Consider the following 144,179-nt stretch of genomic DNA (forward strand, 5'->3'; position numbering starts at 1 on the left):
TCTCCAGCTCCATTAGGTTGGGGCCCTATGGAATCTGTAGGAGAGCAAAATTTGCCACCCCAAGATATCTCTTTGTAATGGGGATTATTTCAAGATGAAAACAATCAAGGCCCAAAATGACTCAGGAAGAAGCTCCCCATAACTGCCTAAAGAGTGTAGCTTGAGGACCAGTTGCAGCCTGGGAGCTGCCATCATTGGTAACTATAGTGAGAACTAAGCGTGCCCACAGGGCAGAACCCAGCAAAGTCTCTTATAATTCCTCTTTGTATCCTATTATCTCCACATAAAGCAGCAAACATTTGTTTACCAAATATTTGCTTTTCCAGCTCCGTATCAGTTGCCTTTCTCCCCTTTGAAGCCCCAAACCACTACCCTGAATATCCTCTTTTGTCTATAGCTGAAGTTAGTATTTAAGGTGAGAGTTTCAATCATTTGGGGAGTTAGTTTTCCTGGGTCTCTACCATGTATATATGTTCTTAAACTTGATTTTCTCCTGTTAATGTGCCTAATGTCAGTTTAATTCTTAGACCAGCCAGAAGAACCTAGAAGGATAGAGGAAAATTTTTTCCTCCCCAGTAGATCTCACAGTGTCTTGTTCCTTTCTTTCAGAGTGCTCATCACACTTAGAATTAAGTAACAAATCACGTACTTGTGAGTGTAGTGTGGTTTTTTCCTGCTAGACTGTACACTCTGTGAGGACAGAGCCTGTGTCCAATTTGGCCACTGCTTCTGGGACTCCTAGCTCACCACCTGGCACATAGTGGATGTTCAGTAAACATTTCTGAGTTAATCCAGTTTCCCCTCCATCCTTGATCTGAACTAGCTTGATGAACTTCTGTGCCTTGCCAACAAGAAACTTGAATAGAATACAAAGGAATCAATGAAAACTCAAAGCTTAGCCCAGGTTTTTTGCAAAGGGATTCCTTCCATTTGTAACATGAAGGGCGCACATTTCTTTCCCAGGGGCTTGGATGAACTAGATCTATTTCCTCTTCTCAGGGGTGGAGTAAAGTGTTAAACTACTCCTTCTTTCCTCACCTCCATTCTAGTTTCGTTTTTAGCTTGCTAATCTGACCTTTAGATTTTTTTTTTTTTTTTAAAGCACTGAACACAAAGAGTAGGTATTTTCCCCCGGTGTTATTAACAAAGTGAGACCACATCTATTTCTTAGAGTCTCTGTCGTTAGAGACCCATTTGCTGTTCAAGGTTCCTGCTCCCCACATATGCCAGAATGTGATCCATCCTTATCCCAAAGCCATTTTTTCTTGGAAAAGTTAGGTTGTGATGTTTATATGAATGTAGATCATTGAGGAAAGAATGGTGTGGTTTAAGCTTTGCTCAGGAAACCCAAGGACTTAGCAAATGCCAGACTTCTAAATATACGACTTAGGAATTACTCCCCCAAATGAGACATTTGCTCCCATTTAGTTCAGAATTTAATAAACACACCCAATTTCCTTCTCCACCTGGATAAACCCCTATAACATTCAGGCAAAAATTGGAAGACCTAAGGCTGGCCTATGGTCAAGCAAAGCTCTGTACTGGGTGGAAGTCCGTCCTAGAAAATGAGGCCACCTTACACCCACAAGGCAACTTTTTAAGAATTACATAAGTTCAAAAAAGTTTGACACTTCTTGAGAACTCCTTTTAAAAATAATTATTATTCTTCACTCTTTTGCAGAATATCTTGGCAACATATTTTAAAGTATAAGAAGACATTACTTTTCTGCCTCAGTTTCCAAGAGACATGGCTGCTCCTAATGATCTTTTGATCTCAGCTCAAGATGCCACATCACCTCCTCCAGGAAGCCTTCCTTCACCCTCACCAAGAAGGTGTCTTCGTCTGTGCTTCGAAAGCTGTCCTGGTGGGTCTGAGCTGAGCACTTAAGCATATACTCCCTTCTGCCTGTTTCCTCATGTCTCCCACTAGACTGAGATCCCCTGAAGGCAAAGAACACATCTTTTCTGGTCAATCAATTCTGCCCTGGGAATTCCCTGGCTGTCCAATGGCGTACTCTTACTGCTGAGGGCCCGGGTTCAATTCCTGGTCAGGGAACTAAGATCCCACAAGCCTTGCAGCATGGCCAAAGGAAAAAAAAAATCTGCCCTTTCTTGCTTCTGAGTCTCACTCCTAATTTTCCTTCACGGCTTTTGTTTAAGCTCTTCTCCTCATACTCCCCACCCTAGACTGAAATCCTGTAGCCATGTGGCTTCCTAGAGTTACTGAAACCATGGATTTGCTAGTCTAGCTCCAGTGGTTATGCTGGTCAATGTTTAATAACTGGTTTTCTGAAAAAAAAAATTTTCCTAGTTATAGTGATCGCTGATTTCCGTAGTGTAAATACTTCTACCATGGTCAATTTCAAGCCATCAGTGTGAGGTCACTCAACATTGACTTGGTAAAAAGCACAATCAAAAAAAAAATGATGAGGAAGTAATATACTTTGAGTACTTATTGCCTGTCTTAACTAAGTATATTTGATTTAATTATTAGTTTATATAAACTAATTTTTATTTTTAACTTTTATTTGTTTATTTGGCTGTGCTGGGTCTTAGTTGCTGCATGCGGGGTCTTTAGTTGTGGCATCTGAATTCTCAGTTGTGGCATGTGGGATCTAGTTCCCTGACCAGGGATTGAACCCTGACCCCCCTCAGAGTCTTAGCCACTGGATCACCAGGGAAGTCCCTATATAATTTAATTTTTAATAGCAGTGTGTTGAGTAATCAGGTTTCTAAATTTCTGAACATTTATCCACTCTCCTGAGCCAGCAGGAGCTCATACCAGCACAACCAAGCTCCCTCTTACTTCTTTTCTAGGAGGGAGACAAGTATGGATTTGCCGGGCTGTCTCCAGTGAACATGGGTGAGTGTCTCCTCTGAGCTCAGTTGTGCTGTTTTACCACAAAGGTGTTGGAGAGGAAGAGATTTTCCTCTACCCTGCTTGGTTCTTCTGGCTGGCCTAAGAATTCAACTGACATGAAACTGATGAATATCAGAAAATCACACAAAAGTTGAATAAGACATATACATGGGAGAGACCTAGGCAAAATCAGTAATGCCCCAAACGTATAAAACCCTCACCTTAAATACCATCTTCAGTTAAAAACAAAAGAGGATGTTGGGGGTAGTGGTTTGGGATTTCAAAAGGGGTGGGAAGGCAACCGAACTAGAGATGGTCAAGCAAATGTTTGGTAAAGAAATGTTAGCTGGGCCCTGTCCAAGGGGACACAGCGTGGACTCTGATCTCTAGGCCCTGTTCTGCCTTCCACTCCTGGCCCATATTCTCTGCAGATGTCTCTGCTAATAGCTCTATTCTGGAACCAGGTCTCTGAGTAAATTCTTTTAGGCACTTAGAGAGGAGGTTTTGAATATTTGGGGCCTTGATTATTTTCAGCTCAAACCCCTGACACCTCACAGCTGTATAACACCTCACAGCCAACTTCCTAGCCACCAAGCTCATGCGTCACTCCCTGCTGAGAAACTGAAAAAAGCTCTGCTAAGCACCTTACCCTGGACTTGAGGGGCAAGCACCCACTTTCTTCCTAGGGAAGCAAGCAAAATAGTGCAGGTTTGATATTAATGCCAACTTCACACCAAATCCCTTACAGCAGAAGAAAATTCTTGCCTTTCCAAGCCTCAGACACTGATCCAATTATTTCAAGACCCATTAGAATTCGTTGAATCCCAACCCAATGGAAGAATTCAGGCCTTCCTGTGAGGTTTCCTGGAATGGTTTTGACTATCCTAGAGCACCAGACCAGCTACCAACAGAGTGTGTGTGTGTGTGTGTGTGTATGTGTGTGTTCGTGCTCAGTCATGGCCAACTGTTTTGACTCCATGGACTGTAGCCTTCCAGGCTCCTCTGTCTGTGGGATCTCCTAGGCAAGAATACTGGAGTGGATTGCCATCTCCTTCTCCAGGGGATCTTCCCAATCCAGGGATCGAACCCATGTCCCCTGCATTGGCAGGCAGGTTCTTTACCTCTAGCACTACCTGGCAAGCCCCACCAACAAGACAGAACTACAGAATAGTCACAATGTGTTTGAGACCAAATCCCAGTCATGGTAGGCCTACTTTTCAGGCGCTAGTGGAATGTTCTGGAAAAGAACTTTAAATAATCAAAGCAATACCTCACACACAATGGATGCTTTCTACCTATGTGCCAAGCACAGTATAAGGCCATCCTCACAGACTAATTCATAAGGCCTCATGTAAAGACCTCAACTGGGGGCACCCTCATCTAAATTGTCAGCATACTGGGGCTATTGCCAATCCAGTGACATCAGACTGTGGTTTGGATCAAAAGTTTCTGCTTCATTATGTGTCAGAATGATGTCATGGCTCTCTAAGAATTCACAGTTGGGGGAAAAAGTCTCTCAGGAACTATTCTTTTTTTGCCAAAATGGTGCCATTCAGAGTTGTAGGAGATGTGGCTTCCCCAACCAGGTGCCCAAGTCACCTTGGCTCACTCCTTTGAGAAGCAAGGCAGGAAGACATCCCGCGGGCTCAGCTTTGCCCCTCTCTGACATCCGTTCAGAGAGTTGAAATCCGTTGGCTTTTCAGGGCAGTGGGTGACACTACCCACGGTCCTTACATATCTTCAATAGGTTGACATTTCGCATCATTTGCATAAATCAAAGTGACGGAGGTGCATGAAGTTGCTGAGTTAGGGAGATGATCATAGAGAAGAGAAAAAGACATTTCATGTTCTTACTGATGAGTGAAATAAGTAAATTTTGAAAAGGAAATGAGAAGCTTTGTGGGAGGAACCTTCTCAGGGAGAGAGCTCAGTGGTACCTCTGTCTTGTACCCCAGTAATAAACTGCTGGGGAAATGTCTCAAAACCACCCATTATGTGCACCCTAAAACTCAACATGTAGAATTCACATTTTCCCTGGAAACGAGAGTCTTGATTAGGTAAATCCTGATCTCGGAATACAAACTCTCTGTGTCACGTGGAAAATTGAATCCGGTTTCCTCTAAATGAAACTTGAGTCTTGGTCCCCCTATGGCTGTTGATCTTTATCCTTTCCTGCAAAAATAAAAAGTAGGTTTTTTTTTTTTCCTTACCGTTGGTGTGCAGAAACGGCCTAAATCAGCTTCCAAGCTGCTTTGTTCAAAAGGATTTTCAGTAGAAGTAACCTAAATGTCCAGAGACAGAGGAAGGATGAAGGAGATGGGGTACATCTATACAATGGAATATTAATCAGCCACAAAAAAGAACAAGATAAATGTCATTTGCAGCCATATGGATGGACCTAAAGATTATCACACTGAGTGAAGTAACTCAGAGAAAGACACATATCCCAGGATATCGCTTATATGTGGAATCCAAAAAAAAAAATGATACAAACAGACTTATTTACAAAACAGAAATAGAGTTGCAGATGTAGAAAACTAACTTATCCTTCCAGGGTGTAAGGGGAGGGGGATAAATTGGGAGACTGAGATTAACATACACACATGACTATATATAAAAATAAATAACTAATAAAGACCCACTGTATAGCACAGGGAACTCTACTCAGTACTCTGTAATGTCCTATATGGGAATAGACTTAAGTAAGTATATGTGTACATCTAACTGATTCACTTGGCTGTACACCTGAACCTAACACAACTTTGTAAATCAACTATATTCCAATAAAAATTAAAGAAAAAAACAAAAAAAGGAGTTTCAAGAGTTCAGTGAGTGTCCCAGTTCTCAAGTGTTTCTTATGCGCACAATAAATCATTGTGAAATACAAAAAAAAAAGAGTTCAGTGAGTGGCTAGAAGAGGCAAGCAAGCAAGCAAACAAACAAAAACCCCAAGCGGTGCAGCAATTTGGGTCAGAAGTTGAAAAACACAATTGTTAGGCCTCATTCAGGAAGGAAGATCTTTTTCATGTTAATCAACTACTAATTATAAAATAGGCGAGAGCAGGCGCTGTGAGGGACTGAAAAGGCGGGGGCTGGGGCGGCGCTACTTCATAATTTAGTCACCCTGGACTGGAGAGTGGGTGTTGTAAGATTTGGCACCAAACCCCAGCGAGTCACTCTGTAGCGTGGGTTTCTCTCAATTTGGGTTTTCAGTTTGGATACCACGGGGTGGGGGAACTAAAGTCATTGTAAGACCAAATTATCACATTGCTGATGTCCACTGCCCAGAACCAAGTCAAAGGGAGGGGACTTGTAGTCTAGGAAGTAAATGGAAGGAAAGCGATCTCAACGCTGCTTTTGTGTTAGAATTGCTTGGAGGGCTTTAAAAACTCTTGGTGTCCAGGCTGCACTGTGAATGAATTAAATCAGATTTTCTGGGAGGAAGATTCAGGAATCAGTTTTTTTAAGTTAATTAATTAATTAATATTAAGTTACTGTTGATTGATTGTTTCACTTATTTATAGGTATTAGTATTTTTAACAACAAAAACCTCCCTAGGTTGGCTTCCCTGGTGGCTCAGTGATAAAGAATCCACCTGCCAATGCAGGAGACAGGTGATTTCAAGGTTCGGTCAAGATTGAAAATCAAGAATTAAATAGCAATAAAGCATAGCTAAAATAATCAAGTATTCTAATATGTTCAGAGTCTGTATTTTCTCTTATGGTTGGCATGCAACATGTGCGATTAGCGTTGTTGCCTCATATTAGCATTGAGATACATGTAAACTGAATACCTAATCAAGGGGCCAAGTATGGGGACTGACTTTGAGCAGACAGTAGGCTGGCAAAGCTGATGCCCTCCTCAGAGAGATGGGCCCCTGTGAACTCATGGGCTTGGCACTCGGTGTAGTTGGCCAATCAGTTGCTACCAAGTGATTAAGGTGGAGCAGAGATCCGAGAACCAGACATGCAGGCGGATCTGGGATTCCGAGGAAACAGCATGGAGAGGCATTAAATATGGAAGCCCCCGGACTTCCCTGGGGGTCCAGTGGTTAAGACTCTGCACTTCCAATGCAGGGGGTGCAGGTTCCATCCCTGGTCGGGGAACTAAGATTCCACATGCTGTGTGGTATGGCCAAAAACAAAAGAGAAACAAAAACCTATGGAGGCCCCCTGAGATGGGGTGGTGCACTGGAACAGCATCAGAGAGGAAAGGAGCTTCATTCTGCCCCACGCTATAGAGTTCTTGATTTAGGCGCAGGCAGTAACCACCCTCCTCTTTGGTGGGGGTTTTAGAGTTTGAGGGGATCTGCTAAGGCATCTGCTTCCTGGTAGGTCTGAGTTAGTTTCATGTTCAACGTGTTTGAGTCAAGAGCCACCTGTCAGATGGAGGACAAACTTTTGAGGTGCCTAAGACTTTCCTGGCTAGGACAGCTGTGTGCTGCAGTAATGGGACTGGTACACCAGGCCATTCCTCCATGGCTGAAGTCCTTGTAGCCTTCAGGGTCTGCTTGTGAAGATGGCACCCAATAAACATTGTACTGCAGCTCATTTGAGGACATTCAAGGGCTTCCCTGGAGAAGGCAATGGCACCCCACTCCAGTACTCTTGCCTGGAAAATCCCATGGATGGAGAAGTCTGGTGGGCTGCAGTCCATGGGGTTGCTAAGAGTCGGACACGACTGAGCGACTTCCCTTTGACTTTTCACTTTCATGCATTGGAGAAGGAAATGGCAACCCACTCCAGTGTTCTTGCCTGGAGAATCCAAGGGACGGTGGAGCCTGGTGGGCTGCCGTCTCTGGGGTCGCACAGAGTCGGACACTACTGAAGCGACTTCGCAGCAGCAGCAGCAAGGGCTTCCCTGATAGCTCAGTTGGTAAAGAATCCGCCTGCAATGCAGGAGACCCCCGTTCGATTCCTGGGTCAGGAAGATCCACTGGAGAAGGGATAGGCTACCCACTCCAGTATTGTCGGGCTTCCCTTGTGGCTCAGCTGATAAAAGAATCCACCTGCAATGCGAGAGACCTGGGTTCGATCCCTGGGTTGGGAAGATCCCCTGGAGAAGGGAAAGGCTACCCACTCCAGTATTCTGGCCTGGAGAACTCCATGAACTGTATAGCCCATGGGGTCACAAAGAGTCGGACACAAATGAGCAACTTTCACTTTCTCTCACCTAACAACTCTTGATAGAGTGCCTGATAAATTTCAAGCGCTGGTGAGAGAGGACTTAGTGAGCTAACCGGGGGTTGGGGATGGGGATGGGGTGTGTCCCAGCCTTTTAGGGGGAAGACAATTCCAACAGGGCTCAGAAAGCTCACAGAACAGGAGGGGCATGATACAGAAAGAGTTCTTAGAGGTACTGAATCTTAAAGAATGACTAAGTGCTCCCTAGATGAAAAGAGCTGGGAAATACATTCTAGGCAGAGGAGACAGAGAAGGAAAAGCATGTTTCTACTGGAGACCATGCACAGATTAGTATGGCTGGGGTGTTAAGTGTTTAGATGTGTGAACTGAAGGAGAGGGAGGGACCAAGAATGATTCCCAAAGAGGGACTTCCCTGGTGGTCTAGATCCCACATGCCCCAACTAAAAAAAGATCCCGTGTGCCACACCAAAGATCAAAGATCATGTGTGCCAAATAAATACATCACACATTGCTGGTGGGGTAGTAAAATGGCAGAGGGCATGGAGAGTGACTACTAATGAATACCAGTGTCATTGAATGATGCAGAGAAAACAGGTGGCAGAACACATTTAAGAGGGACCGGTGCCTATGGGACCTCCGGGTACTTATGTCCAGTAGCCAGGAAGGTGGTGTGCCTCAGGCTCCTAGGAGAAGTCTTGGTAGGAGATGGTGACTTTGGAGTCATCAACTTGGTCATCAATGGTCATTGATGTTATGGGAAAGGATGCCATCACTTAGGAAGAAAGTGTAGTGTGTGAGGGCTCTGGGCCAAGGAAAAATCCTTAGAGAATACTGACATTTAGGGGATAGTAGAGGAAGAAGAGTTCATGCAGGAGCCAAAAGAAGAGCCTAAGGAAGATTTGAGGAGAAGCAGCCAAGTGGGAGGAGGGATTGTCATGAGATCCCAGGGCATTAAGGTAAAAGATCCAATTTAAATACTATTATATAATTAAGTCTTTGCCCACATTCTTAGTACCATTCTATACCAACCCTGCTTTGCATGTATGGGTAAGATGAATTTCGTGCAATGATCAATTCTCTGTAATTAAAAAGTTCCCTTTAACAAGAGAATTTTTTCCAACAGGAACATTTTTTAATCCCCCCCCCAACCCTTTGCTACAAAATGCATTTACAGGCAGACCTTGGATATATTGTGGGTTTGACTGCAGACCATGATAATAAATCAAATCTCACAATAAAATGGGTCACGTGAATTTCTTGGTTTCCTGGAAGATATAAAATTTATATTTACACTCTACCATAGTCTATTAAGTGTTCAATAACTGTATGTCTGAAAAAACAATGTATATGCCTTAATTTTAAAGTACCTTGTTGCTAAAAATTGCTAACCATCATCTGAGCCTTCAGTGAGTCAGAGAATTAACTGATCAGAGACCACTGATCACAGTTCACCATAACAAATAGAATAACAATTAAAAAGTTTGAAATAGTTCAAGAATTAACGAAATGTGACACTGAGACATGATGTGAGCAAATGCTGTTGGGAAAATGGTGCCGATAGACTTATTTGATGCAGGCTGGTCACAAACTTTCAATTTGTAAAAAACCCAGTATCTTCAAAGCACAATAAAGTGAAGCCCAACGAATAGAGTTCTGCCTGTGTTCTCCTATTACATATATGGTACATATTATAACGTCCTTTTTGGATAACTGTCCTGCTAATAAGAGACATTTCTAATTATTAAAATGTATACCAATAAATAAGCCATAAAGATATATTGTACACCACAGGAAATACAGCCAATATTTATAATAACTTTATTTTTCTTAATATATATATTTTATTGAAGTATAGTTTACTTACAATGTTTCAGGTGCACAGCAAGGTGATTCAGTTATACATATACACATACATTATTTTTCAGATTATTTTCCATTATAGGTTATTATTATTAAGGAGATCTTCCCTGGTGGCTCAGATGGTAAAGCGTCCACCCACAATGTGAGAGACCTGGGTTTGATCCCTGTGTTGGGAAGATTCCCTGGAGAAGGAAATGGCACCCCACTCCAGTATTCTTGCCTGGAGAATCCCATAGACAGAGGACCCTGATAGGCTACAGTCCATGGGGTCGCAAAGAGTCGGACACGACTGAGGGACTTCACTTTCACTTTCACTTTCATAGGTTATTAACAAGATATTGACTATAGTTCCCTGTGCTATAGAGTAATCTTTGTTGTTTGTTGCATATCAATTTTTTAAATTAGAAATCTAACCTTCTTTTCATACCAAGTCAAACAACTGGAATCAAAACATCATAAATGTTTTAGCTAGGTAAAAATTCATAAGTTTTCTAAAATGCATATTATACGTACTTTTTATATATGTGTATACAAAGGCTTTTCTACTACACTTAGAAAGAACATCAAAAAAAGCGAAACTGGAAAACATAAGTAAATGAAATGGAAGCACTGAATATGAAATAGAAACAGTGAGATAAACTAGATAAAAGTAAAAGATCCTCATATAGTCCAGTTGTTTTTAAACATGGCTGCTGATTAGAAACATATGTGGAGCTTTGAAGAAAAAAAGACATACTTGGGCATTTATATTTTATCTTATATTACAAGATAATTCTGATACACATCTGGATTTGAAAAAGTGATTACAGATTTTTCTATTAAATGGTAGTTTTGGTGGTCTAGAATATAATAACTTTAAGTGGAGTAAAATGTATAAAAATTTTGAATCACTATGTTCTACACCTGAAACTAACATTGTATTGTAACTTAACTAAACCTCAGTAACAATTTTTAAAAAATACACAACAAATAAGCATCTTAGTCTCTCAAAACGTGATTTAATTAAACTGCTAATGTATAAGCCAAATGTCTGGTCACTGATATGAGTGGTGTGACTCCAGAGGCTTATCAACACATCACTTGCACATGAGATTGTTTTTAACAAGAACATTATAAGTTTCTCTTTTACAAGTCCCGGTCTCTGGGACAGTTTCACTGCTGCCCCTGCCCCTAGAAAGGCAGAGATCACCTCTCGAGGGCAGAATTAGTTCCTCCACACTCAGCAGCCCTGTTATTCCTGTAGATCATCTTGGAAATAAGAGGAAGAGGCGTGGTCCCCAGAAAACTGAAAAGTGAGCTGTCACTGTGGACTCGGCACACATGCCCTAAGTTGCCTGACACGTTTTGACAGTGATATTGAACGTAGACATTTATTAAGTGCTAACTCTATGGCTGGCATAAGCCTTTAATCATCACAGTTCAGTCGCTCAGTCATGTCCGACTCTTTGTGACCCCATGAATTGCAGCACACCAGGCCTCCCTGTCCATCACCAACTCCTGGAGTTCACCCAAACTCATATACATCGAGTCGGCAATGCCATCCAGACATCTCATCCTCTGTCGACCCCTTCTCCTCCTGCCCCCAATCCCTCCCAGCATCAGGGTCTTTTCCAATGAGTCAACTCTTCGCATGAGGTGGCCAAAGTATTGGAGTTTCAGCTTCAGCATCAGTCCTTCCAAAGAACACCCAGGACTGATCTCCTTTAGGATGGACTGGTTGGACCTTCTTGCAGTCCAAGGGACTCTCAAGAGTCTTCTCCAACACCACAGTTCAAAAGCATCAATTCTTCGGCGCTCAGCTTTCTTCACAGTCCAACTCTCACATCCATACATGACCACTGGAAAAACCATAGCCTTGACTAGACAGACCTTTGTTGGCAAAGTATGTCTCTGCTTTTGAATATGCTATCTAGGTTGGTCATAACTTTCCTTCCAAGGAGTAAGCGTCTTTTAATTTCATGGCTGCAGTCACCATCTGCAGTGATTTTGGAGCCCCAAAAATAAAGTCTGACACTGTTTCCACTGTTTTCCCATCTATTTCCCATGAAGTGATGGGACCAGATGCCATGATCTTAGTTTTCTGAATGTTGAGCTTTAAGCCAACTTTTTCACTCTCCTCTTTCACTTTCATCAAGAGGCTTTTTAGTTCCTCTTCACTTTCTGCCATAAGGGTGGTGTCATCTACATATCTGAGGTTATTGATATTTCTCCCGGCAATCTTGATTCCAGCTTGTGCTTCTTCCAGCCCAGCGTATCTCATGATGTACTCTGCATATAAGTTAAATAAACAGGGGTGACAATATACAGCCTTGACGTACTCCTTTTCCTATTTGGAACCAGTCTGTCGTTCCATGTCCAGTTCTAACTGTTGCTTCCTGACCTGCATACAGGTTCTCAAGAGGCAGGTCAGGTGGTCTGGTATTCCCATCTCTTTCAGAATTTTCCACAGTTTACTGTGATCCACACAGTCAAAGGCTTTTGGCATAGTCAATAAAGCAGAAATAGATGTTTTTCTGGAACTCTCTTGCTTTTTCGATGATCCAGCGGATTTTGGAAATTTTGATCTCTGGTTCCTCTGCCTTTTCTAAAAACCAGCTTGGACATCTGGGAAGTTCAGAGTTCACATATTGCTGAAGCCTGGCTTGGAGAATTTTGAGCATTACTTTACTAGCATGTGAGATGAGTGCAATTGTACAGTAGTTTGAGCATTCTTTGGCATTGCCTTTCATTTGGAACTGGAATGAAAACTGACCTCTTCCAGTCCTGTGGCCACTGCTGAGTTTTTCCAATTTGCTGGCATATTGAGTGCAGGCACTTTCACAGCATCATCTTTCAGGATTTGAAATAGGCTCAGCTGGAATTCCATCACCTTCCACTAGCTTTGTTCGTAGTGATGCTTTCTAAGGTTCACTTGACTTCACATTCCAGGATGTCTGGCTCTAGGTTCAGTGATCACAACCATCGTGATTATCTGGGTCGTGAAGCTCTTTTTTGTTACAGTTCTTCTGTGTATTCTTGTCATCTCTTCTTAAATATCTTCTGCTTCTGTTTAGGTCCATACCAGTTCTGTCCCTTTATCAGAGCCCATCTTTGCATGAAATGTTCCTTGGTATCTCTAATTTTCTTGAAGAGATCTCTAGTCTTTCCCATTCTGTTGTTTTCCTCTATTTCTTTGCATTGATCGCTGAGGAAGGCTTTCTTATCGCTCCATCATTTAGTGTTGAAAAATAACCTTATAAATAGGGTTATCCTTCCCATTTCAAAGATAGGGGAAACAAGGCAAAGAGAAGTAAAGTGACTTGCCTGCGGCTGTCTAGCTAGAGCCTAGTAAGACTGGCAGCACTTGGCCTTAACTGTGATCTACCGCCTCTCAGGAGGGGCTTCCCTGGTGGCTCAGTGGTAAAGAATCTGTATCAGTGCAGGAGATGCAGGTTCGATCCCTGGGTTGGGAAGACCCCGGGAGTAGGAAAATGGCAACCACTCCAGTATTCTTGCCTGGAACAATCCCATGGGCAGCAGGGACTCTGGCGGGTTACAGCCCATAGAGGGTCACAAAGTGTGACACAACTGAGTGTGCGTGTGTGCACACACACACACACACATTTGTCTCTCAGGAAAGCAGGAGCACGAAGCAGCGGCGTGGCAGGAGTAAAAGTGAGTGATTTGAAGTCAGCCTGGTTAAGTCCAAGCTTGCTATCCTAACAGCTGGCTGTGCTACATTTGGAACTTACGCACCCTCTCTGAGCCCTCGGTTTTCCTAATCTATCACCAGGAGGATTATGAATACTCGCTGCTGCGAACCTCACCCGGTTTGTTGGAATGATCAATGAGATGTTATTCTAAACGAAGGCTTAAAACGACAAAGCTCTGTGCAAACCGCGAGCAGGTGATTCTATTATTTCCGCAGAACCTCACTCGACAGTGGACGCAGAGTAGGAGCCCAGCACCGCTGATTGAGGGGATCGCAGAGATCCCGGTCCATGTCTGGCGACACGATCTGCATTTTATTGTAACTCCTGCCTTGGGAATCTGTCCCGAGACTTGTTCGGGACTTTTCAACTCTGTCTCCACAGCACCTGGCTCAGTCCCTGGCCCAGAGAGAAGCCTAGGACATGGTATTAGTTTTGTGGGCGGGTAACAGTGGGAGCGGCAAGAGGAGGAGAGGCCCCTAACAGCAGCACTTGAGGAGTCACTTTCTGGGCGGGCTAACAGCACCAACCTGTGGCCAGCAGAGGGCAGCAGAGACCCTTCCGAAGCCCAGACCTTCTCAAAGCGCCTGGTAAGCCGCCAGGAATCCGTGGCATCTCGGACCCTTGCTTGAAATTTAGCCTCTCTCTAGGGAGGCCTGGTGTGCTGCAGTCCATGGGGTCGCAAAGGTACGGACCGCGACTGAGCGACTGGACTGAACTGAACCAAGGGGTGGAAAATTGCGCTCCGTTTGACTAAAATGTTTTCCGACCCTTAGCAGTTTGCCGAATTTCGGCCTGAACTAGGGCAACAGGAGTCGTTTTAGTCACCCACGGCCATCCCCAAACGTTCACTGAGCACCGCATCCATGAGCTCTGAAACTCTCCGCGGAGAGACAGCGTGCTGCCCTGCTTCCTTGCCACAGAGCTACCATGCGTTTGACAAAAGGTATTATCAAATTTGTAAAGAGTTACTGGCTTTTGAAGACTGAGAACTGGAAACTTCTGTTTTGGTTTGGCTTTTTAATAGTGTATTCAAAGTCCCTTAGAGAGAGCTGCCATCTACATATTATTTTGATGTTCTATAGTTAATAGAAAGGCTCATAAGTCCTCATTGGGAGTCACTTAAAGTGGTTGAATGGATGGTAATTATTTTAGCTAGCAATGGAAAGAAGAGCCCAGCATACTGGTAAAGTGGCCTGCTTCTACCAATTGATGGGCCAGCCTTATTATTTTTTCCATTTGACACCAAAAGGCTGCTGGGACTAATGGCTTTTCAAGAGAAGGCAAAAGCTTTCTATTTATTTACCTTATTCTCTAGCTTTTACAGGGTCCCATTTAATACCCTTAATTACTCTATAGCAGTTGAGTGAAGGGGTTAAGAGTAATTGGGCTTTGGAGTCAGACAAAACCGGCGCTTGAATCCTGGCTCTAACAGCTGCCTGGGCTGGGCCACTTAGGCTACCGCTATGAGCTTTAATTTCCTTATCTGTAAAATGGCAACACTAATTCCTGCCTGGAAGGGTTATTGTAAAGATTCAATGAGATGATGCAGCTAAAGCACTTAGCCCGGAGCAGGGACCGGATGAGTGCTCAGTAAATCATAGCCCCTGATATTACTCAAATATTGTAAGAATGCTAAAACACATCCATACACAATTATGATTCACATTGAGGATAGTCAGTGGCCATGATAAATGCTCAAATCAAACCCTCATAAAGTAATGAGGTTCAGAGGAAGAGGTAATGCCCCCAAAGTTGGTCAGAAACTGGCTAGAGATGGACCTTAAGGCCTGTCTGTCTGAGGCTAGAACTAAAGTTTTCCATGGTCAACTTTCTTCTGGAATGGCAATCAACTCTTCCCTCCACCTGAGATGTCTCAGAGCCCTGGGTGAAGGGGCTGCCCTGAGTCCCCTTGGACATCCATCCTGGAGCCCATGGCTCTAATTGAGGCTGACTCCCAGGAAGCCAAGTTATTTGCCTAAAGTCACACAGTGGCTGAGCAAGGAGACCTGGGAGAAAGAGTGGGAAATCCCTTGTTCCTTAGCCTTGGCCCTGTAGTTCTGGAACAATAGAGTATAATTAATATTCAAGGCATCCAGTCATTCATAAATATGGCACCGGGGATACAGTGATGATCAGGGAACAGACCCAGTTCACTGTCCTAGGTGGGGAAGAAAGACAGGGATAACATGGGGTGGCCAGTGCTGTGATGGCTCTAGGGAGCCATGGGAGCTCAGAGGAGGACAGCTAATCCAGACTTAGTGGAGGTGAGGTGCGGGCCAAGGGCAACACCAACTGGCCAGTGACACAGTGCTATTTGCATTCATTTTTTGACCAAACATTTACTGAATGAGGTCCCTGTGCCAGGCACTGTGCTAGGCACGATAAAATACAGAGATTACTCAGGCCTGGGTATTGCCCTTCTGAAAATTGGCACTTTCCATTAGGAAGTAGGTGGCATGGTGCTTTTCAGTTTATTCAGAATTATCAACTCCCTCACCTTCAAGAAACAGGTAACAATAAGTCTGAAAAATTCATTGGTTGGATTTCTGCCTGGTTAAAACATCTGTTGATTATTTGTTCTTTTTGCATCACAAAATGTGTTATTTTGTGAGCAGGAAAGTGCACCTGAATTTCTGGAACTTCCTGCACAGTTATAGGTTGTGATATTAACTATTGGAGTCTTGAACACTGACCTTTGCCTTTGAGGTTGAAATCAAACTCAGCGTCAGTGATATTAAAGCAGATATGTTAGCACTGAGGTTTGTGTTTTGGTTTTGGCTTCCATTTTTTAAATTCTAGTTTTATTCCATTTAGAACCATGACATTTTGCACCATAGGTTTGTTCTACCTGAGTATATAAATTTTTTAACTGTATATAAATGGAATCTTGCTACTTCTTTTGGAATTCCAAAGTATTTCTCTTTTTGGTAAACAAGGCAATATACTCTCAGGGTACCAAACTCATCTGACCTAGAATTGGAAATGCTTCTAATTTCAATAATTCTAGAAGTTACTGACATTAAGTCAGTTTAGAGTGGACAGATTACCATTGCAGTCAGGTTTGGGGATACAAAATCTTAGCAAAAGGGTTGGGAAATTCTGAAAAATGTATCTCAATTATCTTCTTCAAAGTCCCTTTTCTATCATTAGTAAGTTGGATGCAAACTAACAGAAAATGCGAGTGTCATGCTATTTTGGCCTATGTTATTTCGATGTATTTCACTTTCCAACTTCACAAAGAATATATTCAGAGTATTTCCAATGAAATCCTCTGCTGTTGCCTTCACAACATGACCAAATCATAACCAAAAAACTAGGTTTTTGTACCATCTTGCAGGATCTTACTTCCCTGACCAGGGATCAAACACAGGGCCCCAGCAATGAAAGCTTGAGTTCTAACCACTGGACAACCAGGGAATGCCCTATAAATATATTCTAAGTGAATGATTCTTTAAGAAAATCTCTGTGGGTGCAGGTCATTGTAGATTGTTTCATAGAGAGATTTTAGGTGCAAGGAAATGGTCAGCTCCTGCATTCTGATATTATGATGAGCTCTGTGGCTTGATTTTCATCTTACCTGGAGAAGTACAGATTCGGATCTGCAATCTGAAGATTCCAGATCTGCATTGACTTTGGGTTGGGGAGACAGCAACAAGTGTGCCCTGTTAGAGCATCAGTTCTCTCTTTCTTCTTTCTGGGACATCGTTTAAAAGTTCCCACGACTAAGAAAAATATTTTTTAGACTTTAAAATGTGATAGAAAGCACATCACATGTAATTTATCATCTTAACTGTTCTAAGTGTACAGTTCAGTAGTGTTAAGTATAGTCACAATGTTGTAATGCATATCTCCAGAACTTTCTATCTTGCAAACTGAAATTGTATCCATTAAACAACTCCCCATTTCTTCTCCCATCTCTAACAGGTTTTATCAAGGGACCATCACCAATCCTTTATGGGTCAGTGTTCTCACTAAAGGGAATAATTGTTGCAGAAAACTGTTCTCTCCCTCTCCCTGCCCACTACTTGGGAACAAAGAAAGATTCTGAAGTAGTGATGTTTTATCTTTTGTTAACTCAGATCTCAGAGCTGAGTTCTGTTTCCCACCATCATTGCCCACAAGGGCTAGGAGCAGAAGTTTTGAGACCTTGAAATGCAGGGGTTTTGTAAAAATAAAAAGTTAAAATTAATTCTTTTTTAAAAAATTGAAATGGCAACCCACCCCAGTATTCTTGCTGGGAAATCCCATAGACAGAGGAGCCTGGTGAGTTACAGTCCATGGGGTCACAAAAGAGTTGGACATAACTTAGCCACTAAGCAATAACCAAGGGAAAAGTTGCAGAGATCCCCCTGGGCTAATAGAGTATTTTGTTTAGAAAGGGGGAGAGCTGGTTTGGAATTCCAGCTCTGAAGAATTTCAGGGCCGTGTGACTACTACAGACTGAATGTGTAGCCCCAAATTTATATGTTTTGACCTAACCCCCCAATGTGGTATTAGAGGTGAAGCCTTTGAGAGATTAGGAGGTCATGAGGGTCCACCCATGAATGAGATCCAGTGCCCTTATGTAAGAGACCCCAGAAAACACCCTCACCCCCTTCCTTAACCCTGGACCAACCACACCAAAAAGATGACTGTTCAATGCAGAGTACATCAGTGAGAACACTGGGCTGGGAAAGAAGCACGAGCTGGGAATCAAGATTTGCCGGAGAAATATCAATAACCTCAGATATGCAGATGACACCACGCTTATTGGCAGAAGTGAAGAGGAACTAAAAAGCCTCTTGATGAAAGTGAAAGAGGAGAGTGAAAAAGTTGGCTTAAAGCCTCAACATCAGAAAACTAAGATCATTGGCATCTTGGTCCATGACTTCATGGGAAATAGATGGGGAAATAGTGGAAACTGTCAGACTTTATTTTGGGGGGCTCCAAAATCACTGTAGATGGTGACTGCAGCCATGAAATTAAAAGACGCTTACTCCTTGGAAGAAAGTTATGACCAACCTAGATAGCATATTCAAAAGCAGAGACATTACTTTGCCAACAAAGGTCCATCTAGTCAAGGCTATGGTTTTTCCAGTGGTCATGCATTGGATGTGAGAGTTGGACTGTGAAGAAAGGCTGAGCGCCGAAGAATTGATGCTTTTGAACTGTGGTGTTGGAGAAGACTCTTGAGAGTCCCTTGGAGCTGCAAGGAGATCCAACCAGTCCATTCTGAAGGAGATCAGCCCTGGGATTCTTTGCAAGGACTGATGCTAAAGCTGTAACTCCAGTACTTGGCCACCTCATGCAAAGAGTTGACTCATTGGAAAAGACCCTGATGCTGGGAGGGATTGGGGGAGAAGGAGAAGGGGACGAAGTTGAGATGCTGGATGGCATCACGACTCCGATGGACATGAGTTTGAGTGAACTCCGGAAGTTGGTGATGGACAGGCAGGCCTGGCATGCTGCGATTCCATGGGTGTCGCAAAGTTGGACCACAGACTGAGCAACTGAACTGAACTGAACCAGGAAGCAGGTTCCCACCAGACACCAAATCTACCTGTACCTTGATCTTGGACTTCCAGCTGTGAGAAAAAAGTTTCTGTTAAGCGACCTGTACGTGAGTGCTCAGTTGTGTCCGACTCTTTGCAACCCCATGGACTGTAAGCCCGCCAGGGCTCCTCTGTCCATGGGATTTCCAGGCAAGAATACTGGAGTGGGTTGCCATTTTCCTACTCCAGGGGATCTTCACATTTTGAAAAAACAAATGGGTTACAAAATTATTTTCAATTATGTCAAGCTAGAGAAACAGTGGCACCCACTCCAGTACTCTTGCCTGGAAAATCCCATGGGCAGAGGAGCCTGGTAGGCTGCAGTCCATGGGGTCGCTGAGTTGGACACGACTAAGGGACTTCACTTTCACTTTTCACTTTCATCCATTAGAGAAGGAAATGGCAACCCACTCCAGTGTTTTTGCCTGGAGAATCCCAGGGACGGGGGAGCCTGGTGGGCTGCCGTCTATGGGGTCGCACGGAGTCGGACACGACTGAAGTGACTTAGCAGCAGCAGCAGCAGAGAAACAGTTATGGAAATGGCAGAGATTATTGTTTATATGGGAGAAAGATGTGACCCAAAGATAGTTACTTAGTTTTATCTCTGGAGGGGTTACTTTGTTTTCTGTGTTACACTTTGTTTTTATAATGGTAAACTGCTTCTACACAAGTCTCAACTGGCTTGGCAAACATCCTTATTTGGAATTCTTGAAAGAGTTTTTGCTTCCTGAAAAAAGGAAATTGTTACCTTTTGTTGCCTTTTTAACCCAGGTATCATTCAAGTGAGTTTCCAGCCCATTGGAAACAATTCCCATTTCTTTCTAGATCATAAAGTTCAGGAAATGGGTGTGTTTGTGGGGGAGGGGTCACAGCCAGTGAGTCAGAGTGGAATCAAGCCACTTGTCAGTTTCTCAAAACTGTAGAGAAAATGTGTTATGGGCTCTAGCCCTATTGGGCCCAACTTTCCCAGTTTCAAACCTTGATCCACCTGATTCCACCCCTTCCCAGCTAGCTAGCAATCTCATAAGATTATCATTGGAGGTGTAGATTAAGCCCCACAGATAATACATGGGGCCGGCTTGTCTATGTGTGTCGCAGTCAGCAAGAGTGAAATGCCAAACGGTAAGTCAAAGAAATGCTTTCAAAGTTAGCTTTTTGGAAGTGAGGGGGAAACTAGAAAGGATGGTTCTAGACAGATGATCTGGGCAGGGATTTTACTTGTATCAAGAAGAGCTGGAGTCTTTCAGAGACAGGAGGCCTTTTCTTTCCTCTTTGTCAATATGGGAAAATTGACTACTGCGTTCAGCTTTATACGAGAGAACTTCCAAGCTGAGGGATTTTTGGGGAAAAAACATCAGATTACCCAGCTTACACCAAATGCCAGCCCTCTTGGAATCATTTTTTTTCCCTAAATAGCATAATTAAGAGTTCAATTCTGATGGTACAAGTTACCTTCTAACACAGACGAATCTTTCTACAGTGAGCCAAGATAAACACCCTTGTATAATGATGCATCACAAGTACTAGAGTCAGCCTCCACCCAGAATTTTCCCAACCATCACCTAAAAAAGAACAGCACTTTCGAAGGAAAATAACTTTGAAGGAAAATGTACTGGCTTTTTTTTTTTTTCTCTTAGTAAATCTCAGAAACACATGTAACACGTTGGAAAAACTGATTGAGACAAGAGAAATTACTCTATTACTACCAAGGTTACCCGATTCACTCATGTAAAAGCTGTGGTCTTTATTTACATGGCAGATGAGAGAACTAAATATCTAAGAGCCACCTTGATGGTAACCCTTGATAAGTATTATGGAGAGAAAAGAGCCCTGAGATCAGACCTGGGATCCAGCCTGGGCTACGTGACCTTGGGCAGGTCATTGGCCCAACTCTGAGCCTTGGTACCCACATGTATTACGTAAAGGTAATCATGTCAATAGCAGAGTTGCTGTCAAGTTTGCATGAGATCATGGATGTGAAGAAATTTAGAATTAAGAATAGCTTAATCCAGAAGTGTCCCTTGTATTATTAACCCTTTGAGCTATGGGAACAGGGGGTGTATGTGTGGGGAATGCTGAGGGCAGGGATACCGGGATTGTCAAGAGCTAAGTACCCAAGCTCATGCTGGACTGTGAGCTGTCTACCAGATTGGAGAGATGGAAGAATTGGAGAAATTGGTCATTTCATCCAGAAACAATCAGCAAGGAGGTCCCACTGACTGGTCTTGGACCCATGTGGGTATCCACCAGGTAGCTCCAAGTGGTTCTCTGCTGAAAAGAAAGTTACTGTTTTCTCGATGTCACTGACAGGGGAAGAGCTACAGGAAAGATCCTGTGGTGATGGCAGTCAGGCGGGCCCCTGTGCAAGGTTGTAAGGTGCAGACAAGCACACGTGGGGTGTGGAGACCCAAGGTCCTCCTCGGAGGGAGGGCAGCCAAGAAGTCATGGAGCTCATCTAAGAATGCTCTGGATACAGAACTTACTCTAGGCCTGGCTTGGGATGGGACAGTTTGCTTACTAATTTGCGAGTTATTTGTCAGATTGCTCAGTGATTAGAATCACTTTTTTGGAATTAAGTGATCATATTTTCCAAGTGACAGTATCTCATTCATCAAGGCCAGCCTGAGACCTCTTCAGCTTCCCTTCAAACTTCAGGGATGCAGGAACCGTCCTGCCTCCCAGCCACTCTCTGTGGGTCTTGCCAATGCCATTAACAGGGAAGCTGGGCATCATCTGGTTAAGGCTAGAAAGTGTCAGGCTGTTTCTGGAATCTCTCTATTCAGTTGGCAGAGTGGGACAACCCCATTGGGTTACCATGTGGTCAGTGTTTTGATGCGGGCAACCGTGCTGATGGAGGGCAAGTTGGCCAATTGCTAAGAAGGAGGGCAGTGAACACAGAGGGTGAAATTTTGTCATTTTATTGGGACATCTACAGGGTTGCTCCCCACCACTAAACAGCTCTTTTAACCATCTTATATGCTCGAGACTTCACTTAACAAGTTAAAAAAAAAAACAAAAACAAAAACCTGCTGCGGGGCATAGGTGCCAAGAAAAAGTATAGAATTTCAGGGAGAGCAGAAACTTGCTTTGAACCCAGTGCTCTTTGGTGGCAACAAGAAAAAAGGACGGTGATGTCTCCAGACCCTCTGGATTCACAGCAGAAAACCAGAAAGCAGGTTCGGAAAAAGGAATTCTCTTCTTTAAACCCACGTTCAGTAAAAGAACAGATCTCTTCTTCTCTCTGGAGACTGGCTTCCTGAAAAATAGAATAAGCTTGATGAGGTAGCAGCTGGCTTGGTGCCCAAGGAACCCAGGTTTGAGTCTTGACCTCACCACTCTTAGCTGTGTGACCTCAGGCAAGTTACCTAGCCTATCTGAGTTCCCCTTTCCTCCATCTGGTAAATGGGAAGACTAATGATATCTATTGCCTACATGAGTTAAAACACATGTAAAGCCCTTAGAACAGTGCCTGGCACAGATAGGCTCAGGAATATTTGTTCAAGAGGTAGTGTCCTTATATGGAGTAGAGTAGAATTATCCGTGTGGTCACACTGCAGCTAGCTTACTGGGTAAGACCAAGGACAGAAAACTGACCCTGGCATTACTTGACTCTGGTAAGTTACTTAACCTCCCTAAAACTCCATGTTCCCATCTGTGAAATGAGGATAAACCACACCCGTGGGGTAGCGAGCTATGGGTTCTTCTTTTACCTCATTTCTGTGATTCTTGCCATTCCCTGCACCTTTGGCTCACGGCGCCTCAGTCAGCCATTCACCATGGTCACACACTAGACCTTGTCATCACGTACACAGCTGTCACCCCACCATCTCAGTTTCAAACCACCATCTCCCGATGTCATCAGCTTAAGCAGTCTTATCACCACATTTTACATAATCTCATCCTCCAATCCATCAACCTCTACTACCCGGCACCTTCCATCTGCCTCCATTTCCTTCTGTGAGCAGCTTAGATACCAATGATCCTGTGTTATGGTCCCTCATTCATCATGATCACTTGTCAAAACCTCAACCCCTGGATGAGCCAGAGTTTGGCTTCTCTGTGCATACATTAACCCAACAGCCCTGGTGAAAAAAAAAAAAATCACACAAGTCAGCCAACTGTTTCCACTTAAACTCATGATGTCAGCCTTTATAGCTGATTCAAAATCATTTGATTACTATGTTTCCAACTCCCCACAAACAAGCCTGCAAATCTAGTGGCATCTGTGTCCTTATTCCCCATCTTTGTCTGCTTTCAATGGTAGAATGTCCCCTCCTCCTAAAAAATGCCAATGCTTCCCCACAACCTTGCAATTGTCTCCAGCCATGAAGTTATTGTCATCATCTTGTCATCCATCTCTTCATCTCTGTATAGGCTCTATTTTTTTTTTCTTTCTGGTCACCTGAGTTTGTTTGTTTATTTTTTTTTTGGGGGGGGGGAGGCTAATTACTTTTCTGTATAGGCTCTAATATTTGCCTTCTTTAAAAATAAATAAATAAAAGACCCTCTCACCCCACTAATCTCTATAGCTACTAGCTTACTTTTATTCACCTCCCTCAAGGCTAAACTTCTCCAAGAAGCTACTGCCATTTACTATCTCTACTTTCTCAGCTGCCATTCCCTCCTCAACCCACCCCATCCAGCTTTCGTCCACATGCTATTAATGAAAACTGCTCTTAACTACGTTATCAAAATCTCTGATGCCACATCCAATTTCTCTGGCCTTCTCTTATCTGATCTCTCGGAAGCCTTTGACACAAGTGATCACTCTCTGTGTTTGGAAACTTTGTCTTCTAAGTTCCTGTAACACCACATTCTCTGGCGCTTCTCCCACCCAGGGCCTGCTCCTTCTCTGTATCGTCTGCTCGGTTCTCACATCCCCCAACTTCTAAATATTGGCGCACTCCAGGACTTTGTCCTCTGCCCTTTTCTCTGCCTGGGTGATCATTCAGTGGCTTGCAGTGTCATTTTCATACCGAACAATCTCAAAACTTTACTCAGGCTCTCCCCTCGCTTCTGAACTCCACACTTACATACAACTGTTGGAGAAGGCCATCCGCTTGCATGTCTTATCATCACCTACAGTGAATGTGGCCAAGGCAAAGTTGTGTTCTCCTACAATCTGCCTCATTTCCACACATGTACCAGTATCCACAGAGTTGCTCATGCACGCAAATGAAAACCTAAACACCCCACATATTAATAGATCTCAAACACATTCACTTCATCCAGCATCCACGACTGCCATCTGATTCAGGCCACCATCTTGTGCTTCTGGCCTCCTAACCAGTTCTTTCTCCAATGCATCCTCTGCACAATGGTTCTGTGGCCTTATTAAATGCAAATCGGATCACACTTCAAACCCTGCCATGCCTCACTGAGTCACTTAGAAGAGAAAATCAACCCCCACCATGATCCAGAAGGTGCTGTGTCAGCCGGCCAGTTGACCTTTCCAGGGCTCCCTCTGCCCACACTCAGGTTTCTCCCGGTCCTCACTCACTTCTGGTCTGGGCAGGGCAGCCTCCCCCATCTCCATCCCAGCTCTTCCTAAAGCTCCCAGCATCCCTCAGTCCATGTGGGCCCCTGCTCACACATCACTTCAGCATAGAAGCCACCCTTGACCCCCTTTATCCAAAGCTGACCTCTGTTTTGCTCTGTTTCAACACTTGGTATGCTTCCTTCAGACTTACCATAACTTGCAACATTTTATTTTGTCCTTTTTTTTTTTTGGTGGAATCTACCTTCCCCACTAGACTAATAACTGTGAGAGCAGGGACCAAGAGTTTTATACACTATTATATATATATATATAAAAGCGCACCATGTCTGGCAATATTTTCTGTAGACATTGAAGGAATGTCAATGAACCACTGTCTATTTCTACAGATTAAAAAAATCCAATTCACTAAATATTTTGGCACCAGTTTGGGGAGTGCCTCCACTATGCTTCAGCAAGATTGCCTTCTCTCCACATGATCTCTGGCTCATGTGGGTGTGTGGTACCCACTCGAGAGGACTAGACCATATTGGAGGCGCAGGAGGGGGTTCTGTCTTCCTTCAACAAATATTTATCTGGGGCTAACAGAGGAAATCTTTCAGATACCAAAATCTTCCTGACAGTTTCATCTAGCTCACTTCAAAATCAGGTCAATATATGGTAACTCCCTGGTGGCCCCATGGTTAGGATCAGTGTTTTCCCTGCAAGGGCCCAGGTTCAATCCCTGGTTGGGGAACTAAGATCCTGCAAGCCATTTGGCATGGCCAAAACAAAACAAAAATCCCAAATCAGGTTAATATAAAATATATCAAACATAAAAAGAGGCTACTGAGTTCCACGCCAAAACCACTCAACCAGGAAGTGATGGCGCAGAATCTGGGCGTTTCACAAGCTCCCCTCTGGTTTCAGCATCAGGCAAGATGGGGAAATGGGTGCTGTGCTCTCTTAAGAATGTGGGCTTTGAGGGGTGTTCCTGGTCCTTTTTTCACATAGGAAGTCACCCTCTTCCCACTCTCCGTGTCCTGCTGCCTCCCTCTGCCCAGAGCCACAGTGGCAGAATAGCCAACAGGGGGCTGTTGGCATAGCCAGGTACCCATTCCACACTTCCTGTCAGCTATTCTCCACATGGCCCTTTCTCAGGATAATACTGCTCCTTTGCATGCTTTCCAAGTTTCTGCACCCCCTCATCTTACTCAGGATACTGTCCTGGTCCACAGATGGACAGTGAGCCCATATAACAGTGAAGCAATCATACCGGTTGCTAGTCTTCACTGCTGTACACTTGATTTAAGTTTGGAATTGTTTTTGATGATTTATGTTTAATGTAATTTATGATATTGATGATTATGACACTGTGAGAGCAGAGAAATAATTGTACCCCTGCCACTTGCTATTTGATCTTAAGCCAAGTCCTTTCACCTGTTTGCGAGTCAGTTTTCTCATCTATTAATGGGTATATTCATTTCTTCCACTCATTCAACCTCTATTACTGCATGCCTCATGTAAGGCCACTAAGATGTCTTCATACATGAATCATAAGGTCATTGTGGGAAGACTTGAGCTCCATAAGCCACCACCGATACATGGTGTTGCTGTTAATTTGGGCCTATGAGCAATTGAAAGCATCAGGCTTTTGGTAATTCTGAGGCTTACAATTTTTTAAATGTATAAGCTAACAAGTACTTAGGAGACTTGATAATCCTGATTTCATATATTAGAAAGTGAGCAGAGCTCATCCCTTCAGGAAGACTTCCATGAAGCCTGATGAAATTGCTAAGGCTCTTGGATCAGCCCTAAATCTATCTTGTCACTTGGGCACAACCAATTCCTCACGGAGGTGATTTGTTACTTGCTTGTTTCACACAACAGTATCAAAAAAATTTAATTTATACTCTATCGGAAGATAGATTTTTACCATTTCCTTTTCTGACGTTCTCTTATTGTTTCCAGCATTTGCTCACTCTTTCATTAGACATGTATGTTCTGACCTCCATGCCAGGCACTGCCACAGGTGCCAGGATGGGTTAGTACACCTCTCAAAGACCTTGGCCCTCAAGGAGTGGACATTTTAGGGAGGTCTATATATTTTGTTCACCCCCATTCCACACCAAACTGTACAGTGCCAGAGATCGGAGGCTGCGGTGGCAACTCTTCCCTTGATGCCTCTCAGGACACACAGAGTGAGAACAGCTGCAGGCACACGGATGCCCTCCCTAAAGGCACTTTTTGCTCCCTTACTGCCGTGCTGACTTACTAGAGTCTCATTTCCATTAGAAATTTACATTGTCAATACATATATGTAAATTAATCCTTATCAGAAATCTGATGAGGTGGGCATTATTTTAATCCTCCTTTTATAATAAAGCTACTGAGGTATGGAGAGGTGAACAAATGTGGTTAAAGTTCCTGAAGCTAGTAGCTAATGAAGGTGGATTCAAACCTGAGCCATGAAGGTCCTCATGTCAAACCAGAGATTGTCCTCATTGGGCGGTTCTTACTGACACCACTTTCAAATTGAATGTGGAGCCCAGAGTCCTAGGCTTTGGTATCAGGTGGCATTTTCTGACTGCAGAGTCCTGGGGTGGCCCTATGTTCTAGGCTGAAAACTGAACATCCGGGGAAAGAGCAGGCTAACCTTCATGAATTTGTTCATTTTCCTGCATCACCTTGGTTACCTTGCTAAATCCAGCTTCAGATAAAAGAACTTAATAGAATTGCTTTTACAGCCAAATTAGAAAACGGGCAAAACATTTTACAGATACTAAGTGCATGGGCTCTTTGAGACTTAAAGGTAACCAATTCTAAGGGTAAAAACACTAAATAACAGAAATGAGGGTCATTTCAATTGCTGGAAATCCTGATTTTTCTGCTATAAGTTTGTTCTCAGGATGCAGAGATAAGATATCAAAGACAGAAGCAGACACTCACTTTCAACTGCAAAGCTGGCACCGGCAGGTCCACCATCAGGGGGGAAATAGATTTTCTTAACTAGGAAAGAAAAAAATATGATTGGGAATGAAATCAGGGACTGGGTTAGAAAGTGCACACAGTACCCCCTCAAGGAACCCAAATCATGTGCTCCTCAATTTTGACATTTGACATGTTTTCTTTTTATCAGATGCTACAAAAACAGACACACTTCTGTTTTGTATGCCCTTGGGGTTTTGTTTCCCATTTATGGGCAGTTGTTTCTGATCAAGGGTTGCTAACTTCCTCAACAGATCCTGGACTGTCAGCCACTGATTTATCCAGTAGATATCAGCATTAATAGGAGTGTAAAGAGTTGGCAACAGTTGAGACTTTGGGTGATGAATATTTGTTTGAAAATGCATCTAGAACTTTCGGGACTATGATAACACCTGCATTGTGGCTTTTGCTATGATGGTGCCTGGCATATACTAGATGCTTGCTAATCTTTTGCTAAATTTGATTTGAAGCTGCATGGCTTGTTTTTGTTTGGGACGCAATGATTTGAGCTGTGTTCTAACCATCCATCGAGACAGGGTTCCAACTGTGTGTTGTGCACAAGCATATACACACAGTTGGCCTCAATTTTCCCCTCTGAATCCAGCAGGAACAATTTTTGAAAAGGAGTACAAGGATGGAAATTCTCATAGGTTTCCCAAGCTGACATTTTATGATTTACTCTTTAAGTATATTGCTAATCAAACTCTGCAAATGATGGAATGGTATTTTAAACAGAAAATTTGTTTTTGACTTAGCATGGAACACAGCATCTGACTTTAGGCCTCGGTGTAACATAAATATACTTAGTTCAGAAGTTAAAAGCAGCTTCTGGCTAATTTCTTTCAGGCACAGACCAGGGAGCTGTAAAAGAAAACTCATCCAAGGTGCAGAAAGCCAAAGATGGAGACTCAGCCCCAAGAAACTATGAAGCATCTACTATTACCAATATTTCATGTGAAGGGCAAATCTTGCAGGAGAGTCACTTGTTTTTTTTGGTCAAAGTACACTTTAGGCCAATCCTTTCCCATCCTTTTACAAAGAAGGGAGTCTTGTTTCTCGATGAGTATTTTGCATCTGCTGCTGCTGCTGCTGCTAAGTCGCTTCAGTCGTGTTCGACTCTGTGTGACCCCAGAGACAGCAGCCCACCAGGCTCCCCCGTCCCTGGATTCTCCAGGCAAGATTTTGCATCTAGTAGGTGCTGATTAAATGTCAGATGAGTGAGTAAATGGAATAACAGTGAATGAGCGTTAAGGAGGTTTTTGCTTCAGGGAGGAGTAGGGGTCAGGGAGCAAAAGCCCCAGACAGCCAGGCACCATGACGGTCTCCAGGCAGCAAGGGGGCGGGCCTCCACTGTCGCTTTGAATTTTAATGTGTGGAGCAGATGGTTGGTATAGACGGCCCTTGTTTCTACCCAGGAGTCTGGCATTATTGCAAGTTGCCAACCTATTTGGAGGATAGTTTTGAGCCTGTAGGTGTATCACTGAGTTCTGTTTTACACATGGGTTTATCTGGCAGTTCACAGTGAGGTGAATGCAAGACCCTAAGATTTTAGGCAGCAGCCTATCATTTTTCTAGGCCAAGTCCGAGTCAGCAGACCAGGGTGAATATTCTGGGCCAACTGCATCTGGCTGGCTATCTATGCAACCCTTTAGTCATTAAATAGTGACTATCGATACAGCCTAGTGAAGGTAGATGTTTTGTCCCTCAGAAGCCCCACAGCTGGAGAGGCAGCAATTAGTCTTCCCATCCCATCTCAGGTCAACGCACTCTCAACCACAACCAATCAGAAGCAACCCCTCCAACCGTACTTGGAGGCATTTCCTTACAGTGGGCTGAGCTGGGAGGCAGGTTGAAGAGCAATCCTGTGCTTCCGGCAGAGTTGCCATCCTCCCACGAGGCAGATTCCTGAGGATGGGTTAGGCATCTCTCTGGCTGGAGGAGACTTAGGAGGGGCTCATACTTCCCCTCAGGCTGGGGCTCTGGAACCAAGTGCCCAGTGGAAAAAGCATGAGGGTAGCCAGGCTCTGGGAAGCTGGGACTGGCAAGGGAGGAGAAATGCCACAGCTCGCCAGGCTGAACGGAGGGGCCCCCAGTCAGGGACAGTGGGTATTGATCCATAGGCATTAGACCAGATCCATTCAAGCTGCAGCTGGCGGCGCCATTTGCAAAAGATACTTCCGGCTGTGGCTTTGTCCACGGAGCAGAGAAACGCCACTGATTTGGAGGCATGTCACTATCTGGGAAGGAAAGATTTAGAAGACAGATTTGTTTATTGTTTTCAAAATGGAATTAGCTTTTTTTATGGTTAACACAGGGGCTTCCCAGGTGGCTCAGTTGTAAAGAATCCATCTGCCAATGCAGGAGATTCAGGAGATGCCAGTTTGATAGATCTCTGGGTTGGGAAGTCCCCTGAAGGAGGAAATGGCAACCCACTCCAGTATTCTTGCCTGAAAAATCCCATGGACTTACAGTCCAAAGGGTTGCAAAGAGTCAGACATGACTGAGCCACTGAGCATGCACATACCTACTATGTATGGTTAATTGAATGTATTTTTTACTGTGAAAAATGTACAGAAGGTTAAAAAAAATCACTCTAAGCATAATATCAGAGACTATCAGTGTCTATCTTTAGGTGTACTTCTTTCCAGGATATTTCTATATATGTACACATTGTTTGCTCTCATGTTATTAAAATATCACAAACTTCCTGCTATAGCAACACACAGAACCAACAGCAGCTTTTCAAATCACTGCATGGCATGCCATCAGAAGGTAGTAACATGACTACCAAACACAATAGTTGGGCAGCTCAGTTATTCCATTTTTTCAATTAACAACATTGGGATAAGCATCTTCATATATACCTCTCTATATACTTGTCCAACTAGCCCCTCAAGGAAACTTTTCTAGAAGTAGAATTACTTGATTAAAGGTGATTTATGTTGTTTGTTGCCATTGTTTGACTTTTATTTTATAGCTGGTGTTTTGAATACACTGAAGAGAAGAACCCTCCATAAAGTTTTGTGAAGCCTTTCCTCTTCAATGTATTCCAAACACTGGTTTGCCGGTATCATACAAGTATGGGGTTGAAATCTCATTTTCAAGAAAGGTCTGTGCCATGGGGATGTTAAGAGACTGGACCAAGTTAGCAAAGCAGATTAGCCAAGTAGAGATCGGAGCTGGAGGGGGTCAGTGATGGGTAGGAAAGTGGTTGCTTCATGTGCTCAGTCATGTCTGACTCTTTGTGACTCTGTGGACTGTGGCCCACCAGGCTCCTCTATCCATGGGGATTCTCCAGGCAAGAATACTGGAGTGGTTTTGCCATGCCCTCCTCCAGGGGATCTTCCCAACCCAGGAATCGAACCCAGGTTTCCCACATTGCAGGCTGATTCTTTACCATCTGAGCCACCAGGGAAGCCCAGTTTCTTGGAATTCTTCCTATAAAAGCAAAATGTTCAAGGTCAAGTGGTGACTCAGGTTCTTCTTGTAAAATTCTTGTGGACTAGCTAATGGGAATGGAGTCTCCTGTGGTCTCAGAGACACTATTCAAACTGTGCCTCGAACAGCAGCTGAATTGGAGTTCTCAAAGAGTCTTGGGCAGCTTGACATGGACGGATGTTTTCCCCATTCTCAACACCCACTCAGACAAGAAGGGAGGCGGGAGAGAGCCCTGGCAGATGGTGCTTAAAGCCTGGAGGTTCTCATCTATCCAAGATAATGAAGGGGGCCTGGATGTGGAGATAAAGGGAGACTGGAGGGCTGGAGAGGCTGTCTGGCCCCCTTCCCTTCCTCGTGCACCTCACCCAGCACTCCTGAATGTTCAGTTTGCCTAGATCTTTTCTGATAGGTCTGCCCAGTGATGCTGGAGTGTCTCACCCACCAGCACAGCTTTTCACGTAATATAGATGGTAAGGGCAAAACAAGCCCTAACCTACATAGCACAGATATTCTGCTCAACTTCTCATATTGTTCATGAGCGATGGGCAACGGTTGGCTTCTTTTAATGAGGTCAAGGGCAATGAAACAATTAGCAAGATTTGTTCCTGAGGATGACTGCTACTTTTGAAAACTGATATCTGCTGGGTAGTAGCAATTGGAGGCAGTTATCTATGTGGGGTAGTAGCAATTCAGGGCCACTGTGTAGCACAAATAGAATGATTAAGCTGACTTAGGCTAATCACTGTTCCTGCTTCATATTGAATGAGGGTACTGCATGTCCTAAGCACAAATGAGAAACAATGTTTAGCCTCTGACAACTGGGCAGTTTCCATCTGAACTGGCCTTCCAGATCTCATACATAGGACCAAGGTTTGGAAGGCTTGAAATGTGGAAGGCAGGGCCCCAGCGTGTTTTGAATATTTCTTTAACTGCTTCCCTTCCAGAATTGTCTGACTGAAAGGTTAAGGGGAGTGGATGGATGTGCCTGTCCAAGGGCCCACTTGGTTGGTCACTGAGTGCACCAGAGCACAGTTTGGATGGGAGTATGTGGGAAGACATAGAGTTCCAATCCTGAATTCACAGTAACCCAACTGTAGGCCTTCGGGGGCCCAGAAAAGTCACCTTTCCAGGGCAGGCTTGGGTGTGGTGTCCCGTGGAATGGACACCCTGAACTTTGGTGGTCTCTTTCTCAGGCTTCTTGGACAAACTGCTCCAGTAACCACACCCATCTAGTCAGAGAACCACTGGACTGGCTCATGGTGACCGGTGAAAATAAGTGGCCCTGGTGACACTTCCTTAACCGAGTTCCCCCTCTTAGAGCCCCAGGCGAGACTCCACTGCCTTCTCAAACCCCAGCCTACATTAATGAATGGAGAGCAAGCAAGGAACACTTTGGGGACATTTAGGGAAGGCTAGGTTTTTCATATTCTATTTTTTTCCTTCAGATGTGAGTCCATACTAGGCAGTGTTTATGAAATATTAACCACCCTGTATCTTATGATGTCTTACAGTGGATGCAGCTTTAGTCTTTTTTAAAATTGAAATATAATTGGCTTACAATATTATTTTAGTTTCAGGTATACAACAGAGTAACTCAGTATTTTTAGAGATTATACTCCATTTATAGTTATTCTAAAATATTAACTATAGTCCCTGAACTACACATTACATCCTTGTAACTTCTGTCCATAGTAGCTTGTACTTCTTAATCCCCTTCCCCTATTTTGCTCCTCCCTTCCCCGCCCCAGGCTGGATCTTTCTTTCAGTAGGAATACAAAAGGCTTCCAACCCCTGGACTCCTACTCTGAGCATCTAGCCCCTGCCTCTTTGTTCCATCCATGCCTCTAGCATTCACGAAACCCCTGGTTGTAAGACCAGGTCCTGTTCAGAGAGCACAAGTCCCCATTTCCTCCCTATCCCTTTAGGATGAAAATGTCAAGCTACTCTCCCACCTGTTAAGCAAACCCAGAGACATCACCCATGCCCACCCATAGATGCTTGAGAGCCCCAGAACCTTCTAGAAAGCACTTCTAGGCATCAAGGAGTTTGCTTCTACCCCAGAGGATCCTCCCTACACTCTGTCTTTGCATGGTGGCCCTGACACCCTGTCCCAGGCTGGCTTCTGGACACACCAACTTCAATGTCAACCCCTCAGAGAAGCTTCCCCTTAACAGCCAATGACACCGAGCACGTCCCTTCCCATGGATGGAAGGGGACAATCCATGTGAAAGGTTTAGCATGGTGCCCAGGACCTTATAGGCACTCAAGAAGTGAGAGCTGCTGCTGTGGTTAATATTATTAATTATTATTTTAGTTTAGAAATGCAGCGTAGGCTCACATTCACGGGTTTCTCTCCTGGCTTGCAACACTCTACAGGATCAACCAGGAAAAAGCCAAATGGTAACGCAGGGGGCCTGAGGAAGTCTCTCTGCCCTCACTCATCACAGAAGGGAGAGGAGGAAAGGCCAGAGCCAAGGAGCCTGGGAAGCAGCGGTGCTGCAGGGCTGATATGGAGGATGGAGTAGATACTGGCTATAAAAGAGAGATTTCCGGGATTTCCCTGGTGGTCCAGTGGCTAAGACCCGCGTTCCCAATGCAGGGGTCCAGGGTTCCATCCCTGGTCAGGGAACTAGATCCCACATGCCACAACTAAAGATCTTGCCTGCTGCAACAAAGATCAAAGATCTGTGTGTCAACTAAGACCTGGTGGAGCCAAACAAATAAAATAAAAATTAAGGGAGATTTCAGAAGCCTTTGCTCCGTGTGTCAATTCCCAGAAATAATCCATCAAAGGTGGGCAAGAAAGATTGTAAATCTAGAGGAGCTTTCATTTACTATGCACTTACTATAGCATTCTGGATGCATCTCAGGTGAGCTTCACAAGGGTCCAGATGAGAAAATAGAGACTCAAAGTGGTTAATGTAACTCGCCTAAGGCCACAGAACTGGCAGGTGGAGAGCTGGCTGAGTCTCAGCTTCATGCTTGGCCAGCTCTGCCTCCTATTATCTTCAGAATGCACCTACTCCCGCAGCTGGAAAGTTGGCAGATGAGCATAACGGGCATAACATTTCTGGCAGCAATTTATCAGCAGATATCAAAACCCTAAAATCTGACCGGACTTTTTGATGTAGTCATTCTACCCACAACAATATATTTTAAGAATATAATCAATGATGCATGCAAAAGTTGAGCTGCAAGGATATTCAATGTGATACTTACATATAGTGAAAGATTGGCAACAATCTAAATGTCCAAAAATTTCAACAGATTTGAAACAGCTATAAAAAAGGATACTCTTGAGGCATGAAATGATGTCTTAGTAGGATATGAAATGGCAGTAAAGATATATATGGTTTATTACCCGTTAAAAAGCCAAGTGACATTAGGTTGTAAAACTTAGTATGGGCGCCTAGATGTGCATGTGGTTTTGTGTCCTGAATGCTTCTCCTGTGTTTTGTAAAGTTTCAAAACTTAACACAGTATCTTTGTGATTAGAAAAAGTTAGTTTTCCTTTTTTTCCCCCCGAAAAAATTAGTTTTAAAGTAAAAACTTAAGAACCCACTTGACTCAGTGAACCTGAGTCACAGCTGTGAAAGGCCAGTGCATAACTGCCTGGTTGCCTTCCATCTATCTTTCCTTCCTTCCTTCTTTGTCCCCTGCCTCCACCTTTAATATAAATGCTGCTTTACGATGAAGTGGAAGCCGAGAACCCTCTTAACACACACACACACATCTTGCCCCATGAAGTTCCCAACTTTGGCCTGACCAATGTGCACACACTGACATTCCCCTCTCTGCCATTTTGGCTGGTGGCACTTGTCTCCGATGTACTCCAGAAACAAAGAAAATATTATTTGTATTAGCTGGGGTTGAAATAACACTAGAGACAGAGAGACAGCTTGTGGGGGACAGCTCTGTTTCAGGGCATCCCGTGTGTGTGTGTTGGGGGGAGAGTTTCCTATTCAGTCTCACTCCCTCCTTCACAACCACCTGTCTAGGTCCTTTGCTGATTAGCCAGGTTCCCTTTCCCAACTAAAAATGGAGATGAAATACAGAACATGTGCTTGTATTTTGAAAATGGCTAAGAGTTCTTTGGGTTGTATGTAGCTCGTCAGGCTCCCCTGTTCGTGGGATTTTCCAGGTAAGAATACTGGAGTGGGTTGACATTTCCCCCTCCAAGGGATCTTTCTGACCCAGGGACCGAACCCAGATCTCCTGCCTTGGCAGGTGGATTCTTTCCCACTGAGCCACCTGGAAAGCCCAGTAAGAGCTCAGTATCTAGAATCGAATGATCTGGTTATGAACAGCTGCCCCTTATGAGCTGTGGGATCTTGAACAAGTCACTTGATTCTCTGAGCTTCAGTTTTCTTATCAGGAAATGGGCAAGGTGAGAGTTAACCAAAAGGTTACTGTGAAGATTCACTAAGATAATTCATGTGCCAGCCCCTGGGAAAGGGCCTGGAACATAGGAAGCACTCAATAAATGTTGGCCATTAGAAACATTATTAGTGAGAGTGCTAATGGGCAACAGTGTGGATGACCTAGAGATTGTCTTACTGAGTGAAGTAAGCCAGAGAAAGACAAATATCATTATGATATTGCTTATATGTGGAAACTAAAAAGAACTTATTTATAAAACACAGACTCACAGACACAGAAAACAAAGTTATAGTTACCAAAGGGGGAAGAGGGAATATAAATTATGAGTTTGGGATTAACAGATACACTCTCACAGGGAACTATATTCAGTATCTTGGAAGAATCTGGAAGGGAAAAGAATCTAAAAAGAATAGATACATATTATATATTTACGTATAACTGAATCATTTTGCTGTACACCTGAAACTAACTCAACACTGTAAATCAACTATACTTCAATTTTTAAAATTGAAAAAATAAATACAAAAGAAAGAAACCCAGCATTTCTTCCCCAACCCCACTGGATTCTGGAGGAGAGGAGAGGAGAGACTGGCTATAAAAGACCTCAGAGGGCTCAGGCTGTACGAATACCTTCTCTCAGCAGCCCTTGAGTGAAGGGAGCCAGCCCTGCGGCTGGGCTCGTGGCTGGGACAGGAAGAATACAGGGTGGGTTGTGCACCAAGACAAGCCCCCAGAAATGGACATTTATGAAGCTTCTCCAAGTTACCTACTCTGAAATCACCCATGTCCTTTTAAAAGGGAAATAATTCAGCTACTTTCAGCATGTGTTTTCTTTCCTACCAATAGGGCCAGTATAAATTATACCTAAGTAAAAAAAAAAACAACTTGGATTTGAAAAAAGCAGCCAGGAAATTCAATGGCATTTCCTAGGCACATGGGCCTGTCAGAGCACCCTGGGTGAGCCCGCCATGGGAGCCCATGAATGGGAGCCTGTTCTCAGCTTAGCCGGGGCCTCGCTGAGGTCAGGCAGCCTGGGGCAGGCCTGCAGGGGCTTAGAGGATGCTAAGTGTCGGTGATGAAGAGCTAAGCTGCGTGCAGCTCATAGAACACCTCCAGTGAGAACCACTGGGGACACGTCTTCTTTCAGGGGACCCTCCCTGGAGGCAACAGAGCTTATGAGAAATTTGACTCCTAACTGTGATAAGAGAAGCCTTGAAGAAAAGAGGCTTTCTCCTTCATTTGTTCAGTCAGCTGGACAAACAGAAGCCTAACCCACAACACGTGCTGCAAGGGAGATCTCGTCACAGTCAGGGGATCTGTGAGACTATCACACGGAAATGTGACAACACAGAAGGTAGGTAGAGAAGAAAGCCGCCTCTGTTTGGCCAGAGAAGGCTGTCTTGGGCCAAGCTCCCTTGGTGGGCAGGGGCTTCATAGAATACAAAGTGAAGTCAGGAGAGTTAAGAAACAGGGCAGCGGCCACCCAGAAGCCAGTGGACAACTTGGAGGCTGAGGGGAGGGTCCTGCTGTCTTGCAATCCTGATGGTTTGAAGGTGGGCCCTCACATCCACTGTAGACATTCAAAAAACCTGCCTCGAGCCTTTACACACCACAAATATTAACTACCACCTACATGGCACTTACTACGTGCCACTTGACATGAGTAATCTCACTGATTCCTCCTTTAGTTCAATGATACTCAGTTTTACAGATGAGGAAACGGGCCCAGAGAGATGAAGTGATATGCCCGAGGTCCCATGGTTAAACAACAGTAAAGCTGACCCGGCCCCAGGGTGCCTGGGTCTAAAGCCATATACCAAACGATACTGTCTCTCCAGCAACCCCATCAACCCCCATCAACGACAGACATCAGCACCCTGTGATCCAAATCACAATTTCATTCATTCACTAAATATTTATTGAGTACGTTCCATGCGTTGGACATTAGGGTGGGTACTTGGAAAACAGCACTTAACAGACCGACAGCGTCTAGAGGGTAGGAAGAGATAAGAAACCCATAAAATACACAATATGCCCCATGGTGACGCATGCTAAGAGAAATAAAACAGGGTAAGACAGTGACAGGGTGGGGACGTCTATGTTTTAAATAGATTGTTCAGGAAGGCCTGTCTGAAAGACGACATTCTAACAGAGATTTCAATGAAGGGGCAGTCTTGCAGTTACCTGGGAAAGAGCGTTTCAGGAAGAGGGGAGAGAGGAAGTGCAAAAGGCCTGAGGCAGTACTGTACCTGTCACAGCTACAAAGAGCAAGGAGGCTATGCTGGACTGAGAGGATAATGAGATCAGAAAGATGACAGGGGCTCAGGCAAGTGAGGGCTCCCGGAAGACCTTGGATTTGATTCCAAGTAAGATGAGAAGTTACTGGAGGATTTCGAACAGAAAAGTAACATGGTACAACTTTCTGACTGCTACTTTGAGAACAGACTGAAGGGGAGCAATGGAAGAAGCAGAGAGACTGATGAGGAGGCAAAAATCCAGTGGGGAGAGGGTGGCTTTTCAGACTAAGGGGACAGGAGTGGAGGTGGAGAGATATGTTCAGAGCTCAGACAAACTTTGAAGGTAGAACTTACAGAATTGTTCAAAGGGTTGGATGCGGGGTATGAGATAAAGAGAGGAGTTAAAGATGACTGCAATTAATTGGAAGGATGCAGCTGCCATTTATTGAGACTGTGGACGGAGCAGGGTGAGGGGAAGATCAAGAGTTCAGCTTGGGGGACATCCCTGGTGGTCCGGTGGTTAACACTTAGCCTTCCAGTGCAGGGAGTGCAGGTTTGATCCCTGGAAGGGGAGCTCAGATCCCACATGCTTCTCAGTCAAAAAACCAAAACATAAACAGAAGCAATACTGTAACACATTCAATAGATTTTTGGTCCACATCAAAAAAAATCTTAAAAAAAAAATTCAGCTTGGGACCTGTTTGGTTTAGATTCCTAGTAGCTATGTGAAGTGAAGATATCAACTAGGCAGCTGCGTAGATAAGTCTGAAATCCAGTCTGGGTAAAGATATGATATTTCATCAGCACATAGGTGGTGTTTATGTAGATGGTATTTAAGACAAAGAGACTAGAATTGATCCCCCAGGGCGTGAATGTAGAGAGAGAAATTGAGATCAAAGTCCTAGGGCCCTCAAATGTTTAAGAGATGAAGCCTTGAAGAGAAGAGGACATTCAGCAAAGGAGACTGAGAAGGAGGGGTAACCAGGGAGACAGGTGGAAAACCATGAGAGCGTGATATTATGGAATCCAAGTGAAGGAGGTTACTTCCAAGAGGAGGGAGCAATCATCTGCAGCAAATGCTGCTGATGAGTCAGCTAAGATGAGGACAGAGAAAGATCACTTGCTTTGGAAAGTGGAAGTCTCCCACGAGCCTGGCTAAGACTGGTTTCAAAGAGTGATGAGGATGACATCCTGAGTGGAGCAGATCCGAGAGCAGGAGAGGAAGAGGAAAGAGCATGCATGGACACCTCTTAGGAGTCTGGCTGCGAAATGAAACCAAGAAATGGGACAATAAGCAACCAAGAATTGGTTACATCCCGTCTGTGGGGTCGCACAGAGTTGGACACGACTGAAGCGATTTAGCAGCAGCAGCAGCAGCAGCAGCAGGTTGGATTTACCAGGCAAGCAGGAGAGAGAAAATGAGGGATGACGAATTGCTGGTGCTGACAAGGAAAAGACTGTCATATATTCAACGCAATGTGTTTAGAATTAACTCAGAGTCAAATAGCCAAAGTGGACAGACTTAGCTATGCATGAAGAGCCTAGGGTTTTGACCTTTCCTAGGAGCCAGATAGAGCCTCTGAATCCCATTGCCCACATGGATGGGCTTTTACCCACACATCAATTCCCCAAACGACTCAAGAGCAGCCATTCCTGCAGCTGCTCTGAAGTACTCAGCATACCCTTAGACAGCACCTCCGTGCTCTCCACCCAGCCCCTGATCCCCAGTGTTAGCTTTAGTACCTGCTCCTACTATGCTCCCCCCCTTCCACATGTTTCCTGAACTCCAAAGAGTCTCGGAGAAAACCATCTCACCTGACTGGAAAAGTTATTTCTAAGAGAGAAGAAAATTCTCAAAGGCTAAAGAGGCTAATACACCAATTCCCTATCCAGACCCAGACTCTGGCCAGTCAGAGTGATGGCTTCGGAAAACTGGTGAGCGCTTCACCCAAAAGGCAGAGGCCCCATCCTGGGAGGCATGTCCATCCTCCAACGGGCATTCAACGCATAAGCTTGGCACCTTTTGGCATTGCTAAGTGTTTTGGGATGAGACAATGCTTTAAAAAAAAATCACCCAATAGTGTGTGCAATAGACACCCCCAGTACTGTTAAGGGTGGGAAGAGGGATATGGAGAAACAATCATTTTATCCGCCTCCCTCTGGCCCCACCCTACCCACTATAAGCTGAGAGAAGGCTGGGTGTTTCTACAGGGAACACATATGTCCAAGTCCTTTGGTGTTCTTTCCCTGTCAGGCCAAGGTAGCAATAATAATAATAATGGTGCTCTCATCGCATACTGAGTGTGAACCCAGAATTTAACATAATTGAGGACACAATGAAATCCATATATTAATTTGATTAAAGTGTCCTTTTTTTTCCTTTTTTTGCCCACGCCATGTGGCTTGTGGAATCTTAGTTCCCCAACCAGGAATGGAACCCGTGCCCCCTGCTGTGGAAGCATGGAGTCTTAACCACTAGCCCACTAGGGAATTCCATAAACAGTGTCCATTTTCAAGCGAAACTTGAGAAATGGGTGTGGCTTCTCACTAAACAGAATGATGTGCCTTTAGCAAATATACACACATCTCAGAACATCAGAACTGTCCTTTGATGATAGCCCGATAGGGAATTCCAGCCCCTCCCTCCCGACATGCTCACCATTCCTCAGCAGCACATCTCCACTCGGGCTGGAAGGGTTCTGTCCCTGGGGGCTCTTGACATTGCCCAGAGCTCTGGAGAAGTGTTCATCCACCACACTGCTAATGTCCCCTTGGAAATAGGTGAAAAGGACACAGCGGGAATTCCATTCAGTTTTAATAGGGCTCTGTGTGTGGACGGTGGTCTTCGTCACGTCTTCCATGGTGACTCAGGGGAGGGCTGCAGAGCAAAATGCAAAATGTTACTGGCACCCTTTTCCCAAGCGGTTTGGCTAAGTTGGCAGAAGTGGCTTCCTTGAGGACAAGCAGTTTGTGCCTAAGGTTCAGGTTCTCTCACTGGGGCTCCCAGGAGCTGCGCAGCTGCTGAGCAGTCATCAGGAAATAAGATAGAGTGCTGAAGGGGTCGTCTCTTATAAATGCGAAAGAGTGCCTGGGAACATGATTAGAAGAGCATCAGGAAATGGAAGAAAAAAAGGGAAAGAAAAAGGACACTGAAGCCAAAGACTGCAGTAATTTGCCAGCTGGGGAAGTGCCTGCCTCCCACTAGATTCCTCTGAACAAGGGCACAAGCACTCCAGTAGACCTTGGCTAAGCAATCAGTGGATACTGACAATTTGTTTCCCTAGCAAGCCTTGATTTCTACCTTGCCCACTTCTGTGCAGGAGCACCAAACACACCAAATTCTCCTGCTCTCCCTGACATGGTGATTCGTGTGGGATGGGGTCCTGCACCCACCCCCACCCCATCTTAGAATTAGCAATTACAATCAAGGCCTCCAGACAGACATACTCTGCCCAGAATCACTTAGAAAATGTCAGAGCTTTAAATCCAGGTCCATATTCTGTTTTGTTTTGTTTTTTTTCGGCTGCACAGTGTGGCTTGCCGGACCTCAGTTCCCCAGTGAGGGACTGAACCCGGACCACGGCAGTGAAAGCCTGGAATCCTAATTACCAGGCCACCAGGGAATCCCCAGACAGATATACTGGGCACCCAATGCAGCTAACATTTTTCACACTGATACTCTGTTGGGAAAGAGCACTCTGTTCACCAGGCTTCCTGTGCGCCTAGAGCAGTGCCTGCCACCTAGCTCAACATTGAGCAAATGCCCCAACAGTCATTTGCTGAATTGCCTTCAACTTGGCCTCAATGGGTCCTACCTGTGAACTCCTTGAGGGCAGAGGCTGTCCTTTTTTGCACCCAGGCAGGGACCAGGCACGCAGACGGCACTGCAGAGAGAAGCCGCGGCCTTCCTTTACCAGGGAAATAATAGTTTTGGGTGCTTCGTCACCTCTGGCCATCCAATGCAACTTGCCCAGAGTTCTGGCTAAAGACATTTTGAATCTAGTCATTCTGATGCATATAATGCAAATGACTAGAGTTGAATAGCCCTTCTCCGGGTCTAGTCTCTGAGATCGAGGAGGATGGGGGCCATTTCTTATTCCTTTCTCTATCTCTAGCACCTAACACTAAGTAAACAAAGGCTGAGTGATGAAATGCCATTTCGTGCAGAGAAAGCACAATGCAAGGAAATCACACCAATTAGGGCTCAGAGGACCTGGGCTTGCCCTTGACTGGGTGTGTGCCTTTGGGGAAAGCACAGGGCCTCTCTGGCCTTCAGATTCCTCTAGGGTAAAATGAAGAGGTTGGGGTACGTGAATTCTGCAGCCTATTTTATTTTTCTGCCAGAAGTGTCAGTCGATTATCATGGGAACATTAGGAGGGAATCTGGGAGTAAGCAGAGGACCCTTATTTAAAAGTTCTCCTTTCAGAATCTTAGCCCCAGTCACAGCTGGATTCTGTTGTCTCTAGAAGCCTTTGACTGAGCACGTCAATCTGTTTCCCCCTGGGTGATAGACACGTTAAGCATCACCAGGCACTATCCTAAAAAAAATGAATCCACTGTATCCTTATTTCAAAAAACATGGGAACCACCATGCTGAAAAACCATCCAGCAGTGTCTTCTAAAGTTTACTGTACGCTTACCATAAGACCCAGCAATCCCGCTTCTAGGCACATATAACCAAGAGAAACGAAAACAGATGTGTGCACAAAGACTTCTACATGAGTGTTCGTAGTGGCTTTGTTTATAAAAGTGAAAACAGCCCAAATGTCCATCACCAGGAGAACAAATAAACGAACTGTGACATTTTCATACAATGGAATGTTCTTCAGCCATAAAAAGGCACAAACTACATCCACCCAACAGCATAGATGAATCACAAAAACATTAACCTGAGTGACAAAAGCCAGACACGAAAGACTGCATATGTATGACTTCACTTACGTGAAACAGGCACAAATAATCTATGGTGATAAAAATCAGGACAGCAGTTGCCTTGAGGTAGAGCTTGGAAAAGGGTGAGCGTGGACTCACCGGGGGTGCTGGAAATGTCTTACATCCTGAAGTGGGTGAGGGTTACATATGGATGCAGATGTGTCAAAACTCATCAGACTGTGCAGTTCAGATCTGCAAGTTTCACTGAAGGCAAATTATTCCTCAGTGAAAAAGCACATGATATCTTCAGATATTTGGGACTTTGAGCAATAAAACAAAGGTGTAATCCTTGAGCGTGTTATGGCATAAGTCAAAGTATAATCTCACCTATCTGTGGAATTTTCAAGAGCCAAACTACAGAATAAAATGGTCATTTCCAGGGCTGGGGGGACAGAACCAATGTTGTTTAAGGGAATAAATGTGCAACAAGCAGTGAACAAGCCCTAGAAATCTACCACACAGTGCAGTGAATCTAGACAATACTGCATTCTAATCATCAAACTTGCTAAAAGACTAGAATTTAATTATTTGAACCAATAAAAAGAAAGGGTAATGATGCATCATGATAGAGGTGTTAATTATGGCCACGGTGGTAATTGTATGACAATATATAAATGTATCACATTAACATGTTGTACATGTTAAATCTACAATGTTATCTATCAAATATATTTCCAAAAAATAGCAAATCAAATGAATAATAAAGCGATGGTATTATGAATGACCAAGTAATGATAAGCATGGACGCAGCCTTTTTGCTAAAGCTGCAGTTCACAGAAGACCTATTCTGTCCCAGAGGCTCCAAATATACTTTCTCCAATCTTTACAACCCTCAAATTAGGTGCTATTATCCCCATTTTAAAGATGAGCAAATCTGGGCTTAGAGAAAGAGGAAATCAAGGGCCCAGGCCATGCAGCTAGGTGGTGGCTGAGCTGAGGTTTGAACCCAAAATCTCCCTGGCTTCGGTGTCTGGCCTTTTCGCACCATCCCTTTCTACCTGTCGGGGCAAACAGTCCCTTCCCCTCCATGGGACCCTCATCCTGATCCAGTCCTCTGGCTCCCAGTCAGGCCGGCAGACGGTCTGTGCGTGCATTCTCATGGCGTCTCCTGGAAGCCTTCACCTACAAGGGCAGCTTAGCACCTTTGTGGGTCTTGCCCTCTTACCCTCTTGTCAGTGGCCTGTGCTCTAGCTCAGGTATGACCCAGCCTGCCACCTCTCCTTGCTAAGTCTCCCTGAAGCCATGAGAAGCAGCTGGCCGGACCCCGGAGACATCAATGCTGTGAAGCATGCTCCTAGCCTCCCTGGGCAAAGACCACAGGCTAGTTCCATAGAAATTGAGCAGATCTGCAAACACCGTCTCGGTCCCCCTCACCTGGGGAGCTCAGACCTCACACAACTGCGGATCCTCAATAAATCTTAAAGTCCTACGCATGCCCCTCTTTTCCTTGCCAAACACATAGACACATACTCTAAAGGAAAGGCCTGGAGTACATCTCTGGATCACATCTCACGAGCAGTTCCCCGGCTGTAGTCAGACCTCAGGGGATGAGGGTCTGTATTCAAGGGCTATTCAAATCTGTGAGCTGTTACCTGGTTTAACTCTTTATAGAATCGCATCCCACTGGACCTCTGCAGTGACTTGAGCGGTTTCATCCCCACACGAACCCTCCTTGAAGGGTCTCTTTCTTCGGGAAGTGAATTGGTGGGGTGGGTCTGGCTTAGGTGCCGCAAACCTGGAACCATGGATGGGACTTTCCTGGCCAAGATGCTGCTGTATTGGCGCCTGGCTTTGTAGTGAAAGCCTCTTGCAGACAAAACCCTTGGCCTTGGCCAAGCTTTGCCAGCTGTGTAGTTCAAATAGTGTAATTACAATATTCTCCAGTGCTCAGAAATTTAAGACACCAAGTAGGCATACCGAAATACTGCCTGGTTTTCGGCCCAAATATTTTGGGCCAAGAGGAATGCAAGAGCAACAGTTTGGTCTCCATTCTACCAGGATGCCTACCTGCACATGCTTACCACCCTTCTGAGAAATGGTACCCAGCACCCCTGGGCTTGGGATGGGGAGTCTAAGAGGTTGTCACAGTGATCACTTGGAACAAAGCCTCAAAGGCACCGGAAGGCATCTCCTTAAGCAAAGCATGTGATGCCCCCTACCACCACCACCTCCCCCCCAGCCCCAGTTCCTTCTCAGTTGAATTCCCATCCCTCCTGCCTCCCCCAGAGTTCCTACCTTCTCTCACCTTATTTCTCAACCATCGGCCGCAGAGACACAGCAAGATGCTATGGCCGGGCGAAGGTGTGTTTTGCTGGCCGGAGCTGCCTGGCCTGCTTTAGAGCAGCTCAGTACTGGTCCGAGCAGGGCCTGGCGATCTTGTGCCCTCCCCTCGCTAACTTTCTACCCCTCTAGCTGAGCCTATACGAAGCATTTCCTGCTAGCTATCTATTAAGAATGCAGAAAATGTACTCCAACAAGTCAATCGGGTTGGGCACCTGCAGGAATGAGGAAAATAGGTAGTTCTTTTTTTATTTCTTTCTTTTTGCATTAAAAAAAAAGTGCTTAGCGATATTGTCTCTTAAAGTGGGCAGCCAATTGTTTGCCCGGAAACCACACACAGAGTAGCAGCGTCTCCAGCATCAGTGCTGGGGCTGGGATCCAACAGATGGGACTTGCAGTCTCCGGAACCGAGAGAAAGCTTGGCTGGTCACTAGTTTCTTCCTCTCTTCCCATGGGAAGAGAAAGGGAGCCCAGCCCTCTAGGATTCTGGACTTTCTCAGGCTTCCATGGGCCTAGAGGGATCGAGGACTTCTCCAAACCTGCAATAGATGAAGCCGTTCAGGACTCCAGCTTCAGGCTCATAGCAAAGGAGTCCCAGTCCACATTCTGAAAAATCTTCAATAGCACCATCATTCAGACCCCAAAGCCTGGAGCCGTTCTTTGCTTCTCCCATTCTCTGTTTCAACCATATTAATTTAACACATATTTATTATACACTTACTATATGCCAGGCACCATTCTGGGAGTTTTGTTCCATAGTGAACAAAACAGACCAAATCCCTGCCTTTGGGGAATAATAAATACGTAACATGTTTTATGTTTGCCTATAGTATATGGACTTGTCAGGTGTCAGTAAGTACTATAAAGAGAAATTAATCAGCCAGGGAATAGAAGTGTCTCATTTATCTAGGATGTTCATGAAAAAATTTTCTGATGAGGTGACATTTGATCAGAACCCCAGGTAGTGGGGGGAAGCATGTCAATACCTGCTTGCCTGATATCTGGGGGAACATCTAATACAAAAGATGGGATCACACCCAACCTGTTCACAGAAGGGTGAGGAGGCCAGCATGGCTGGAGAGGAGGGGAGAGGAGAGATGGGGCCATAGCACAGAAAGCCTCCTTGGCCATACTTAGGCTGCGGACTCTTCCTGTAAGTGAGAAGGAAACCGCTGAAGAGGTTGGAGGAAACCATCAACAAATCTTGACACACAGAGCATCAAAACACATTCCAATCCCGTCCTTTTCTCGGTCACCTCCGTCCTTTGTCACCACCTCGGCCCTGCTCACTCTCCTGCAAACCCCCATCATTTCTCTGTAGGACCACAGCTTCAGAACTCAGTACTTCCAGCTTTCACCTTTCTAATTCTTCACCCCAAGACAGCCACAGTGATCATTTGAGGATGTGCATTAAACAGTCATTCCTTGTTGAAAAGCTTCTATTGGTGGTTTTTTCCTGACCTTGCCCCAACCTTGCTTCACTCCAGCCCCACTCACTGCTGACTGGTCCTTGACCCGGGATGCTTATCCTCCAGACCACCTCCTGACTTGCCCTCCTCTTCAATGAAACCTGGGCTCCGTCACTGCCTCCGAGAAGCCCTCCCTCACCATCCTATCCAAGCCAGCAGCCTCTCATACTCTCTGTCCTCTTCTCCTACTTCCTATTTCTTCAGGGTACTTTTCACCTCTGGATGTCATATTGCAGAGCTCTTTGTTTATAGTTGGTCGCCCCTTCTAAAATCATGCCTGGTATATGTATTACTAGGATTTCAGTAAATATTTGCTAAGTGAATGAGTGAGTAGTGAGGGGGGAGAGAAATTATTCAGGTATTCACACAAATAAATAGATGACCGCAAAGGCAATGAATCAGTATCTGGTGCCAGGTGAGGCTGTGGTAAGGATGCCTGAATTCATCAGCGAAGGCCAAGTCGTCTTCCCTGTGCAAATAAGGCTTGAGCTGAGATCCCAGAGGCTGAGAAGGAGTTAACTACGTGAAGAGGGAGAGATGACTGGTCCACGCAGAGGAAACAGTATGTTCAGCAGCCCTGTGGTGGGAGGGGCCTGGCAAATATGAGTCACAGGGAAAAAGGTAGGGAGACAGTGGTAGGGAGTGCCTTGCAAGGTGAGCTGGAAAAGCAGAGGCCAGAGCCAGCAGGGCTTTTTGAGCCCTATGGAATAACTCTATCTCTTTCCCAAGAAGAAGAAGAAGCTATTAAATGGTTTTATGGACATGTGTGTTGAAAATCGGGAAGGGGAGGGAGTCAGAAGTGAATCAAACCCATGCCCCTGATAGTGAAAGCACAGAGTCCTAACCACTAGACTGCCAGGGACGTCCCCAGACACGCATTTTGAAAACCTTGGTCTGACTGCAATATCAAGAAAGAATGGAGGGAGCACGTGGCCGTGAAGAGATCACTTTGTGGTCTAGGGTAGAGAGGATGGTAGCTGCATCTGGGAGTTGAGGTGAAAGCAGAGAGAAGTGGATGGATTCAAGATGTATTTAGAAAACAAATTTGATACTGGATTGGATACAGGGTCTCAACGATGATAACTCCTAGGTTTGGAGGGTGCATAACTTCATTGATTAGTGTGCCTTTCAGAGCTATGAAATATCGCTAATGTGTCTTCTTTAGGAGAGGAAATCAAAGATTTCTATTTGAACATGTTGATTTTGAGGAATTTTTGAGCTGTCTAAGAAAGGATGACAGTAGTCCATAGGCAGATAGGTCTGAGTTGGGGACAGAAACATGGAAGCTAATGTTATATAAACCGTCATTAAAGCCTTAGACTCTAACTCACCCAGGGAGAGTAGAGACTCAAACACAGAAAAGAACTAAAGCACTCTAAAAAAAATAAGGGAAAATAAAAGAAGCAAGACATGTTCATGTAACCGCAACCTTTACCAGTCAGGTGGAAGTGACGAGCCAACAGACATTACAGAGAAAGAATGGCAAAGGAGAGAGGATAAACATCACAAGTGTCGGGACCCTACAGCCCAAAGAGGACCATGTTTCAAGATGGTGGAACCCATCACCTGGGTCCCATCTGCTGAGATGTGGGAGAATCTGATGCCTGAAAATTGGATTTAGTAGCATGGAAGTCACAAGTGATTTTAGTGAGAGATGCTTGCTGGAGTGATAAGGCCAGAGGCAGGCTCCAGTGGGATGGGAGAAGAAGAAAGTACCCACATTGTGAAGAGGAGTTTGCAGGAGTTTGGAGGTGAAAGAGAGTGGAAAGATAGAGCAGAATCCAGGAGTGGGAGCATCAGGGCTTGGATAACTTGGGATAGATTTCAACATGATTAAAGACCAGTGGAAAGGATCCAGTTCAGAGCAAGAGATTGAATCTACCACAAAAGAAGGTATTGTTAATAATAAGAAAATATTAGAGAAAGCAGGAGGAGAGAATGGGATCAAAATCCAGGTGGAAAGATGGGCTTTAAATACAAGGAAGGACTGTTCTGTTTTCAGAGGAGAAAAGGGATATAGCATGGTCCCAGACATACATAGTTTATAACTTTGGTACCTATGGTAAGTATTTATCTACTTATTTTCAGTAAGAGAAGAATTGGACTAAGATGCGAGAGATCTTGACTTTTGTACAAGTTCTTCCCCTAAATAGACTTATAGCCTTGGAGAAGTTCTTTCTCATTTCTTTGCCCATTTTTAAAAGGAGAGTGCTCTATTAGATGATCTCTAGGATTTCTTACAACTATACTTACTCTAAGTAAATCAAGGGAATGTGAAATTCAAATAGCACAGTGGTAAAGAATCCACCTGCTAAGGCAGGAGACACAAGAGATGGGGGTCAGGAAGATCCCTTGGGGAAGGAAATGGCAACCCACTCCAGTATTCTTCCCTAGGAAATCCGATAGACAGAGGAACCTGGCAGGTGACAGTCCATGGGGTCACAAAGAGACAGGACTGAGCACAGCACACACACATACATTCAGCACTTCCAGTGGGCCAGCTACCGCACTAAACAATTCATGTGTATTAAACCACTTAAATAATTCTGCAAGGTTGGCACTATTATTATCCAACTTAAAAACGAGTAAACAGAGCCACAGAGAGGTTAAGAGCTTGTTGGAGCCAGGCCTTCCGATTCTATAGGACTGTACACTAAACCACTGTTATCTGACCTTTCAGAAACAATAGGAAATTTCTGGAAATTATACTCTGGAACCCACATCCTGCTCACACAGGAATGGAAGAAGGATATTGGAGAAATGATTATGAAGCTTCCAAATAGAGCCCCTGAAAAGCTCCGAATTTGCAGGGCTTAGGAGCTAGAGTGAGTCATGAAACAGAAAGTAGAGAAGATAGGTAAAGGTCTGCCAAAGTGGCTGGGCCATTCTCCAACTCTGCACAGTGTCTTGCTGTAGTGTTTAGCCCTGGCCATGTCCAGTGAGAGCAGCTTTCTAAATAAAGCCCTTCTTGTGCACAGAAAGGGAGCCCAGCATTGACTCTGTGGTTGGAGAGATAAGTGGGGATTGTCCAGCTAATTTGTAGACCACCATAAGGCTATAGAGAACAAAGGACATGTTGGAATAGCAGTTAAATCCTCTAAACCATGATACATCCACTGAGACACTTTCCCCACCTCTGACTGCCACCTGTTCCCCACGCATGCCTCATAAACAGGAATCCTCCTGTCGGCACATCCTAACTGTTCACCTGCACAGATCCGTCACATTTCCAGAGAAAACCTGTCTGGTGAAGAGTGATTCACAACTGCTGAAGACTACAAACCAGCTTACCAAAATGCAGCCATCTCAGTCCTTCATACGAATGCCTGTAAGTAGACGTTTCAGGAAAAAAAACAGCACAATGGAGAAACACTAGAATGAACAAGAAAATAATTGACTTCTGAGGGGAAAGTTCATGTGGAAAATGTTTTAAAAATTCTACCTTGCATCCTGAGAGATGTCCAAGAGAATACTGCATTGCTAGAACAAAATTAGTCTGCTAAGAACAACTGCTGAGGTAAAACAGGTCAATCACAATGGGCATAACTTGAAAATGGTCTTAGTATGGAAGCCAAATCATGGAAGAACAGTAGGACAGACTATGGAATACAAAGGAGTACTTCATATTTTTTAAGGTTCCAAATCAGCAGGGAACAAATGGATGAATCAGTTGATGGTATCAAGACAACGGGTTACTCATTTGGAAACAAATTAACTTAGAGGCCTATCTTAAAGTTCAGTTATCCCCTTTCTCTCCCACTTGAGTTTCTCAATCTCTATTGGATCATTTCCATCATTATTCAGATATGCCCATGTATCTCCCATTTTTAACACCGCACCCATCTCCATTTCCATTCTTTTGTTCTCCTTCGAAGCAACATTTCTTAGACTTGTGGTCCATGATTAGTCACTATCTCTACTTCTTACCTTTCCTTTCCCTCCTAAACTCAGTCCAGGGGGGTGTCCATTCTTACTGCTCCAACATATCTGCTCTTCTTGAGGTCACCAATCATCTCAACATTACTAAATTCAGAGACATCTCTCTGTCCTTGTCCTACTTGATCTCTTACAGGGGTTTAGCAGGGTTGATCACTTGCGTTCTTCAAACATCCTCCTCTGGGTTTCCATGGCACCACTCTTTCTTGTTTTCCTCTGACTTCACTGCCTCTTTTTTCCCAATCTCCTTTGTTCAACGGGATTGCTTAGTTTGGGGCTCTCTCCTTTGATTCTATAATCTCTTGTTTGATAATCCCACCTCCAGAGTCATAAATATCTTCTATGTAACAATGACATTACATTGCTTTGCCAACAAAGGTCTGTCTAGTCAAGGCTATGGTTTTTCCAGTGATCATGTATGGATGTGAGAATTGGACTACAAAGAAAGCTGAGCACAGGAGAATTGATGCTTTTGAAGTGTGGTGTTGGAAAAGACTCTTGAGAGTCCCTTGGACTGTAAGGAGATCAAATCAGTCCATCCTAAAGGAAATCAGTCCTGAATATTCATTGGAAGGACTGATGCTGAAGCTGAAACTCCAATACTTTGGCCACCTGATGCGAAGAGCTGACTCATTGGAAAAGACCCTGATGCTGGGAAAGATTGAAGGCGGGAGGAGAGGGGACAACAGAGGATGAGATGGTTGGATGGCATCACTGACTCGATGGACATGAGTTTGAGTAAATTCCAGGAGTTGTTGATGGACAGGGAAGCCTGGCATGCTGCAGTCCATGGGTCGCAGAGTCGGACATGACTGAGCGGCTGAACTGAACTGAACTGACACAAATTTACATCCCTAGCCCAGACCTCTCCTCTAATATGCACTTCAAACATCATTATGTTGAAAACTGAGCTTCCTTGTGCTCCAAATGTTTCTTATGTTTTATGAAAAGTAAATACTAGAAGAGTTAAAGATAGAAACATAAAAATTAAACTATTAAACTACAAAAAGAATATGTAGAAACGTATATAGGGGAATATATTACAGTAAGTATCATTTGAGATGGGGGAGGTCTTTCAAGCATGCCACAAAGCTCAGGAGGTATAAAGGGAAAGATTTTTCCATTGACACACAGAAAACTCCTGCATACCTAAAACCAACATAGAGTTACAAGACCAAGGACAGAGAGAAACTTCTTGCAGCACTTATCACAAATGGCTACAATTTAGAATAGAAAAGAACTACAAATCTTTGAGAAAAGCCAAGTAAGTCAATAGAAAACTTGACAAAGGATATGAAGAAGCAAATACAAGAGGAAGAAACATCAAGAGCCAACAAAAGAGAACAGATGTTTCAGTTCCCTAGTAATTAGGGAAATAGAGATTAAAATGAGATCCCACTTTCAACTATCAGATTGGCAAACATTTTAAAGATTAACAACATTTAGTAATTAACAAAAATATGGGGAAACCGCACACTTTCACACACCATTGTACTGAGTGGTAGTGTGAGCTCAACATTTTGGAGAGCAATTTGGCAAAATTTTAAATATGTACATGATTTATGATGCAGCATCCCTCCTTTACGAAATATATTTAAAGAAATACTAAAAGGCATTTAAAACTCAACTGGAATTTCACACAGTGTTCTGATTTATAACAAGATAACTACAGGTCAACTGTGATCGTTTGAACGCGAACACTGTTCATCTGTGTAAACCTCGGGAGAGACTGATAATAACCGTTGGTCTTTGCTTAATTTAAAAACAAAACAAAACTAAAGCGAACTAAAGAATGTCAATCTACAGAGAGGTACAGTAAAAATTCCCTTTTTATCAGATGGGTAGAGCCTGCAGCTATTAGATAAGCAACGGTATTCTGCGGGTGTGGGGGAGGGGAGACAGTGGATATTTACCTAAAGTATTTCTTAAAAATTTATTATAGTTTATGGTAGGAAATGAAACACATTTGTGTCGCCCCTCTTTTCCTCTTTTATAAGTGAATTGCTTCCCATAATCTAAATACACAGTTTAGAAATGGTCAAGTGTTATTCAAGTAGTTTCCTACCATATTTATTTAGTAAAGCTAACACCTCATGAAGACTGCATTATCTAAAATCAGTGTTTCATTGTAATGCTTGGCAGCACAGTGGATATGTTCATTACAGGTGTGTTAACAATCAATGTCGATCGCCACGTGACCTATTTAGTTTCTCCCGACACCACCACCAGAAGTGCCCTCCCTCTCCTTCTATTCTTGGTGTGCCTGACTTAACGCATCTTTGCAGCTCACATGCTTTCCTTACGAAGCTTCTCCTGACTCCTGCCCCCTCCCCGACCATGGAGACAGGATCAGTGTTTCTTTGTGGCCCCACTGCTTCCAGGCCAGCCTTGTATTAAGACTGGCTGCAGCAGCAGCACCGGGAGCTTGTTAGAAATGCAGAATCTCAGGCTCTACTCCAGACTTCGGGAATCACACTCTCTGGGGGTGGGGTCCAGTGTTTTGACTAGTTTTTCAGGTTTTGCATATTAAAGTTTAAGAGCACTGACCTAGGGGTACTTGACCAGAACCTCATCAATCTCTGGGTACAAATGAAGTCACACTGACATCACTGCCCAAATGACACTAGCTCCCTTGGCCACCCACATTTGCGGGACTCTCAAATCCTTTCCAGGTCTGCCCCCATTCCCCCCAAATATTTCTGGGAGTCCCTAGGGTGTGTTCACAAATGTGCCAGAGTGATCAGGACGCTGCTCACCCCTGCTGTGCCTGATCTTCACTGCTGCTCAATAGGAACTTTTTGGAAAAAATAAATTCGTTTATTTATTTTTGGCTGTGCTGGGTCTTCGTTGCTGTGCGGGCTTGCGGCAAGTGGGGGCTACTCTCCAGTTGTGCTGCATGGGATTCCCTTGTTGTGGAGCACCGGCTATAGGGCACATAGGCTTCCGTAGTTGTGGCACCTGGTCTCAGCAGTTGCAGCTCAGAGATTCTAGAGCACAGGCTCAATAGTTGTGATGCATGGGCTTAGTTGCTCTGAAGTATGTGGGATCTTCCCGGGTCAGAGATTGAACTCATGTCTCCTGCATTGGCAGGCAGATTCTTTACCACTGAGCCACAAGCGAAGCTCAACAGGCATCTTTTAAGCTGATAGTTCTACACAATCCACCTAAGAGCTAGTTCAGTTCCTCAAGTGAGCAAAAGTATAACTGTGTTTTGGCCTGGTGGAGTTAGATGTGGGTAACTGCTGGTCACAACATAAGGCTAAATGTGTTATCTGCCCCCATAACTTGCATGGAGCAATTGAATTGCCCAGGTACTTGCTTGCATCTCTCCAATTGAACATCCTACTGAAGTGTTTCGACCTGTAAGTACCCTTCCTCTCTTGCACATCTATTTCTCTGCAGCATACCATCTGCATAATGTCACACACACTATTGTGTGTGTGTGTGTGTGTGTGTGTATGTGCTCATTAAAAAAAAACACTTCCAGTTCTGGTCTGACCTGTTAGAAACTTGAAAGTCACCAATGCAATCTAACAATAAGTAAAAGCTACAAACTTAAAAATCAATAACTCTTCTTAGATTCATAAGACTAGTGAGGTCACAGGGCAAACTGCTGCCCCCAAATAGAAGAGACTGACAGAGGAATACAGAGAACCACAATTTACTGGAGCAGAAACCACTGAGGAAAGTGGTGCTCAGGCAGGAAAACCTGAACTGTAATCAACAATTGCTGAAGGGTCAGTATGGGCAAGTCTGAGAGACAAGATACTGCAGGGGACCTCGTCAGCAGTGAGTGTCCACATTTTATGAGTTTTACCTCCAGGAACTCGACCAGGTTCTCACAGGAAATATTCGAGAAAAATTCCCTTGTGCTTCCAAACGGGGAGGGGAAAAGGAACCATTTTGAAAAAACACTGGAGCACTCTTTTTTTTTTAACAAGATCCTACTACTCCAGGACTTTGGCCACCTCATGCGAAGAGTTGACTCATTGGAAAAGACTCTGATGCTGGGAGGGATTGGGGCAGGAGGAGAAGGGGACGACAGAGGATGAGATGGCTGGATGGCATCACCGACTCGATGGACGTGAGTCTGAGTGAATCCGGGAGTTGGTGATGGACAGGGAGGCCTGGCGTGCTGCGATTCATGGGGTCGCGAAGAGTCTGACACGACTGAGTGACTGAACTGAACTGAACCTCAGAGAGACAAGAGAGACTAGTTAACCAGAGCCTAACCTACTAAGGTTTTTAGTGGAGCCTAACTGACCTGAGAGAAGGAAATACTCAACTCTAGCCCTCTCTAGCCTTCCTCTCCCACCTAAGGAGGGAGAAAAAGCTGAGAAACACTTGTGAGTTCATATTCCAGAGGCAAAGGTTCGCTAAAAGACTGAGACCTAATCCTAGGACTGTAGAAGGCCTCCTCTTTCCCAACACCTTATCTGCATATCACTAAAGTTCTGTGTATCAGAGTTCCTTTCATCTCATACATCGTGTCTAAATTTCATGAAAAAATTCCAAGGCATACTAAAAGATCAAACACATATTTTGTTGTTTTTAAATGATCCTTTCAGCACAGAAAAAAATTTAATAAATTTCAACACATATTCATACACATTCATTCTGAAGCTTTTATAACTTCAGGAAACTCAGAATGGAAAGAACTCCCTTAATTTGATAAAGGGCATCTGTAAAACACTGACATAATAATAAATAATACATCAAAACACAAATCTGAAGAAACAGAGTAACCATCGGAACCAGATGTTGGAATTATCAGACCAGGAATTTAAAGTGACTACGACTAAGTTGATAAGAGTGCTTATGGATAAAGTAGACATTGTGTCAGAACAGATGGGCTCAGTAAGTAGATAGATGAAATTCTAAGAAAGAATCATAAAGAAATGCTAGAGACCAAAAGTTCTGTAACAGAAATGAAGATGCCTTTGGTGGGCTTATTCATAGACTGAATACAACTAAGGAAAGAGCCTATGAGCTTGAGGATATCTTAGTAGAAACCTCTACAGAAAACAGGAAAAAAAGAGTGGGAAAAAACCCCAGCAGAATATCCAAGGACTGTGGGACACCTACAAAAAGGGTAATAATACACACATGATGGGAATATCAGGAGAAACAAAGGAACTGAAGGATCATTTGAAACAAAGATGATGTCCCCAAATTAATGTCAGACACCAACCTACGCATCCAGAAAGCTGAGACAACGCCAGGCAGAATACAGGCTGACAAAACTACATCCAGGTGTATTAGTTTCAAAGGACAGAAAATCTAAGATAAAGAAAAATTCCTGAAAGAAGCCAGAGGGAAAAAACACCTTACCTGCAAGAGGTACAAAGATAAGAATGATATCTGATTTCTCAGAAACCATGCAAACAAGAAGAAAGTGGAGTGAAATATTTAGTGCTGAGGATAAAATTCTACCAACCTAGAATTCCATAGCCTGTGAAATTATCTTCCAAAAGTTGAAAGCATAGTTCCTTCACTTTTTGTTTGTCTAAGAAGGTCTTCACTTCTTTTTCACTTTTGGATAAGTCATTCTTGATTCTTCTCTTGCCCTCAATCCCCACTCTATCAGCAAATGCTATCATCTCTCCCAGAGAATTATATCCAGAATGAATGCAATCATTTCTCACCATCTTTACTGCTATTCTCCTAATCGAACCACCATCACCTCTCACCTGGACCAGTGCAATAGCCTCTCGGGGGGTTGTTTGTCCTCTCAGCAGTCAGCAGGATCTTTCTGAAGCAGAAATCAGATCACATCACTCCTTTGCTTAAAGCTCCAAAAGCTTTCTTTTGTTATAGCGTCTTCTGACAGTGTGTCTTTGTGTGTTGGAAATTACTTAATAAGTAATAAGGGACTGATATTGGGATAACACAGAAATTGTGCTGGTTAACACACTGTTTTTCTAGTGCATTAACATTGTAAAGTGATGTGTGGCAAACATCCTCACTATGACAAAGGCCTGGGCAATGTACAAAGATCCTAAGCAAAAGCCGGAAATCTACAGAGAGACAGTACTAGTGTGCCTGGTTTAGTGCTCTGCATAGAGGCTGCGGTCTCTTCTGTGGTAAGCTATCTGTCCAAGCAATGAGTACAGATGAAGATGCTGCAAAGGCATTTCTCTCATGGTAAAATGACAAATAAAAGGCTATGCCCTGGATTTCACTGGTGGTACAGTGGGATAGGAATCTGCCTGCCAATGCAGGAGACATGGGTTCGAACCCTGGTCTGGGAGACCCTACATGCAGTGGAGCAACTAAGCCTGTGTGCCACAACTATTGAGCCCACAAGCTGCAACGACTGAAGCTCGTGCACCTAGAGCCCCTGCTCTGCAACAAGAGAAAGCCATTGCAGGAGAAGCCTGCACACTGCCAACAGAGAGTAGCCCCCGCTCGTTGCAACTAGAGAAAGTCCACGCACAGCAAAGAAGACTATGTTCTGATTCATTTTATTTCATTTCATTGTGTGTATGTGTGCTAATTATGTCTGACTCTTTCTGGCCCCATGGACTGTAGCCTGCCAGGCTCTTCTGTCCATGGGATTCTCCAGGCAAGAATACTGGAATGGATTGCCATTTCCTTCTCTAGGGGATCTTCCCGACCCAGGGATTTAAGCTGTGGTCTCCTTTGTCTCCTGTATTGCAGGCGGATTCTTTATCATTAGATAACCTGGAAACTGAGGAAACCTGAGGATGGTCTTTATTAGAAGTGATGCCCTCAAGAACTCACGTCTTGGAGAAAGAAGCTGACTCAGGGATTAAGACTGTGAAGGATTAACTGGCTGGGCTACAGAGCATAATGCCATCAAGGCCAACTCTACTATTACTATAACTGGAATTTTGTGTGTTAGTCGTTCAGTCATGTCTGACTCTTTGCAATCCCATGGACTGTAGCCCACCAGGCTCCTCTGTCCATGGAATTCTCTAGGCAAGAATATTGGAATGGATTGCCATTCCCTTCTCCAGAGTGTCTTCTGACCCTGGGATGGAATCCTGGTCTCCCGCATTGTAGGCAGATTCTTTACCATCTTAGCCACCGGAAGCCCATTAGAATTGGTATTGCTTTTTAAATGTTCTGGTTACCATGTTCCTTGGGTTTTGAGTGGTTTGCCCTAACGTTACATTTCCCATTGTTGATTATTTAGTTGCTCAGTCATATCCTATTCTGTGACCCTATGGACTGCAGCATGCTGGACCTCCCTGTCCTTCACCATCTCCTGAAGTTTGCTCAAACTCAAATTCATTGAGTTAGTGATACCAACCAACCATCTCATCCTCTATTGTCCCCTTCTCCTCCTCCCTTCAATCTTTCCCAGCATCAGGGTCTTTTCTAATGAGTCAGCTCTTCCCATCTGGTGGCCAAAACATCGCCCTATTATTTTTAGCACACATTTTCTGCAGAATGTGAAGTTTTTCAGAGGCATTGTTTATAACATTAATAGAAACATCTGTATTTATATAATCAAAACTTCTTACCACCTTCATCCCGTGTTAGATCTACCTCAAAACATGTCCTGAATCCAATCACTTCTCACCTCTTCCACAGCTACAACCCAGTCCAAACCACCATCTTTGCTTGCCTGGACTACTGAAATAGGCTCCTTTCTTCTCTCCTCCTTCTAGTTCATTCTCTACGTAGAATAGAGGTCTCTAAAGATATCCCTTTAAAACACAAATCAGGTGGCACTAACACTCTGTTTAAAATCAACTCTCTGGGTAGGGGTGGGGGGTAATTAGGAGTATGGGATTAACAGATGTACAACATTGTATATAATAGATAACCAACAAGGACCTACTGCATAGTACAGGGAACTATATTCAATATCTTGTAATAACTATAATAGAAAAGGAGAAAAGAATATACATATATATGTAGAACCAATCACTTTGCTCTATACCTGAAACTAACACAGTATTGTAAATTCACTATACCTAAATCAAAACCAAGTCCAAAAAAAGTAAAAGAAATCATCAACTCCCTAATGGCCTCCCATTATATTCCAAATAAAACCCATTCCCTTTCCTTGGCTCTCAAACCATGCTTTAGAGTCTTTCTGTTTATTACTCCCTCTTCCTGGAGCTGTCTTCTCCAACTCTTCATCTGGCAGGTTTTCTTATCATTCAGGTACTGGCTTAGATGTCATCTTTCCAGTGACCTTCCCTCTTTACCACACTAAAGAATTTTCTCCCCACCAAATCAACTCTAGCACATCATCTTGGTTTTACTTGCTCCCGGTATCTACCATCTGAATTTCTCTTTTAAAAATATATGCATTGTCTATCTACCCTCCAGATTCCCCTTGTTCACTTCTGTATTCTCAGACCTAAAACAATGTTTGGGCCATAGTCTCCATCCACTGAATGAACAGATTAACTAGTACTTCTGAAAGTTGTATAAGCAAACTCCTGATTACATGGGACTTAGACATAAAAAGTTCTAAGACTTATAGACCTGTTCTTGTATTCCATGGATATACTTGAATTCTCCTACTCATTCATTTGAAGAGGTTCCTTGACTTCACCATTGTCTCTGTCATCATTCTGGGCGATTTCAACATCGAAGTGGAACAGGAAATGAAGCTTAGTATCTTGGTATTAAGGCAGTGAGCAGAGATATTGGTATATATGGAAATGAAATAGAGTCTTCCCACCAACTTGCCCAAACCCCTACCCTCTTGCAGTGATACTGGCCTTTGCATTTGAATCTGGCTCTTGTTTCTTCATTTTCATTAAAGATGGAGCTACTTCTACTGGTTGGTGATGATGTGCGTAGTCAGATCGGAAGAGACCTAGTTTGTAAAGAACTAGGTCTTTGTAAATGTTGTAAAGAACAACATTTTGGTAAAGTTTCCAGCTGTCTGCAGAGCTGGTAGAGAGAATAAAATGACAGGGAAGAAGAGTGTCAGGAAGTCAGAGAATGAGATGAAAGTGATTTTACAATGGAAATATTCCACTGTTCATTTGCAAAAGACACTTTCTACCCAGTAAGATTTCCAGAAATGAGGAATCCATAAGCTCCCTAGTGAGAGTTCCTAGTGATTAACTGTCAGAATGCTTAACCTATCTTAGCAAGGCCTTTTGCTATAATTCAAATCCAGTTTTGTATGAAGATGAAGAAAAACAATGTGATAAAACTGTAATAATGAAATTTTTCATGTTCCCCAATAGAGATTAACTCTAACCATGAACCTTGTGTTTTCAAAATCTTATCTCATTGGTGTTACATTACAGATAACTGTTGCCCTACTTGAAGTTCTTCACATTTTTCTAAAAATGTGGAGATTCTCACAGAACACATTCTTGATTATGATTCCCAGCCCTGAAAAAATATTTGATTGTCTATTATGTGGGAGAAAGCTGTGGCTGTTAGTGTGCAGGCAGCTGGGTCTGGCGGCGGTGGCAGATGGGAGGAGGGGGATAGGGAAGGCCGGTAAACAAATAATCTGTGGCTATGAAAGGGGTTCAGCAACAATAGTATCAAGGGACAGAGGAGGGTGGGTTACAGAGGGTCAGGATTTCTAAGCAAGTGATACCTGATGGGAAGGGCAAACTCACTGAGAAAGACCCTGATGCTGGGAAAGATCTATGGCAAAAGGAGAAGGAGGCAACAGAGGATGCGATGGTTAGATGGCATCATTGACTCAATGGACGTGAGTTTGAGCAAACTCCAGGACACAGTGAAGGGCAGGGAAGCCTGGTGAGCTGCAGTGCACAGGGTCACAAAGAGTCAGACATGACTGAGGGACTGAGCAACAATACTTAGGCAGCCTGAAGGACGAGATCCAAATTGGCTGGGGAGAGAGCATCCCAGGCTGAGGCATGTGCAGAGGTCCTGGGATAGGAATAAGAACTCAAGGTGATGGCAGTGTGAACATGAGTCTGGCGAGGGCAAGATCACTCAGAGCTTTGTGCGCAGGCCACAATAAGCAGTTTGAACTTAAGTGTGACTGGAGCATTTTAATAGAGACCCATCAGGGCACTGTGGGCAGTAAATGTGGTGGAAGTAGACATGGGTCAAATGTTGGGTATATTTGGAGTTAGAGCCAACATGGCTTGGACGTGGGAGGTGGAGAGAGAAATCAAAGATGATTCCTAGATGTGAAATTTGGAGAGTTGGGCTGCTGAGGTGGAAGGACCAGGGGGAGAACAGGATAATTTATTTTGATGTTGAAAATCACCAAGAATGATGATGAGGTAGTGGAAAAGCCAACAAACCTCTTCAAATGAATGAATGAGAGTGTGCAAGTGTATCCGTAGAATAAATTCATTCATTCAACAAATATTGATTTGAGCCCTTATTAAGGGCAAGGCTAGTGTCTCAGCAGTAAAAGAATCCGCCTGCCAATGCAGGAGATGTGGGTTTGATCCCTGGGTCAGAAGATCCCCTGGAGAAGGAAATGACAACCCACTCCAGTATTCTTGCCTGGAAAATCCCATGGACAGAGGAGCAAGAGTCAGACATGACTTTAGTGACTAAACAACTGTGCAAGGCTCTAGAAATGGTACTGATGGATCACTACCACATTCGCTTTTCTCCTCCACACCGCAGGGCATGTGGGATCTTAGTCCCCTCAACTAGGGATCAAACCCGTGTCTCCTGCATTTGGAGCTGAGTCTTAACCACTGGGCCACCAGGGAAGTCCTGACTGTCACATTGGTTTTTTACTGTCTTATCTCAACACAGATTACAGCTGCCTATTGAGGGTTCATGCCTAATGCTGCCTTTATTCACACTGCCCCTTCTGTCCCACTTCATCTAGTATATTAATAGATACACATTGGCCCAATCTATACTTATTAATGGACTGAATCAAATGAAATAGATGCTACAGTGAGTGTAAATACCCCAAAACAATAGTCTAAATTACTTGTATCTTAATATGGTAAACAATATATCCCTAGTAAAAAGCATTAAAATGATATACAAATTTTTATTACCCTAATCTGTAATTTTTTAAGAATCTCCTGAAAACCAAAGCTTATTTTATTGGAGTATAATTGTTTTACAATATTGTGTTAGTTTCAGCTGTACAACAAAGTGAATGTTATACGTATATATATTTTCTCTTAAACCTCCCTCACACCCCACCCCCAGCCCACCTCTCTAGGTCATCACAGAACACTGAGCTCAGTTCCCTGCAGCTTTCCACTAGCTATCTACTTTACACGTGGCAGTGTATGTATGTCAGTGTTATCCTCCCAATTCATCCCATCCTCCCCCATCTTGTTTATTTAAAAGATAGTTTTGTGAGATCAGTAATATTCTAACCTTCTAACATGAATTTTCAAGTTTGTTCCTATATAAAGTAGTTCAGAGGCCATGGTGTTCAAGCCTTTCAAAGGCATTCCTGAAGCAACTTTTGGTTCGTGCACTCAGAGTCGAATACATTATACTTATATATAGTTTTAAGAAGCACTACTCCTTAGAAATTGTCAGGGAATTGTTGAGCATTGATGTGCTTACCACTCACCCTTACATTTTAATTTTCTTTTGATAACAGGATGTACTGCTGCTTAACAATAAATTCTGTTTTCAGGACCAATAAAACCCGATTACTTGGAAAACAGGTAGGTGCTTCATGACTCTTAATGTCTGCTCACCAGTAACACCTCATAAATTATTTACCATTTTACAGCTGTTGGTGACTTTTGCTTCCAGGATGTTTATGTGAAAAGGGTATGAGTATTTGATATATACCAAATTAATGAGCAGGGGAAAGAAGTTAGAATGAAAATGGCCTCCTTCTAACAGTCTTAGAGCTAATGTATATTGTAGTTATGTGTTCCATTATGTACAGAAAATAAAGCATTCTTTCCTTTTTGTTTAGAAAAACAATTCTCCAACAAATTACTATAAACTGTGAACTGAAAGTGAAATCACTCAGTCTTGTCAGACTCTTTGTGACCCCTGGATTGTACAATCCATGGAATTCTCCAGGCCAGAATACTGGAGTGGGTAGCCTTTCCCTTCTCCAGGGCGTCTTCCCAACCCAGGGATTGAACCCAGGTCTCCCGCATTGCAGGTGGATTTTTTACCAGCTGAGCCACAAGGGAAATCCATAAACTGTAGTAAAACACAATAAATAAAGTATTTAAATACTTCTGGCTTATCTTTAAAAGGAACACTATTTTGGTTTGCAATTTTTCTGTTTAACTTTCTTCACCTCTTTCACTGATTGGTCCCTGGTGAAGAGCCTGAAGATTTTTAACAGATCCCAGACATGAACTAAAAAATTCTCAGAAAGTTGGCTTGAAGTACAAGTCTTTTCTGTCTGAAGAGGGTAATGATTACACTGACAGACGGTATAATGAAAATGCACCAATGCAGTTTATTTTAATTCTAATTTATGAGAATAACTTCTTAAGTGCAACATCAGAAGTCAATTCATAAATACTGAATTTGGAAAGCGCAATCAAGAAAAGAGCCACATTTTTTTTATTGGAACTACACATTTCCATAGTACTGGGTACCACGATTCTAGAACAAAATCAAAAACAAAAATCTGAAATAAGCATGACAAAAGTTAACTCCAGGAGATCCACATGAACTGCCCCAAACTGGATACAGAAGGTTGTGTAGTGTACGCACAGATTTTTCTGGGGAAAGGTCCTGAAACTTGAATCAACTTCTAGAGGTGTCCAAACAGTAAATGGTAGAATTCTCATCTCCTCCGTATTTTCAATAATGGAAGCTGTGGACTTTGGGAAGTTCACCTTTGCACATTTCAGAGTGAATTTTCATGGGAAGAGGGTAGAAAAAAGTAACTTGTGAGGACTGGGGAGCAAAAAACTCTGAAGAGTTCTTTACCTCATAAGTTTTAGTAACATGTTCTGGTTTAGAGAGGGGAAATGGGGATATCAGTGGTAACATCATAAAGTGGAAGCAAAGAGACACCTACAGGGATTTTTCAAGTCCTTAAAGAAAAAAACAAACGTTAGTATGAATAAAGCAACAGCAAGAATTAAAAATGCAATTTAACTCAAGTACAATTTTCCGTTCCTGCATATCAACAACTTTCTTTATTTCTGAATGTCACAAACTTCAATCAGAATACTTTAAAAAATATTATTTTGCATGCACTTAAGAAATCTGACAAAGGACAAGGAGCAAGTTAACTTGCATTATGCTATGGAGTTTGAACTGAACAGCCAAAGAACACATATTTAAAATAATTAGGTACAGGTAACCATGAACACTTCACTGCATTAATCAGATGGCATCCTACCTCTATGCACACGTTCATGTAGCACTACGAGTAATTACCTTGCAGCAGAGGCAAAATGGAGATGGAATCTCCCTAAAAAGCAAGTTTAAGGGATTAAATAGTGTCGTCATCATCATCATCACTACTGAGAACAAAGCTGCTGCCTGTGGACAAGGGCCCTTCTTCCTTAACATTCCCTAAACCACCCACAGTCCCTCTCTCATCAGAATCTTCAAACAATTTGTCGCTGGAATCATCATCAAACAACTTCTCGTTGGAATCATCATCTTCAAACACCTTTTCATCTATGTCTTCATCTTCCTTTACATCTCCATCTTCCTCATCTTCTTTTCCATCTGAATCTTCAAATACCTTTTCATCTGCATCATCTTCTTCGTCCTTTTCATCAGCATCTTCAAGTTCCTTTTCTTCTGCATCTTCTTCGTCCTCTTTCTCATCTGATTCATCATCAAATACCTTTTCATATGCATCTTCCTCTTCTTCCTTTTCATCTGACTCTTCGTCAAACTCTTTCTCAGAGCCTTCTTCATCAAACACTTTTTCAGAGCTGTCATCTTCGAATTCTGATTTTTCAGATTCATTTTCGTCTAACTCTTTTTCTGGAATGTTTTCATTAAATTCCTTGTCAGAGGCATCTTCTTCAAAACCTTTCTCAAGGCCATTTTCTTCTAACTCTTTTTCAGAGCCATCGTCAAACTGCTTTTCTGAGCAGTCTTCAGACTCTTGTTCTGAGTCGTCATCTTCAGAAGCCACCTTTTGGGGGCTGGCCTCCCCCTCAGACTCCTTGCCGGGGCCTTCTTCTTCAGACTCCTTCTCACGGCCGTTCTTGTCAGGATCCGTTTTGAGTTTCTTCTTTTTGGATTCTCTTTCAGGGACAGTCTCTTTTGACTCTTTGTTAGGATTACCCTCTTCACGCTCTTTCTCAGGGCTGCCTTCTCCAGACTCTCTCTCCGGGAAGTCTTCTTCACGCTCTCTTTTGGGACAGCCTTCCTTAGACTCTCTTTCAAGGCAGCTCTCTTCAGATTCTTCTTGGGGACCTTCAGCTTCTTTTTCAGGGCCACCTTCTTTAGCATCTTTTTCAGAAGCAGCTTCTTCAACTTCTCCCCCATCTTCCATTTTTTCAAACTTCTTTTCATCTATAGGTTCTTCAAATGCCATTTCAGTTGCGGCTGCTTGAACATTTGCTTGAGATGTGCCAGGGTGCTCAGAAAAATGCCTAACTCTAGAAGGCCCTGCCCTTTCTGGAGCACGGATGGAATTTGAACGCTGCAGGCCTCTGTTGGCCTCAGGAGCGTTGAGGAAAGCCTCCCATCCTCTCAGCCTTTCCTCCCTTTCTCTTGTGGTCTCCTCCACCTGTGTACACATGGAAACCGCTGTTAAAAGATGTTTTAGGCCAAAAGAAGTAACAACGTCTTGGAACATTTCTAACATTGCTCACAGTACTCTGATTTTATAAGGTATCACTTCTGGGAAATGAAAGCAATTCCCTATCTTCACTTTCCAAACTTTATACCTTGGTTTACTAGTGCTGACCATAAGATCGTTTAAATAAATGTCCAGTGCCATGGCACTGTAGAAATGTCTCCTCAATTAAAAAGTTAATCACTGAACTGTCTGTACTTTATAAGACAGAAAAGAAGAGAAACACTTTAGCTTAATGCCTTCTTTCCCATTGCTGTTCTGAGCAAGTGCAACACTTCAGACTTATAAACTGAAAGAATGAAACATTTTTCTTTCTATACTCTCAATGTAAAGGATTATTTAAAAGTACAGTTACATTAAACAGATTACACATAACTGAAAACTTACATGAAAAACTGCTAGATCAGTATCTGTTGGAATGAAATAATTCACGTGCCCTTGACAGTTGCAGAACTCACCTGATAATCCGTAGTTCCATCCCACGCTTGGGCAGTGATTTGACGCCCACCAAACCACCTTCCATTGAGGGTTTGAATACAATAATCAGCTTCCTCTGGATCCCTAAAGGACACAGAGGCCACACCATCGGGGTGTCTCTAAAAAATACAAGGAAGATAAAAGAAGGAATGAATGAGAAAACTGAAAGAGAAATATACACATGTGGCAAGGTAGGGCAGTAGTATTCTTTTTGATGATTTAAGCTAAAGATTTTATGTATGAAGTCTTTCTTTCCATTTACTCCAGCCAGTGACACGCAGCTAGCTACTTCTTCAGCCTAATTTTATCAAGCAAACACCAAGCATGATATACTTGGAAATGTTCCTGCTCATTACAGTGTCAAAGGAGACGCAGAATAGCATGGTTGTTAAGAATGTGGACTCTGAAGCTGAACGGCCTTGGGATTAAATCCTGGCTCTGCCATTTACCAGCGAAATGACCTTGGGCAAGGTGCTCAATCTCTCAACTCCCTCATCTGTAAAATGGGTAAATAAATAAAAATAAGTAAAATAGCATGTACCTATCTCAGAGGATTGGGAGGATTAAAGGAGAGAAATATATAAACTGTAGTTTGCAATCAATAAATGTTGACTCTTTTACACTTTCACCTGGCCATACACTCACTCAAGAGTGATGATAAAGGAAAATAACCAAGGCATAAGCAAGTCTATCGAAGGCTTGGCTTGTAATCCATGTTCATCTAATTACGCTAATGCTGCGAACAGACCACCACCACTAGAGAGCAGAGCTACTACGTAAAAACATTAATGTAAAAAACTTGGAGGCATACTGACATTTGGTAATAACTTACTAAAATGGAAAAAAATTGCTTTAGGAATCATTTGTTCAAGCCACTTACATCAAAGAGAAGGAGCTTCCTAATTTGTCCAAACTTTGAACACTCTACTCGAAGGTCTTCTCTGATTTCATTCAACACCAGTGGATCATCCTACAAAAACACACTCAATTAAAAGGGGTTTTCCCCTTTATAAATCCTGAGAATGAAATTTATTGCTTTGACAAACCAACAAACAAAAGTTTTGCTTAAGGTCATTAGCTATGTTTGCCTGCAGTCTACAAAATTAAAGAGTCAAAGTCTAAAGAAGTTAAGACGATCACATCTGCTGCTACTACTACTGGTCTGCCTGGCTTTGAGATGGGGGAATGGACAAGTATGGTAGGCAGCAATGGGAACGTGCAGTGGCAAAGGAGAGGGAAGGAACATGTCAGTGAAAATCCCAAATAATAGCAGCTGTAGCAGGTGAAGTCCTGTGGCACATATTAAGTCAGAGACTAATAATTCTTATGTTCTGCATCAGCATCACAATGACTGTGAAGATGAAAAACCTTTGCTTTGTGCTTTGCATAGATTCCTATTTACCAAAATGTTGCAAGGGGGAGACATATATCCTTTTCATTGACTGAAGTGAAGTGAAAGTTGCTCAGTCGTGTCCGACTCTTTGCGACCCCATGGACTATATGGGAATCTCCAGGCCAGAATACTGGAGAGGGTAGCCTTTCCCTTCTCCAGGGGATCTTCCCAACCCAGGGATTGAACTGGGATCTCCTGCATTGCAGGCAGATTCTTTACCAACTGAGTGATGAGGGAAGCCCTTCATTGACTGTGTCCTACAATGATTCTTTGTGCTTCTGAGATTCTATTTTAACTCATAGGGTAAACCTCCCTTATAAGGATTCCTGTTCATCTTGCCTCCTACTACACTGCAATTGAAACACACAAATAAGGAGCTGCTGTTAACCACACAATAAAAACACACACTTAACTAATGCTTTCTTGCAACTATGAGTCTATTAAGAATACTCAAACACTGCTGCTTCTAGTGGTCTTGAGTCCCCCTCCCCCAACAACAAAAGGATTTAAGATTTCTTGTGGGAATTAAATTTTCTTCAAGTTCCAAAGCATGAAAAAGGTTCATAAAAAGTTATATTATCAACTTGAATTTCAACTACATAAAAACATATACAAGGGTATCCTATCTACTAATTTCTATTGAAGCAGACCTAAACACTTTTTAGGAAACATCTGAATCCTCACCAACTAAAGAGAACAGCAAAAAATGACAAGTAGCTTCTCCTTCCTAAAGTTTGTCAAAAGGCAAAAATATACAACTGGTAGGCAGTTACTGAAGTCAAATTTAAAATTAAAACTGTAAAAATCCTATAAATCTGAGGCTTCTAAAACTATAGCTTGCGGGACTCTGGATTTCTCCCACTTATAAAATCTAACTTTGGAGAATATACCAATTTGTTTTATATAAAATTCTTAAACCTGAGAGGAATGGGGGAATGGAGCATAAACTCTATACTCATTTGGTAAAGCCATGGGGTGGCTTCTAGAGATGTGTGTGTGGCGGGTAGCTCTTACCAGATTGGGTGCTTTCTGCAAGCAGGCATCTCCCTTGACTGAATTTGAAATACCTCACAGAACCCAGCAGCGTCTTTTCACACAATGAACAGTCGATTAAAACTTTTTCAGTTTGATAAACTGTTCCTAGTAACTCTATTTTCTTTACCAAAGGAAATCAGGATTATATTAAAAACAAAAACTGTTTCAAAATATTTGACGAATTTAAGCATGATTAAGTTTTACTGGGGAAGGGAGGGATGCATTACTATCTTTATTTCTTTTTTAAAAACGTTTTTATTTTTATTTTTGGCTGTGTCAGGTCTTCGTTGCAGCATGCAGGCTTAGTTGCCTGGCGGCATGTGGGATTTCAGTTCCCCAACCAGGGACTGAACCAGTGTCCCTTGCATTGGAAGGCGACTGTCAACCACTGAAACGCCAGGCAAGTCCCTGTCTTTCTTTCTTTATCAAAGCCTCAGTGTCCTTCCCAAAAGAACATCAAATTTCAGCCAAATACTTCCCAGACTTCTGTTTTCATTTTTACCAGCTTGAAAAACAAATGTGTCTCTACTGCTATAGTATCATGAGACTTAAAGATAATAACCCCTTCCCCTGGTTAAGTGTCTTTTTAACTTAGCTAAGCATGAAAATTTTCCAAAGACAGCTCTTTGCAAGCAAGAGACCTGAGACTAAACTCAGACTGTTAAGCTGAAACCTTCCGCATTTGACACTCATCATTTTTTTCCAGGGTGGTGCTTTGTTTTCCCAGGAATAAACCGTATTTCTCATTCCTTTCCAATCTAAACCCATTCAAGACAGTAGCCAATAACCCCATGTGGCTACTGAGCCCTTGAAACGTGGCTTGTCCAAATTGATGTGGGCTGCAGGTGTGAGGTAAATACCAGATTTTGAAAATTTAGTACGGGGCGGGGGGGGGGAAGAAACAGCTTATTAACATTTTTATGGTATATGCTACAATTATAATACTTGGATATATTGGGTTAAATAAAATTCATTATTAAAATTTACTTCCCCTGTTTCATGTTGTATTTATACTGTGGCTGCTAGAAAAATTTAAGTTACACATGTGGCTCAGATTAGACCTCTATTGAACAGCCCTGGTATACACAATGAGAAAACCATCTCTGCATCTGAGTTTTGGTTTTCCATCCTTAGTATTCAAATTTGCCAGGCATGATTTTTTTAAATAAGGCTTTGAATTAAACACTGAAAACCCCCTAAAGTTACATTTAAAATACTAGCCTTCACTGTTCTCCCTGATACCAAAAAGTATTTCTAGGTATTTTGCTTCTAACTCTAATCAACTGTTTGGAATAAACACATACAGGCATACCTTGGAGATACTGCAGGTTCAGTTCCAGACCAGCACAATAAAGCAAATATTGCAATAAGGCAAGTCACACGAACTTTTTTGGTTTTCCAGTTACGTTACACTATACTGTAGTCTATTAAGTGTACAAAAGCATCGTATCTAAAAAAGATATGCCTTAATTAAAAAAACACTGCTAGAAAATGCTAACCGTCACCTGAACCTCCAGCAAGTCATCATAGTAACAAAGATTACTGATCACAAATCACCATAACAAATATAGTAATAATGAAAAAGTATGAACTACTGTGACAATTACCAAAATGTGACAGAGAGAAAGAGAATGAGCAAATGCTACTGGCAAGATGGTGCTGACAGGCTTGCTCCACAAAGGGTTGCCACAAAAACTTCGTTTGTTTTTTAAAAAAAGGTTCAACCCCTGGTCAGAGATCTAAGATCCCACAAGCTACATGGTATGGCCAAACAGGAAAAAGAATAATAATAAAATCAATAAACTGAAATACTTACATGTGGCTATAGTCTACCATTCTGGACAATCTACTCCAGTGGACAGACCTATACTGATACACTTTTACATTCAGGCCTACAAAACACTGAGCAAAAAAACAAAAACTGCTGACAGGCTCCCATCAAGCTCGGCAGACCACACAAGCCCAGGTAGATGGGCAGACGAAGACAGCACCAAGGGTTTCTCTGCCCAAGAACTCTGAACCCCATCACTGCCCTCCCCAGCCTCTGTGGCACAGCTGTCTGAAAAGTTTCCTTCATTTGCAAAGATGCTAAAGAGAAAATATTGTATTCATTGAGTGAATGAAAACACTCTGCCTTGTGAATAAAAGGGGTTTCATTCATTTTTTCACTTTTTCAGATAAATATTGAGGGCCTTCTGTGTGCTAAGCACTGGGAATGTAACAGCACAGCAGGTAGACAGAGCCCTGACTCTCATGGAGCTCATATTCTAACAGATAAGATCCAGTAATTTCAGATAATAAATGCTATGAAGAAAATAAAACCGGCTAATATAAAGGCTCTATAATTCCAAAGTTTATACTAAACCAATAAAGATTTTCTTTTTTAAACAATCAAGAACTTACAAGCATAAAATTTCTATCCTTTAAAACGTCCACTGGAGGGAATTTGTAGGAGTCAAGGAAGAATAAATGTGGCTTTTGGGAGGAAAGACTATTTGTTAAGCTAGGAAAAATTAAGTCTGCCCAGGGTGATAGCTAGACTTAAGTGTTAGACTTAAGTGTCTCAATGAGCAAGGCAGGAGGCAGAAACAGGTTAAAGGTAATTACTCAACAGACTTCAACTTGCAAAGAGCCCAGATACTTAATAAATTAAATATACATTTATGTTCATGTTCAAGTGTTAGGAGTATAGAATGTTGTGAATCTAAGGTCTCCAGTCACAGAAATTAAAAGGTCACCTAACTAAAAAAAAAACAATTATCTGCCAAGGAAATAAAATGTAGATGAATCACAGGGAATTCTGGAGTTGTACCAAGTAGACTAGATACCATGATCCATCTATACATGCCTTTCAAAGCCCCAGCTGGGAGGGACAGCATTTCAAAAAGCATTTAGTGTGCATGTGAACATGTGTGGGGTTCTTTTGGCCATCCTTGCAGCTTGAGGGATCTTAGCTCCCTGACCAGGGACTGAACTTGGGGCCCCCAGCAGTGGAAGCGCAGAGTCCTAACCATTGGACTGCCAGGAAAGTCCCTATGTGCATTAAAAAAAAAAAACAAAAAACATAGTTCATTATCACTGCAAGTCTAAACTGGCTCTGTCATATTTCAAGATTCTTCAGGATTCGAGCCAGAAGAGACACCACACAGTACTAATAGACCACATGTATCTTCTCGATTACCTCAAAAGATACAGGCTCCATAGATGCACAGTAAACCCTATCACCTCACTATTTGCAGAGATGGAGTTTCACAGACCATCCTGGAGCTCTCTTAAAGGGGGCTAAAATGATATCGCCACTCTGACTCTGTTTCGGTGCACAAAAGGATCAAGAGTCAGCTTTGGTAGGAACGAGAACACATGCAAACTGTCTGGAATTTTACATTACGAACATTGTTTTCTTATGTGTAACTTGTTACCACTAATTTCAGAATCCAGGCAGAGAATAAAGAATTGTTCTTCCATGAATGAGCCCATGAGTCTAGGCCAAAACACACAGATAAGAACAAGATGCAGAATGTAACACAAGGTATCCTGATGGCAACTAATATTCCTTAAACCTCTCTAGTAGCTCTTCTTCCTTTATTCACTTTTATTTGCTGTTCCTAGAATCGTCCATGGACATCAAGTATTACAAAGTCCTCGTAATAGCCATTAAAGGGTTTTGTAAAAATTAGATTCTGAAAAACAACCTCCACTACTCAAATGTCAGGGACTGTATTTCACTTGGAGAAGGAAATGGCAACCCACTCCAGTACTCTTGCCTGGAGAATTCCGTGGACAGAGGAGCCTGGTGGGCTGCTGTCCATGGGGTCGCACAGAGTCGAACACGACTGAAGCAACTTAGCATGCATGCATGCATTAGGGAAGGAAATGGCAACCCACTCCAGTATTCTTGCCTGGAGAATCCCAGACAAAGGAGCCTGTGGGCTGCCGTCTATGGGGTCGCACAGAGTCAGCAGCTGCCATTAGCAGCAGCAGCAGTTCACTAACCTAAGGTTTTTTAAGTATCAAACTTTTAGCACCAAAGTGAGGTTTTCATTTCCAATTGTGAAACTGGTCCTCCCCACCAAAGTAAGCCTGTATTGCTGAACTGTACTTAACATCCACAAGTGACTCACAGAAATCTTTTCAAGACTGTACTTTTAATATAGCAGCTGCCATTTGGGGCCACAGTATGGGTATTAGCCTGGTTTACTTGGGATATGACTAAAAGAACACTGGGCTAAACCTGGGAAAATCTGAAACCTTCAACTGATTCTTGGTTCTATTTTCCAACCATGACAACTCATGAACATGCAGGATATGACATGAGAAAGATGCACTGAGGCAAGCTTTGGGTTCTCTTGAAAGAAAGAATATCTGTGTTTCTAACCCTAAGAATACTTCTTCCTACCTCAAAATCCATCGGATGAAACATGTTTTTGATGATGACAACTCGCTCATGGCGCATTCGGGATGGGCCAGCCCGTCTCTCAGGTCTCCAATCCAACTGCCTAATGCGAGAAAGTAGGAACAGCAAGTTGTGAATTTCATTTCAGACTTGTTGGAGACAGAAAAAAACAAGCTATAAATATAATCCTTTACTGAATGCTTAATAATGATAATTATTTGATTTCAAAACAACAATGTGTATTTTAGTCACAGTTACTGCACAGCTTTCTGAAATAAAAACAATCGGCAGTGAAAGATGGACCCAGTGTCTGAAATGCCCAGAGTAAGTATATTTTTCAGAACTGCTGTCTGGTTACAAACATTCCAATGAGACTCCTGGAAAATTGGTAATTATTTAGTATCTATGACTATCTAGGAAGAGACACTTCAAGGCCAAGGAAATGTTCAAATTGTATTAGTTTCTAGGTATTTTATAATTACAAAGAACAAACAACTGCACTGAAATATGTAAAACTACTCTGTTACAATCTTAAATCTTACTGGTTTGTCTATAAAATGCTTAGGTATCTACTTTATTCCTATAAAAACTATTGGCATCACAACTAAATGCTTTTATAACCATTTTACCATTAGTTTAAGCATAGTGTTAGAAGCTTTATTAGAATTCAACCTGATCTAAGTGCTCATCATTTTGGCGCATTTCTTAAAAACAGCATATTTCAAAAAAACATTAAATTAATAGAAACTTGATGACATGTATATATTATATACAACCACATAATACATGAAAAATGATAAAGCTTATAATTTCTAACTCCTACTAACTAGTATGAATGTAAAAGTTTAGCTCCTGGTACGCTGATTCCATCCACATTAAAAATGAACTAATGGCTCTCATATATAAACCTAAACCATCTTATCTAATTTGATATTCAACATTTTATGTAGAGATAGCTTTAGTTTATTTAAGTTCCTATTGTATTAAAAATGAACACCCCAGAAAATGAAAAACACCATCACTGCCAAACATCCTATTACACAGATTATTGAAGGTTTCTGAGGATCTAATAAAAGTTTAAAAAATTTTTGTTTCATATTGGCATATAGTTGATTTATAATGTGTTATTTTCAGGCGTATAGTAAATGAAATTCTTTAAAAATAATCTGTAGGCATATTTGATGGAACAAAACTATGCAATTACTACCAAAAACATACTCTAGAACATTTATACAAAATCTTTCAAAACAGAAAAAAAAAACCACCAACTTTTGTTGCATAGACAGCTTTTTCTTGTAGTCTTTGCACTTCTTCTTCTTCTTTGAGGCGTCATATTCTCCCTTCAACTGAAATTTTGCCACTTCCACATGTAATTTGTAGCCTCTAATTTCATCTTCATCCAAAAGTTTTAATGCCAGATCCACAGATTCTCTCTTTGTAAAGCGAAAACAAGTTACAATCAGTAAGTTACACACTGAAATGAAACTTTGGGAGTGTTTTAGATGAATGATGGCTATACATAAAATAAAAATTTAAATGTAACTACCTACATGGGAATAAAGAACTCCAGAATGCCTATCAGGAAACTTGTATTTAAGTCACAACTGTCCCCAACCGGTTATATGAAGCTAGGCAAGTTATTCAAGCTCCCTGAGCCCCAATTTCTTCATCTATAAAATGGGAATGGAAATGCCTTCTTTGCAGAGTTCTTGACAAAATTAAAGTTATACCATTACTGGAATAGCAGTTTTGCCTTTTGGAGTCTCTATTTCTCATCTGTACAATGAGGCAAATGGACTTGGGTGATTTCTAAGGTGCGTTCCAGTTTTAAAATTCGAAGTTTCCTACTTAAAAGACTAGATGACTCAAGAAACTGGGAATAGTTTGGTCAGCCTTTTAATTTGTTTTGTTCATCAATTAAAATGTAGGTCTGTGATACACTAGGAAGATGATTATCTGACAGCTTGAACATTACACACGTGTGTGGATTCTGGGTCCGATACAAAGGGGGCAGTTGTCAGCTCTGCACTGATTCAAAGATCTAAGGAAAACTCAAAAGGACACTGAATTCAGCCACACAATCGAATATGGATCCTGGAACAATTAACTATGTTATTCTGGAACTCAATTCACTGGTTTGGTAATCTTGTAATTTAATGGCTCATAAATTTTATATATAAAGTTTATCAAAACCCTACGTTTCCCTTTAAAAATTTTAAAACCCAATGAAACCCCCTAAGAGACTCTTCACAGATTTTTAGTAAACCCTGAAGAACTTATTAAGTGTTCAAGCTCCTTACATTTGAAAATTACATAAATATCTTCCTATAATGGTCATAGTCTTGTATGATCCCCATTATGTTCAAGAACAAGGTCAAAAACCTATCTTTCCCAAAGCTGTCGGCTTACTCTTAGTCCCCTCTGATTTCACTGAAATGCTGTATACTCGCAACACACTCGTGACATTGGTACTGTTAACACTTTGATTTCACTTTGTATTTATTTTCAGGTTCCATGACATATGTAATATGCCGTCATTGTGCCCATTTCTTTTGTACCCTGCAATAATGCATAGTAACACATGCTCCGAACGTGATAGGTGTTCCAAAAAGAATGGCTTCCTTGACACTGAGCTTTCCCCTGTGCAATTTACGGCACCATGAATACATAAAGTTCTGCAAATGTCTGTTAATACCACTCTCTCTTCTCTCTCATTCAAAATATATTTCAAAGCACTAAGCCTAAGTTATCACTTCCTTTATGGTTTAATTCAGGGGTCAGAAAACTTCTTTTGTAAAGGGCTGGTGAGTAAATATTTTAGGCTATGTGGGCCATGTGGTCTGTGTTGCAACTACTCAACTTTGCTGTTGCACTGTGAAAAGAGGTACAGACAAATGCATTAACGAAACAATGTGGGAATATTACAGTAAAACTTCATTCACAAAGACAGGCAGTGGGCAGAAGTTTGCCAAACCCTGGTCTAACTCATTCCAATGGGGGAATAAAATGTTACAGACTTTCTTTTCTTTGTGGCTTTTTGAATGTGTTCTGCGTTGATTACATTCATACACTCCTATGGTTTTTCCTGTGGTCATGTATGGATGTGAGAGTTGGACTGTGAAGAAGAATTGATGCTTTTGAACTGTGGTGTTGGAGAAGACTCTTGAGAGTCCCGTGGACTGCAAGGAGATCCAGCCAGTCCATTCTAAAGGAGATCAGCCCTGGGATTTCTTTGGAAGGAATGATGCTAAAGCTGAAACTCCAGTACTTTGGCCACCTCATGTGAGGAGTTGACTAATTGGAAAAGACCCTGATGCTGGGAGGGATTGGGGGCCAGAGGAGAAGGGGACAACAGAGGATGAGATGGCTGGATGGCATCACTGACTCATGGACATGAGTCTGAGTGAACTCCGGGAGTTGGTGATGGACAGGGAGGCCTGGCGTGCTGCGATTCATGGGGTCGCAAAGAGTCAGACACGACTGAGCGACTGATCTGATCTGAAAGAGATCTTTGCAGTAAAATTAAGACAAAAGAAGCACGTCTGTCCTATGACTAACATAATACCTTGACTTGGTAACATAGTTTCTTACAAGAGGAAGTGAATAACTTTACAACATAGTTTTTTACAAGAGCAAGTAAATAACTTTATCAGTGTGATACACAAAGGCACAATCAGAAACAAAGTTTTCTTCCCATCCTGTTTTGAATAGCCCTCACCCTTGGTTACCAACTATACAAAATTATAGCCCTGGTTCCTGAGCTGAAAAATGGAGATAGAAGAAACTTACATGACCACATAACTAACCTTCAAATAACAGCAAAGTCCATCTCCTTTAAGATTTCCTTGATTATCTTTGTAAAGCTTGACCTTAAATTCTTCTGTTTGAGGATCTCTCATAATAATGCCAAACTTCGACATAAGCTGTATAAATTCATCCACTGTAATGTCTGGAGGCAAACCTGTGATGTTAAGGGAAAAAAATTATAATGGCATCTATAACAAACGTGAGGGTTACTTAAGTTTCTACTAATTCAAAATCTGTAACTTGGATGAGTGATGAGTGCACCAAAATTTTGGTTTTCTAAAAGTGTGTAAAAATCTCACATCTATAGACTTTAAGAAATTTCATGTTTTAATGTATTCAAATATACATTAAAATCATGCTTTGATTAGGTCTTGTATCAATGACTCTGAAGGGGCAAACTGCTGAGTTATTACCTAAAACTGTCAGAAAGGATGGCATGCAAAGTTATATACACGTACTTTTTCTTAAGTTTTATATAAAAACATATTCCTCACTAAATGTACATGGCTCAACAAATAAATGACACAATGGTAAAAAATAGAATTCAGAGAAATGGAAATCTAAAAATAACTTTGTGGAAAAACCTCAAAATCAAATATTTTCTATTCTAAATGTGGTTAAAAGGTATACATACCAGACACATAAACATTTGTATTTCTGCCTTCTTCAACATGAAACCATCCTAAAAATAAAAATCGAGTAAAAAATCAAGTAAAAACACATGCAAGAAAAGGTAAGAGTCCCATTATGAAATCCTGACAGTGCGGCAGTTTCTCGAAACTTCCAGAAACTTTTTCTTACCCTTAGAATAAGACAGACTAAATCAAATCACTGGCTAGTTTTCAAAGTATTTGGATCTTTGGACAAGTAATTCACTTCAGAGCCCTGTCTGAAAAAAGATGGCTAGCTTATCTTGGTTCTTTATGAATCTGATACTACCTTAAAAAAAAAAACCTTACCCTTGCTCTGACTTTAAGCCTTGGCATAGGTTGCTTCTGACTCCAATCTACTGTGCCACCAGAAGCAAAATTGACTTCTTTAATTTAATTGGAAGTACCAAAAAAAAAAACAAACCCCAAACCAACCATTTAAACAGAACTTTAAATAATCTCCTAATAAGAATTCTGTTTTGCAAAGGAAGAAACTGAGAACTGAACTGAATTGAAACAATCTGCTTGATGCCTACACGTTAGTGGGAGAGCCAACACATGAACCCAAATAATAATAATAATTAAAAATACGCATCTTATGATTCTGTCAAAGTTCTAATTCTTCAAAAAGTAAATACATATACACATACTCATACTTTTAACTTTTATACTCATGTTTTGCAAGCTAAATCTACTTGCCTGATTCAGCCTTTCTCTTTTCTCCCTTCTTTTTCAGATCACTGGGTTCGGGGGGTTGTCTTTGCGGAGGTTCTTCTGCAGTCCTAGCACTGACATCTTGGACACTTGCAGTAGAACTAGACGCACCATCATCAGAAAAGCCGTAATTGGCCTGATATGTAGCAATGAAATCTTCAGTGATCTAAATAAGAAGTTCAGTGCACACACACACAGAAATTAAAAAATGATTTCCTACTGTGAAAAGTTTACACTGTGTCAAATAACAGTATATTCAATTATACAATGTCACATTTGAGTGTTTCTGTGGATAACAGTAACTAAAGCATATATGACAAATAGTCACCTACATAGAAAACTGTGCAAAACAGAATAAAAAAATTAAGACATGGGTACTTGGATTATCAACACAAAAGTCTGAGATACTATTAAAGGCATTTTAAGTGCCGTTGGCACCTTTCCTAGTTGTTTCATTTGTAAATTACTATCTCTGTAGTCTACTTGACTAAGACTACAGATATACATAGCAAAGGAAGTACCAGATAACAATAAACAGAATAAAAACCAACAGTCAACTAATAATCTAACAACAGAATCAAATTTTCTTTTACTATACAGATGAACATAAGTATACATACTCAAATCACATTATCATTTAATGTCAAAACAAATCAAGAACAAATCCAACTCACATCCATCCTCCTGGCTCTTAGAGAAAAAAGCACAATTGCACAATGAAACAAACGTAGTTGTATCTTCATACCAGTCAATGTGAGGCACACATAGGAATGAGGAAAATTTAAAACTTGGAAGTTTGAAGTGGTATGGGTTCCATAACATAAAAAGATAAAGCCAAAAATTACTATACTATCTGATGACTGGTGAAGTACTCAGAAGGCTGAAGAAACCAAATCTGCACTCTAGCTGGCACCACCAGTACCCAAGTGAAATGTTAAGTTTAACAATTCAGAGGGATTGGAACATACACACAAATAAAAAATGGGAAAGAAAATAGTTTAAATAAATAATTAAAAAATAACACTCAAATTACACAATGCAGACATGGTTTGCATCACTGGCTTGCAAATCTATCAGTGTGGGATAAGTGTCCTTGTTTTCCACCTGTACCACGAGACTTGGATTAACAGGGTACTCTGACCAAAAAGTTTACAGAACCAAGTTTAACAAAAGTCATTTTACTTCCAAGCTGAAATAGAATGCTTAAAAATTTACAAGTACTCTAAATAAATACGCACAGATCTTTTCCATCCAAGTTCTGTGCCCCTCCTGTCATATTCCTGTAGTGATATGGTTCAAATATACCTGTCTAGGACCAACTTTAGTAGGGAAGAAAAAAAAGACGCAACGTTCAATCAGTAAAATTTTACCAATTTATCAATTTTTTTCAACTCAAGAAGTTGCCTTTTGCACCTAGCACATCAGTTAACCATCTGAATTCTTAGAATAAGATTGAGACTACCTGAGATTAACATCGACTGAATTTGCTCTTGATGTTTTTCCTCTTTGCAATAAAAAAGTCACTGACATAAACCAACTGCAACCTCCACAGATAAAATTAATAAGGCATAAAAAGGACTTAAGAATTAAATTACATTGAAGACGTCTCTCTAAAGATTTCCGTTCCTTTACACGTCGGTTCTGCCACAGACACAACAAAAAGAAACGTCACTAGCCAGAGGGGCTCTAACCCAGGACCTCAGCAAAGAAAACGTGAAAGGAGCGCCCGGCGAGGCTGGCCAGGTGGGCCCGCTGTGCAGCGGCGCCCGAGTGACTTACCTTGGGGAACCAAGCCTTCTTGTCTAGGTCCCACTCGTACGGGGTGTCAGTCGGCTGCTGCCCGAAAGAATCGGTTTCTCCACCGGGATCTTTCTCGGTGTCGTCGTCCTTGGTGTCTCCGTACAATTCTTGCATTCGCAACTGCTCATCAAACTCGTCGTTCGCATCCAAGTTGTTGCCGCTCATGTTGCCCACTTAGGCTAGAGGCAAGGTCCGGTCGAGCGAAGAGGCCGAGCTGATGCTGGAGGGGAACAGAGAAAAGGAGGTTGGCCACACTCAGCTCGCTTCCCACCGCCCCCCGGCCCGCCTCCCCGCGGCGCCCCAGCAGCCCCCGGGAAGTCAGGGCCACTCGCCGGCCGCACCGCCCCCCGCTCCGCCCGCTGCCCGCCCGCCGCGCGCGCGCGCGCGTCGCAGGACCTGGCCTCGCCGCGCCACCGCCCACCTGATTCGCCCCTCCGGGGCTCGCCGCCGCGGCCCGATCCGGGTCGAGGCGGGAGCGCGCACGCGCGCCGCCGCCGCCGACCGAGTTTGAGGCAACTACGGCTCCCGCGTCAACGTCTGGAAACCACTTGGAAACCGAGGCCCGCTCAGGATGACGAAGTCGCCATTGTTGGCGCGTCGCGTCGTCGCGGGTCGCACCGGCACGCCCCCAGTGGCGTCAATAGGAGCCGACACGGGCCAGCGGCGTGGGGCCCCGGGGGCGGGGCTCTGGGAGCTGCGCTGCTGCCGAGCGGTGATGCTCAGCAGGGCTGTCCTGGCGCGGGGGCCGGGGGGAGCGCAGGGCCTGCGGCCTCTTGGAAACGTTGGGCTCCGCGGAGTCCGCAGCGGGGCGGTATCCCAAAGGCGTGGGAAGACTCCCACTCGGCCGGCGCCGGAGCAGGCGTCGAGGCGGCCGCCATCTTGGGGGAGTGGACGGTACAGGCGGGACAGGTCGCGCTGCGACAGAAAGATGCGCCTCCTTCTCCCGGAGGCCCCTCCTCCGCGTGGGAAACAAGTCTTTCACTTGTTTCGTGAAGATTTCCCTAGGAAAGCCGGGTTAGCCCGAACTGGTAGTACAGGGTCTGATGTATAGTGCGTGTGTGGTGAGTGAATGAATGAACGAACGAACGAATGGTGAGTGGAAGGAGCAACCTTCTCTCCGAGTCTCTGCTCCGTCCTTTTATCTTTCTGGTGCCTTCTTCAGGCTGGAGATGACTCTGGAAAGGAAAGGCAACAGTTGCCTGTCCCTTGTACTCCATGTTTCAGACTTGCTCAAGCTACAAATCTGAAACTGTAACATCCAGTGTACACACCACCTTTACTGCCCCACTAACGTCGTTTTTTGATTTTTTAGGAAAAAAGTGCATGTGATAGAACTTGCATGCATATTTATAATATAGATAACATGAGTTTTATTAGGCGCATATACGTTTTGCTAAATATTTCTTTTAGGATCCAAAAATAGTATACAGCTGTTTTCAGCAACGTGTTATTGGGCTTCCATTTCATTCCTGAATAGGTTCACAGCATAGGTGATAATATACTAAGCAGCCCTGCTGCACGTGACTCTGAGCGCCTGCTGTATCCACAGGCCCTTCTGAGCAGGTGGCCAAAAGTTTATGTTTAGCTCCTGTGTGACCCAGTTGGAGGCCTGTGAGGTGACTTGGTAGGGTAGCCCCGCTTTCTAGACTGAGTTTGACTTACTGAGCCAGTAAGCCTCTCCCAGAAAGAGGGATGAGTAGGAAATGTGGCATGGTCAGAGTAGTCTTCTGTGGCCAAGTTCTGTATGGGTGAGAGGAGAAGCTGAGGCAGTGATAGAGAGTCATTGAGTCACCACTATAGTGGAGTTGGGAACTAAATATGCTTGTATCTATGATAGCATTCTGTTTGGCCATTGGGCCCTCCTACTTTTATTTCCTTGTGGATTCCTAGAATTAAACCCCTAGTAACTGAGTTAATCTGGAAGTGTCTCTTTATAACCTGTTCCCACCCCACCCCCGCAAGACTTTTTTGCAAGAAATAGTCCAGGTAACAAGCAAAAGCGGGAGGGGGTGGGTCCTTTGTTATAAAGATAATGGGTACCTCCTGAAACTCCAGGACTGGAATGTAGATAGGCTATACAAGCGGCTGCTGGACCCAGGAACCCAGAACCCAGTCAGCTGGCTTCTCCCTGACTGTCCTTTTCATCCTTCTCTTGTTCTCTGTGAAGGGTGATCTCAGTATTCCTGGCATAATAGGCCACCAGCTTCTTGGTGTATAAAAATTAATTAATCTACAAAAGCAGAGACTACCTGGCCAGAGAAGTCACCTACCTGGCCTAGGAAGTCTTTCTGGAAAATGACTGAGTTATACCAAATGAGGTTTTTTGTTTTTTTTTTAATGGCCCATTCAGGATCACTCTGTTGGGGAATTTGCCTCTCCCCATTTTCTTTAATCCCAAGATTTAGTGGAAATCAAAGTAACTCCTTTTGACAAAGTGATGGATCCTTGACTTAAGATGGTTATAATTGCAGAAATTATTTAAACCCAAATTTGCTATTGTCAGTAGGAATGTTTTGTGGTACTATCAACCTCAGTGACAAAGACAAAGACTTAATCTAAGTTTGTGACTTTGTTTTCCTGCTTTGTCGCAGGAAAAAAATATTATGGTCCATTATTCTAAGTCTTGGGTCAGGGCAGACCCTGAGTAAAATTGGAAGTATACAAAATTTATTTTGCATGTGTCCTCCCCCACCCCACCCGCAATTTGGGAGCCTGTCCAAAAAAAAAAAAAAGAAAGAAACATTCCATAGTAGCTTTTCTGAACACAATAGTCAGTGTGAAACAAACTGTGGATTTCCTGTAAGGTTAGCTCTGACAAGGATAATCTGTTTGTTTGTTTGTTTTTAAAGACCACCCCCTCCAAAACAAAAAGCAAAGCCATGCATTTTAATCCCCATTAAATCAATTTCTATCAGATCCCTAAGTTACCTAGGGATTACTCAGGATGAAAAAATCAAAGTTCTTCAAGCTCTAGTTTTATCAACTGCTAAAAAGCTTGCTTAGCTTTTATTATCTGGTACTTTTGTGAAGTTATTTCTAAAATGTTATTCTTAGAGTAAACGTGTAATTTTTACCCAGAGTAAGGAAAATAGTAAAATATTTTGGAATTTGGGAACTTGAAAATACCCTGTGGAGTTAAAATGCATTCTCAGTGATATTCTGTTAGAAGTACTGTTTTTAGAATATAAAGCTACACAAAGTCATTGAAAACTTTATTTCATATTTATTTTTCTTCCCACTTATTACAACATCCATCTCAAAACAATATAAAGACAATTCTAACACCTCTACTTTAAGTAAACCAATTTTGCTTAAATGTAAAGTCTAGTGTTAATATTATATCCCCTTTACAAGCCACGTCTTTAAGCAAAAATTCACAGTTACACAAGCCATTTAAGGAAAGCTCAAAGCTATCAAAAGCACACCCCAAAATCAAGTTCTTGAAAATACAAATTTAACTATCCACAGTTAAAGGCTTTAATTTGCCCCAAGAAAATATTTTCTGAAGCCACAGATCTAAAACTGACACATCTATTGATAAGTTTTTTGAAATAATATTTATTATAACTTTATAGCGTTAGCAAGTAGGAACAGAGGATAGAAAATCAGAACCTTCAATCTGATTTCCAAGGGCAGAGATTAATTAGGTCACACTTATTAGAGGACTTAGGCACACATCAGGTTTAAGATAGTCAAGCAGAAAGATGATCTGATAACAACTAAACACCCAGGTGTTAGGGATTTCACGTGGTACTTCTGCATTTTTTAGAGAGAGGGCACTGCTTACCAGAAAGAAATGAATTTTCTCAAAGGATGAATTTCAGACAGTGACAACCTTGCAGACTTTTTGACAAGGATCCTTCTTTGGAGCCCTCAAATTACGCTAAACATGGCCAGTGATTCTGCCTATGAAGGAGACAGGTTCTTCACAATATCTGTGAAAGATAACTTTGCCCAATTATCAGTCAATGGGAGTTGTAACTCCAGAACTCGCCTAAGTGAGTAAGTGCTGACCTAGTAAGGCAAACACCCAGCCCCAGATCCTTACTTAACACTGACCCCTCAACGCTGTCATTGCCATTGCACAGCTTTAGTTCCAATGGCGTAGAGATTAATGGAAAAGGGTAGTCAAGAACAAATTGTGTGAAATTTTATTTTTTAAGACTTCATTTTTTTTAAGAAAATTGCAGAAGAGATGTTTTACCTCTCTTTGATCCCCTTTTCATATACAAAGTATAATCTCTAGATTTACACCACATAATAAACACAAACACAGTTTTATGTAAATCACAAGAGTATATGAGAAATTATAAGCATCGGAGATGTGATGGAAGGTTTTTAAGTGCCATGTGTTCTTCCTATTTGGCCTCTGACATAGACAAATGTGTCACTATACCTAGTGGGGCTCCATTTTATTTAGAAAGCCCAGTAATGTTAATGCTTGTACACTGAAGAAAACTATGATTTGTCCAATCCTTTCCTCCTAAGATTTCACCACAATTTACAAGCCATTGAAGTCCTGACACCATATACCTACACATAGCTCAGGGTTGAACAGACACTCTGGGAGGAAAAAATACCATTTTTAATTGAAAAGCTAGACTCTGTCATCTTCCTTCTTCACACTGCAGCCAGTGAATAGGGACACACTAATTTCGGACATCTGAGTGCTTGCAGCACCCGGGACCCTTCCCATCACTGCTAGGTTGTCAAGAGGGGTATTAGCAGCAGAAGCGTCAGGCACCCCTGCCTTGCAACAGAATAACTGAGCTTTAAAATGCTGCTGGAAGGTATTGCTCAGCCAGTAAAGAGCAAAGGGGTTTACACAAGAATTGCTGAAAGCCAGAATCCGAGAGATGATGGTGACAATTAAGTGAACGGTAGAGGAGTCCGTATAGTTTTGAGAAGTGAATGAGCGGTAGAGATACAGAAGGTGATTCGGCAACCAGCAGAGAGCAAAGAGAGCCACCAGCACCAGAACTGTTCTGGCAATTCGCTTCCGGGATTCAATCTATAGAGAGAAGAAAAATGACAGCAACAACAACCAAAAACCAAGAACCCATCGACAAAACAAACAAAACACACCCAAAAGAAAACATTGAGCTGGCAGAGATTTTAAAAAGCCATTTTCTAGATTAACTGAGAAATTTATAGTTAACAGGCTGGTGTCTCTTTGCGCAGGCAAGTGTGGGAAGGCAGCCTGTGGCTCTAGAATACAGCAAGTGAATTGACATAGTAACCTGTGATGTTGGTCTCTGATTAGCTCTAATTCAGACTCCTATCCCTGGTTTTGAGATACTCTAGGGTGTCTCTAACTATCTCAAGGAGTGTTGTGGAACCATTGAAGATTTAATTTTATTAAGAAGTAAATGCTGTACAAAACTGTTTTAACTGCATCAGCAGAGGCTGACTAAGTTTGAACAGTCTTCTGGGGATTGTGAAAGTTGACAAACTTGTACCTAAAATTATTTTTAATGTATAGGAATTCTCCCCATATAGTCAGGGGAATAAAAACCAATGTGCCATCCTTCATATATGAAAATAATCCTACCTACACCTCTTAATAAGAGAAATGACCCAAATGAAGTGCAGACATTGCCTGTAGTCACAGATAGAGCAAAGAAAACTGTTCACGTGGGCATGAAAATGCAACTTTATAAAATAGTGAATAAATAAATAGAATACAACTATAGCCTCCTGAGCACCACTGTTGAACCAACTGAAAGGACTAGCTTGGAAAAAAAGCACTGAGCTCTCCATGTACTGGTCAAGAGGTAAATGGAATCATCTCCCACCCAAGAAAGATAGAAATCCTGTTGGTTTTTTTTTTTTTTAATTAAGTGGAACAATGTTTTGCCAATATTCTTTTTATTCCATTCATATTTATGAGAGCAGAGCACACCTGGGTCTTGCAATGGCCTTAATCAAGCTACTGTGAGTCACTGTGTTCTCTTGCCACTGGCGCTGGGTCCCTCGAGACCCCCTGCCCCCAGTCTGCTCATCTGTGTGTAAGTGGTTTGCATTGAATAATGTTATGGCTTCTTGCCAGTTCTACCATCCTGTGTTTTTCTATCATTCTGTTACACTTTCTAAAACAAAAGATGCTTCACTTTATAGTCTCACCTTGTGTGATGTTTCTCACTGTTCTATGGGGTGATTTTTTGACTTACCCCAAACTTCAGCTGCCCCTTTTCTAATAATAACAGTCCTACCATTTACTGAACATTTACTGTGCAGTAGGAACTATGTTAAGCATTTCATATATATCATCCAGTCCTCATTTTCATTTTATACATGAGGAAAGTGAGGCTCAGAGAGGTTAAGTAGTTTGCTCAAGATTGTTCAGCTGGTATGGAATTAAATCCTGGGTCTGACAGACTCCAGAGCCCAGGATCATAGCAAAAATATGATTCCGCTATTGTATTTATTGTCCAAAGGTGCAAAAGGAGGCATTTCCCTTCTAAATACATGCATGAGTGCTGATGAATACATACCTGCTTGCGGGCATGGCTTTGTTCCTCAGTAGGTATGTTCAAGGTGCTTTTGTAAAGAGTTCTAGCAATCAGAGAGTAATAGACAGAGATAATCGAAAGTGGAATAATGTAGAATACTAAGAAGCACAGCAGAGAATGTATCTCTTGCAGGAGCCTCTCAGAAACAGGGTAAGAGGCACACACTTTAAATGTTACGTTTTTGTCAGGATCTTGAAAAGTATATACATTTGAAAATATAGCCTCCGGTAGAGCAATGATCATAGACATGATCCAGATGCAGCCAGCTTTGGCACAGGTCTTCAGGATGGCATTTGGGGGCTGACGCTCCAAGGGCTTCACAACTGCCTTGTATCTAGAAACATATAATCACAGCAAAAGGCAAAATCAATATCAAAATGACAGAATCTAAAAATTAGAAGTGACCTTAGTGATCATCCAGTTGTACCTCCTATCCATATGTATATAACCAAGTCAACATTAACCAGCTGAAATTGGCTAGGATTTCCAATACACATAATACATCCCAGTAATTTTTATTTATGCTAATCACTTTTTCCTTTTATTCACTGTTGAGATAGTCCAGGTTTGCAATTTATATGCTTTTCTTGTAGATCCTCTATTTAGGGCAAATGAATATTTTTTGGGCATGATTTTGTGTGTGATGGAGAGTAATTCATTACCTGTGTATTACCTTAAGTGTTCTAAAAGACTTCAATTTTAAGTAAGTGACTGATATTAAATCTAATTCTCCTTTCTTCATGAGTGAGCAGTCATCAACCTTACTAGAAAAGAATTCTATGAGTTTATGCTGAAAAGAGGAGAGGGTTAATTTCTTCCCTGTTCAAATGCTAATTTCTTGCCCAAGCCAATCTGTAGGTAGTTTCGGGGCAAGGCAAGGGTGAAACCGAAAAAACCCTATACCCATGCAAAGATGCCTCCTTATTCTGACAAATCTACCTCAAAATCTATATAGCCTTTAAGTAAATCTGTCCTCAAACAGAATATAAAACCAGTCAAAGAAAAACTCCATAAAAGACACAAGGAAAGCTTTTCTTCCTCTCAGATCCTGGAATCTGAAGAAGCTTTTCCTTCTGGTACTGCCAGACATTGATTACTTACCGGCTTCTTGCAGGCTTTTTAAAGCATCATCTTAAACATTTGGAGCCTTAATTTTTTATGCTTTCATAGTTATTATTCTACAATAGGCGCACAGAAAAACACAGTACTTAGGCTGAAAATATCCTAACAGAGTCCAAACACCCTGACTGCCAGAGGTTCTCACACACTCCATTCATACAGCTCTAAAAGTCAACCGGGATTAATTTATGTCTCTGGAAACGAGAATGTCATTGAACGCCTATAGAAAAAAACAAATACAATTAAGTCACGACATTATACTGAGTTACCAGGAAGCCAAAAGCCTCACCGTTTTTTCACCATTAATTAATTTGATTCATTTCAAGTAAATTACATGCATGTATCTTTTTTTACCATTCTTCCGGTAGACAGTAATGCATATGCAGTCAATTTCACACCTATGCTGATGTTTTAATGTTGACAATATTGCACCACTAGGCTGCACTAATGTATAAAGCATAAATTGTTTTTCTTTTTCACCTGGAACAATTTGCCTTAATAAATTGAGGGGAGGGGGGAGACCGTTCGGTATTCTTTCAAACAAACAATTACAGTTCAAAGAAAATAAACGATCCCTGAAGCACACAGTTTCAATCTCTCCTCTAATGCTAACACAGAAATTTTAACATTCTCATATCAACTTTTATTTAAAATGCCTCCCGATTTCCCAATCTTACATCCCGATTACAGAGTGTGAGAAAAGCAGCAGAGTAGCCAGTGAACGCTACATACAAGCTTTCCTTTCTTTTTGTCTTATTTCACATCCTGGCAAATAGAACTGAGAAAAGAAACCCACCTGTCAGCACTGAGAATTGTTAACGTGAACACTGATACACCGACAGAAGTGAGCCGGATGAAAGAGAGCACCTTACATCCAATTCTTCCGAACAGCCATCCCTCTGCCAGGTAGTGGGTTGCATCGACTGGCACACAAGTTAGCAGAAGTAAAAGATCTCCAAAAGCCAGGCTGGTGATGAAAATGTTGGGAACTGTTTGCATGGATTTGGTCTTGAAAAAGACTTTGATGAGAATAGCATTTCCAAGGATGCCCACTGAAATGATCACGGCATAAGTGATATAGATGGCACACAATGCTTCTATTCCTGGAGAGTTGTCTCCGGTCCTTCTTTTATTTGTGGAATCATTAGGGACGACGGAGCTCGATAATTCTGTGTCATTTGTGGTTGAAATTAAAGTCTGATTAGGTGACTGAGGCTGCCTTTGAGACATTTCTTCTAAAGCCAATGCCTTGAATATTTCTTCTGCTCAGTTCAAATGTAGTTGATTGTCACGTCTAATGCCTACGTCTAGTAATGAGATGGTAGAGGAACAGAGCAGAATGGCAGGCAAATCCAAGACACTCAGATACTCCTTTCCTTCAGTTGTTCTGTGTCTCCCAGCATGCTTGGCTAAATGCTTACTGATCTGGCACTAGAGGGTGGGAGGTGGAGGAGTTTTATTGACAGTTTTATTTCATGACGTTTCCATGACAGAAGGAGGGGGTATGGGAAATGCTCTGCAGTTGCTTATTCTTTCCTGTTGGGGAGTCTTAGGACTACCCAGGTGTTATTAAATAATACTTATTGTTTACTAGAATCACTCCGCTTCCATACCTAGCCACGAAGATCTGTATGGATTTTGTCAATTTTCATCCTTTTTTCTGCATTCAGCAGGTGGCCTAGTGTGCTCTCTTTTACAGGAAATAAACATGTATGTCCCCTGAAGCACAAACTTGAATCCACTCCTCCAGGTTTAATATCAAAGAGGTGCTGAAGCAACAAATCATGTCACAACCAAGGAGGGATAATTCAGGTGACCTGGGCTTATCACCTGATTCTGACACATGGTAATTCCCAATCCTGCATATTACGAGGGCCCTGATACACAATATCAAAGCAACCTTTGAGAGATGCCAAATCCAGGCAAACCACCAGTTGCTTTGTCTCTAAATGTCCTAATAAAACACCATTTACTGTTTGACTTGCTGTTTTAATGCCATGTATTTTTGTAAATGTTGTTTAGGGTGTCTCCCTTTAGAAATGGTTAAAAAGGAACCTGCCTGGTTGCAAAACAAAACAATGGAGAATACAACTCAAGGTTCTGACGCAAAAGGACTTGTAAGAATGAAAATCATTCTTTTCAAGTGAGGGAATGCCTCAGGCTATTCTAGAGGTTGGGCATGTAGACAATGTTTACATTAACCCAAGGAAGCAGAAAATAAAAGCAATCCTCATAGTACCAGCAAGAAATGCCCCTTGTTACAGAAAATGTATGTGATTTCTGTGTGTATATGAGGGGTGGGGGTTGTTTGACAGTGGAAGGCCAGCAGTTTAAAGGTATTGGATAATATTACCTGCTCAGAAATATTCTGTGAAATGATCAAACTCAGAGGATAATCTCTCAGCTAGAAGAAACTTTTTGTAGTAAGGTGCTTATAAATATATCTAGATCAGAATCAGTCTGGAAAGTGATATGACAGACAGTAATATATGTGGTTAGCCAATGAACAGCAGTAGCAAACAAAGATTGCTTTTATACTGACAGAATAATAAGCATGATAAATTCTACAGGGAAAGTGAATTGGGTGAATGGAATCAATTACCTGGTTAATTTGAACAACCTAAACCACACCTATTCTCCACCCCCTTATGAAATTATCCTCATAGCTTGAATTACCCAGTGAAATAACTGTTTTTGATGGGAAAGAGGAGGGGAGATGTTTGGATAAACCCAAACCCCTGAACTTTGATGTATATCAGTTCAGTTCAGTTCAGTCGCTGAGTCCTGTCCGACTCTTTGCGACCCCATGAACTGCAGCACGCCAGGCCTCCCTGTCCATCACCAACTCCCAGAGTTCACTCAAACTCATGTCCATCGAGTCAGTGATGCCATCCAGCCATCTCATCCTCTGTCGTCCCCTTCTCCTCCTTCCCACAATCTCTCCCAGCATCAGAGTCTTTTCCAATGAGTCAACTCTTCACATGAGGTGGCCAAAGTATTGGAGTTTCAGCTTTAGCATCAGTCCTTCCAAAGAACACCCAGGACTGATCTCCTTTAGAATGGATTGGTTGGATCTCCTTGCAGTCCAAGGGACTCTCAAGATTCTTCTCCAATACCACAGTTCAAAAGCATCAATTCTTCAGCGCTCAGCTTTCTTCACAGTCCAACTCTCACATCCATACATGACCACTGGAAAAACCATAGCCTTGACTAGATGGACCTTTGTTGGCAAAGTAATGTCTCTGCTTTTCAACATGCTATCTAGGTTGGTCATAACTTTCCTTCCAAGGAGTAAGCGTCTTTTAATTTCATGGCTGCAGTCACCATCTGCAGTGATTTTGGAGCCCCAAAAAATAAAGTCTGACACTGTTTCCACTGTTTCCCCATCTATTTCCCATGAAGTGATGGGACCAGATGCCATGATCTTAGTTTTCTGAATGTTGAACTTTAAGCCAACTTTTTCACTCTCCTCTTTCACTTTCATCAAGAGGCTTTTTAGTTCCTCTTCACTTTCTGCCATAAGGGTGGTGTCATCTGCATATCTGACGTTATTGATATTTCTCCTGGCAATCTTGATTCCAGCTTGTGCTTCTTCCAGCCCAGCATTTCTCATGATGTACTCTGCATATAAGTTAAATAAACAGGGTGACAATATACAGCCTTGACGTACTCCTTTTCCTATTTGGAACCAGTCTGTTGTTCCATGTCCAGTTCTAACTGTTGCTTCCTGACCCGCATATCAGTTTCTCAAGAGGCAGGTCAGGTGGTCGGATATTCCCCTCTCTTTCAGAATTTTCCACAGTTTATTGTGATCCACACAGTCAAAGGCTTTGGCATAGATGTATATACCCTTAAGTAATTTCATGCACTGGGTTCACTCTTTAAGATCTGCTCTACAAAAAATGGCTCTCCATTGTATCATTCATCTGTTGATGGACATCTAGGTTGCTTCCTTGTCCTTGCTATTGTAAATATTGCTGCAATGAACACTGGGGTAGACGTGTCTTTTAGAATTGTAATTTTCTCAGGTATATGCGCAGTAGTGGGATTGCTGGGTCACATGGTAGATTTGGACTTCTCAGGTGGCGCTAGTGGTAAAGAACCCACCTACCAATGCAGGAGACATAGAAGACCCGGATTTGATCCCTGGGTTGGGGAGATCCCTTGGAGGAGGTCATGGCAACAACCCACTCCAAGATTCTTGCCTGGAGCATCCCATGGACAGAGGAGCCTGGTGGGCTATAGTCCATGGGGTTGCAAAGAGTTGGACACGACTGAAGTGATTTAGCATGCAGCATGGCAGATTTATTCCTAGCTTTTTTTAAGGAATCTCCAAAATGTTCTCCATAGTGGCTATATCAGTCTACGTTCCCACCAACAGTACTAGAGGGTTCCCTTTTCTCCGTATTTTCTCCTGCATTTATTGTTTTTAGATTTTTTGATGATGGCCATTCTGAGTGGTGTGAGGTGATACCTCATTGTAATTTTGATTTCCATTTCTCTAATAATGAGTGATATTGAGCATCTTTTCCTGTGTTTATCGGCCATCTGTATGTCTTCTTTGGAGAAATATCTGTCTAGGTCTTCTGCCTGTTTTTTGACTGGGTTTGTTTTTCTGACATTGAGCTGTATGTGCTGCTTATACATTTTGGAGTTTAACCCTTTGTCAGTTGTTGTGTTTACAGATATTTTCCCCCATTCTGAAGGGAATATTACTCAGCTATAAAAAGGAATGAATTTAAGTCAGCTGTAGTGACGTGGATGAAACTAGAGCCTCTTATGCAGAGTGAAAAGAGAAAAACAAGTATTGTATATTAACATAATATAAGGAGTCTAGAAGAGTGGTACTGATGAACCTAGTACAGAACGGACTTGTGGACGCAGCTGGAGAAGGTGAGGAACCGAGAAGGGAGGAATTGAGAAAGTAGCATCAGCATATACACACTATCATGTGTGAAATAGTAGGAAATTGATCAATAATGCAGGGAGCCCAGCCTGGTGCTCTGTGATGACCTAGATGGGTGGGATGGGGAGAATGGAGGGAGGCTTGGGAGGGAAGGGACATATCTCGTGGCTCAGATGGTAAAGAATCTGCCTGCAATGCAGAAGACCCAGATTTGATCCCTGGATCGGTAAGATCCCCTGGAGAAGGGAATGGCAATCCACTCCAGTAGTCTTGCCTGGAGACTACCATAGACAGAGGAGCCTGGTGAGCTACACGGGGCCACAGAGAGTTGGACACAACTGAGTGACTAACCCTTTCACGTGTGTGTGTATATGCATGTGTATATATATATATATATATATATATATTTGTGTTGGTTTCTGCCATACAACAACATGAATTAGTCATAATTATATATACATATATATTACTTATTATATGGCAAAAAACCAACACAAAATTGTAAAGCAATTTTTCAACTATTAAAAAATAAATAAATACAAAAGAAAGCAGCTTTCTATATTGTCCACATCTTGTTCTCACAAAGCTAATGATAAAATCTCTTTGGGATTCCTACATAGCATTTCACAGAGCCAACAGTATCCCCCAATTCACACTTCAGCTGATGGCTGCACAGCACTGTTTAGTAAAAAACAAACCCTTGTGTGTGAGTTTTAAAATTACCTGAATTCCAAAGATCTCAGGCACACTTGCCTCGGATTGCAGCCACCAGTGTGTCTTCCCTCCTTCCTCTGCCCTCTGTTCTGAAGAGGTCAGGAGAGAGCAAGAATGTCCAGGATGCTGCTGGTTTTTTGGGCTCTCTAGAATTCCAGAATTCCAGCAGATCAGAGATGGAAGTGATCTTAGACACGATGACAACAAATCCTAAATTTTTTTCAGAGGCAAAAATGAGGTTCAGAGGGGGACAGTATCTCATGCAAGGTCACACAAGCATTCTGTAGCAGAGCTAACATGAAAACAAGTTCCCTCTGGATTCTGAAAGTTTAAAAATCAATGTCAAGTGCTGAAAACCCCTCAGCTCCTGACCATGAGCCATATTTTCTCATTTACATTGTGGACTTAGGTTTTCCATGTGTTTTGTTAACTAAAGAATAAGAGATCTCCAGGCTAACAAATCATGATAGATACTCTAAATGCATCTACTTATGCTTTATTGACTATGCCAAATCTTTGAATATGTTCGGTTCAGTTCAGTTCGGTTGCTCAGTCATGTCTGACTCTTTGCCATCCCATGGACTGCAGCATGCCAGGCCTCCCAGTCCATTATCAACTCCTGGAATTTACTCAAACTCATGTCCATTGAGTCGGTGACGCCGTCCAACCATCTCATCCTCTGTCGTCCCCTTCTCCAACTGCCTTCAATCTTTCCCAGCATCAGGGTCTTTTCAAGTGACTCAGTTCTTCACATCAGGTGGCCAAAGTATTGGAGTTTCAGCTTCAACATCAGTCCTTCCAATGAATATTCGGGACTGATTTCCTTTAGGATGGACTTATTGGACCTCCTTGCAGTCCAAGGGACTCTCAAGAGTCTTCTCCAACACCACACTTCAAAAGCATCAATTCTTCAGCACTCAGCTTTCTTTATGGTCCAACTCTCACATCATACATGCTGGAAACCATAGCCTTGTCTAGAGGGACCTTTGTTTGGCAAAGTAATGTCTCTGCTATTTAATTATATCTAGGTTGGCCATAACTTTTCCCCAAGGAGTAAGGATCTTTTAATTCCATGGTTGCAGTCACCATCTGCAGTGATTTTGGAGCCCCAAAAAATAAAGTCAGCCATTGTTTCCACTGTTTCCCCTTATATTTCCCATGAAGTGATGGGCCCAGATGCCATGATCTTTGTTTTCTGAATGTTGAACTTAAGCCACGTTTTCACTCTCCTTTTTCACTTTCATCAAGAGGCTCTTAGTTCTTCCCTTTCTGCCATAAGGGTGGGTGTCATCTGCTATATCTGAGGTGATTGATATTTCTCCCAGCAATCTTGATTCAGCTTGTGCTTCCTCCAGCCAAGCGTTTCTCATGATGTACTCTGCATGTAAGTTAAATAAGCAGGGTGACAATATACAGCCTTGATGTACTCCTTTTCCTATTTGGAACCAGTCTGTTTGTTCCATGTCCAGTTCTGACTGTTGCTTCCTGACATGCATACAGATTTCTCAGAGGCAGGTCAGGTGGTCTGGTATTCCCTCTCTTTCAGAATTTTCCACAGTTTATTGTGATCCACACAGTCAAAGGTTTTGGCATAGTCAATAAAGCAGAAAGAATATTTTTCTGGAACTCTCTTGCTTTTTCAATTATCCAACAGATGTTGGCAATTTGATCTCTGGTTCCTCTGCCTTTTCTAAATCCAGCTTGAATATCTGGAAGTTCACAGTTCACGTATTGTTGAAGTTTGGCTTGGAGAATTTGGAGCATTACTTTACTAGCGTGTGAGATGAATGCAATTGTGCAGTAGTTTGAGCATTCTTTGGCATTGCCTTTCTTTTGGATTGGAATGAAAACTGACCTCTTCCAGCCCTGTGGCCACTGCTGAAGTTTCCAAATTTGCTGGCATATTGAGTGCAGCACTTTCACAGCATCATCTTTGAAATAGCTCAACTGAAATTCCATCACCTCCACTAGCTTTGTTCATAGTGATGCTTCCTAAGGCCTGCTTGACTTTTCACTCCAGGATGTCTGGCTCTAGGTGAGTGATCACACCATTGTGATTATCTGGGTCATGAAGATTATTTTTATATAGGTCCTCTGTGTATTCTTGCCATCTCTTCTTAATATCTTCTGCTTCTGTTAGGTCCATACCATTTCTGTCCTTTATCGAGCCCATCTTCGCATGAAATGTTCCCTTGGTATCTTTAATTTCCTTGAAGAGATCTCTAGTCATTCCCATTGTATTGTTTTCCTCTGTTTCTTTGCTTTGATCGCTGAGGAAGGTTTTCTTATATCTCCTTGCTAGTCTTTGGAACTCTGCATGCAATGGGTGTATCTTTCCTTTTATCCTTTGCTTTTTGCTTCTCTTCTTTTCACAGCTGTTCATAAGGCCTCCCTCAGACAGCCATTTTGCTTATTGCATTTCTTTTTCTTCCAGGATGGTCTTGATCCTTGTCTCCTGTACAGTGTCATGAACCTCTGCCCATAGTTCATCAGGCACTCTGTCTATCAGATCTAGTCCCTTAAATCTATTTCTCACTTTCACTGTATAATCATTAGGGATTCGATTTAGGTCATACCTGAATGGTGTAGTGGTTTTCCCTACTTTCTTCAATTTAAGTCTGAATTTGGCAATAAAGAGTTCATGAAGTGAGCCACAGTCAGCTCCCAGCCTCGTTTTTGCTGACTGTATAGAGCTCCTCCATCTTTGGCTACAAAGAATATAATCATCTGATTTCGGTGTTGACCATCTGGTGATGTCCATGTGTAGAGTCTTCTCTTGTGTTGTTGGAAGAGGGTGTTGCTATGACCAGTGCATTCTCTTGGCAGACTCTATTAGCCTTTGCCCTGCTTCATTCTATACTCCAAGGCCAAATTTGCCTGTTACTCCAGGTATTTCTTGACTTTTTAATTTTACATTCCAGTCCCCTATAATGAAAAGGACATCTTTTTTGGGTGTTAGTTCTAGAAGGTTTTGTAGGTCTTCACAGAACCATTCAACTTCAGCTTCTTCAGCATTACTGGTCAGGGCATAGACTTGGATTACCATGGTATTGAATGGTTTGCCTTGGAAACGAACAGAGATCATTCTGTCGTTCTTGAGACTGCATCCAAGTACTGCATTTCAGACTCTTTTGTTGCCTATGATGGCTACTCCATTTCTTCTAAGGGATTCTTACCCACAGTAGTAGATATAATGGTCATCTGAGTTAAATTCACCCATTCCACGCCATCTTAGTTCACTGATTCCTAGAATGTCGACATTCACTCTTGCCATCTCCTGTTTGACCACTTCCAATTTACCTTGATTCATGGACCTAACATTCCAGGTTCCTATGCAATATTGCTCTTTACAGCATCGACCCTTGCTTCCTTCACCAGCACATGCACAACTGGGTGTTGTTTTTGCTTTGGTTCCATCTCTGCATTCTTTCTGGAGTTATTCCCACTGATCATCCAGTATCTCATTGGCGCATCTACTGACTTGGGGATTCATCTTTCAGTGTCCTATCTTTTTGCCTTTCATACTGTTCATGGGGTTCTCAAGACAAGGATACTGAAGTGGTTTGCTATTCCCTCTCCAGTGGACCACATATGTCAGAAATCTCTACCATGACCTGTCTGTGTGGATAACAAGAAACTGTGGAAATTCTTAAAGAGATGGGAAACCAGACCACCTGATCCGCTCTCTGAGAAATCTATATGCAGGTCAAGAAGCAACAGTAGAACTGGTCATGGAACAACAGATTGCTTGCAAATCGGGAAAGAGTAGGTCAAGGCTGGATATCGTCATCCTGCTTATTTAACTTATATGCAGATTACATAATGAGGAAACGCTGACTGGATGAAGCAACAAGCTGAAATTGAAGATTTCCAGGAGAAATTTCAATAACCTCAGATATGCCGATGGACACCACCCTTATGGCAGAAAGGGAAGAACTAAAGAGCCTCTTGATGAAAGTGAAAGAGGAGAGTGAAAAGTTGGCTTAAAGTTCAACATTCAGAAAACTAAGATCATGCCATCTGGTCCCATCACTTCATGGGAAATATATGGGAACAGTGGAAACAGTGGCAGACTTTATTTTTTTGGGCTCCAAAATCACTGCAGATGGTGATTGCAGTCATGAAATAAAAAGACACTTACTCCTTGGAAGAAAAGTTATGACAACCTAGATAGTATATTAAATAGCAGAGACATTACTTTGCCAACAAAGGTCCCTCTAGTCAAGGCTATGGTTTTTCCGATAGTCATGTATGGATGTGAGAGTTGGACCATAAAGAAAGCTGAGTGCTGAAGAATTGATTGCTTTTGAAGTGTGGGTGTTGGAGAAGACTCTTGAGAGTCCCTTGGACTGCAAAAGAGGTCCAACCAGTCAATCCTAAAGGAAAATCAGTCCCGATATTCATTGGAAGGACTGGATATTTGAAGCTGAATCTCCAAATACTTTGGCCACCTGATGCAAAGAACTGAGTCACTTGAAAAGACCCTGATGCTTGGAAAGATTTGAAGGCAGTTGGAGAAGGGGATGACAGAGGATGAGATGGTTGGATGGCATCACCGACTCAATGGACATGAGTTTGAGTAAATTCCAGGAGTTGGTGATGGACTGGGAGGTCTGGTGTGCTGCAGTCCATGGGGTCACAAAGAAATGAAAACAACTGAGCAAACTGAACTGAACTTTACCCTGTAATTCACCCACAAAGCATAACCATGTCTAGTTAATTGTTTGTAGTTCAAGTTGCAAGGCACTTAGCCTGTACCAAGATGATTAAGTCCCTTTTTGTTGTTTTAGTATACAATAGGTCAATCTTATCATCCAAGGTTTTCAAAATCAACTTCTTGGTTGTAGATTTGCTGCGTAGTCACTCAGTTGTGTCTGACACTTTGCAACCCCGTGGACTGTAGCCCACCAGGCTCTTCTGTCCATTGGATTCTCCTGGCAAGAATACTGGAGTGGGTTGCCATTTACACATTGAACAAATAAATTACTGATCTTCTAAAGTTAGCTTTCATGGTTTCACACCAATTCAGTTAATGTTAGCAAAATCTTAAAAAAATCTCCATGGAACTGGGAATCTAAGGGTGCTGAAGAGATCTACTCCACCTCTAAAGTGGCAGCGAGAGGGGATTAGAAGACAGTTGCTCAAGAGAGGCTGCAAATTTGACTCTAATGTCCTCAGCCATCGGTTTAAACAGGAAAGGGCTCTCACATTTTGGTCTGCTCAGAATCGCCATTACTGCTACTGCTGCTACTGCTAAGTCGCTTCAGTTGTGTCCGACTCTGCGACCCCATAGACGGCCTCCTACCAGGGCCCCCCCGTCCCTGGGATTCTCCAGGCAAGAACACTGGAGTGGGTTGCCATTTCCTTCTCCAATGCATGAAAGTGAAAAAGTGAAAGTGAAGTTGCTCAGTCGTCTCCGACTCTTAGCGACCCCATGGACTGCAGCCCTACCAGGCTCCTCCGTCCATGGGATTTTCCAGGCAAGAGTACTGGAGTGGGGTACCATTGCCTTCTCGCCATTAAGGCATGTCAAAACACAAATTGCTGGGTTCTCATGTCCAGAATTTCTAATTTGATTGATCTGGGGTGGAGCCTGAGCATCTGTGTTTCTAACAGGTTCCTTGGGTGATAACTGATTCTGCTGGGTAGGAGACCACACTCTGAGAATTACTTAATACGATAGAAATTAAAATAATCCAGTTGTCCAGTTGAGATCAAAAAGAGATTTCTGTGGGTCTTCATTAAAGAAAGAGGAATTCTGGACTTCCCTGGTGTTCGGGTGTATAAGAAGCTGCCTGACAATACAGGGGACACGGGTTCAAATCACTGGTCCGGGAAGATCCCACATGCCCCGAGGCAACCAAGCCCGTGTGCCACAACTACTGGGCCCACTCGCTGCAACTACTGAAGCCCGTGGGCCTAGAACCTGTGCTCTGCAACAAGCGAAGCCCCGCTCGGCACCACTAGAGAAAGCCTGCACAAAGCAGCTAAGACCTAGCACGGCCAAAAATACAGAAAAATCCATGTGCCACAATGAAAAGGTCCTGCTTCACGCACGGAAGATCCCATGTGCCACAACTAAGACCTGACATAGCCAAATAATTTTTTTAATGGATAACAAACAAGGACCTACTGTAGAGTACAAGGAAGTGTGCTCAATATTATATAACAACCTAAATGGGAAAGAATTTGAAAAGGATACGTATATATGTATAACTGAATCACTTTGCTGTTACACCTGAAAACTAACATTAACACTACATTGTTAATCAACTATATTCCAATATAAAATAAAAAGTTAAAGAAAGGTAAAAAAAATAAATTTTATAAAAATAAAAAGGAATTCTGTGATGTGACGGATACTTCAAAACTCCTCCCTATGGGAGGGAACATATGTATACCTATGGCTGATTCTTGTTGATGTTTGACGGAAAACAACAAAATTCTGGAAAGCAATTATCCTTCAATTAAAAAATAAATAAATGAAAAAAAAAGTCAAAGTGAAGTCGTTCAGTCATGTCTGACTCTTTGTGACCCCATGAACTGCAGCATGCCAGGCTTCCCTGTCCATCACCAACTCCCGGAGTTCATTCAAACTCACGCCCATCGAGTCGGTGATGCCATCCAGCCATCTCATCCTCTGTCGTCCCCTTCTCCTCCTGCCCTCAATCTCTCCCAGCATCAGAGTCTTTTTGCAGTGAATCAACTCTTTGCATGAGGTGGCCAAAGTACTGGAGTTTCAGCTTTAGCATCAGTCCTTCCAAAGAACACCCAGGACTGATCTCCTTCAGAATGGACTGGTTGGATCTCCTTGAAGTCCAAGGGACTCTCAAGAGTCTTCTCCAACACCACAATTCAAAAGCATCGATTCTTTGGCGCTCAGCTTTCTTCACAGTCCAACTCTCACATCCATACATGACCACGGGAAAAACCATAGCCTTGACTAGACGGACCTTTGTTGGCAACGTAATGTCTCTGCTTTTCAATATGCTATCTAGGTCGGTCATAACTTTCCTTCCAAAGAGTAAGTTTCTTTTAATTTCCTGGCTGCAATCACCATCTGCAGTGATTTTGGAGCCCCCAAAAATAAAGTCTGACACTGTTTCCACTGTTTCCCCATCTATTTCCCATGAAGTGATGGAACCAGATGCCATGATCTTCGTTTTCTGAATGTTGAGCTTTAAGCCAACTTTTTCACTCTCCTCTTTCACTTTCATCAAGAGGCTTTTTAGTTCCTCTTCAGTTTCTGCCCTAAGGATGGTGTCATCTGCATATCTGAGGATACTGATATTTCTCCCGGCTATCTTGAGTCCAGCGTGTGCTTCTTCCAACCCAGCGTTTCTCATGATGTACTCTGCGTATAAGTTAAATAAGCAGGATGACAATATACAGCCTTGACGTACTCCTTTTCCTATTTGGAACCAGTCTGTTGTTCCATGTCCAGTTCTAACTGTTGCTTCCTGACCTGCATATAAGTTTCTCAAGAGGCAGGTCAGGTGGTCTGGTATTCCCATCTCTTTCAGAATTTTCCACAGTTTATTGTGATCCACACTGTCAAAGGCTTTGGCATAGTCAATAAAGCAGAAATAGATGTGTCTCAGCCCCAGGTAAACCACATCTAGTGAACCATTGGGTACCTGTGCTTAAATTTCTCAGTATTCTAGGGGTGATCTTCCTATGGGAGAAAGATGAAATGATTTAGCTTTTGGCCTATGACTCAAGCTCAAATTCTATCTACATATTTGAGAAGTGAAAAATGAATAACTAGAATTCTCAGTCTGTAAGTCCCAACAAGAGGTTCTCCTCTCCACTTTTTTAAAGCTCTTTGGCTGGGAAACAGGATGGATTTCTTTGTTATTAATTAACTGGGTTAGATCAACTTAAAGAGGACAAATTTGACTTGTGGGTGTATTTGGATCTACGTAATAGGGATTCCTGTCATCACAGAGTTCTCTGATGTCCTTCATAATTTCTTGCTCCAAAACATAATCACTCTAATTTCATATTTCAAGGGGAGACTACTATTCAGAGTGGCCTCTTCAGAGACCAGGTTAAAAAAAATGCAAATTATGCAACAGTAGGCTCTACAAAGAGCAGAAATTCCACCCGAATCTTTAAGTGGAATTTTTTGTTAAAGCAAATTCTTGTCATGGTTAAACATAATGGCTCCTGAAAACTGAACAACCATGTAGGCTATTCTGATTTTGATACCTTTCTTTGCCCTGATCACAATACTTGTCCACTGAGTCAGTTCAGTCGCTCAGTCATGTCTGACTCTTTGTGACCCCATGGACTGCAGCAAGCCAGGCTTCCCTGTCCATCATCAACTCCTGGAGCTTGCTCACATTCATGTCCATCAAATTGGTGATGCCATCTAACCATCTCATCCACTGTCATCTCCTTCTCCTCCTGCCTTCAATCTTTCCCAGCATCATGGTCTTTTAAAATGAATTCTTCATATCAGGTGGCCAAAGTATTGGAACTTCAACCTCAGCATCAGTCCTTCCAATGAAAATTCAGGACTAATTTCCTTTAGGATGGACTGATTTGATCTCCTTGCCGTCCAAGGGACTCTCAAGAGTCTTCAACACCACACTTCAAAAGCATCAATTCTTCAGTGCTCAGCTTTCTTTATAGTCCAACTGTCACATCCATACCTGATTATGGGAAAAACCATAGCCTTGACTCTATAGACCTTTGTCGGCAGAGTAATGTTTCTGCTTTTTAATATGCTGTCTAGGTTGGTCATAGCTTTTCTTCCAAGGAGCAAGCGTCTTTTAATTTTCTGGCTGCAGTCACCATCTGCAGTGATTTTAGAGCCCAAGAAAATAAAGTCTGTCATGGTTTCCATTGTTTCCCCATCTATTTGCCATGAGGTGATGGGACCAGATGCCATGATCTTCGTTTTCTGAATGTTGAGTTTTATGCCAGCTTTTTCCACTCTGCTTTTTCACTTTCATCAAGAGGCTCTTTAGTTCCTCTTTGATTTCTGTCATAAGGGTGGTGTCATCTGCATATCTGAGGTTATTGTTATTTCTCCTGGCAATCTTGATTCCAGACTTGCCTGAGAGTGTCTAGGAGTCTCCGGTGGAGACGTGATTCCACAGTGGCCTGCTGTGGGATCAGGGGCACTGAATACAACAGTGTGGGCATAAGTCCTTTTGAAGGAGGTTGCCATTACTGCCATTGACCCTACCATTTGGAGCCCAAAATCACTGCACATGGTGACTGCAGCCATGACATTAAAAGACGCTTACTCTTTGGGAGAAAAGTTATGACCAACCTAGACAGCATATTAAAAAGCAGAAACATTACTTTTCCAACAAAGGTCTGTCTTATCAAGGCTATGGTTTTTCCAGTAGTCATGTATGGATGTGAGTTGGACTATAAAGAAAACTGATGCATCAACCGAAGAATTGATGCTTTTGAGCTATGGTGATGGAGAAGACTCTTGAGAGTCCCTCAGACTGCAAGGAGATCCAACCAGTCCATCCTAAAGGAAATCAGTCCTGAATATTCATTGGAAGGACTGATGCTGAAGCTGAAGCTCCAATACTTTGGCCACCTGATGCGAAGAACTGACTCATTTGAAAAGACCCTGATGCTGGAACGACTGAAGGCAGGAGGAGACAGGCAGAGGATGAGATGGTTGGATGGCATCAGTGACTCAATGGACATGAGTTTGAGTAAACTCCGGGAGTTGGTGATGGATAGGGAGGCCTGGCGTGCTGCAGTCCATGGGGTCGTAAATAGTCGGACATGACTGAGAGACTGAACTGAACTGAACCCCTACTATAGTTTGGCCTCAGGCCAAACAACAGGAGGGAACAAAGCCCCGCCCATCAACAGAAAATTGGATTAAAGATTTACTGAGCATGGCCCCACCTATGAGAACAAGACCCAGATTCCTCCACAATCAATCTCTCCCATCAGGAAACTTCCACAAGCCTCTTATCCATCAGAAGGCAGACAGAATGAAAACCACAATCACAGAAAGCTAATCAAACTGATCACATGGGCCACAGCCTTGTCTAACTCAATGAAACTATGAGCCATGCCATGTAGGGCCACACAAGATGGATGCGTATGGTGGAGATTTCTGACAAAAAGTGGTCCACTGGAGAAGGGAATGACAGACCACTTCAGTATTCTTGCCTTGAGAACCCATGGACAGTCTGAAAAGGCAAAAGGATATGACACTTGTCCTCCCACACATGCCTCATATTCTTTGCTGTGGTCAGTGTGAAATTCTCCAATTGTAATAGATGGAGGCAGTTTGCATCATACAAAATGTTTAGGCTTCATATATATATATATATATATATATATATATGTATATACACACACAGATATATATATATATATACACACACACACACACACACACATATATATATATATCATATGTGTGTGCTAAGTCACTTCAGTCGTGTCTGACTCTTTGTGACCCTATAGACTGTAGCCTGCCAGGCTCCTCTGTCCATGGGATTCTCCAGGCAAGAATACTGGAGTGGATTGCCATGACCTCCTCCAGGGGATCTTCCTGACCCAGGGATTGAACTCCCATTTCTTAAATCTCCTAAATTGACAGGTGGGTTCTTTACCACTGGCGCCACCTTGGGAAGCCCTATATATATATATACACACACACACATATATATACATATACACACACATATATATGTATATACATATATATGCACATATGCATATACATACATACATATATATATATATATACATACACACACATATATAATTTCATTCACACTGCACAGCACGTGGAATCTTAATTCCCTGATCAGGGATCGAATCCGTGCCCCTTGCATTGGAAGCACAATCTTAACCACTAGACTGCCAGGGAAGTCCTAGGCTTACTAAATATTGAGGTACAAATTATGAAGTAATGAATTTATTTCTTAGTGCATTTCTGCCTCTCAGTAACCTTCTCCTTTTTCCTAGAATTCTCTCACATACCCTTAATCACGTGTCAAGTCAATAAAGGCCAGACTCTTACCATATGGCCCCACAATTCCACTCCTAGGTATATCTACCCAAGTAAATGAAAACATATGTCCACACAAAGACTTGAATGCAAATGTACATGGAAGCATTTTTCATAAAATCAAACTGGAAGCATCAGTTTCCAGTCCATCAGTTGGAATCAACTAAATGTCCATCAGTTAGCAATCAGGTAAACATAATGTGACATCCATATCGTGGAATACTAATCAGAAAATTTAAAAGAACAATATTATTTTAAAATCCAATGTATTGATTATCAATTTTACTTTTTTATGAGACAGAAATTACCATTTTGTAGCTATTTAGTTAGCAACACGAAACCTTTCATGATCTATTATCTGTAGTGGGAATTGTCCCACATAAAAATCGTGACTCTTACAAATTGGAAATTGTATATTAAATGCATTTGACCATTCCCTCCTTGACCTTTACTCTAGGATTGGAATAACTTGGGAGAGTTAGTTTTCTTACAAATTAGCACCTAACTTTCATGAGTTCAGAGTGGCTACTGATCCCAAATAAGAATAAACTATTAACGTATGTGACAACAGAGATGAATCTCAAACATACTCAATAAAAGACACTAGATATCCTGTGTGTGTGTGTGTGTTAAGTCACTTCAGTCGTGTCCTACTCTTTGTGACCCCATGGACTGGAGCCCACCAGGCTCCTCTGTCCGTGGGATTCTCCAGGCAAGAATACTGGAGTGGGTTGCCAGTCTTCCTGACCCAGGGATTGAACCCGTGTCTCTTAGGTCTCCTGCATAATCAGGCAGATTCTTTACCACTACTGCCACTGGGGAACAACAGATATTCTGTATGATTCTTTAATATGAAATTTTTAGAGAAGGCAAAGTTATGATGAGAAAAGGCACATCAGTGTTTGCCTGGGTCTGGAGGCTGGGGCAAGGATGACTGCTAAGGAGTCCAACGAAAAAATTGAGGCTAATGGAAGTGTTGGTAATGATGTGGTGTGATGATGTTTGTGTAATGGCATACCGTTATTAGGGCTTCTCAGGTGGCACTAAGTGGTGAAGAACCTGCTTGTCAATGCAGGTTAGACTTAAGAGATGTGGGTTTGATCCCTGGGTAGGGAAGATCCCCTGGAGAAGGGAATGGCAGCCCACTGCAGTATTCTTGCCTGGAGAATCCCATGGACAGAGGAGCCTGGCGGGCAGCAGTCCATAGGTTTACACAGAGTCAGGCACAACTGAAGCAACTTAGCACGCACACACACATCTTTATTAAAACTCAAATTGTACACTTGAAATAAGTGAGTTCATGGTATGTAAATTGTACCTCAAGAAAGCTGAAAAATGAGAAAAAAAATAGGAAGTCCCAGGCTGGGTGCTGTTGGGGGATAGAGATGAGTATGCCATTTCCTGCCTGGGGGATCGTGATGCAAAGGATTCGAGTTTGCTCTGGTTAGTACTGCTGTGGCTACACCCAGTACCAGACTCTGTTCTGCAGACTTCTGCCAGGACTAGGGCTCCTGTTTGAGGAGACACAGAAATGAGTGGAACAAACCGCTTGTCCTCAAAGAACATGATGAGAGAGAGGAGGTAAGGACACCACCAGGACACCTGAATTTCTCGGGCATGTATAGACACTTGTCATACAGGATGTTTAGCTTCTTGTAAAGTCTTGCACCTCAAGTATTTCCTGCAGCCCCTAAGGATGGGGGTCTTAGCTATAGTTTGGGATTTAGGTTGCCCTAGAGTCGGTGGCAATTTTTTAACCCTTCAAGGTCTTTTCTAGTGTCTTCCCTGTGCTCACGAACAAGTATGATTAATATATTGCCATCAGTCCTGTGGCTGCTCCATTGGGTGCCCCACCCTCTGCCCTACCGAGCACAGCAGTCCGTCTTCAAGGAGCACAACTGATCTGTGAGTTGCTGCCAGAATCACAGGGTAGGATAAGCATGCATGCTAAAAATAAGGTCTTCTTAAATCTTCTCATTACAAGAAAAAAATGTATGCATAGTGATAGACATTAACTCAAGTTATTGTGGTGATCATTTTGCAATATATCCAAATATCAAACCATTATGTTATATACTTGAAGCTAACATAATGTTGTAGATCAATGATACCTCACTAAAAAATGTCTCTCATCTTCCAATATCCAGATTACAATGGCACTGACACCCCCTCCCCTCCATGCACACTCATGTTTTTCTAGAAAGGATTCTAATAGTTTCTTAAATCTACCCAAGAATCTCTAGGGTTGTCTCCCTATATACATGAATCAGTCCTCTCTTTATTTGTTTGATCTGGTCCCCTAAATTTTTGGCAACCTACTCTTGACTCTTGAAATGGACTTCACGACTATTCACATCAAGGTGGTCCCACTTGCCGCTCTCGGTTGACTGATTAAATTCTCCCCCATTTACATATGAAGAGGTTGCTGAATCCAGGGAGCTGGTTCTAGAGTCCTTGAAAGTGAAAAAGGTAGCTTGAAGCTGAGCCCCCAACACCTGGCTCGAGCTCCATACATAAGGGGTATGAACTGAGAGTTGGAACTGAATACATAGGTGAGAATCCTAAGGTCCCAGGAATGGAGGTAGGAGGATGTCACGGTCTGAGAATGTGACAGGATCTGCACTGCCCCTCTCACAGGCCAGAGGAAGTGCTTTAAGGTCCGGTACAAGATTATAGGGACTTTCCTGGGCAGGGCTTACCCCGAGAACATCCGTCTCCTGGGACCAGGTCCATGTCATTTTTAGTACTGAGCAGTAAAGTGCAGAGAACTTGCATAACAGAATGTCCCATGTCATAAGACAAAGCAAATATCAATTCTAGAAACATAAACATAAAAAGGAGCTACTAGTTGTGAGTAATAATGATAATTTGAAGCTCTGGAGATGCACATAAATAATAATAAAAGGTAGACCCTGAACTCCTGACAAGCAAGACAGACCACCATGGCTTTGTAAATACAGGACGGTGCTTCAGTTCACATTTTCTTTCTTTTGTTGCTTCTGAGATGTTCTTCCTCTGCTCCACACTATCCACTTTCTTTCCAGCAGAGCACTGTGCAAAATAGCTCCCTGCCTCACTTGGCAAGAGGAAAAGCAAGGGGATCAGACCCTGCCATCCTGGGGGAAGGGAGAGCATGTGACCCTGGTACCAGCAGGGGCAGCGAGGACTTTGGGAGCTCCTGGCACATCTGGCCTTTCCTCTCCAGAGCCCACCTCAGCCAGGAGCTGAATTTCCCATGCAGTTTGTTAGACAGACCAAAGTTCTCATTCTTCCTCCCTGTTTGGAATTCAGACACACCTGACAGATCCTCAGAGGCACTGGGCAGGCCCGCTTTTTCAAGTGGTGTGAGGTGGGGAGAAGGTTCTGTGTTCCAGGCTGCCTATTCAGGTGAGGGTTTGGACTTAGATACCAAATCTCTGAGTCTCATAGCCCTTAGCTAAGTAGGGGTTCATGGTGGATATGAGGTTGGGGAGTAAACATCCCCAGATTAACCTGAGGCTGGTTAAGCGAAGCAAGACAAAAATGCTGCCGAAGCAAGACTCCGCACAACACCTCCATGTTTCCTGTCTTTAAGAGTATGTAACAAGCCTGTCTTAGTAATATTTACACCAGGGTAATGAAATGAACTGTTTTATACTTCTCTCTCTCACACACACACACCACATGTTTGAGTGCACATCAATAAGCAAATTACTTACATACTCTCAAAGCTGATCTCTTGGAAGACTTACGAAAGATTTTCTGGTAACAATAGTCCCAAGTATGGAAGGGGGAAAAGTTGAAGAGCCTGAAACAAGATTTGCCCACACAGCCACTCTAGGGTCCTTTAGAGTCCAGACTCCACTTCTCACAGGCTGGCGTATGGAGCTGTCTGCCTCACCTCATTGCTTGTGTGTGTGCAGGCACTCAGTCGTGTCTGACTCTGTGACCCCATGGACTATAGCCCGCGAGGCTCCTCTGTCCATGGGATTTCCCAGGTGAGAATATTGAAGTGGGTTGCCGTTTCCTCCTTCAGGGGACCTTCTGCACCCAGGGATCAAACTCAAGTCTCTTGTGTCTCCTGCATTGGTAGGTGGATTCTTTACCACTACACCACCTAAGAAATGAGCTGAGGGCTCTCATTCCTTAGCTCCCTTGTAAATAAAACAAGTGTGTTAGAGCCTTTACAGGCCTGGAGTAAGGGATTTAGCTAATGCTTTTCCTCTTTCGGCTGAATTTACTATGGACAAGAGGACACTATCTTATTTCTAAAACTAATAAACCAAGACTAATCCTTGAATCTTTGGCAGTGACTCAACAGAGTATAAAGATGAAGGATTTGTGAACACAGCTTTCAGGAGGTTAAAAGCAGAAGTCAGAAAACAAGGATTCAAACTTTTCCAAAACTGATTGATCTTTACCCAAGGATTAGTACCCTCTCGACACACCCTCTCCTCCATTCTCCTTTCTGCCCTGTTGAATCTAGACTGTGGGCTCTGCCGCCCTCTCCTCTCTGTCAGTTAGACTGAGATGGGGGCAGCTGGATTTGTGCCTTTACAGAGCCTGGAGCCAGGAAACACCTTCAGCTTTTCCCATTTTCCCAGAGTCGGATCTCTTTCCAATAGAAGCAGGTGGGCACTGATCATTAGGGGGATAGGTCAACAGTCAGCTTCCCCTTACTTGTTGGGTGGAAGACAGCCCCAGGGGAGAATTAAAGGGAGCTCTGATCCAGAGAAAGCAAGTTAACAGTGGAGGAAATGTTGGTACCCTATAAGGTCTTGGAGCTTCACTCACAAGCCTCTGAAGCCGTGTGCCTGTGGTCTCTGAAGACCCCTGTCCTCTGAGATTGAACGGAAACTGGAAAGAGCTTTCAGCTTTTCAGCTTTTCCATAGTCTGATCTATTTCCAACAGAAGCACTTGTGTACTGATGAAGGGCCACGGATCAAGAGACATCCTCCCCTTACTAGATGGTTGGGAGGAAGCCTGGAGGGAGATGTGGCTGGATGGCCCAGACTAGGAGATTTGGTGTTAGGCCAAAAAAATATATATATATATATAGTGGCAACAGCAGGGCCAAATTTGCTGCCCTGTCCACGTTAGTGCCCCTTCCTAAGAGTTAACCCTATGAGAGGGAGGCTCAGTGTGAAGATGCAGCCTGGGAACTCTGATATTGCTCCTCTAGAGTGTGGCAGAATCGGTGAGAACACATTTTGGCCTTGAACCAGCGAGTGTGGGAGATCCCTTTTCTGGACCACAGCAGCTGTGTTCCTGCCTGTACAGAGGCAGGTGCCTGGAATTATTCATAGCATTTCTATCATGTTTCAGCTTCGGCTATGTGGAAGGGAGCAGTATGGTGGTGATTTGTGGCAGAAAATTTTGCATCAGTAGTGATCCTTGCCTCATGTGCTGGGCTGGCAGACAGCTCAGGCTGGTTGGCAGAGGCTGGCCATGTTTAGGGACTTGTGGAAGTATTTTGTGGGAAGGTGGGAACAGAAAGGGAAATACTGGTGCCCTGGTCCACCTGTGCGACCTCTCTGGGCCTTTTCTTGGGCTTCCCTGATGGCTCAGATGGTAAAGAATCTGCCTGCAATGCGGGGGACCTGGGTTTGACCCCTGGGTCAGGAAGATCCCCTCTAGAAAGGGAATGGCAACTCACTCCAGTATTCTTGCCTGGAGAATTCCATGGACAGAGGAGCATGGCAGGCTACCGTCCATGGGGTTGCAAAGAGTCAGACACGACTAAGCAACTAACCCTTTTATGTTCATATAATTATTTGGAGTTGCTATTCAGAAATATGATGGAGATGGGAAGAAAGCTAAAACTTTCCTTCCCCGGATATCCTTCAAGCCACCTCAAATACCTCATGAAGATAAAGCAAAATAATGTGTGTAAAGTGCTTAATACAGTACCTGGAACATAGTAAGTGGAACTTTAATAAAATATAAGTATACAATTTGATCTACAAAGACTGGACTTATACAACCATAATCAGCAGTTTGGGTTAGATTTACACTGATTCTTAGTTCTCCCTCTACCACAGCATCATCTCAAGAGCTGTTAAGAGATACCTGTGCCTAGGCCTCAGGCCCAGAGGCTCTGAATCAGTTGGTCTGGTCTGGATCCCTAAAATCTGTACTGTTTTAAATTTGGCTGCACCGCACTGCATCTTAGTTCCCTGACCAGGGACTGAACCTGTGCTCCCTGCATTGGCAGCACAGACTCTTAACCACTAGACTGCCAGAGAAATCCCTAAAACCTGTATTATAAAAATCTCGCAAGCTGATTCCTAATGTGTGGCAAGGGCTGAGACCAATATTAGGGCCTGGAGATGTTACTAAGTCTAGAACTTAAGGTCAAATTATCATTACCCAGCAAGAAGGGAGGCCTGAAGACCCTTGGAATGAGTTAGGGCCTTTAAAAGTAGGGTTGAGGGGAATGGTAAATGACCACATTGATCAAACTACAAGATGGGTGGCTGTTCTCTTTTCTTTTTGCTTTTAAAGATAGAGCATTATGACAATAGAACTATAACTACAATGTTCTTACTCATGCTTTTCTTAAAGGAACGCCACATCATAAAACACTTTGGGACTCACTGGTTAATTGAGTGAATAATTCAATCTTCAGGAAACTAGAAGCAGCATGTGAAAGTGAAAGTCACTCAGTCGTATCCGACTCTTTGAGAGTCCATGAGATTCTCCAGGCCAGAATACTGGAGTGGGTCACCTTTCCTTTCTTCAGGGGATCTTCCCAACCCAAGGACTGAACCCAGGTCTCCTGCATTGCAGGCAGATTCTTTACCAGTTGAGTCAATAGGGGAGCCCAAGAATACTGGAGTGGGTAACCTATCCTTTCTCCAGCTGATCTTCCTGGCTCAGGAATTGAACCAGGCTCTCCTGCATTGCAGGAGGATTCTTTACCAGCTGAGGTACCAGGGAAGCAGAATAAACAGAAGCAGCATAAACATCGTTTCATAAAATTTCAACTTTGAGCTCAAGATGTTGCTTGGCAAAAACATTTGAGAATATATGTATCTTGTTTATTTCTGGGTTCATAGCATCTATTCCAGTGACTTTATGCAAAGTAGCGAAAGTGTTAGTCGCTCAGTCGTATCCAACTCTTTGACCCCATGGCCTGTAGCCCGCCAGGCTCCTCTGTCCGTGGGATTTCCCAGGCAAGGATACTAGAATGAGTTGCCATTTCCTTCTCCAAAGTAGCAACAAACATCTGGAAGGAAATTAACAATACAGCCATTTTTTAATCACTCCAAAGGAAACGTAACACTTAAGTATAAATCTAACAAAATGTGTATAGGATATCTGTGCTGAAAATTTTTAAATGAAGATGCAAGAAATCAAGGATTTAAATAAATGGAGAGACACACCTTGTTCATGGATTGGAAGACTCAACATAGTAAAGATGTCAATTCTTCCCAAATTGATCTGTAGATTTAAACGAAATTCCTGTCAAAATCCCAGCAAGATGTTTTATACCTAAAGACAAGATTATTCCAAAATATATATGGAAAGGCAAAGGAGCTAGAATAGCTCAATCAGTTCTGAAAAAGGATAAAGTGGAATGGATTACCCTACCTAATGTTAAGACTTAACTACGCCTACAGTAATCAAGGCAGTATATCAGTAGTTCCTCCTTGAATATGTGCCACTAGATCTATGCAACCTTGAATCTTGACTATCAAAAACATAGTTGGGTCACAGTGTGTGAAAAAATAGACTCATAGATCAATGGAATCGAATAAGGATCCTAGACTAGATGAATGCAAATAGGTTCAATTGATTTTTTATGAAGACCCAAAAGTGATCCAATAGAGAAAGAAAAGCATTTCCAATAAAGGATGCTAGAATAATTAGACATCCATATATAAAACCAAAATGACCCTCAACCTAAACCTTACACCATGTACAAAAATTAACTTCAAATGATAACAGATTTAAATAAAACAAAATTAATTTTAAAATTCAGAAGAAATCATAGGACAAAATCTTTGATATCTAGGGCTAGAGAAAGAGTTCTTAGGACATGATGCTAAAACCTTGATTCATAAAATTTTTTTGAAATTAATAAATTAGACATTATAAAAATTAAAAACTTTTCCCTAGCAAGATCCATTAAGAGAGTGAAAAGATCAGGTAGAGACTGGGAGAAATTATTTATAAGATGGATTCACTTCCTGAGGCTGCCATAACAAATCATCATAAATTTGGTGGTTTAAAACAGCAGAAATGTGTTCCCTCACAGTTCTGCAGGCCAGAACTCAAATATCAGAGAAAGGTGTCAGCCTTTCTCTGAAGGCTGTAAGCAAAGAATTCTTCCTTGCCTCTTCCTAATTTCTCATGGCTGCTGGCAAATCCTTGTCATTCCTTTGGCTGCAGATGCATTGCTCTAATTCCAGCTTCCTTTGCCACGTGGTGTTTCTCCTTAAATGTCTGTGCCCAAATTTTCCTCTTTTTATGAGGACATCAGCCATTGGATTAGGGTCTGTCCTCCTCCAGTATGACTTCATTTTACCTTGATTATATCTGCAAAGATCCTATTTCCAAATAAGCTCACTGTCATAGGTACTGGAGTTTGGGGGGAACACAATTAAACCCACAACTTAAATCATATATTCAACAAAAGCTCTGCATTCATTATATAAAAAGAACTCTGAAAACTCAACAGTAAACACACAAATCCATCCAATCATAAAATAGGTAAAAAAACATCAGCAGATATTTCACCACAGAGAAGATGTGTGGCAAATAAGCATAGGAACAAATGTTAAATATCATTAGCTACTGGGGAAATGCAAATTAGAACCACCAAGAGTTGTTACTACACACTTATTAGAACAGTTAAAAATTAGTGATAATACTTGGTGAGGATGTGGAAAAACTATATCACTCATGTACCACTGCTGGGAATATAAAATGGTACAGACACTCTGGAAAAAAGTTTGGCAATTTCTTATCATTTTAAATGTATACTTACCATATGACCCAGCAATCACACTCTTGGGGATAAAGAAATGGAAACTTATGTCCACACAAAAAGTGTTCACTATTGTTCATAGCAGTTTTACTTGCAATAGCCAAACACTGGAAATAATTCAAATACTCTTCAGTGAGTGATGGTTGCACAAACTCTGGTATATGGTGGAATACAGTAAAAAAAAAAAAAGAAATAAAGAAATGAGCTATTGACACATGCAACAATTTGAATGGATCTCAATGGCATCATGCTTAGTGAAAAAAATTATTCTCAAAAGATTATATACCGTATGACTCCATTTATACAATACTTTAAAATGACAAAACTTCAGAGATGCAGAACAGATTAGTGGTTGCCATTGGAGAGGGATGGGGGTTAGATGCAAATGCAAAGACACAGCACCAGGGAGTTACTTTGTGGTAACGGAAACAGTTCTGTGTCTTGATTGTGGTAGTGGTTATATAAACCTATACTTGGGATAAAATTACATAGAGCTATATACACATAAGTGAATGCAGTTTTAAAAATTGTGGAAAATGAATAAAGTCTTTAGTTAACAATATTATACCAATGTCAATTTTCTGATTTTGATATTGTATTACAGTTATATAAGAATGTTGCTGTTGGGGGAAGCTGAGGGCAGCGTGTGCAGATCTTTCTACTATTTTTGCAACTTCCTGTGTGTCTATAATGATTTCGAAGCTTTGTTAATCGTCTGAATGCCAGGTGTGTGGATTCCATTAAATTATTTTCATCATCTTTGCAGGATCATCAGAGTTATTATAAGCTCTGTGTAGTAATAATAACAATTTATCAAGCACTTAGTATGTGTGAGCTACTGTGCTAAGCATTTTACATTCATTATCTGATTTGATTCATGCTCTAGCCAGAAGAAATAGGTAGCATCATGTCACCTACCTTTTATAGATCAGGAAACTTAAAATTGGAGAAGTTCTGTAATTTGCCCCACATCACAGGGTTTTAAGTGGCAGAACAAAGGCTTGAATATGGATCTATCTGACTCCAAAAGTGTGTGATGAAAAACACAATGCCATAATGACTCCAAAATGAGGCATATGTCAGTTGCCTTAGTGTCTGGAACACAACCGATATCCTGTGACCTGCAGGCTTTGACTATCATCATCTTCACCATCACAGATGACCCCCAACTTACAATGGTTCAACTTTAGAAAGGTGTAAAAGCGATATGCATTCAGTAGAAATCTTACTTCAAATTTGGAGTTCAATCTTTTCCCAGATTAGGGATATGTGGCAGGAGACTCTCTGATGCTGAGCAGGGGCAGCCACCACAACTCTTCAGCCACATGATCAAGAGGGTAAACAACCAATATACTTACAGCCACTCTGTACCCAACCATTCTGTTTTTCACTTTCAGGATAGTATTCAATACATTTGAAAAAAATCATTTAATTATTTTTTAGGGGGCACCACTTCGAGTAGCTTATGGGATCTTAGTTCCCCAACCGGAAATTGAACCCGCACCCTCGGCTGTGGAATTGTAGAGTTCCAACCGCTGGATACCAGGGAATTCCCAGAATTCAGTGAATTACAGGAACTACTCCAATTTTATTATCAAAGAGGCTTTGTGTTAGATGATTTTGCCCATCTGCAGGCTAACATAAATGTTCTGAGCATGTTTAAGGTAGTAGGCTATGGCGTTCTGTAGGTTAGGTGCATTAAATGCATTTGGACTTACTGATTTTTTTAAACTGATAATGTGCTTATTGGGATGCAACGCCATTGTAAATGGAGGAAAATACGTATTTACTAATTGTGGTCTTACCTTTAATATTGAGAAACATCTGGTCCTTATGCTTAGGGCAATGAGAATAGGGCCATAAGAAAGAAGTCAGATTCTCATCTGTAAAAATCATCAAAATAACGACCTCACACGGTTATTGTGAATTTTGTGTAAAATTAAAGGTGATAATATACATGAAGAGTGCTTTGTAAACAGCAAAGCTCCTCTGATGCTAGCTGCATTCTATTTTATTCTATTACTTTACCTAGAGATTGGCAGCTAAAAAGCTTTTTGCCTCTCAGCCATGCCACAATCCACAAGCTCATCACCCTGCTCTCTCGCTGTGTGTTTCTATGGCATCAATCACCATAGTTTCTAGACTCTCTTACAGAAATATTAGTGAAAGGCAGTTTAACGGAAGGAATCGGTGAATTCGATTCAGAGAACTCCATCCTCTCCAGCTTGAAGCAGAGTTTAGCTGAGCAGCAGGTCACATATCCACTGTTTCTCCATTCATTGCTTCCAGATTCCTTTTGCAAAGCTTAAAGGGATGAACTTAGAGTTTTAAAAATTATTATTTTATTGAATTATAATTGGTGTACAACATTATCTAGGTTAGAGGTGTACACTATAGTGACTCACAATTTTTAACTGTTATACTCCATTTATAGTTAATATAAAATATTGGCTATATTCCTTGTGTTGTAAAATCTATCCTTGTAGCTTATATTATACCTTAAACTAATGCAAGCATGCATGCTAAGTCACTTCAGTCATGTCTGACTCTTTGTGTTCCTACGGACCATAGCCCACCAGGCTCCTCTGTCCATGGGATTCTCCAGGCAAGAATACTGCAGTGGGTTGCCATGCCCTCCTCCAGGGGATCTTCCCAACCCAGGGATTGAACACAGGTGTCTTTATGTCTTCTGCATTGGCAGGCGGGTTCTTTACCACTAGCACCATCTGGGAAACCTAATGGTTTATACCAAATAGAGTTATTTTGAGGGTTTCAATAACTGATAGGTTTCCCCAAAATCATCTTTCCTCCTAGTATAGAATTTCACAGTTGTCCCTCTACATCAGGGGTTGTTTCACTATGACCAGTGAGTCGAATATGGCCTCCCGTTCGTTTTTGTATGGTCCTTGAGCTAAGTGTTTTTGTCTTTACTTTTTTTAGGACTTCCCTGGTGGCTCAGACTGTAAAGCGTCAGCCTACAATGCGGGAGACCCGGGTTCAATCCCTGGGTCAGGAAGGTCCTCTGGAGAAGGAAATGGCAACCCACTCCAGTACTCTTGCCTAGAGAATCCCACAGATGGAGGAGCATGGTAGGCTATAGCCCATGGTGTCACAAAGAGTCGGACACGACTGAGCAACTTCACTCACTCACTTTACTTTTTTTATAGCTTGAATAAAAAGTAAAACATAATAGAATATTTCACAACATAAAAATTACATGAAATTCACACTTCAGTATCCATAAATAGACTTTCATTGGAACGTAGATACTCTCATGGTTCAGACAGAATTGAATAGTTGTAAACTGAAAATATTTCCTAGCTGGCCCTTCACAAATGAAGCTTACTGACCCCTGCTCTACATGATAAGAGTATCAATCATCTTATCTTCGAAACAGAAGCAGACTCACAGACATAGGCAACAGACTTGTGGTTGCCAAGGGGCAGGTGGTGATGGAGGAGGCATAGATTGGGAGTCTGGGATTAGCAGATGCAAGCTATCACATGTAGGACAGATAAACAACAAGGTCCTACTGTAGAGCACAGGGAACTATATTCAATATCCTGCGACGAATCATAATGGAGAGGAATATGAAAAAGAATGTATAACTAAATCACTTTGCTACACAGCAGAAATTAACACAGCATTGTGAAACAACTATACTTCAATAAAATAAATTCTAAAAAGAAGAACATTGATGATCCATATTTCCAACCAAATCTATCTCCCACACTGTATCACAAGCCTTTTATAGGGAAAGACCCATTTTTTTTTTCTCTTTGTATCCCACAAGTTGCCTGGCGCAGTGTTTTACTCATAATAGACAATTGATGAGTGTTTTTTTAAACAACAGAACTGGATCAGATTTCCATAGCATCTGGGTTTCTGAAGTGTCACCAGGCAGAATTCTTTATACTCAAGCCATTCCATTTCAGTGCCTGAGGTCAGTTGTAGAGATGCTACAGGTAAAATAATATTACAATCAATAGCAGGAAGAGTCGAGAATTATCGTTCTGTTTCAGTGTCTGTTGTTTTTTACTCTTGGAGAGGAGTTTATCAATATAGACGTTCTCAGAAAACCCCAAAACCATAAAAAAGATGGATACATTAGACTACACAATAATAAAGAATGTATGTATGGCAAAACCACGTAAACAAAGTTAAGAGATAAATGAACTGAGGAGAAGAATTAATATTAGATAAAGAACAAAGTTCCCCAAATGAATAGCTTTCACAAATCAATAGGAAAAAAGACCAACAAGCCTTAGAAAAATAGAGGAAGATGAGCACAGAGTTCACAGAAGAGCAAATAAAAATAGCTATTGACATATGAAAAGATGCTCAAAGGGGTCCTAAGAGCAACCCTGGGTCATGGCTAGTTCTTGCCCTTGGGAGGCAGTGGAACCTGTGAGAAGTCCAGCACGAATCCACCCTCGCCCATCATCATCGCTCAGGGCACTGGCATTTCATTCAGCAGTCCTTACCACGCACCTGCTACAAACCAGACTGTGCACAGTACTTAAGTGCTTATCTTTTTTTTTTCTAAATTGAAGTAGCATTCATACCCAGCACCTATCAAAATTAAGAATATTTTCATTGCCCTGGAAAAATATCTTATACTTCTTATACTTCTTTCCAGTCTATCTCTGCCCCAGACCTTTATTTTGATTTCTATCATCATGGATTAGTTTCACCTCTTGGAGAACTTCATATAAATGGAATCATATAGAAAAAAAGAAGATGCTCAGCTTCAGTAATAATAAGAGAAATGCAAATGTAAACACCATGATATAATTTTTGCTGCCTGTAACACTGACAAAGCTTAATGACACAGTTCATTCTTGAAAGTGTGGGGAAGTAAGCGCTCTCATGCATTGCTGATAGAAGCATACATTTTCTCTGTATAAAAATACTCATGCCTTAAAAAACAGAAAATAAAATATATATACCTTTTGACCAAAGCGTTTCACTTCTAGGAATTTATTCTGCAGATATACTCATACATGTGTTAAATGATTTACACACAAGGTTAGTCATCACAGCATGTTAAAAATAAAAGCAACATATTAGAAACAAGCAAAATACAAATCAATAGGTGACTGGGTAAGTAAATGATATTACATCTATAAATAGAATACTCTGCAGTCATAAAAAAGAATAAGGAAGGACTTTACATAAATGAAAATGATAAAATTGTCAATGTATGTATACCCTCTTGTAAATTTTGAATTTATAGCATGTAATGCATTACTTATACAAAGGAAAATTTAATTTTTTAAAATGTATCCATTTCTCGTTTCTTGATGGTGGATATTCGGGGTTTGTTTCATTGTTATTCCTTAGACATATGCTAGACATTTCTATCTGTTCAGTAGTTAATAAAACTTATCAAAAATGAATGTTTATTTTGAAGGGTAAGGATTTGTCAATTTAGGGAAGACTTTTTAGGCCATTGGTCATGAATGGGAAAATTTGAGTCTGGGACTTTGTAATGAAAATCAAGGTTTGTGGAAATAAAAACACATTTTCATTTAGTCACAGGCACTGATGGTGATGACTATAGGCAAAACTTCTCACTTATAGTGAATCATTAATTTTGACAATAGAAGTGTAAATAGGAACATAAATAGAATTTCCGATTATTCTCCAATGCCAAATACGTCAGATAGGATTTAGTCATGACATATTTATAATGAGGGGTATTTCTTCCTTATTTTCTGTGCCCTGTTCTGTGCAGTCTAGTATTGATCATGAGACAATGAAGGACTCTGTCTTTCTTCAGGTCTGTTTTGGTTTGTTATCCTTCCAGACAAATGTCAAACAAATTGGGATTTTTTTAAATGGTTACTTCATAAACTAATCAAATGAGAAAAATTCTTTCTTCTCTGAGTGTATTGTTTCTAGGGATGAGATTTGATTGAAAGTTCATCCATATGCATATAAAATTACGTGTTATAATAGCAATTAATTTTGCTTATACTAACTACTGGGTATGAACGTCCTCAAAGTCCCATGTAAATCTTTAGTACCCAAATAACATACTATATGATTTTAAAACTCCAAGAGTAGTCAAGTCAATGCTTTCCAATGACACTAACAATATCACTCTCTAGTTCAAGTGTTACTGCTTATTGGCTGTTCTGTCTCCCCCACTGGCTTGGGAGCACTGTAAAGGCTGGAATCATCTATCTTTTCATCTTTTTAGCTTCCTTCTGTAGATTCTCATAATCATTGTCATAGAATAGATGTTCAATAGGTTGTCAAATGAATGAATAAGTCCCCTCTCCCTATTGTTATTGGCCACATTTAAAAAAGCTAGAGTAGAGACTTTGTTGTGCAAGTTTTGGAGTCGAAGTAACAGGAAGAGGATGAACAGGAGTCCCCAGTCATGCTTTACTATCCCTCTGAGCCCCTGACCAACCATGCTCTAAGTCATATAGTGACAACTACTGGCTCTCAAAAAGAATCAAGCATAATAACCCCACAGAATAGAAACCCCAACTTTGAATCACTGTACTCGTGTTGTTTACTCACTAAATCATGTCTGACTGTGACCCCAAGGACTGCAGCACGCTAGGCTTCCCCATCCTCCACTATCTCCCAGAGTTTGCTCAAGTTCACTCGTGGCCCCCATACTAATTTGTACCTTGTTAATTTTATTTTGATCTTTGCTAGTTGGTTCACTTACCAACATGGATAAAACAGGTCCAGACAACATCCAATAGAAAAGCTTAGAATTCAAATGAATTTGCTCATGGTTTAAACCTCTGTTCATTTGTTTAATGAAAATTAAATGCTTAAATTTTATATGAGTACATGCTTGTAACAGATTCATCACTTTTATCCATTTTGGTCTCTAAATCTCTTGCTACTCTAGAAACCAGGAGCTGGCTAACTACGGCCCAAGACCAGTCACTTGTTTTTGCAAATAATGTTTTATGAGAACACAGAGACACCTGTTTATTTGTCTCTGGCTGCTTTTGCAGCAAAGTTGAGTAGTTATGGCAGAGACTGTGTGGCATTCAAGCCCAAAATATTTACTATTTGGTCCTTTACAGAAAACTTCTCTGACTCCTGCTATTTCTGTGTGATCATATGACAAAAGATCTAAAGGAGGGTACATTGCTTCAACATATACCTAATATTTAACCAAACTTGAATATGTGCCAGACACTAGGAATTAAAAGATGACGAAGACCCTGAATAATGTTTGTACAAGACACACTTTCAGGACCAAGAAAAATACATATTCTCATTCCAGATGACAAGGTAAACAATGTCGCATTTGCAATCTAAATGTTACAGTGAAAAGCCACCAGACAGGATGAAGCTCTGAGGCAGGATAATCTGCTTTGCCTTTCACAGAAGCAATTATATACTTTCTAGAAACCTGGAGAAATTCATTCCAGCAGAGAAATACCTAACTGAACCAACCAATGTGTTAGGAAACTCCTTGGATTGAAAGTAGAAAGACTTCTAGCTCTACTGGGGAGCTAGGGAAAGCCTTACAAATAGCTGTGAAAAGAAGAGAAGTGAAAAGAAAAGGAGAAAAGGAAAGATATAAGCATCTGAAGGCAGAGATCCAAAGAATAGCAAGGAGAAATAGGAAAGCCTTCTTAGAGATCAATGCAAAGAAATAGAGGAAAACAACAGAATGGGAAAGACTAGAGATCGCTTCAAGAAAATTAGAGATACCAAGGGAACATTTCATGCAAAGATGGGCTCGATGAAGGACAGAAATGGTATGGACCTAATAGAAGGAACCAGAAGATATTAAGAAGAGGTGGCAAGAATACACAGAAGAACTGTACAAAAAAGATCTTCAAGACTAAGATAATCACGATGATGTGATCACTGACCTAGAGCCAGACATCCTGGAATGTGAAGTCAAGTGGGCTTTAGAAAGCATCACTACGAACAGAGCTAGTGGAGGTGATGGAATTCCAGCTGAGCTATTTCAAATCCTGAAAGATGATGCTGTGAAAGTGCTGCACTCAATATGCCAGCAAATTTGGAAAACTCAGCAGTGGTCATAGGACTGGAAAAGGTCAGTTTTCATTACAATCCCAAAGATAGGCAATGCCAAAGAATGCTCAAACTACGTCACAATTGCACTCATCTCACATGCTAGTAAAGTAATGGTCAAAATTCTCCAAGCCAGGCTTCAGCCATACATGAACGGTGAATTTCCAGATGTTCAAGCTGATTTTAGAAAAGGCAGAGGAACCAGAGATCAAATTGCCAACATCCGCTGGATCATCGAAAAAACAAGAGAGTTCCAGAAAAATATCTATTTCTGCTTTATTGACTGTGCCAAAGCCTTTGACTGTGTGGATCACAATAAACTGTGGAAAATTCTGAAAGAGATGGGAATACCAGACCACCTGATCTGCCTCTTGAGAAACCCATATGCAGGTCAGGAAGCAACAGTTAGAACTGGACATGGAACAACAGACTGGTTCCAAATAGGAAAAGGAATATGTCAAGGCTGTATATTGTCACCCTGCTCATTTAACTTATATGCAGAGTACATCATGAGAAACGCTGGGCTGGAGGAAGCACAAGCTGGAATCAAGATTGCCGGGAGAAATATCAATAACCTCAGTTATGCAGATGACACCACCCTTATGGCAGAAAGTGAAGAGGAACTCAAAAGCCTCTTGATGAAGGTGAAAGAGGAGAGTGAAAAAGCTGGCTTAAAGCTCAACATTCAGAAAAGGAAGATCATGGCATCTGGCCCCATGACTTCATGGGAAATAGATGGGGAAACAGGGGAAACAGTGTCAGACTTTATTTTTGGGGGCTCCAAAATCACTGCAGATGGTGATTGGAAAGTTATGACCAACCTAGACAGCATATTGAAAAGCAGAGACATTACTTTGCCAACAAAGGTCCGTCTAGTCAAGGCTATGGTTTTTCCAGTGGTCATGTATGGATGTGAGAGTTGGACTGTGAAGAAGGCTGAGCGCCAAAGAATTGATGCTTTTGAACTGTGGTATTGGAGAAGACTCTTGAGAGTCCTTGGACTGCAAGGAGATCCAACCAGTCCATCCTAAAGGAGATCAGTCCTGGGTGTTCATTGGAAGGACTGATGCTAAAGCTGAAACTCCAGTACTTTGGCCACCTCATGCGAAGAGTTGACTCATTGGAAAAGACTCTGATGCTGGGAGGGATTGGGGGCAGGAGGAGAAGGGGACAACTGAGAATGAGATGGCTGGATGGCATCACCAACTCGATGGGCGTGAGTTTGAGTGGACTCCGGGAGATGGTGATGGACAGGGAGGCCTGGAGTGCTGCAATTCCTGGGGTCGCAAAGAGTCAGACACGACTGAGCAACTGAACTGAATTGAACTGAACTGAAACCCGCACTACAGGCTGTTCACCCTGCTAACCTAGAAAAAAAGAAAAGAAAGTGAAGAAAAACAACAATGGATAAATACAAACTATTACATGAAAATGCCTGAAGATATCAATAATGTTTCTCCAAACTTTCTCCCACCCCAAATATAATTGAAAAACCCAGGAAAATAACTATATTTCAGGTGAAAATAAGGCCATCTTTACTTCCTCTCAATCACCCGTATTTTCCTTTTTTCTTTTCCACGCACCACTCACTGGTGCCACGCTGGTGTGATATTTGTCCTTATGTAAATTTAGAATGTTGAGGTTTCAAACCTCAGTTTCCTAAAATATCAAATGATTTGCAATCTTATTCTGTCTCTCAGGGTGATCTTTGGTGCAAGAACTCCCCAGCCCCCCTCCCCCATCCCAGCATCTAGCTAGGCTGCGTAGGAAACTAGTCATCAGCTCACAGCCCCATGCTGTTAGATGAATTCCTCTCTGATCACATTGCTCCCTGGCCCTACTTTTGAGTATAGGGAAGTTTGGCCTGGGAGAGGGGAATTAACCAGAACAAAGGTGGTTGGATTTGGATTCCCAGGGCTGGAGGCTAAGACAGGGAATTCCCCGAAGCTTCCAAGAGTAGGAAGAGGCAGAAGCACCACTGCAACTCGTGAGAACTGAGACTCAAGCTAGGGAAACTAGCGGAGTCACTATACTCACTATACTGCCATCAGCAGCAGTGGGGTGGAAAATGGGACACAGGGATGAGAGCAGAATGAAAAGAAGGTTGGGAGCAGGTTGAGAAGGCCCAGGAGTGCTGAGTGGTCATTCTGAGTGCTCCCACTTCCTTTCCAGGCTCCTCTGTCACCATCCTCCCCGCACCTAACAATATGAATCCCAGAAAGTTCTTCCATACCTCTGAGATTTCTCAGAGGTTGTTCCCTCAGCCTGGAATACCTTTCTTGTACACCTTGGCTCACAGAAATCAATTCATCTTTCAAGGATCTACTTAAAAGTCACCTCCTCCATGAAGCCTTCCTCATCCTCCTCAAGTTAAAATTAGTCGCTGCGTCCTCTATGCTCTCAAGTTTACTTGTACCCTTCATAGCACATAAATCCTGTGTTATATTGTAGTTATTTGTGAACATGTCTGCATTGCTCACTAATGTGTAGGCTCTATGAGAGCAGTTTTATTTCTTTCTTATACCTAGTTTCTTGAGGACAGGGAATTTTTAATCTTTGTCCTGTTTATCTTTGTGTCCTCAGGGCTTGGAAAAGGAGCTGGCACGAGTGTTTATCGAATGAATGAATGACTGATGAATGAGGAGTTAATAAATGCATACCAAAGACAAACCACAGCATATAAAATACTAAAACAGCTGGCAAGGCAAAAAAAAAAGACGCCCTATTTTATCTATACGCCATCTTTTTCCCAAAAGGACTTGACATGGCTTGAAAGTCACGTATATTTACATTAGGACAAATATAAAGTTAAAACATTGCTGAAGAGAACAGAAAGTGAGCAACTTTTGTGGTAGCAACTAGTCTCTTGGTTTAAAGCAGTAAGAAATAAAAATCCATCTTCAAAAATCCCATTTTCTGCTTTTTCACTCTTGACAGAAGCACACAACTTTCAGCAAAACAGTAACCCTCTTAGAAGAGCTCAAAGACACGGGATACTAACACACACGTCCTTTCTTATTAATTTTTTGTTATTCTTTTCTCAGCACTAACCGGTGAAGTACATAGGTGAGAAAACAAATGTCAAGGAGAGACAAAGAAGAAAAGTGTCAAAAAAAAACCAAACCAAAAACAAAAACAGAACAAACAAACAAACAAAAAAAACACACAAAGATTTAAGGTAAAAGATGAAGTAAACTTTGCCCACTGGGATAAGCTGTTAAGTGAGTCAGCTGTCCTTAAATCTAACAGCCACCAACTTCTAAAGAAGATTTAAGGAGGCTTACTGTAAGAGAGAGAGAAAGACACAGAGAGACAGAGACAGAGAGAGAACATATTCCCAAGTAAGCTCAAGGAAAGATAAGGGGACGTCTCTGGTGGTCCAGTGGTTAAGACTCCATGCTACCAATGCACACAAGTTTGATCCCTGGTCAGGGAAGTAAGATCCCACATGACGCATGGTGTGGCTAAAAATAAATAAATTAAGGAAAGATAGGAAGGAAAATCAGCAACTCCATCAGGAAAGGAGGAACAGGAATGGACAGGGACCTAAAGGTAGAAAGTTACCTTTAGTTACTGTAGAATTAAAGGTACAGTAACTGGCCTTCTGGGCAGTCAAGGAAATAATACACAAGGGGCTACAAATCTCTCTTTGTCTAAAGAAAACATGGCCCCAAGAGTAAGTCATCAACTCTGTTTCTCCAGGAGTGAGAATGGCTCTGTTTGAAACCCTCCCACTCTCTTAGCCATTCCCTTTGTGAATGGTGACCCACAGTGGCAGGTTTGGCTATGACCTTGAGAAGGAGGGAAGGGAAGTTGAGGGGTCTACAAGGTTCTGAACATGTGGAATTGTTGGCTCTGTGCTCTGTGCTCTGTGCTCCTCCCACTGAGCCATCCAGTCATGGACTTTGACAAGTGATAGATAAGAAACCTTCCTCCAAAGAATCATGTTTTTAAAACAAATATTAACACTGAAAATATGATCATTTAGGTTATTTACCTTGAGCTCCTTTTTGAAAAGAAAACCATTGAAAATTACAGTGATGGTTTATTTAACTTCTCAATTTGGAAAACCTTCTCAGAAAATAGGGCAGTAATAACTAACATTTTCTATTTGTTAATTAACTTTTCCCATTGCCAACAGCTTAAACCTAGTCCCCTCCTCCCCAGAAAGACAAGTTACAGCTAACGTTTAAACATTCATCTCCCGCTTCTAATTGCTGTGTAGGAGTAATTCTGTGATTCTGGAAGGAAACTTCAGTGAATAAATGAACGACTCTCTCGTTGCTATTTGGAAGTTATAAAAATTACAAGACATCATTCCATTATATTCTCTCATTTCCTTGTCATTGGAAAAGGTTCCAACCTTTCATCATATTAAAAAGCAATTATCAAAATGTTTTATTCCATAATAAGTTTGACTACTAGGAGAGAAAGTATTCAGAAATCAAAATAAGGGGTTCTTTTTAGCATATAAACAAGTGAGTCAACCTTCCATATCTGAAAAAAAAAATGATCACTGAAAGATTACGTTTAAAAGCAACTTTTTGGAATTTGGTGTCTTTATTTTGGTGTTTCTGTATTGACTAATTCTTGTGAAACCATTGTGATTGCATGAAAGATGTTATCTTCCTGCTGACTCTGCAAGTTGATGGACTTCAGTTACAGCACCTTCCTAAGCCGGCCCACAGTGCATGAGCCAAGGTTGCTGGGCTTTTTAGGGAGAATCTGAAGAGTGCGCTCTTCTGGAGTCAGCTGGTCGACCAGTAGTAGGCTCTGACTCCAACACAGGGCAAGGCACTGTGCTTCTGAGCTGTGAATTACAAAGGGATTTAAAGATATGCCACCTAACCCCTTCATAATAATCCTTAACATTTGCACAGAACCTTACAATTTACAAAGGGCTTTCCTCTTGGTTATCACTTTTTATGCTCACAATAACTGATAGAACCCAGCACACTAGGTCTTACCAATCCTCGTTTGATAGATGATGAAACCCAGGCTCAGAAGATTTATGTGCCTTGTCTGAGGTGAGTAAAAAAGGATCCGGGGCTAGAGATGAAGTCCTGTGAGGAAGAGTACAGTGCTCTTTAACATCTTGTCACTTCTCACTTATCAACAAATGCAGGGCACCCACGAAAGGAGTAGAGCAAAATCAAATTGTATACAGAATCAGCAACCTGAATGATCAGTTAGAAAGGAGCAAAAGATACAGGGGTGAGGTGAGGTGGGCTGCGGTGTCACTCATGGCCGAGGCTGCTAGACCATAGGGCAGCTTTGTGTGAATTCGAAAAAAAAAAAGTTTCTTTCTGATGGATGCAGTCTTGGAAGCACACGGAGCTTACAGAGCCTTTGTGGGAAGTAAAAAAAGGGAGAAAGTGGTGGAGGGTACCCCTTCCTGTCCACAAATGTGGCTAGTGCCAGGATGCAGGGTCTAATGAGCATGGTTTAGCTTTCAACCCTCATTATCCTCCTCCGCTGGATGCCTTATGCTGGGCGTTTCTACACAGCCATGTGGAGTGGTCCCATTTTAAGTAACTAGCAAGTCTAAGAATAGGGAAAGCTGGCTAGAGTCTTTACTACTCAAAATCTGGTCCTTGGACCAGCAGCATGGGTTTCACCTGAGCTTGTTAGACAGGCAAAGTCTCAGGCCCCTCTTCCAGACTTCCTGACTGAGAGTCTGCATTATCATAAGATGTCTAACTGATTTGGGTGGACATTTGAGTTTGAGAAACACCAGGCTACAAACAGGGGCCGGGCCAGGAACAGGATCCCTTGGAGCTGGAGACAGGACAATCAATGCTTATTCGTTGGACTGTAAAGCAGGTTTGTCTAGCTGCAGAAGAGGGCACTCAGAGTAAAGAAGATGGCACTCTGCTTGGAACTCAGTGTGGAGAAAACTTGAACTCTTCTTGTGCTACTTCCTTTGGCTTTATTTGAACCATCTCTGATACATTAAGCCCTACTCATCTAAAGCTCAGAATCCCTGTTCTCAAGGAGGTCACGGACTCGAGATAAAAGAAAATATCCAATCCATTGCAGCAGGCACTGCCAGTGAAGATGTAAACAAAGTGCTGGGGGAAGTGCAGTGGAGCAGCAACCCGTCTGCCTGTGATATTTGAGTGTTGAGTTGAAACACGAAAAATTACTCACAGAGAGGAGAAAGTTGTCTCTGCAGGCAGAGATGTCTCTCTCCCGCACTGAATCATGGACCTTCTGTGGGAGTCTGGTTTAGTTTATATCTTCCTCCCCTTCCCTTATTTCAGGGCCTCGCACAGTGGCCAGGGCATAACTGTTAATGAATGCTTGTTCAATGACTGATGAACCAACAGGCAGACTGGGTAAATAAAGGAATGGCTTTGGAAAGAGGAATCATGTAGACTAACACGGGAGGTGGGGAGACCTGATAATTGCCCAGGAATAATGTGGTTAAGATCTGCACAGGGGCTATGGCTAGAGAAACAAGGGAAAGATCTAAGAAATGCTGTACTATGCTAGTATTTCTTGTCTGAAAGAGAAATGTGACAATGAGACAGAGATATTCTTAAAATACACTTTTGTCAAATCCGAATGCCCCTTGACAATGAGCTGAGCAAACTGCAATCAAACCCATTCTCTCCAAATGGATTGAGTGGAGGACATGGGGAAAGGCCGCTACTAGGAATTCGGCTGGCATTTTCCAGCTCACCGTGGGGTTCCATTTTGCTTTGGGTGAGAAAATGGGCATTTTCCTTTTACAGATCTTCACCGCACAGAATAAGGCAGTAGTCCCCTGAATGAAATCTGGTCATTAGTCTATCTTTCATAATCTGCGTAATACTGCCAGAGTAGTGCAGAGGGAGGGGGTCTCAGGCCAGCAAACCAGGGACCCAAAGGGGCTCATCTGGGTCCTGTTAATACAACAAAGCACATCGCAGCCCAGCAGCCCCAGAGCTTCCTGGCACTGAATATTCAGTAATGCGGCATAATTGGCTTGGAGCCTGCATATACTGTAGGTTGAACACAGATGGTATTTTCTACAATATAAGAAATACACTTGAGAAATAGAAGTAATTTAGGCTCTCCTCTTTAATGTAAGACATGATTGGATTTTCAGGGATGGCTATGTAGTTCCATGCGGTTGAAGCCAGTAGAGTTGGTGGGGCTGGGAGGGGAGGAGAGACTTCATGTAAAAGATGCAGAGACACCAAATCAAGTTCATGGTTCACCTGGAGAAAAAGAGGGAAGTAAGGACTCCAGAGGCATTTCAGAACTAGGGAACAAATTGAATGTGGATGGCCAGACATTGGCAAGACACAAGAAAGACTCTTAGATTTCTCATTTGGGGAGATGGGGGTGAAGATGAGTTGGGGCATGAGCATGTTGACTTGGTGTTTAGGAGTCATTTAGGTGTTTGTTTCAGTGCAAATTGGAAATATAGGGCTGGAGTTCAATAGAGAGGTTTAGGCTAGAGATACAGACATGAAATCTATAAGTATATTGTTGCTAACAAAAGCCGTAGGGAGAATTCACAACATAAGACGAGAAGACTGAGGAGAGAATGCCTGTGGGAAAAGAGCCAGGACAGAATGGGGCCAAGGAAGCTGAGGCAAGACATAATTTCAGCATGGAGGGGTCGTCAATACTTTGGAACACTACAAAAGGTTGAAAAGGATATGGGCTGAGAGGAAGTAGTTAGATCAATTAATTAGCAGGTCCTTGACGCTGGAGATAGATCTCTCAGGAGGTGATGGAAATGTATTTCTTAGAAAGGAACACCTTTTCATGGAAACAGAAAGGAATTAACAAGTAAACAAGCACAATAGAATAGAATGTAATGTTTTGGAGAACATCTTCACCATTAATAGAAATATTAGGGCCTGGAAAATTAGCCAAGAGGAAAGATGTAATCAGGCTTGGCTGTGTAGAAGAATAACTAATTTGAATCACTCATGCTAATAGCTCACCACTTATGCCTAATTAGCATGTGGCATGCTAACTATTGTGTATACTAATACATACTTGTCAGCTTAACTTTTTTTTGGTCGCACCATGAGCACGCACGTGGGATCTTAATTCCTCGACCAGGGATCAAATCCGTGCCCCCTGCAGTGGAAGTGCAGAATCTTAACCACTGGACCACCAGGGAAGTCCTTCAATTTCATTTTAAGTTTTATTTTATTTCACAGCTAAATTTTCTTCGGGTCTGCTCAGGCTTCACAACTTGTAGCTTATGTAATATTGTTTGTTCACTATCTTAAAAAGGTTTTAGAAGGAGTATTAGCTTGGACAGGAGAAAATTCTCAGATGTCAGTTTACTTCTGTGACGTTTAACTTGGCAATTAGGGGCTGAGAGAGGAAAAATATAATGTATATACAGGGAAAATGGAGGCCAACTTTATGGCCTTGTCACACTCAAGAAATACGCTCGCTAATGGAGATGCTTGTTCCATTTTGAGAGAAGATTGTGTTTTTGAAAGAAGCTTTTTTCCTAGGCCTCTGGTAGTTACATATAATTACCACATCCTAGGGAACACCAAATGTGATGAAAACTCAGCCAATGTGTTCTTTGGAGGTCATCTTGTGAGATGTGGTTTGATGTGCATTACAACAAAACTTATTCTAAGATTTTTGTTTGTTTCCCCACACAAAGACTCATCTGTTGGTTTAGGACACTAAAGTCTGTATTATTTTAAAAGGTATTGGAATATACTTTTAATTCTATTTTAATGTTATAAGGTTTAATGGATAAACAATATAATAATAATAACTACCTTTTATTGAGTGCTGATTCTGTGATAGACATGTTACACGTTGTATCACAGTACTCAAAAATTTGTATTGAATCGTCTTTAATTTTGTCCTTAATGTTAAGAAATGTGTGTGTGCTAAATCACTTCAGTCATGTCCGACTTTGTGACCCCCATGGACTTCAGCTCTCCGGGCTTCTCTGTCCATGGGATTCTCCAGGCAAGAATACTGGAGTGCATTGCTATGTCCTCCTCCAGGGGACCTTACAGACCCAGGGATCAAACCAGCGTCTCCTGTGGTTCCTGCATTGCAGGCAGATTCTTTACCACTGAGCCACTGGGGAAGCCCTGCTAAGAGATAGACAATATATCAATCCCTTTTACAGAGGAGGGGGCTAAGGGATCATCTGCCATCTACTATCCATTTCTTTCTTCCCAGTCACAGCAAACATCATTGAGTTATCTCTGCTCCCTGTCTCCAATTTTCCTTAGAGCTACTCCAGCCAGGCTCTTGTCTCCACCATTTATAACACCTGCTCCAGTGAAGTCACCAATAAGCTTCACATTCCCAATCCATAGGTCAATTCTCAGTCACAATCGTCCTTGACCCGCCAGCAGCACTGAAGACAGTGAATCACTCCCCTCCTCGATACGCTTCCTTCCTTAGCTTTCAGGACACCTCACTGTCTTGCTTTTCCTCCAGCTTCATTAATCCTTAGTCTCTGCTGACTATGTCCTATCTCTGATGCAGTGGGGCCTCTGGACTCAGTCCTTAAAGCTCTTCCCTATTTCCACCCCCTTTTCGGGTAGTCTCATCTAGTCTCATGGCCACGACTCCCAGACTTCTCCCTCGAGCTTCAGATTTGTGTTCCTACTCAATATCACCTCCACCAGGATTTCTAGTAGACATCTCCATGTGTCCAAAACACTGTTTCTGATTTTTCCCCACAATAAACAAGTAAGAAAGAAGGAAACCTGCTCCAAACTCTACCTTTCACTGATGGAGGCAGTAACTATACCTTTCAGCAGATGGAGACAAGATTTCCATCCTTCTGGTTGTTCAAGCCAAAAACCTTGGAGTCATTTTGACATCTTATTTTTCTCAATCACCATACCCTATCAGTCATGAAATCATGATGGATCCACCTTCAGAATATATCCAGAATTCAACCATTCCTCACCCCTCCACTGTCATCTCCCTTTTCTTGATTTTGCCAGGAATACCTCTGTCTGCCACAGGAAGCCCTATGGTTAATTTCCTTACCTCTTTGCCCAAATGTCACCTTCTCAATAAGACTTACCCTGACCACTCTATTTAATACTACAACCTGCACCCTCCCCCAGCAACCCAATGCCCAAGTACCCTTCCCAGCTTTTTATTTAGTCCATGACGCTTTCCACCTTCTAATATATCACATAACTTAGTTATTTATTATGTTAATTGTTTGTTGTCTGTCCCCCGCTATTAGAATGTCAGTTCTGGAAGGCATGGATTTTCATCTGTTTTATTTGCTACTGTACCCTCAAGCACTGAGTACAGAACCTTGCCTATAGCAGGCCCCATGGTTTTTTGTTGGATTGCATTAAACAGCTTAAGTATCTTGCCAAGGGTTGGTGACATAGTGGAATTTAAACCCCAGCCTCTCTGATACTATAATGACTCCATTCTACTACTTTCCATTATAGCCTGTGGCAGTGGGTCTCAGCAGGTGTGCCCTGTACCCTCTGGTGAGGCAAGAAAGTGAAAATACTTTACCATGCCCAAACATGGAAAATGATATGATGATGGCTTGTCACAAAGAATATTGTACTGAGTAGACCATGCAATATGGAATAGATTGGAGTTCAACCTGCAAGGGAGGAAGAGGCAAAGGGCAACATCAAACAGCATCAAATGAATGTCACAGAACAACATCACCCCAGTGTCCAGAAAGACAGCAAATTCATGTGCCTCATGGGCATAGAGGTGAGGGTGGTCAGGATAGTGAATTGTTCTACTAAAACCGTGACACAGGATTGGTGTGTGTTGATAAGCATGAGAATAAATGAAGCCACGCTATTCCAGGCCTGCTAAGGCATTGTTTTAGTGCAGTAGAGACTATATTATTATTATTTTAAATATTTATTTGGCTGTGCCGGTCTTGTTTGCAACATGCAGAATCTTTCATCTTCATTGCAGGTGGGATCTTTAGTTGGGGTATGTGAATTCATAGTTGTGGCATGTGGGGTCTAGTTCCCTGACCAGGGGGTGAACCTGAGCCCCCTGCATTGGGAGCACAGAGTCTTAGCCACTGGACCACCAGGGAAGACCCAGAGTCACTTTATTATTATGACTAGTTTATTAAACTTTCAAAAGCCCTTCAAGCTTGCTGCTAAAATTCTAGTATTCAAAAGTGTGTCATTCTCAATAAAAGTGTTTTTTAAAAAGCGTGCCATAGATTTTTTAAAAGATTGTTGAGATCTTTTGCAATCAGGTTAAGTTTCACTGGCTTTAACCACTCTCCCCCTGTGTAAGCAAGCAGGGCAGTATACCTTTTTGTTGCTTTTATTTTGAAATTTTAAATATAATCAGAGGGGGAACATCCCTGGTGGCCGTCCAATAGTTAAAGACTTTGCCTTCCAATGCAGGGGGTGCAGGTTCAATCCCTAGTCAGCGAGCTAAGATCTCACATGCCTAGAAGACCAAAAAACCAAAACATTAAAAAAAAGAAACAGTATTGTAACAAATCATAAGATTTAAAATATGGTTCACATCAAAATCTTTAAAAAAAATTTTTAATTAAAAAAAAAAATAAGCAGAGTGATTTCCCTGGTGGCCCAGCGGTTAGGTTCTCCCTGGTGGTCAGGCGTAGAGAGTATGCCTGCAATGCAGGAGACCCAGTTCAATCCCTGGGTCGGGAAGATCCCCTGGAGGAGGAAATGGCAGCCACTCCAGTATTCTTGCCTGGAGAATTCCACTGACAGAGGAGCCTGGTGGGCTACAGTCCATGGGGTCCACAAACAGTTGGACATGACTGAGTGGCTAACACTTCCACTTTCCTGTGGTTAAGACTCCATGCTTCCATTGCAGGGGGCAGGGGTTCAATTCCTGGTCAGGGAACTAAGATCCCACATGCTGTGTGATTCAGAAAAAACGCTGAAGCCATATGATGGCGAGATGAATTTTTATTTAAGATGCAGACAACAACAACAAATCAAGTTCTTCTGATATGCAGAGTTCAGGGAAGGGGAGTACAGGGCTTGGGAGACTTGAGTCTAATCGGAAGCTTTACAACTGAGAGTGCAACTTTGCAACATCATTTCTCTTCTCAAGCCTCAATTCTTCCTCATAAATAAGTGATGATGATGAGGTGAGGGGCAATCCTACAATGACTTGCATGCTCTCCCCAGCTTTGATCCTGTGTAATATCATTATTCTGTATTGGAGATAAAGGTGTGCTTAAACAGAGTTTCAAGAGATTAGAAAGTGTTCGATTTATTTCTTTGTCCTTGTATTTAGTTAGTGCCTTAGGTGCAGAAGTATGAGCTAATCAAAACACAGCTCATGATACATTTACCAACACTCTTGACTTGTTGAATTTATTTGTCTGGCTTATCCCCACATTTTGGATCTTCCCATGTGGCTCAGCTGGTAAAGAATCTGCTGCGTCGGGAGACCTGGGTTCGATCCCTGGGTTGGGAAGATCCCCTGGAGAAGGGCATGGCAACCCATTTCCAGTATTTCTTACCTGGAGAATTCGCATGGACGAGGACTACATGTAGCCCCCATGGACTGGCAGGCTACAGTCCTGTGGGTCACAAACAGTCAGACATGACTGAGCAACTAAGCATAGCACATATCCCACATCTCATTCGCACATCCTTCCTCCCCATTGGCACCACTCCTCTTCTGATCAATTTACTATTTTTGTTGGGTATGTATTCTTATAAAATGTGTATTATCATTTCAATGAATGTCTTTTTCATTTCTGTAAATGGTATTACAGTACATATTATCTTTTCTTGTTTTTTTTTTAACCCATCAGTATTTTCAAAACCTATACATGCTGCTCTATTTACATCTAATCCCTTGCTTCTAATCGCTGAAAATGACTCCCAAACATTGTGTCCACCACATTTTGCTGCTCCACTCTCTGGGTGATGAATGCCAGATTGCCTCCAACTCCCTGTCACCATAAATAATGCTGCCAATAAGAGGCATTCCAATTTAGAGAAGAATTGTAGATGAAGGGAGAATAAGAAAGGCAGCTGCTTCTGAACTGTGACTAGAATGCTGCTGCTGGTCCCTGCTAAGTCGCTTCAGTCATGTCCGACTCTGTGCGACCCCATAGACGGCACCCACCAGGCTCCCCTGTCCCTGGGATTCTCCAGGCAAGAACATGGGTGTGTTGCCATTCCTTCTCTGATGCATGAAAGTGAAAAGTGAAGTGAAGTTGCTCAGTCATGTCTGACTCCTAGAGACCCATGGACTGCAGCCCACCAGGCTCCTCCGTCCCACGGGATTTTCCAGGCAAGAGTACTGAGTGGGTTGCATTGCCTTCTCTGGACTAGAATGCTAGTTAGGTCTTTTTCTTCAACAGGTTATAAAACCTCAGTGCCAAATACTCAATGCAAATACTTCGTCCAGGGCAGTAATCAGGATCTGAGTTCTTGGTGGTGCCAAAGTCATTATGTTAGGCAGGTTTCTTTCACTGAACAGCTGTTTGAATCAATTAACCCAGTTGGTCAGAGATTTTGACATTGGTAGACCCTTCACCTCTACCCTCACTCCCAGGAGATGAACCCACACCATTCCCATCCCCCAGTGATGCAAGACCATGGTCTTTGACTTCAAGTGGATCTTGAAGAGGTCAACAAATTCTTCGTTGCCTTACTCAGCACTTCCCTCCGTTCTCTATAGCAGCTATTTCAAACCTTCTTGATTTTATCACTTCTCCCCTTACTTTCAGCAGTTACATCACCTTGTACCTCGGAAATAAATAGAGCCACTGGATGAGGAATTCCCTTCGATTCCTATTACCAAACCTAATAATTTGCCTGCATCTACTCCCATCCTTTCTTCTTATTATAATAGAGTGCTCCATCTCTGTCTAGGAGGAATCCTTCCATCTGGGTTGTGGATCCCATGCTCTCCTTCCATGCCTTTGGGTTAAATTGTATTCTCTCAATATTTTAATATCTCCCTGTCAATATTTCAATCTCTATACTTCTACTAGCCACTTCTCATCACCACACAAATGGGTTCAAGTCTTTCTGATTTTAATACTATATTTTAAAAAATCTCTTATGATCTGGATTCCTTTTATTTCTTTTTCTTCTCTGATTGCTATAGCTAGGACTTCCAGAACTATGTTGAATAATAGGGGAAAGTGGACATCCTTGTCTTGCTCCTGATCTTAGGGAAATGCTTTCCGTTTTCACCATTGAGAATAATGTTTGCTATTAGGCTTTATCATATATGGCTTTACTATGTTGGAAGAAGAACTGGAGCTGGAGGGATCAACCCTGCCTGATTTCAGATTATACTACAAAGCTACAGTCATCAAGACAGTATGGTACTAGCACAAAAACAGAAATATAGACCAATAGGACAAGATAAAAAGCCCAGAAATAAACCCATGCAACCTCTGGGTACCTTATTTTTCACAAAGGAGCAGGAATATACAATGGGGCAAAAGAGAACTCTTCAATAAATGGCACTGGGAAAACTGGACAGCTACATGTAAAAGAATGAAATTAGAACACTTCCTAAACCCATACACAAAGATAAACTCAAAATGGATTAAAAGACCTAAACATAAGACTCAGTCAGTCAGTTCAATAGCTCAGTCATGGTCCAACTATTTGTGACCCCGTGGACTGCGGCACACCAGGCTTCCCTGTCCATCACCAACACCTGGAGCTACACAAACTCATGTCCATTGAGTCCAGTGATGCCATCCAACCATCTCGTCCTCTGTCATCCCCTTCTCCTCCTGCCCTCGATCTTTCCCAGCATCAGGGTTTTTTCAAATGAGTCAGCTCTTTGCATCAGGTGGCCAAAGTATTGGGGTTTCAGCTTCAACATCAGTCCCTCCAATGAACATTCAGGGCTGATTTCCTTGAGGATGGACTGGTTGGATTCCTTGCAGTTCAAGGATTCTCAAGAGTCTTCTCCAACACCACAGTTCAAAAGCATCCATGTCTTCAGCACTCAGCTTTCTTTATGGTCAAAATCTGACATCCATACATGACTACTGGAAAAACCATAGCTTTGACTCACAGACCTTTGTTAGCAAGTAATGTCTCTGCTTTTTAATATGCTGTCTAGGTTGGTCATAACTTTTCTTTCAAGAAGCAACATCTTTTAATTCATGGCTGCAGTCAACATCTGCAGTGATTTGCAGGCCCCCCCAAAAAGTCTGTTACTGTTTCCATTGTTTTCCCATCTATTTGCCATGAAGTGATGGGACCAGATGCCATGATCTTAAGTTTTCTCAGATCATGTTGGTTTTAAGCCAACTTTTTCACTTTCCTCTTTCACTTTCATCAAGAGGCTCTTTAGTTCTTCTTTGCTTTCTGCCATAAGGGTGGTGTCATCTGCATATCTGAGGTTATTGATATTCTCCCGCAATCTTGAGTCCAGCTTGTGCTTCATCCAGCCCAGCATTGCTCATGATGTACTTTGCATAAGAGTTAAATAAGCAGGATGACAATATACAGCCTTGACGTAATCCTTTCCCAATTTGGAACCAGTCTGTTGTTCCATGTCCAGTTCTAACTGTTGCTTCTTGACCTTCATACAGATTTCTCAAGAGGCAGGTCCAGTGGTCTGGTATTCTCATCTGTTGAAGAATTTTCCACAGTTTGTTTTGATCCACATAATCAAAAGCAGAAGTAGATGTTTTTCTGCAATTCTCTTGCTTTTTTGATGATCCAGTGGATGTTGGCAGTTTGATCTCTGGTTCCTCTGCCTTTTCTAAATCCAGCTTGAACATCTGGAAACTCACAGTTCACATACTATTGAAGCCTGGCTTGGAGAATTTTGAGCATTATTTTGCTAGCTTGTGAGATGAGTGCATTGTGTGGTCGTTTAAGCATGCTTTGGCATTGACTTTCTTTGGTACTGGAATGAAAACTGACCTTTTCCAGTCCTGTGGCCACTGCTGAGTTTTCCAAATTTGCTGGCATATTGAGTGCAGCACTTTCACAGCATCATCTTTCAGGATTTGAAATAGCTCAACTGGAATTCCATCACCTCCACTAGCTTTGTTCATACTGATGTTTCCTAAAGCCTACTTGACTTTGCATTCCAGGATGTCTGGCTCTAGGTGAGTGATCACAGCGTTGTGATTATCTGGGTCATGAAGATTATTTTTATATAGTTCTTCTGAGTATTCTTGCCACCTCTTCTTAATATCTTCTGCTTCTGTTAGGTCCATACCATTTCTGTCCTTTATCAAGCCCATCTTTGCATGAAATGTACCCTTGGTATCTCTAATTTTCTTGAAGAGAGATCTAGTCTTTCCCATTCTATTGTTTTCCTCTATTTCTTTGTATTGGTAGCTGAGGAAGGCTTTCTTATCTCTCCTTGTTATTCTTTGGAACTCTACATTCAAATGGGTATATCTTTCCTTTTCTCTTTGCCTTTCACTTCTCTTCTTTCCACAGCTGTTTGTAAGGCCTCCTCAGACAACCATTTTGCCTTTTTGCATTTCTTTTTCTTGGGGATGGTCTTCATCCCTACCTCCTGTACAATGTCATGAACCTCCGTCCATAGTTCATGAGGCACTCTGTCTATCATGTCTAGTCCCTTGAATCTGTTTGCCACTTCCACTGTATAGTCATAAGGGATTTGATTTAGGTCATACCTGAATGGTGTAGTGGTTTTCCCTACTTTTCAACTTAAGTCTGAATCTGGCAATTAGGAGTTCATGATCTGAGCCACAGTTAGCTCTTGGTCTTGTTTTTGCTGACTGTATAGAGCATCTCCATCTTTGGCTACAAAGAATATAATTAATCTGATTTTGGTGTTGACCATCTGGTGATGTCCATGTGTAGGGTCTTCTCTTGTGTTGTTGGAAGAGGGTGTTTGCTACGACCAGTGCATTCTCTTGGCAAAACTCTATTAGCCTTTGCCCTGCTTCATTCTGTACTCCAAGGCCATATTTGCCTGTTACTTCAGGTGTTTCTTGACTTCTTACTTTGGCATTCCTGTCCCCTATAATGAAAAGGACATCTTTTTGGGGTGTTAATTCTAGAAGGTCTTGTAGGTCTTCATAGAACCATTCAACTTCAGTTTCTTCAGCATTACTGGTCAGGGCATAGACTTGGATTACTGTGATATTGAGTGGTTTGCTTTGGAAATGAACAGAGATCATTCTGTCATTTTTGAGACTACATCCAAGTACTGCACTTCAGACCCTTTTGTTGGCTATGAGGGCTACTCTATTCTTCTTAGGGATTCTTGCCCACAGTAGTAGATGTAATGGTCATCTGAGTTAAATTCACCCATTCCAGTCCATTTTAGTTCGCTGATTCCTAAAATGTCAACATTCACTCTTGCCATCTCCTGTTTGACCACTTCCAATTTTCCTTGATTCATGAACCTGACATTCCAGGTTCCTATGCAATTTTGCTCTTTACAGCATTGGACCTTGCTTCTATGACCAGTCACATCCACAACTGGGTGTTGTTTTTGCTTTGGCTCCATCCCTTCATTCTTTCTGGAGTTATTTCTCCACTGATCTCCAGTAGCGTGTTGGGCATCTACTGACCTGGGGAGTTCCTCTTTGCGTGTCCTATATTTTTGCCTTTTCATACTGTTCATGGGGTTCTCAAGGCAAGAATACTGAAGTGGTTTGCCATTCCCTCCTCCAGTGGACCATGTTTTGTCAGAACTCTCCACCATGATCCGTCCATCGTGGGTGGCCCTACACAACATGGCTTGTAGTTTCATTGAGTTAGACAAGGCTGTGGTCCATGTGATCAGATTGGTTAGTTTTCCGTGATTGTTGTTTTCAGTCTGTCTGCCCTCTGGTGGAGAAGGATAAGAGGCTTATGGAAGCTTCCTGATGGGAGAGACTGACTGAGGGGGAAACTGGATCATGTTCTGATGGGCAAGAAATATAAGACTAGGTACTATAAAACTCTTAGAGGAAAACATAGGCAGAACACTCGATGACATAAATCAAAGCTACATCCTCTGTGACCCACCTCCTACAGTAATGTAAATAAAGTGGGACCTGTAAATAAAGGAAACAAGTGGGACCTGGTTAAACTTAAAAATTTTTGCACAGCAAAGAAAACTTGAAGCAAGGTGAAAAGACACCCCTCAGAATGGGAGAAAAGAATAACAAATGAAACGACTGACAAAGGATTAATTTCCAAAATATAAAAGCAGCTCATGAAACTCAATGCCAGAAAAACAAACAACCCAGTCAAGATCAAGCAAGCTTTTACCCTTCTGCTCCACGGGAGGTTTCTGTCCTCCCTGAGCTCGCCTTAGGCATGTATCTTTTTGAATTATAGTTTTCTCCTGGTATATGCCTAGTAAAGGAATTGTTGGGTCATATGGAAGAGCTGCATTTTTGAGCAATCAGTGTAAGTTTAGAACCCGTCCACTGGCCTCATCCTTTTGAACTATGGCTTGATCTTTCACCAAAATGGCTGCCGGCAATTTACCGCTAATTGTGGACTCAAGCAACTGAAAAAGTACATCAGAGCCCCTTCCCATGAGACCATTCTCTAAGAACTAGTGAAATGTTTACAAGAAAAATAATAACTAGTCAGGAGGTCGAGTACAGGCAATCATTTTAATAGTTTGACTCCCTTGAAAAAATTCTATATTGAATAAGTTTCCTTAAGTGTCAAAGAGCTACATTTGTGCCCCTACACACTCATCCTCCACGGTCTCACCAAAGTTTCCTTGTCCCTAAATTCAGAAGAGACATTTCTCCCTTGTCATATTTCCATTCTCCCCAGCATATTGTCTCTAGGTTATTTGCTGTGAACCTCTCCCTTCTTGGCTTGCATGACACCTCATAGCTCTGGTTTCCTTCCTACCTCTCTAGCCATTCCTTCAGGATGTCTTTTACAGGCTGATCCACTTCTGTCTGACCCTTGGTATTTCTCATGTCTGGGCTTCCTTGCTTCCATTATTCTATCTTCTATATTCTATCCTTCAGTATTCCCACTGATTCCTAGAGTGACTTTGATTACCATCCATATGCCCCAAATCTCTATTTCCATACTTAACTGCTCCTCTCTGCTCCAGACCTACATATCTAATTTCTTTTTAAACATCTCCACCTGAATCCACAGGCATCTCAAAATCAGATGTCCAACACTGAATTTATTATCTTTCTCAACAATCTCCATTTGATCACCTCCACTGTTACTATCTCAGTGAGTGAATCAGCTAAGCCAGGGAAACTCAAAAGCACTATAAAAATTCTTATCATTACTAAAATTTTAAATTACAAAACGTATAGATGCTTTAATTACATAAAAATGAAAACAATCCATAAGTAGGACTTCCTTCGTGGTCTAGTGGTTAGGAGTCCACCTTGCAATGCAGGGAATGCAGGTTCCATCCCTGGTCAGGGAGCTAAGATTCCCACATGCTTCAGAGCAACTAAGTCCACGCACTCTGGAGCCCTCACAACACAACAGAAGGCCCTGCATGTCACAATGATGACCCAGTTTGCTGTGACTAAAACCCGGTGCAGCCAAATAAGGAAATAAATAGGAAATATTTTTAAAAATCCACAATTATATACAATAAAAAGTGAAAGTCCCCACCAATCACTCTTCCCACAGGTAAACCACTATGGACAAGAGGGTATATCCAGGGCTTACCAGATGGCCCAGTGGAAAAGAATCCATCTGCCTATGCAGGAGACGGGGGTTCGATCCTTGGGTTGGGAAGATCCCCTGGAGGAGGGCATGGCAACCTACTCCAGTATTCTTGCCTGGAGAATTCCATGGAGAGAGGAGCCTGGTGGGCTACAGTCTATGGGGCCATAAAAGAGTTGGACACGACTTATCGACTAAACAAGTATATCCTTACAGACTTTTTGAGCTACATGTATATGGAAATGCATACACACAAAGTTTTATTTTTACACATATTTTATCAAACTATATGTACTGTTTTGCAATTTGCTTTTTAGCATAAAATATATTACAGATATCTTTACATTATTAATCATAATGATGCAACATTCTTTTTATTAGCTGCATATTATCTCACATTATATATAGCCCACATTAATTTAACCATTATAATATTGTTGGACTTTAGTTTATATCCAGTTTTCACTGTTCCAGGGTTGCAGTAAAGACCTTTGCCCTTAAATCTTTGTATTTCTGTGCTAGGATAAAATGCTGGAAATGGGATTTCTTGGGATAATTACATGTACATTTATATTTGGATGGACACTGCTAAGATATCCTCCAAAAGCTTTTTCCCTTCTACTTTTCAACTGAGAGACAGCATGCATACAGTAAAGTGGATAAAATGCTGTATTTTAAGTGTGCAGCTGAATGAATCTTTATATATGTAAATTCCTGTGTAACCAACATCTCTATCAAGATATATACCAGTTTCAGCAGCCCAGAAGTTTTCCTCTTGCACCTACCCAGTATAGCCCCTCCCTCAGAGATAACCTTTATTCTGACTTCTATAATCATCAATTATTCTTGCCTGTTCATATACATGAAATCATACTGTATATTAAGTTTTATGTCTGGCTTATTTGACTCAATATACTTTTTACATTTACCCATGTTGTTCTGTGTACCCATAGGTCATTCTTTTTTCACCGTCACGTAGTGTGACTATGTTTGGGTTTCCCACAATTTGTTTACTCCTGGTGCTGATAAGCATCTGTGTGCTTTTCCATGTTTTTGTTGTTATGAATACCAAGCGGATATGAGCATTTGTTTTCAAGTCTTTGTGGTCATTTGTTTGTATTTTTCTAAAGCACATACCTAGGAGTAGAATTGCTGGGTCACAGGGTTGTTTAATTTTTTATTAGAAACTACAAAAACGTTTTCTAAAAAGGCTGTATCTGTTTGTCCTCCCACCAGTCATATAAATTGAGAGCTCCACTAAGTGTATGAGAGTATCAAACACAGTATTCTTACTGGGTATTTGGTTTTCTTTCTCCACAGTCAATTCTAAGAATTGTGTCTCTCTCATTCAGTACCTCAAACTTAATGGACTCTCAAATATTGTAAAGTAATTAGCCTCCAATTAAAATAAATGAATTAATTAAAAAGTAAATATTTGAGGAATTAGATTTGTAATTAAGTGACCTCTATATATTATGCCTGAGGATCTCTACCACACAGCTGGAAGAGTGAACACGTGTTCAGTTCAGTTCAGTCACTCAGTAGTGTCCGACTCTTTGCGACCCCATGAATCACAGCACGCCAGGCCTCCCTGTCCATCACCAACTCCCGAAGCCTATTCAGACTCATGTGCATCGAGTCAGTGATGCCATCCAGCCATCTCATCCTCTGTCATCCCCTTCTCCTCCTGCCCCCAATCCCTCCCAGCATCAGAGTCTTTTCCAATGACTCAGCTCTTTGCATGAGGTGGCCAAAGTACTGGAGTTTCAGCTTCAGCATCATTCCCTCCAAAGAAATCCCAGGGCTGATCTCCTTCAGAATGGACTGGTTGGATCTCCTTGCAGTCCAAGGGACTCTCAAGAGTCTTCTCCAACACCACAGTTCAAAGGCATCAATTCTTCGGCACTCATCCTTCTTCACAGTCCAACTCTCACATCCATACATGACCACTGGAAAAACCATAGCCTTGACTAGACGGACCTTTGTTGGCAAAGTACTGTCTCTGCTTTTCAATATGCTATCTAGGTTGGTCATTACTTTCCTTCCAAGGAGTAAACGTCTTTTAATTTCATGGCTGCAGTCACCATCTGCAGTGATTTTGGAGCCCCCAAAAATAAAGTCTGACACTGTTTCCCCATCTATTTCCTATGAAGTGATGGGACCAGATGCCATGATCTTTCTTTTCTGAATGTTGAGCTTTAAGCCAACTTTTTCACTCTCCTCTTTCACCTTCATCAAGAGGCTTTTGAGTTCCTCTTCACTTTCTGCCATAAGGGTGGTGTCATCTGCATATCTGAGGTTATTGATATTTCTCCCAACAATCTTGATTCCACCTTGTGCTTCTTCCAGCCCAGCATATCTCATGATGTACTCTGCATAGAAGTTAAATAAGCAGGGTGACAATATACAGCCTTGACGTACCCCTTTTCCTATTTGGAACCAGTCTGTTGTTCCATGTCCAGTTCTAACTGTTGCTTCCTGACTTGCATACAGGTTTCTCAAGAGGCAGGTCAGGTGGTCTGGTATTCCCATCTCTATCAGAATTTTCCACAGTTTACTGTGATCCACACAGTCAAAGGCTTTGGCATAGTCAATAAAGCAGAAATAGATGTTTTTTTGGATGATCTTGCTTTTTCGATGATCCAGCGGCTGTTGGATCATTCAGGTATGACCTAAATCAAATTCCTTATGATTGTACAGTGGAAGTAGGAAATAGATTTAAGGGACTAGATCTGATAGATAGAGTGCCTGGTGAACTATAGATGGAGGTTCGTGACGTTGTACAGGAGACAGGGGTCAAGACCATCCCCATGGAAAAGAAATGCAAAAAAGCAAAATGGCTGTCTGGAGAGGCCTTACAAATAGCTGTGAAAAGAAGAGAAGCAAAAAGCAAAGGAGAAAAGGAAAGATATAAACATCTGAATGCAGAGTTCCAAAGAATAGCAAGAAGAGATAAGAAAGCCTTCCTCAGCGATCAAGGCAAAGAAATAGAGGAAAACAACAGAATGGGAAAGACTAGAGATCCTCAAGAAAATTAGAGATACCAAGGGAACATTCCATGCAAAGATGGGCTTGATAAAAGACAGAAATTGTATGGACCTAACAGAAAGAAGCAGAAGATATTAAGAAGAGGTGGCCAGAATACACAGAAGAACTGTACAAAAAAGATTTTCACGACCAAGATAATCATGATGGTGTGATCACTCACCTAGAGCCAGACATCCTGGAATGTGAAGTCAAGTGGGCCTTAGGAAGCATCACTATGAACAAAGCTAGTGGAGGTGATGGAATTCCAGTTGAGCTATTTCAAATCCTGAAAGATGATGCTGTGAAAGTGCTGCACTCAATATGCCAGCAAAGTTGGAAAACTCAGCAGTGGCCACAGGACTGGAAAAGGTCAGTTTTCATTCCAATCCCAAAGAAAAGCAATGCCAAAGCATGCTCAAACTACTGCACAATTGCACTCATCTCACATGCTAGTAAAGTAATGCTCAAAATTCTCCAAGCCAGGCTTCAGCAATACGTGAACCTTGAACTTCCAGACGTTCAAGCTGGATGTAGAAAAGGCAGAGGAAACAGAGATCAAATTGCCAACATCCGCTGGATCATCGAAAAAGCAAGAGAGAACTCATGTTAATGAGGACAATTTGTTTCTGGTGTGGATGTTTTATTACCCCCCAGTACAGTCCAAGTTTGTTATGGGTAGCACTGTGACTTATACATTGCTGCATCCGAGAATCCCATGGACGGAGAAGCCAGGTAGGCTACAGTCCACGGGGTCACAGAGTCAGACACGACTGAGCGACTTCACTTTCATATGATGTTTTAGCATGGGACTGGGTCCAGAGGAAGCACCTGTGCTTGCATGCAGTGCTTGGTCAGATAAACAGCTTAAAAGAATGTCAGACCTCCCTGAAACCTTTATTTTCTCACATTTCTGGACTCAGTCAAAAGGAGGCAGAGCAGAGAGGGATTCTTTTCTAGTCGTCACTAGCTGTGTGGCCCCTAGCCCTAATACTAGGAAAAACAGTCCCCCATCCTCAAGTGCAGCCTCCAATTTTTTTTTACATGTGCAAGACTATGTATTGCAACATTTTTTTTTAATTTGAAAAAGTTTGGAAATTGTCATTAAGAAACCTGCTTAAAAAGTTATGGTGTAGCCATACAATGGAATACCACGTAGTCTTAAAAGAAATAGCTCTTTATATA

At 42.1% G+C, this 144,179-nt stretch overlaps 3 protein-coding genes across 3 annotated transcripts; all 3 read right to left on the reverse strand.

The window, feature by feature from the left end:
* Positions 1–22,028: 22,028 nt before the first annotated feature.
* On the reverse strand, positions 22,029–44,957 carry VGLL1 (vestigial like family member 1). Its single transcript, XM_002699589.6, has 5 exons — positions 44,785–44,957; positions 40,266–40,484; positions 29,378–29,788; positions 27,513–27,572; positions 22,029–22,343 (listed from the first exon to the last, which is right to left on the reverse strand). The coding sequence occupies exons 2-5, from the start codon at positions 40,465–40,467 to the stop codon at positions 22,300–22,302; spliced, it is 717 nt and encodes a 238-aa protein (XP_002699635.1). The 5' UTR covers positions 40,468–40,484; positions 44,785–44,957; the 3' UTR covers positions 22,029–22,299.
* A 17,587-nt stretch (positions 44,958–62,544) lies between these two features.
* HTATSF1 (HIV-1 Tat specific factor 1) lies at positions 62,545–79,771 on the reverse strand. The gene is given in 10 exon segments (NM_001206414.1): positions 62,545–64,817; positions 65,345–65,482; positions 66,244–66,333; positions 72,188–72,287; positions 73,454–73,617; positions 75,991–76,145; positions 76,626–76,673; positions 77,341–77,521; positions 79,135–79,375; positions 79,577–79,771. Coding segments are annotated over 9 exon segments (2,322 nt in total). The 5' UTR covers positions 79,321–79,375; positions 79,577–79,771; the 3' UTR covers positions 62,545–63,557.
* Positions 79,772–83,710: 3,939 nt separating this feature from the next.
* LOC112445811 (bombesin receptor subtype-3) lies at positions 83,711–88,016 on the reverse strand. The gene is made up of 3 exons (XM_024989332.2): positions 87,583–88,016; positions 85,650–86,001; positions 83,711–84,166 (listed from the first exon to the last, which is right to left on the reverse strand). Exons 1-3 carry the CDS (start codon positions 88,014–88,016, stop codon positions 83,753–83,755), a joined length of 1,200 nt encoding a protein of 399 aa, XP_024845100.1. The 3' UTR covers positions 83,711–83,752.
* Between the last annotated feature and the right edge of the window lie 56,163 nt (positions 88,017–144,179).

The sequence above is a fragment of the Bos taurus genome, unplaced genomic scaffold, assembly GCF_002263795.3.
Source record: "Bos taurus isolate L1 Dominette 01449 registration number 42190680 breed Hereford unplaced genomic scaffold, ARS-UCD2.0 Super-Scaffold_1723_ScbfJmS_2085, whole genome shotgun sequence".
In the NCBI taxonomy this organism is placed as follows: domain Eukaryota; kingdom Metazoa; phylum Chordata; class Mammalia; order Artiodactyla; family Bovidae; genus Bos; species Bos taurus.

What these genes read in the sequence shown, in the direction of transcription:
- VGLL1 (XM_002699589.6), bottom strand. Translation starts at nt 40,467, where the DNA reads ATGGAAGACGTGACGAAGACCACCGTCCACACACAGAGCCCTATTAAA. An exon ending in AGATGTGCTGCTGAGGAATG is followed by an intron (nt 29,789 to 40,265) that starts GTGAGCATGTCG and finishes TTTCCTTCCCAG; the next exon opens with ATAGTGACATGCCTCCAAAT. An exon ending in TGCCAGCTTTGCAGTTGAAA is followed by an intron (nt 22,344 to 27,512) that starts GTGAGTGTCTGC and finishes TCTATTTTTCAG; the next exon opens with GAAGCCAGTCTCCAGAGAGA.
- LOC112445811 (XM_024989332.2), bottom strand. Translation starts at nt 88,016, where the DNA reads ATGTCTCAAAGGCAGCCTCAGTCACCTAATCAGACTTTAATTTCAACC. An exon ending in ACAATTCTCAGTGCTGACAG is followed by an intron (nt 86,002 to 87,582) that starts GTGGGTTTCTTT and finishes ATATGTTTCTAG; the next exon opens with ATACAAGGCAGTTGTGAAGC. An exon ending in AAAGCCATGCCCGCAAGCAG is followed by an intron (nt 84,167 to 85,649) that starts GTATGTATTCAT and finishes TTCTCTCTATAG; the next exon opens with ATTGAATCCCGGAAGCGAAT.